General features: G+C 37.3%; 1 long non-coding RNA gene and 1 pseudogene across 1 annotated transcript; both read right to left on the bottom strand.

The window, feature by feature from the left end:
- LOC110260694 lies at positions 38,443 to 108,367 on the bottom strand. Its single transcript, XR_002344000.1, has 3 exons — positions 107,406 to 108,367; positions 43,910 to 43,956; positions 38,443 to 38,605 (listed from the first exon to the last, which is right to left on the bottom strand). It is a non-coding gene; the product is annotated as an uncharacterized LOC110260694 (long non-coding RNA).
- On the bottom strand, positions 61,643 to 61,873 carry HSBP1P2 (HSBP1 pseudogene 2; annotated as a pseudogene).

The raw sequence follows: 144,179 nt of genomic DNA, 5'->3' as shown, positions 1-144,179 counted from the left end.
CCCCTAAGTAGAATAAATGCATAAAGAAAAAGATAATGTATCCAGAGAAAAAAAGATGGGTTAAGAGTTAGACTAACAATCAATTTCTCAGTAGGACAATGGAAGCTAGAAGACAGTAGTTTGTTATCTTCAATGTGCTGGGAAGTAAATAACAGTCAACTCTGAATTTTATACTTAGTGATAATATTTTCCAAAAATGAAGGTAAAATAAAAACATTTATAAATAAAAATATATAGTCTCTCCTTAGGGAAATTTCCAGAGGTACATGTAGGTAAAAGGAAAGAAACATTAGGTGGAAAGCCTGGGATGCAAAAATGAATGAAAAAGGAAATAAGTATGTTAATAAATCTAAAAAAGGCACTGGCTTTATAAAACAAATAAATGTCTATGGGGATAAAAGTGATGTGAATACAGTATAAAAATGACTGTGTATATAGTTATCCCTCAGTATCCACAAGGGATTTCTTCCAGGACACCACACCTCTTCCATATCAACATCCAAGGATGCTCAAGTCTCCTATATAAAATGGCTCAGTATTTGCATATAACCTACACACAAGATCATGTACCCTTTTTTTTTTTTTTTTTTTGCTTTATAGGGCTGCACCCTCGGCATATGGAGGTTCTCAGGCTAGGGATCCAATTGGAGCTACAGCTGCCAGCCATAGCCACAGCCACAGCCACACAGCATCTGAGCTGCCTCTGCAACCTATACCACAATTCACGGCAATGCCAGATCTTCAACCCACTGAGCAAGGCCAGGGATTGAACCTGCAACCTCATGGTTCTTAGTTGGGTTTGTTTCCACTGTGCCACATCGAAAACTCCATAATCTCACTAATTTTTAAATATATAAATTGACAAGCTGAGTTTTTTTCCCTCATACCTGCAGCATGTGGAAGTTCCCTGGCCAGAGATGGAACCCATGCTACAGCAGCAACCTGAGCTGCTGCAGGGACAACTCTGGATCTTCAACCTGCTGAGCCATAAGCAAACTCCAACAGTCTGATTCTAAAATTATACGAAAATGCCAGAGGCAAAGAATAGCCAAACCAATGTTAAAGAAGATCAAAGGCAGAGAATTTTAAACTCCAGATAAAAAGACTCATTTTGATCCTGCTGTGTAGCACTGGGAACTATGTCTAGTCACTTAGTGATGGAGCATGATAATGTGAGAAAAAAGAATGTATACATGTATGTGTAACTGGCTCACCATGATGTATGGTAGAAAATTGACAGAACACTGTAAATCAGCTAAAATGGGAAAAAAATCATTTTGTAAAAAAGAAAAAAAAGACTAATTTAAAGCCCTAGTAATTAAGAGTGCGTGGTGTTGTACGGACAGAAACAAGGTGACATAGCAGGTCTGACTGCTATCTTTGATAGGACTGCTTATAAGTTTGGCTTTTGCCTGGTGTCTGAGAACTTGAGTTTAGGGAAGATTCCCACATCTATCTGAGAAGAGTGGCTCATCATGCCTAAATTGTTTATACACACAATAGGTTTATGCTGATCAACTGCTTTTCTTCTGGGAATCTGGAATTTGGGCATACGCCAGGCAGAGAGTGCTTGTGCGACCAGCCCCCAATAAAAATCTTAAGTGCTGAGTCACCAGTGAACTTCCCTGAAGAATAACTTGCTCATGGATACATACTTACTAGTTGTCTCTTGGTTGGTACTTTGAGATCCATCAGCCCCATCACTTAAGTTTGTCGTGAGTATTTTGCTTGGAAATGCTTCACTCTTAAGAGTTTCACAGAATTTATGAGTTTGTACCTATCAAGGGAGCTGGAATCAGCTGGTAAAGATATATTAGGTAATTAAGCTAATATATGGCTGACTCTGCTCTGATGAATCATTTCATTATCAGGATTTCAGTTGTTTGGCTAAGGAAAGTGTTTGTATTAGACTTAGATGTATTTTTTTATTTTAAATGATTTTTATTTTTTAAATTATAGCTGGCTTACAGTGTTCTGTCGATTTTCTACTATACAGCAAGGTGACCCAGTCACTCACACACACACACACACACACACATTCTTTGTCTCACATTATCCTCCATCATGCTCCATCATGAGTGACGAGATATAGTTCCCAGTGCTATACAGCAGGATCTCATTCCTTATCTATTCCAAAGGCAATAGTTTGCATCTATTAACCCCAAAACTACCAGCCTCTGTGATGATTATTTGTAACTATAATCACTCTACATATCAGGTGAGAATAAAACTATACCTGATAGAATAATGGCAGCATCTTTGCCTACATTTCTGTTAGAGATCACACACCTCCAGGAATGAGGCGACAGACAATATTCCTCTATAATCAAGACATGTAATGCTTTGCTGGTTATAATAATCTTTTCAATATACAACTCTTTCTTTTCTATGAGTAATTTGTGTATGACATCCAAAATAGATGCCCAGAATTTCAGGGACTTCTACCTTCAAGAAAGAGTGGCAATTTTGTCCCCATATTCCCCATTAGAGGAGCTGTTGGTTGTGCTTATTTAAATAAGGAACAAGACAGCATGGACTGAGAAATTTTCTTCCCTGGGTGTGGTCTGAACAATAATAAGTTGTGTTGTCATGCAGGATCACTGCATGTGGTAGTAAATGATACAGAATTCAGTGCATCCATTGTAATAAAAGCTGCTCAAATTCCTTCTATCAATTAAGGAAGTTACAGATGCTGAATGACAAGTGTTGCCTATGATTGGACTGTGTGGAATAAGGCTGGGGTCACTGCTTTGATTACTGTAATTGATGAGAAAGAAAAAATACCAAGGAATGAATGTTGTATTTTGACTCTTGCCATCATGATGGCAATTCCATGTTTCTCTTTAGTAAGCGAAAGAAAATCTTGTTTCCCTGTCTTTATACCTCATGAAGGTGGCACAAATATATCCTCTTTTTATTTGTCAGAGATCATATTTTTCCTGATTTTATATTATTGGAAAATCTCCCCTTTATACACATTTTAATCAGGTTCATAAACTAAACATTGATAAAACACATTTTGAATATCAATTATATGATCCCATCTTTTCCAGAGTTCTCCTTATTTTTATTGCTCTGATAAACACTTCTAATGATTCAGGAACTATCCATTTCAATAGACATAATTCCCTTTTTCTACAAAATCAAGTGTAAGGCCCAAGGACATATAAGGCCATCATTCTAGGAGTAGTGATTTTGGTGTAGAAGAAATAGTATATTCTTTCTCTTTTATATCTTGTTATCCATCTGGTAAAATAAGTTCATTCATTCATCCAGTCAACCAATATATTTATTAATGTCAACTATGTGCCCAGAACTGTTAGAGACAAAACAGTTGAACAAAACAAGGTCCCTACTTTTGTGGACTTAACGTTCGAGTTAGGGTAGACTGAATACACAGCCCATAACTTAATAATAAATATAATAGATTGTCAGGTGATAATACATGCTATGGAGAAAAATACAGTAGGGTAATAGAGTGAGGTGATACTGGATATATGACTGGATATAGAGAGTGAAGTGGTGCTAATTTTAGGCAAAATTAAAATTAGGAGAGCCCACAGACATTCCTGCCCAGCCCCTTGATTCACCTCAAACCAGGTCCTCCCTGGGGAGTATAGAGACAGAGCTTCAGGGAGTCTTTTTCCAAGGCAGTCAGGGCTGGCATCTACCTAGTGCTTCTGGATCCTGGAGAGGTGTGGGTCTGGAAGAAGGCAGGGCTGGAATGCTTGACCTACCTTGGCTGTGCTGGGCAAGGACAGGTTGACAGGCACCATGGTTTGTGTGGTTGAGAAGTCACTGTTTTAAGGTGTTCTGCTCTCTCTTGGGTTTTTTCCTGGTAATATTTTCTTAAATGAAGTGATCTAGTTTACTTATATGTGCTGCCTCTGATAAACTACATGTAATTTCCATTACTAGAGTGGATTTAAAATATTTCCTTCAAATTGATAGTTCAGTTTTGTGTTTCCTATTTTCCACCAACTTATAAATAGAAACTTTGGAAAAGACGGATTGGCTCCAAAGAGAGGTTATTACAGAGGAAATAAATTATACTTGCAAGAACAAATATTTACTGAACACTCATCATAAGCTGGGATATAGCAGTGAACATAATACTCAAAGTCCTGCTCTCATAGATCTTTAATCTACTTTTATCTCATTGGAAGTAGAATAGCTTTAATGGTAGTGGGAGGTAACCTTGAAAGACAACTTGGTTTATTCTTTGGCTTCTAGGAACATAGAAACTTTGGAGTTGGAATCTCATTTATCTATTTGCTGGTAAAAAATTGCCAAGTAACTCTGGTTTGGATACTTAGATCATGGAGGTTTCTTGCCTTAGTTCTTTACTTCCAAAGTTAGTATGAAGTACTTTAATCTTATTTTGTAAATCTTTTCTTCCCAATCTTTAAAAAACTTGCTCACTTCATCAAATATTAAATAAAAAAGTTCTTTAGCCTCTATTTCACATAGATGTGATATATCAGAACTACTTTAAAATTTTACTGGTATAATCTAATAAACACAAAAAGGGGTTATTAAGAAATAATTAATTTTTAAAAAATAAGTCGAGGAGTTCCTGCTGTGGTACACGGCATTGAGAATTCAACTGCGGTGGCTTGGGTCACTGCAGAGGGGCAGGTTCAATCCTTAGCCTGGCACAGTGGATTAAAGGATCTGGCATTGCCATAGCTGTGGTGCAGACTGCAGCTGCAGCTTGGATTTGATCTCTGACCTAGGAACTTCCATATGCTGCAGGTACAACCATAAAAAGAAAAATAAATAAATGAACTGATGGCTAATAGAAAAGTAAAACCTGTGCCAAGAGGTTTGTGATAAGATAGTCAAAACAATCAGATTTTTCATTTAAAAAAAATGAGAAGTCTTGCTTAGAATTGAAAGGTGAATGATGCTTCTTTCATCCCAGCAATTTTTGACTAACAGTAATAAAGACTTCTTTGAGGTGTTTTAATAAGGATGACTTAGGATACCAACCAAAGGAAGTAAAAAACCTGTCCTCAGAAAACTATAAGACACTGCTAAAAGAAATTGAAGATGACATAAACAGATGAAAAGTATACAACGTTCTTGGATTAAAAGAATCAATACTGTTAAAATGGCCATACTATCTAATGCATTCTACAGATTCAGTGCAATCGCTATCAAAATAACAATGGAGTTTTTCACAGAACTAGAACAAAAACATTTAAAATTTGCATGGAAACACAAAATACCCTGAATAGCCAAAGCAATATTGAAAAAGAAAAACAGAGCTGAAGAAATTATGTGCCCTGACCTCAGTCTATACTATAAAAGTACAGTCATCGAAACAGTATGGTACTTGCACAAAAACAGACACACAGATCAATGCAACAGGAGAGAGAGCCAAGAAATAAACCCACACACCTATGGTCAACTAATCTATGACAAAGGAAGAAAGAATATACAATGTAGAAAAGACAATCTCTTCAATAAGTGGTTCAGGGAAAACTGGACAGCTACATGTAAAAGAATGAGATTAGGACACTCCCTTACACCATACACAAAAATAAATTCAAAATGGATTAAATACCTAAATGTAAGATTGGACACTATAAAACTCCTTGATGAAAACATATGCAGAATAGTCATTGATACAAATTGCACAATTTTTTTTTTATCCATCTCCTAAAGCAATGTAAATAAAAGCAGAAATAAATGGGACCTAACTGAACTTAAAAGCCTTTGCTCAACAAAGGAAACCATTGACAAAATAAAAGGACAATCTACTGAATGGGAGAAAATACTTGTAAATGATATAACCAATAAGGTGTTAATATCCAACATACATAAACAGCTCATACAATTAAACAGAAAAAACCTGATTAAAAATGGGCAAAAGAAATGAATAGACATTTTTCCAAAGAGGAAATGCAAATGGCCAATAGGCACATGAAAAGATGTTCAGCATTGTTAATCATCAGGGGAATGCAAATCAAAACCACAATGAGATATCACCTTGCACTCATCAGAATTACCACCATCAACATGTTGGTGAGGATGTGGAGAAAAAGGAACCCTTGAACACTGTTGGTGGGAATGTAAATTGGTGTGGCCACAGTGGAAATCAGTACAGAGGATTCTCAAAAAACTAAATATAGAACTGCCATATATATGACTCAGCAATTAATTCCACTCCTGGCTATATATCTGAAAAAAAAAATTGGAAAAGATGCCTGCACCCCCAGTGTTCGCAGCAGCATTAATTTGCAATTCCCAAGATACGGAAGCAACCCAAGGATCTATCAACAGATGTATGGATAAAGAAGATGTGGTACACACACACACACACACACACACACACACACACACACACACACACACACAGAGGAATACTACTAAGCCATAAAGAAGAATAAAATTTTGCCATTTGCAACAACATGGAGGGACTTGGAAAGCATTATGCTAATGGAAATAAGTCAAAGAAAGACAAATACTGTATGATATCACTTATATGTAGAATACAAAATTACAGCAAACTAGTGAACTATTGAATATAAAAAAAGAAGTAGATTTGCAGATATAGAGAACAAACTACTGGCTACCAGTGGGAAGAGAGAAGAGGGGAGAAACAAAATGGGGTAGGGGAGTAAGAGGCATAAATTACTATGTATAAAATAGGCTATAAGGATATATTGCACAACATGTAAAATATAGCCAAATATTTTATAATAACTATAAATGGGGTGTAACTTTTAAAAGTCACGAATCACTAAATTGTATGCCTATAACTTATACAATATTGTATAGCAACTACACTTCAATAAAAATCAATGTCTATACAAAAATAACAAACTATTATGTAAAAAATATTTCTCTTTCTCACTCATCATTTTTTAGCCCCACCCACAGTATGTGGAAGTTCCGGAATAGGGATCAAATCCATGCCACAGTAGTGGCTGAGCCACAGCTATGACAATGCCAGATCCTTAACCACCATGCCACCAGGGAACACCTCACTCATCATTTTTTAATAGCCAGTTCCAGTATCCCTATGGCATTTCTTTTCAGAGAACTGCTGGGTTTCTTAAGGTGCATAATGAGTTTTTCCCCTATGTTTTCAGAGAGCTTAGTGAGATATGTCCTCTACTTGCTCCAGGTCTCAGAACAGAAGAGACCAAGGAAATCTCTATTTCCCCTCCTTCTGTTAAAAATTAACAAAATGTAACTTCCTTCATTAAGTGTATTATTTTTCATTTATTATAGAATCATTTTTATTTTCTAGAATGAAGGACAATACTTTCTGCAAATGAAATGAAATACAGGTTTTCCGATTCTGGAAAGTCTGAAAGCTAATTCAGTATTAATGTCCTGCATTTAAATAACATACACATGTCTCTTGGAGTTAGTATTAGAATTGTCACTTTTACATCATAATAGGATGCAGTTCAAGTTCTCTATGTCTGTCAGCACTTTCCCAATTTAGAAATGACACATATGAAAGACAGCATTAGGCATTTACATAGGTTGTTTATCTAGACTTATACTGTCCAACATAATAGCCAATAGCCACGTGTGGCTACTTAAATTATTTAAAATTAAATAAAATCAGAAGTTTAATTTCTTGGTCATACTAGCTACATGTCAAGTGCTCAATTGCCTCATAGGTAGGCTAGTGGTTGCCATACTAAACAGCATAGATATAGAACATATTTTCTGGAAAATTTCTATTCAACACTGCTGATTAGGGGACAGTTTGATTAGTTTTTTTTTTTAAGCATTGTTAATTGCTGTTCCCATTCCCTTAATACCAGGGAACAGATCTATAAAATCTATTTTTATAAACATTAATGGACCTACTAATGCATTTATAATAAGTTACATTGCATAAGCTCTCTGTTTCTAATCATTAGCTGCTCAATTGTTACCATATGTTGAGAAGGTCATGTTGACTGATGAGTCAAAATTAACTTTTCCATCAAAACTAGAATCAACAAAGATAGTTATCAGCAACAGAACCGACCAGAAAATCAATGGAATCCAGATTTATGATGGTCAGGAAATTAAGTTGGAGTATTTAAAAAAGAGGGCAAGCATTATGTCACGTAATCTATCCCCAAGGGTTAGTTCGCATAAAAATTGTTTGAGAAATGCTTACTAAAATTGAAATTTAGTGCAAATACTCATAGGATCTCCAGTACACTAATACTAATTGCAATTGGATGATAAGACTGTAGTATGGAATAATCAATGCCCTTCACGGTCTCTTCTCTCCCTTTTCTTTTTTCTTTTCCTCCCTCCCTCCTTCCCTCCCTCTCTTTCTACCTTTTTGCTTTTTAGGGCTGCACCTGCAGCATATGGAAGTTCTCAGTCTAGCGGCTGAATCAGAGCTGCAACTGCAGCTGCTGGCCTACACCACAGCCATAGCAATGCAGGATCCTAGCCTGTGACCTACATCACAGCTCATGGAAATGCTGGATCCTTAACCCACTGAGCAAGGCCAGGTATTGAACCCATCCTCATGGATACTAGTCTGGTTCATTACTGCTAAGCCACCATGGGAACTCCCTTCCCTTTTCTTTTTATAGTAGATCTTCATATTTCAGCTGGACACATGACTACCCAGAATAAAGATCATAATTACTAGCCTCCCTTGCAGATAGTTGTGGGCACCTAGATTTTGTTGATGAGACATAGGCAGAAATGATGTGTGAAAACTGTGTTTTAATTTTTTCCTACTGGGTCCACCATGTGGGCAAAAATGACCCACAAATGTTGGCAGAGCAAACAGATAGAAGGAACCTGAAGTTTTGACACTGTATTATTCCTCAGTTGCTTGTGCTCACATACATAAAAGACAAATGTCTATCTCAAGTCACTGTTACTTTGAGTTTTGTCTTAGCAGTTAATGCAATCAAACTCACATAGTGATGGGTAGAACAAATATAATAATACAATAGAGCTAACAGAACTAATTCTATGATCAATAAAGTACTGGAGTCAAGAGGGAATATATGGAAAATTTTTTAGATTTTAAAAGTGAATCCATTGTCATGTTCCTTATGGATTTTATTAACTTATGAAAAAATTTTATTATGTGTAGTTGCCAGGGCAAATGTCTATTTAGATTGTATTTATGATAATATTTATAGGCAACTATTTTTACAATTTAAAAAGTCACTTTCATATTCAGTATTTTAGTTAGTTTTTGCACAAGTTCTGTGAGATACTATTATTTCCTTCATTTTATACATGAGGAAACTGAGACTTGTAGAATTTGAGTGACTTACGAAGTACACACAGCCAGTAAGTGGTGGGGTTGAGACTGATGGATTCAATTAACATGCAATTACATTTGTGTTATCTATAGACAAATTTATAATTGTGAATAAAAGCTGTTATTGATGAAAAAAAAAAAAAAGGAAACTTTCAAATGTGGAGATGATGCCTTCTGTCCCAATAGTTAAGTAGTTCAAGAGGTTCCTTAGAGCACCGGTGACTATCTTAGATGGCATTCACTGTCAACTGCTTAGGGAAGGCTGCAGACCATTTCTCTCCTGAAGACGCACAAACCACATTTGCATATTAAAAGCCCTGAGAAATCTCATTGGAGAGAGGGCTTTTAAACTTCAACTCTGACTTAACTACTCATTCACTTCATACCTCCTTCATATGCATGTATGTATGCATGTATATATGTATATATACATGGGCACAATCCTCTTTATGAAGTCCTCCTTTACTGTAAGATGGTTGTTTCTGTTAGAGACATATAATGGTAGTCTAAAACTTGAACACATTTTGAAACAATAATTTAATAATTTTTTTAAAACCACAAAATCATATACCACGAAGATGCTTGGGGATTTGAGGTATGTGGGAAGTACAAAACTTATTCATTCTTGGACTTATATGGACCCCAATTCTTGGGAAATTCTTTTTATGGATTTGGCAACACCAGTTACTCCTCAGGGAGTTTGTGTCTGCTATACATCGATTCTGGATTACAAATTTTTTTAGACTTCTCTGACTCAGGACAAGGCAATTTTGTTTAAAATTACTTGCTGGGAAATTCTTATGAGGATGCTAACTTAGACCTTGAGACAGGACATTACAATGATTAGGGGAAATTAAAAATTGTTTCCAAAAAACTTACCAGTTCCACATGTAGACAAAAAACTAAGAGGAGATTACTAGTTTCTCTTAAAATTCCCCATCTGAGAAATGTTCACTGACTTTAGATTTTTAGATACTTGATATATATATTATTTAAATATTCACTAAAGAAGCATGGAGTTTCTGCATTTTAATGTTAGATATAGGATACTGGCAATGTGGATTCTAAAAGAAAGTAAAATTAAAATGAAATCATTATTACTACTTATTATTTTCATCAGCTTTGATGAAAAATACAGGGCAATATTCATGTTTATTTAAGCTTAGAGACAGGACTGTGAAATAGTCTCTTAGAAGTTTCAATTTAGTCTTATAGATTAATAAAAATGTCCTGAATTGGAGTAAGATAATTTAGGGCTTAACACTGGCAAAGATGCCCAGAAGAACAACTATTTCAGAAGTGTAATTCTCTGCAAAGTAACTTGGATGTTTCAAACCATTTTAATACAAATAGCAACAGAATTTTCTTTTTAGATTTGAAAATCATTTCTAAAATCATCTGGAAGAAAAAGCAGAGAATATCTGGGATATTTTAAGAAAGAAAAATTTCGTGTGGCAACTTTCACTACCAAATATTAAAACACATAAAACTTCAGTAATTAGTGAACCATAGTAGTGAGAAATGAGTAAATTATAGATTTAGAATAGAAAGGTGAGAAAGAGACTCTAGTATACATAGGAATTTAGACCAAGACAAAATTGGCATTTTGAACTGATTTGTGAAAGACAAGATCATTTAACGAACAGAAGAGGGAATTCAGTATCATTATTTTTCTCAGACATCTTCATTAAAATAAATTCCTAAGGGTTTAAAGATTTCAGAGTAAAATTAAAAGGACTTTATATATTTTTTATACTTTTTTTTTTTTTGTCTTTTTGCCTTTTCCAGGGCCGTTTTCATGGCATGTGGAGGTTCCCAGGCTAGGATCAAATCAGAGCCGTACCGCCGGCCTTCGCCAGAGCCACAGCAACGCAAGATCCGAGCCGTGTCTGCAACCTACACCACAGCTCAGGGCAACGCCGGATCGTTAACCCACTGAGCAAGGGCAGGGTCCGAACCCGCAACCTCATGGTTCCTAGTCGGATTCGTTAACCACTGCGCCACTACGGGAAGTCCTATTTTTTATACTTTTATGTGAAAGTATAAACGATTTCCAAGCCTAAAAGCAAAGAAAAACAAAAAGTAAAGTATCAACAGATTTTATTACATAAAACAATTTCAAATTTAAAAGTCAAACTGAGGAAGTACTTACAACCTATGTGAAAGATAAAAGTGTAATATCCTTAATATAACAAACATTTTTTAATAAATCATTAAGTAAAAGATGTACTTATTAGTAGAAAAATGGGCAAAGTAGTTAAGAATACAAATAGCAAAGATTCGTAGGAAAACATGTCAGTAGTAATAAATGAAAAATAGATAATAATAAGGTATAATATACAGATTTTTCAAAAAATTGTTTTTGCTGACATTTAAATAAAAGAGAATTTCTTTCACTGTTGTTGGGAAAGTAAATCATCAAATGTTTTTGACAGTCAAATTAGCAGTATAGAACAAGAATCTTATGCATGTTAAAATCCTCAGATTTTTAAGTCTTTTTCAAGTAATTTATACCAAGCAAATATCAGAAAATGTGCATAAAATGTATGTAGAGCACTTTTCATTAACATTTAAATAAACCCTAAAGGATGGATTATTATCCCAGAGAATATTGTGCTTAAAACCACTAGCCTTGGAGCATACAGACCCAGTTTGAATCCCAGTTCTTAATAAGCACTGTGTCCTTGAGCAAGTTACTTAACTTCTTTGAGACTGTTGCCTGATCGAAAAGAGGGATGCAAAAATGCGTGTCACACAAGCTGATTTAAAGATTAACCAGCAACATGTGTAAAGTGCTCAGTATACTACCTAGAATTCCCTAATAGCAGAGCTCAACAAATAGTAGTTACTGTTATTACTATTTTACATAGATGAAAACATGTTTTTGGAGAATATTAATGTCATTGAAATACGTGTATGATAAAATATTAAATGGAAAAACCCAGACATGGAATTGTGATTCACACACAGACACACACACACAAAGGAAATATAGATGATTTTATCTTATCTACATTTTTCTATATTCCTATTTTTAAAGAAATAAAATTTAGTAATTTTATAACCTAAAAATGCCTTTAAATAACTTTTAGGGAGTGTGTCCATATTGTATTAAATGAATATGTTAAGACAGGCTACAAAATTGCATCTCAGTTCAAGAAGGAAAGATAAAATCTATGTTTTTCAGTTTTAGTTATATATTCATTTTCATAGAATGTCATTTAACCTATTCAAATTTGTGATTTAATTTTTTTCCTGTTGACTTTTTAGAGTTGGGTTTGATGAATATTTTGGGCACTTTTTTGAGCCATATAAAAGGCTCTATCAGAATTTAAACATAGACAATGAGGAAAGAGGAAAACCATGTGTGTATGCATATAAGTGAGTACACAGACAACCCTTCTGTATTCAGTTAACCAACTACTAATGTGCAGTATACTATAACAGAAATGTTTTTTGGAATAAAAAAGGTATTTTCATAGGTTGCTTCTTTTCATCAGCTTAAGAAAGATATGCACCCTTGTTCACATGTGTGCCAAGACAGGTACTAGCTTCTATCACGACATAATTTGTCATCTTTGAGATCATCTGATATTGATACATAAGAAGCAAAGAGCTCTTATACCTACATCACTTAGGATAAATCATGCAGGGGTAACAAACACCTTCCAATTTCTCAATGACTTAAAATCACAGAAGCTCATTTATTTTTGCTATCTGCTCAGTGAGGATCAGCAGAAGTGACTTCTTCATTAGTCATTCAGACCCCTAGACTGTTGCGGGTTTCCACCTATCTAGGGCAAGAGAAGAAAGGAAGTGGGGCACTGAGCATTGGCAATTCAATACTTCCACACATGACTTATGTCACATTGTTCATGGACATTGGCCAAAGCAAGTCACATGACCATCATAGAAGGAAAGTACAATTCTCTATGTGTGACCTAAGAAGAGAGAAATCCCATATTTTTGAGGAGTTAGTGATGCTTACCACACATGTCCAGTAATATTACAGCATCCATCTGAATCTAATCCCCAAATTCACATGGGAAGGAGGTTTTTAGAGGAAGACTAGATTGCTTTCTATGGTGGCGTTAACGAACCTTAATATAATCATTTCACAATTTAGACATGTATCAAATCATCATGCTGTACACAATGTTAAACATACAAAATGTTATGTGTCAATTATGTCTCAATAAGGCTGGAAAAAAGTTTGACATATAGCATTGTTTTGTGAGATGTCCAATCTGATGTAATTATGCATGGCAAAGTTAACAAAAACTTATTAATCTTTTAAGTTGTAAAAATACATGTTATGCTTTCTGCAGGAAAGGGTTCCTAAATACTAAATTTATGTAGCAAAAGAAAAATGAATAAAATTGCAGTACAGAGAGGACAGTAATTCTTTCTACTTTTTACATTTACTCTCGGTGAGTTTTGGGCTTGTCTTCTAGCTTTTTGAAACCAGGAGATGGAGCCATGCAGCTTAAGACACTCTCTAGAACCCAATTTCTCTGGGTGTTTCTGATCAAATGCTTCCTACTGTTCTAGAAGTGGCATTTAATTTGCAAACTTGCGAGGAGAAAAAAGAGGTTTATGCCAAGGTCTCATTCTTTTTCCAAACAGATTTATAATGGATATGAGAGAAATACATAGTTGGGCTATTATGTTTAGGAATTATCTTTTACGAATAGTTTATATTTCACAAAAACTTCTGTACTCCTAGCCACATGCTTATTCTATTCTATTTGGTTCCACAGAAAATGTGTATTGGTCTGCATTAAGCGTAAGGATCAACATGTCTGAATCATAACAAAATCTTGTATTTGAATGAAGCTTTAAATTAAGCGTTGGTATCCTTTTTTTTTTTTTTTTTTTTGGTCTTTTTGCATTTTCTAGGGCTGCTCCTGCGGCATATGGAGGTTCCCAGGCTAGGGGGTCTAATCGGAGCTGTAGCCTCCGGTCTTCGCCAGAGCCACAGCAACATGGGATCTGAGCCGTGTCTGTGACCTACACCACAGCTCACGGCAACGCTGGATCCTTAACTCACTGAGTGAGGCCAGGGATTGAACCCACAACCTTATGGTTCCTAGTCGGATTCGTTAACCACTGAGCCATGACAGGAACTCCAAGGGTTGGTATCTTATATGCTAACAAAAGCCAGGCATGTGCAATGATGCTTGACATGGGCTGAGTGGGATTGAAAACCTATGGGCAGGTGCAGTGTGGCTGTTGCTCATGTGTCCCCAATTGTGGCTACAGAGAAATACAAAGCCTATACTGCCAGAATTCCTAACTTCTAAAGAGAAACTCGAATCCTAAACTTTTACATGAAATATCCAGATTTTTACAGTTTTAAGCTATTCTAAAAATTTTACAAAAACTCTCCAGGCTAAATAAACCCATTGAGACCAGTTTATGACCTTGCCTTAAGTAGTTAGAGAGAATTTTACATTTATTAACTCATTAAATCCTAAAAAGAATGCTATGAAGTACATTTTATTATTGCTATTTAAAAATTATGGATAATGAGGGTGAGCACAATCAAGTAAATTGCCCCAAATCAAACAACTAGTGGGTAGATCTTCTGATTCCAGTTCTGTCTAGAACATTTCTACTTTTTAGGCTTTTTTAGAGGATGTTTTCTGAATATTGAAATTGTGACTCAGACATGTCTATCTCTATTCTGGTGCCTTTTTCTACTGTTTCATTGTGACTTTGAATTTAACCTTTCTTATATCAATTTCTCTTCTGTCAGTTGGGGGCACTACTAAATTTTGTGACTTCTATGGCCACTTACAGTTCTGAATTCCCATCATTTTTAGGCTATAACTTCATTAGGATTAACATTCATTTGTTATATATGTATGTATATATCACATATATTTATGCTATATATGCTATATATGTATATGTATATATATTCATTTGTTACACATATGTTATACTATATAAAAAACATGTTATATATATTAAACACACATATATATAAACAAATGAATATATATATTCATATGACCAAATGAGAGACTCAGTTCACCAGATTACATTGTGGTCATGTTAGTCTGGTTTATAAGGATTAGTCAGCAGATACAGGGCATCCTTCTTGCCCATGCTTTTTACATTTTTGGCATTCGCCTTGTCTCTATACAGTCTAAACAGATACTAGACCTGAGACCTTGAATAAATTAACCTGGTCCCTACTTTTAAACTTAAAATTATGAAATTGATCTTTTAGTTCTTTCCACATACATACATTTTTGTAATGTTTAGCTATAAATCAGTGGGTAGAGCAGAGATAGAAGGGCAAAGGGCAATTCTTTCCTGGAGTTCTTCTTAATTATAATTTATAATTTGACTCTTTTATTCTTTGAGTCTCTCTGCTCTTTAATGAAATGGAATGCCATTAAATCAGTAACCTGGGTACTAGACATGCTTTATGATGCATTTAAATATAAATGACTATTTTTCTTGCCCCTTGGGAGAAATCCTTTGAATAGTTAGTTTTTAAAGTGGTTATAAGACTTGGGCAGCACAGCTGGAATTCTCTTGAACTAAGGATTTCTGCTATTTGGGTTCTATCGGAGGGGATGCAGTAGTCAGTCTTTTGTGCTGTTTCCTAGGTGTCCACAATACCTTATGGACTCAAGAGAGTTACACCCTGTCCAGAAATAAGTTTTGGAGTGAGTAGAGTAGACACGTTTAATTGGGTATCGGGGTACCACATCTGTCCAGTTTGGGAACCAAACTTTGTATATATCATCTCCTAAACTCTGTTGACAGCCAATTGATACAGATGTCAGTATTCCCTGATTCAGAAGGGTTAACTAAATTTCCCAAGATCACATGGTTAGTTGGTGGTGAAACTTGAACCAGAACTGAAGACAGGTTAAAGGTCTTACAGGTCTGTGCTGTGGTATTCTCATCCCACCTTTGGTTGAATGTCATAGCTTTGATTCCTTTCCACTTTTTTCCCTCCATTTTTGAAGAGCTATTTGTGCTCTGTCATAAATGGAAATTAATTCAATAAAATTGAAAAGTGTCAAAGTCTTGGATAAATTTGTTAATTTATGTAAAGCACTTAGAACAATGCCAGAGATATATCAATAAGGATTAGCTTTCAAAATTATTACTGTTTTTCTTGTTTAATCTGTAGAGTAGTTATGTCATTGAGAAATACTATCTGATTATGTAACATTCAGTTAAGCAGTATCTTCTAATTTATAACAAGGTATATACAAAACATTAGAAGAGTGCCTGGCTCATAGTATGTACTATATGTGGTTAGCTATTTTAATATTATTATCATTATTCCTAAGAAACTTTCTACATGACACAGTCTGTGTGTCTTTCAAATGTGATATGTGCATGCCTAAATGCAAGCATTTTCTTTTCTTATTAAAGCATAGTTGATTTGCAATGTTGTGCCAATTTCTGTATAGCAAAGAACAGCAGAAATATAAACACACACACACACACACACACACACACACACACACACACACACACACACACACATCAAATCGGAGCAACAGCTCCTGGCCTACAACACAGCCTTAGCAATGTGGGATCTGAGCCATTGCATCTGCAACCTACATCACAGCTCACTGCAATGCTGGATACTTAACCCAATGAGTGAGGCCAGAGATTGAACCCACATCCTCAAGAATACTAGTAAGATTCTTAACCCACTGAGCCACAATGGAAAGCCCTATATACATATATACATTCTTTTTTTTCTCTTATGGTTTTTATTTTTTCCATTATAGTAGATTTACCATGTTCTGTCCTTTTCTACTATATAGCAAAGTGACCCAGTCACATATATATTCTTTTTCTCACTTTTTCCTCCATCATGTTCTATCACAAGTGACTAGATATAGTTCTCTGTGCTATACAGCAGGATCTCATTACTTATCCATTCCAAAGGCAATAGTTTGCATTTATTAACCCCAGGCTCCCAGTCTATCCCACTCCCTCCCCTTCCCCCTTGGCAGCCACAAGTCTGTTCTCCAAGTCCATGAGTTTCTTTTCTGTGGAAAGGTTCATTTGTGACATATATTAGATTCTAGATACAAGTGTTATCATACTGCATTTGTCTTTCTCTTTCTGACCTACTTAGTATGGGAGTCTCTCGTTCCATCTATGTTGCTGTGAATAGCATTATTTTGTTCTTTTTTTATGGCTGCATGGTATTCCATCATGTGTATATATTCCACTTTTTCTTAATCTATTCATCTGTTGATGGACATTTAAGTTGTTTCCATGTCTTGACTATTATGGATAGTGTTGCAATGAACATGCGGATGCATGTGTCTTTTTCAAGGAAAATTTTGTCTGGATATATGCTCCAAAGTGTATTGCTGGGTCATATGGTAGTTCTATATTTAGTTTTCTGAGGTACCTCCACACTGTTTTCCATAGTGGTTGTACCAATTTACATTCCCACCAACATTGTAGGAGGGTTCCCTTTTCTCCACATCCTCTATAGCATTTGTTATTTCTTGACTTGTTAATGATGGCCATTCTGACAGGTGTGAGGTGGTACCTCATAGAAGTTTTGATTTGTATTTCTTATCTAGGATGCCCACTCTCACCACTTTTATTTGACATACCACTGGAAGTCCTAGCCACAACCATTAGACAAACAAAAGAAATGAAAGATATCCAAATTGGAAGAGAAGAGATAAAACTCCTGTATGCAGATGACATGATACTACATATAGAAAACCCTAAGGACTCCACACAAAAACTACTCAAATTGATCAATGAATTCAGCAAAGTAGCATGATATAAGGTTAACATTCAGAAATCAGTTGCATTTCTGTATACTAACAATGAAATATTAGAAAAGGAATTTAAAAATACCTTTTAAAATCACATCCCCAAAAATTAAATACCTAGGAATAAACCTGACCAAGGAGGTGAATGACTTATGATAAGAAGTATAAAATATTAATCAAGGAAATTAAAGAAGATGTAAAGAAATGGAAAGATATTCCATGCTCCTGGGTTGGAAGAATTAATATTGTAAAAATGGCCATACTACCCAAAGCAATCTACAGAGTCAATGCAATCCCTATCAAATTACACATGACCTTTTTCACAGATCTAGAACAAACAATCCAAACATTTATATGGAAACACAAAAGACCCAGAATTGCCAAAGCAATTCTGAGGAACAAAAACCAAGCAGGAGGTATAACTCTCCCAGACTTCAAGCAATATTACAAAGCTACAGTCATCAAGACAGTGTGGTACTGGTAGCAAAACAGATCTACAGACCGATGGAACAGAATAGAGAACCCAGAAATAAACCCAGACACCTATGGTCAATTAATCTTCAACAAAGGAGGAAAGAATATAAAATGGGGAAAAGACAGTCTTTTCAGTAAGTGATGCTGGGAAAACTGGACAGCTGCATGTAAATCAATGAAAACTGGAACACACCCTCATATCATTCAGAAAAATAAAACTCAAATGGCTTAAAGACTTACACTTAAGACAACATCAAACTCCTAGAAGAGAACATAGGCAAAATATTCTCTGACATCATCCATACAAATGTTTTCTTAGGTCAGACTCCCAAGGCAACAGAAATAAAAGCAAAAATATACCAATGGGACTTAATCAAATCGACAAGTTTTTGCACAGCAAAGGAAATCATAAGCAAAAAAGATAACCTATGGAATGGGAGAAAATAGTTTCAAATGATGCAACTGACAAAGGTTTAATCTCTAAAATATACAAAGAACTTATACAACTCAACAGCAAAATAAACCCAAAAACTCAACTGGAAAATGGGCAAAAAGACCTGAATAGACATTTCTCCAAAGAAGATATATAGGTGGCCAGCAAGCATATGAAAAAATGCTCAATATCACTAATTATTAGATAAATACATTCTTTTAAAAATATTTTCCATCATTGTCTATCCCAGGACATCGGATATAATTCCCTGTGCCATAGAGTAGGACCTTGTTATTTATCCATTATACATGTAATAGTTCCAATTGCAAGCATTTCTAATACCATTCCCTTTCCTCAACTTTGAAAGTTTCCCTCCACTTTCATCTTGGCCTACATAGACCCTATCTATGCCATAAAGCCCACCTAACATTCCAGAGCAACTTCTCCCTCCTCTGAGCTCCAGTAGTACTATGATTCAGAGAGCTGATTGACAACTTAGCCTAGCCCATAGCCCATTCATAACTTCTTTGGAGACAGAGCATTACTTTCCTGTTTCCGGCGTCCAATCACAGCCTTGTTGCATCATCCTTGGCCTAGTGGGGACAGGATACACCTTTAATGTGTGCTAACTTTGTCCAGGCTTCTGATGTAAGATTAGGATCATTGTTTCAAACATGTATGTTTTCTCTTCACCTCTCATATTACATACCCTTTCTTACTGTGCTCGATAAGTACTTTCTGCATGTAGAACAATAGCAAGATATTTAGGAATTGTGTTACATCAAATGCAAAATAGCTGGTTTGTTGACCACAATTTATAATCTATCATTTGGACTTGGTTCATTACAACCAGTTGGAGGTCTTTTAAATGTACTTTGGGCATCTATTTAGAACATGATGTTATTAGTTTACTGAAGTGAATACATTGTTGGCATATACCTCTGCCAGGGACATGTCTATTAGTTGAAGCCATAGCAGCTACAGTAGAAAAAATTGCTGGCTCTAATACTTCACCTATCTCTGCAACCTCCTCATGGGTGCAATATATTTCTCTGCCCTCTGGCTTTGAGTCTCCTCATGGGTGCAATATATTTCTCTGCCCTCTGGCTTTGAGTCTGGCTGCGTGACTTGTTTTGGGCAGTGGAATGGGAAGTTACATTTTACCAATTCTACCAGGACTTAAGAGGCCTCTCATATTTATGATTCCCCTCTTATACATTTGTCATTGCCATGAGAAGATAAAGTCCCATTGGTCCAAGGATGAGAGACATACTAATTCTCATCTGTGAAAGTAAATCCTTGCTATTATATGTCACTGAGAATTTGGAAGTATTTTTTTATACAAATTGATTGTAGCAATAGTAAACTGATATAGCAGTCAAGGTAATTTACCTTCCAATTTTATTATACCATGAATCACCATATATAATCTGTCCCTAGCATCTAGCAACTTCTTTTCAACATTTTAAAATCTATTCCATTTTATTATTAATATTGAATAAACATGAAGATGTAATTCATAGAGGAGATGTAATACTAGAGGAGAAAAGTGATTGATAACTCATTGTTTAAATTTCAGTTTAAATATCACCTCTTCAAAGAGGTCTTTCCTGGCCCTTCAATTTATTTGGGTACCTCTTAGATCCTCTCATACAGAAATCAGCCCTTTCCCTTTATAACTTGTCCATATTGGTAATTACATAATTGGTCTTTATTTCTTAAATAATATTTATCACCCTCACTAGACTCTAATTCATGAAGGTGAGACCATGGCCTTTTCATTTTTTTATTTTTCATTTATAAATTGAAGTATAGTTGATTTACAACGTTGTGTTAATTTCAAGTGTATAGCAAAGTGATTGATATATATATATATGTGTGTGTGTCATATATATGTATTCTTTTTCAGATTCTTTTCCATTATAGGTTAACACAAGAATATTGAATATAGTTCCTTATGCTATACAGTAGGTCCTTGTTGATTATCTATTTTATATACAGTAGTATGTGTCTGTTAATCCTAAATTCCTAATTTAATTCCCCCACCCTTTGGTAATCATTAAGTTTGTTTTCTTTTTTTTTGTTTTTGTCTTTTGTCTTTTGTTGTTGTTGTTGTTGTTGCTATTTCTTGGGCCGCTCCCGCGGCATATGGAGGTTCCCAGGCTAGGGGTTGAATCGGAGCTGTAGCCACCGGCCTACGCCAGGGCCACAGCAATGTGGGATCCGAGCTGAGTCTGTGACCTACACCACGACTCACGGCAACGCCGGACCGTTAACCCACTGAGCAAGGGCAGGGACCGAACCCGCAACCTCATGGTTCCTAGTCGGATTCGTTAACCACTGCGCCACGACGGGAACTCCCTAAGTTTGTTTTCTATGTCTGTGAGTCTATTTTGTAAATAAGTTCACTTATATATCTTTTAGATTTCATATATGAGTGATATTATATGATATTTGTCTTTCTCCATCTGACTTACTTCACTTAACATGATAATCTCTAGGTCCTTTTTATGTTCTATTTACCACTATTCCCTTGCATCAAGCACAATACCTGGCAAAGAGTAGGCACTCAATATATATTTGTTAAATAAATAAGCAATTAAAGTATATGACTACTACTGTAGCATGTTTGATATTGCTCATCTGGTTAAAATCTACTTTAAGTGGTTCTCTGACAGATTATTCTCTGTCACTGTCTCTGTAAGGTAGAAATAAAAAAGTTTTTATATGCTAGTATTTCTAAGTGGTATATAAAGCTCATGTTCATTCTCTACAAAGAATGTCTTCAATTGCAGTTTGCCCCTTGCTATATTATGGTGGGTTCCCCATGTCACACGATGTTATAGTACCTTGTGGCTTCTTGTTTTCATGATTAAAAGTCTTCTCAATGATCTGGGAATCCAAGTCATATACAGACATGTTCATATATGAGTACAGATGGAGCATACCATATCAATAGACATTCAGAAGGATGCAGTGGGGAAAAATCTGGCTTAGGAGTCAGGAAATGGAGGTTTTGTGTTTGAGTTCTAATTTCACATCCTTCAAATTGCACGGTTAACTTGAAAAACTAGGATGGTACTATGTATTCCATGGAGTTGTTATGAGAGGTGAATAAGTTAATTATGAAAAAAACTGCTTTGTAAACTGTATAGCCTTACATGCATATTAATAATGTCACTATTTATGTACATTTTATAAAATACTCGTAGGTGCTGTTGCATCAAACATTAAAGTTATCCATACCCACTGCTATAAATGTCCACTGCCACGCATTTCTGACCTGAATGTTTTTAAATTTAGCTCCTACTATTAATGACTACAGTGGGCCATGTGACATTTTCTTTAACTATTTCCAAATCTGGGGAATTGTTAGCATTTAACTTACCAAAGGCATTCCCATAAGCTGTAGTGGGATGATTTTTAGTTTAGAAAATATGGTGGCCCCAAATCCCTGATCATAATATAGTACCTGAAATATATTCTGAGCATTTTACTGTAAGTTATTTCACCTTGCTGAATCCATGAATGTTATCTTGTCATTAATATGCTGTCAAATTGACTAAAAAAGATGTTGACCATTTTCAAAATTTAGAATTTTTATGAAGAACAGGTGTGATTTACATGTTGAGTTTAATTTGTCTTTGGGAAGATGATGGAATGGATCTTTATGTCAAATACAGAGGCTTTCCATAGCACAAATCCATTGATTTTGCATATTAATCCACACTCAAAATCAAGCTTCAGCTGAGAAAAGCATTATGTCTGAAGTTCCTGACTAGTTTTATAAATCTTTGAAACCAGCATGAAGTTTATAAGCTAAACTCCTCTTGGCCTCATTTAAATAGCTTCAAAGCAAAGTGTTTTTCACAATGAACACACACTGCTGCTTTATGAAAGACATGTTTACCACTATGATTTCTTACAAAAGGAGCAAAGTGTTTTATCCAGAGCAGCCAAGTCACATAATATACTCATGTCTCCATTTTGTTGCCATTTAAAATTGTAATAGCTACACAGATATTAAAGTGAAGCAAGTAATGTGGCCTGCAATGTAGAGGAATTTATGCATGAATTATTCCATATAACTCAAGTTCCTTCTATAACAAAGCAGAGTAAGCTAAATTTTTTTTTTTCTTTTTTTTTTTTAAGGGCTGCACCTGTGGCATATGGAGGTTCCCAGGCTAGGGGTCTAATCAGAGCTGTAGCTGCTGTCCTATGACACAGCCACAGCAATGCCAGATCTGAGACATCTGTGACCTACGCCACAGCTCATGGCAATGCCGGATCCTTAACCCACTGAGTGAGGCCAGGGATTGAACCTGCATCTTCATGGATACTAGTCAGATTCGTTTCTGCTGAACCACGATGGGAACTCCTAAGCCAATGTTTTGTTTTGTTTTGTTTTGTTTTGTTTTGTCCTTTTGCCATTTCTTGGGCCGCTTCCGCGGCACCAGCATATGGAGGTTCCCAGGCTAGGGGTCCAATCAGAGCTGCGGCCGCCAGCCTACATCAGAGCCACAGCAATGTAGGATCCGAGCCGTGTCTGCGACCTACACCACAGCTCACGGCAACGCCGGATCGTTAACCCATTGAGCAAGGGCAGGGATCGAACCTGCAACCTCATGGTTCCTCGTCAGATTCGTTAACCACTGCGCCACGACGGGAACTCCCCCCAAATTTTTAATGTAAGGAATAATGGGTTTAAACAGATATTTTTGTTCTTTCTACTTGTTTCTCTAGGTAAAAGTATTTGTAGTCTATTCACACAATTAAATGACTTGATGTAGATATATGTTTACATAATAAAGGAAAATGCACATCATACTATACTTTAGCATAAATGTTTACAATCCTCAGGAGTGAATCCAGTTTTTGCATCTTGGTGAGATGCACCATGAAAAACAGCCTTCAGAGTGTCCTTTTAAAAATACTCTGCTAGTGCCTGGAACAAGCAGGCACTTGCTAAATGTTATTGCTTTCCCTCTGCCCATCGTCTCCTGCTTTTTGAGAAGTGAATCATGTTTTTCTTTGGTTTAAGATTTTTTGAGGTAACAGTTATTTACATTAGATCATAACTAAAATTCATTGTTTGTTCGAGGCATCCGTATGAAATTGAGGCTGAAAAATCTGCCTTATTTCATGAACATCTTATGCTTTTTTTCCCCAAGGTGGATTTGTTTTCATTTTATATTGCTTTCATTCTCCAGAAGCAGGAATTCTCTAATTCTCATGATATGGAATCTCATATATATATAAAAAATATATGATGTATGAAATCTCATATATATATATTTTGGTGTAGGATAGTTTTGACATGAGTCATTCAAATTAAACTATCACTAAAATTCTTTTTTTTTTTTGTCCTTTTGTCTCTTTTTAGGGCCATACCCATGGCATATGGAGATTCCCAGGCCAGGGGTCCAGTCAGATCTGTTGCTGCCAGCCTACGCCAGAGCCACAGCAACGCCAGATCCGAGCTGCATCTGCTGCCTACAACCACAGCTCATGGCAATGCCAGATCCTTAACCCAATGAGCGAGGCCAGGGATCAAACCTGAAACCTCATGGTTCCTAGTCGGATTTGTTTCTGCTGCACCATGATAGGAACTCCAAAAATCACTTTTTCTTCAGAGCACCCTTATAAAGTTAAAGCTGAAAAATATGCTTTATTTCACAAACATTACGGTTTCTTCTGAGTTTCGTTTTCATTTTATACTTCTGATACTCATGGCATGAACCGAGTTTATGAATACTTTCCTGACACCTTGAAGACCTGAAAATATCAAAGTTTAAAATAAAATAACTAGATATAAAATTAAAAAGCACTTATGAATATGGCTATCTTTAAAATTCTCTTTTAGTCTTTTGACTCAAAATTTAAAATACAAAGCTTTCATTGATGTACGTAATAGAGGAACTCATAGCTTTAGGATCCTTCAGTTTAATGTTTTCTCACTAAAAACAGAAATGATTTTAAAAAAATAAAGTGGGGATGCCTGAACTCATTAATGCATTTAATATAAAGGTGGACAGTAAAACTGGCTTGCCATATAATTGTCTGAGTAATCCATTAAGATAAAATTATTCTCCTACTGTATAGCACAGGGAACTATGTCTCTAGGGGATAGACCTTGATGGAAGATAATATAAGAAAGGGAATATGTATATTATATATATGTATCACTTGGTCACTGTGTTGTGCAGCAGACATTGGCACAACATTGTAAGTCAGCCATACTTTAAAGAATAATAACATTTTTTAAAAAGATAAAATTATTCTATATAAGAACACCCAACTTATACCTAAAACAACATGTGGTCTATGACAGTTTAAACCTTGGTAGAAAAAAACTAAACAACTGTGCATCATTTACAATTTACTCATCTCAAATGGGTCAAAAAGGCTGACATTCTTTGAATAAATTTACTTTTATATTTTCATACAGTTATTTTGCCTTTTCTCTTCTGTCCTCAAATCTCTTATGTAATTTTCTTCTCTCTCTCTCAGTTGATAAATTCATCTCAAGCTTGACTGAGGACGAAGTATTCAGATGAAAAATTACATCATGTTTCCATTGGTAAATATACCGACCTAGCAGCATGTGTAGTCGCTCACTGGCATTCTCTCCCGTTACAGCGGAAAGTTGCCCTCCCTCCCCCTTATCTAAACTCCCACCATCCACTTGGGATGCCATCTCATCTCCCCTATAAGAAATAAATGCTCTCGCTTTCTTTCATAGAAGTCTCCATCTCCCTCTCTTTCTCTCATTCTCATTTCCCCCCACATCTCTACTTTCCTGAACAGCAAAACTTCTCAAAATAGGGCCTCAATTTGTTGTCTTTTTGGTGACTTCCCATTTTCTTCTTGAAAATAGTTGGATTTCATCTTCGCTATTCTACTGAAATGATTAATGAGATTCCTACTTGTTCCTTCAACAGGTATCTCAAGTTAATACATCCAAATACATCTCTTTATTTCCCCCATGAAAAACATGTTTCTTAAAATGCTGCTTTGAATTTTCATTTGAAATGGAAGCATGCTGTGTAGATAGTAAAGTTTACAAATATTAACTGTATAGTTTGATATTTACCTACACATAGAATTTTGTAACCTCCTTCCTGTACATGATGCAAAACATTGTCATCAACCTGGAAAGTTCCCTCATGCTTCTTTTTCTATCAATATTCCCACAAGTGACCTCTACTGTGACTTCCATCATGATACATTAGCCTAGTCTTGAGTATCATACAAATAGGGCCATATGTAGACTCTTTGTGTTAGAAGTATTTCAATTCAAATAGCATTTTTGAGATTTATCAATAGTTCTTTTTTCACTCATGTTTTCCTTTATTATTTTTTTTACTAGTTATTTCCCCAATGCAATTTTTTTTTCCTACTGTACAGCATGGTGACCCATTTGCACATACATGTACACATTCTATTTTCTCACTTATCATGCTCCATCATAAGTGACTAGATTTAGTTCCCAGGGCTATACAGAAGGATCTCATTGCTAATCCATTCCAAAGGCAATAGTTTGCATCTATTAACCACAAGCTCCCCAACCACCCCACTCCCTCTCCCTCCTCCTTGGCAACCACAGGTCTATTCTCCAAATCCATGATTTTCTTTTCTGTGGAAAGTTTCATTTGTGCCGTATATTAGATTCCAGATATAAGTGATATCATATGGTTTTTGTCCTTCTCTTTCTGACTTACTTCACTCAGTATGAGAGTCTCTAGTTCCATCATATTGCTGCAAATAGTTCTTTCTCAATGCAGTGTAGTATCTAATTGTATGACTATGCCACAATTTATTTATTCCTTTGCTTCTTGCTGGATATTTTTTATTTTTCATCAGTTTCCATTATTTTCTTCTTTCTGTCATGCGTTTAATTTGCTCTTCTTTTTTAGCTTCTTGAGCTCAACGTTTTCTTACTGATTATACACATTTCTAACACAGGCATTTTTAATTTAAAATTTTTTATTGAAGTACTGTTGATTTACAATGTTGTGCCAATTTCTGCTGTACAGCAAAGTGACGCAGTCATATATATATTCTTTTTTAAAATATTATTTTCCATCATGGTCTATCCCAGGAGATTGGGTATAGTTCTCTATGCTATTAGTAGGACGTAATACATGCATTTAAAAATAGAAAATTTCGTAATTCCTTTTGTAGCATAGCAGAAATGAAACTGACTAGGAACCATGAGGTTTCAGGTTCGATCCCTGGTCTCGCTCAGTGGGTTAAGGATCTGGCATTGTTGTGAGCTGTGGTGTAGGTCATAGATGCAGCTCAGATCTGGAATGGCTGTGGCTCTGGCCAGCAGCTGTAGCTCTGATTAGACCCCTAGTGTGGGAACTTCCATATGCTGCAGGTGTGGTCCTAAAAAAAAGGCAAAATAATAAACAAACAAAAAAAATAAAAATAGAAAATTTCTTCCAAGTCACTGCTTTATCTGTATCTCACCAACTTTGATATTTTATATATTGATTATATTTTAGTTCAAACTATCTTTTAATTTTCATTGTATTTTCAATTTGACTCGTGGATTATTTAAAAGGTATTAGTTTTCAAATATTTTGGGATTTCCTAGTTATCTTCTTACTAATTTCTAATTAATTTTATTGTGATCAGAGGACACATTTGTAAAATTTTAGTCCTTTGAAATTCATTGAGAATGATTTATATAGCTTTATATAGCATTCTATATACAGCTTATAGCCTATTTTTGCTAATATCCCATGTTCACTTGAAAATAATATGTATTCTGCAGTTGCTGGATATGATGATGTATAATTATCAATTTTGGCCAAGTTGGTAAATAGTGTTGTTCAAATGTCATTGTTCTTCTCATTTTTGTTGGCTTCTTCTATAAATTACAGAGTGACCTATATTAAAATCTCCAACTCTAATTGTAGATTTGTCTATTTCTCCTTTTGGTTCTGTCAATTTTGCTTCATATGTTTAAAGTCATATTTTAAAATGATATATAGAAGATTTTTATGTCTTTCTGGTCAATTGGACCACTTATCTATTTGAAGTGCCCTTTTTATCTCTTTCATAATCATTTGCTCTCACTACTCATTTGATTGATATTAAAAGTTCCACACCATTTTTTTTTAATTTATTTTTTTTCATCTTTTTTTAGGGCTGCATCCATGGCATACGGAGGTTCCCAGACCAGGAGTCGAATTGGAGCTGTAGCCGCTGGCCCACACCACAGCCACAGCTGCAGCCGCAGCAACATGGGATGCAAGCCCTGTCTGTGACCTACACCACAGCTCATGGAAGTGCCAGATCCTTAACCCACCGAGCGAGGCCAGGGATCGAACCTGCATCCTCATCGTTGCTAGTCAGGTTCGTTAACCGCCGAGCCACAACGGAACTCCCACACCAGCTTTCTTAAAAAAATTTTTTTTTCGTGTCTCAATCACAACTCACACCAGTTTTCTTACAGTTAGTGTTTGCACAGTGTGGTTTTTCTCAATCTTTTACTTTCAACTATTTGTACCTTTATATCTAAAATATGTCTCTTGAAGTGGCAAATAATTGGGTCTTAAGGTCTCATCTGACAATATTCACCTTTTAATTAGAACAGTGAATCTATTTATATAGATTTTATGCAGCTACTGATATGGATTTTTAAAATGATTTTTATTTTTTTCATTACAGTTGGTTTACAGTGTTCTGTCAATTTTCTACTGTACAGCAAAGTTACCCAGTCACACTTACATATATACATTTTTTTCTCACATTATCCTCCATCATTTTCCATCACAAATGACTAGATATAGTTCCTGGTGCTGTAGAGCAGGATCTCATTGCTTACCCATTCCAAAGGCAGTAGTTCGCATCTATTAACCCCAGACTCCCAGTCCATTCCACTCCCTCTTCCTCCCTCTTGGCAACCAGAAGTCTTTTCTCCATGTCTGTGAGTTTCTTTTCTGTGGAAAGTTTCACTTGTGCCATATATTAGATTCCAGATATAAGTGATATCATATGGTATATTTCTTTATCTTTCTGACTTACTTCATTTAGTATGAGAGTCTCAAGTTCCATCCATGTTGATGCAAATGGCATTATTTTGTTCTTTTTATGGCTGAGTAGCTGATATGGATTTAAGTTGACTAATTTGCTGTTTATTTATATTTGCCCCATCTGTACTTTATTCTTTTATTCTTTCTTTCTTCCTTGTTTTGAAATAATGCTTTTTTTTCTCTCTTTCCATTTCATTTTCTCCATTACCTTTTTGGGTAGAGATCTTTGCATTACTTTTTTTTTTTTCTATTTTTCCTTTTTTTTTTTTTTTTTTTTTTTTTTAATGCTATGCCCACAGCATGTGGAAGTTCTGGGGCCAGGGATTGACTCTGTGCCACAGCAATGACCCGAGCCACAGCAGTGACAACTTTCGATCATTAACCCACTGTGCCATCAGGGAACCCCTGCATTACGTTTTTCAAGTGGTCACTTTAAAGCTGCACTGTCTAATATGATAACTGCTAGGAACACAATGCCACTTAAATTTAAATTTACATTAACAGAAATTAAATAAATGTAATAATTCAGCTTCTATGTGTGGGTCAGTTATGTGGAGATTATAATTTGCAGTGGGATATATGAGAGCAGATATATCTTGGTGGGGACATGAGTTTAGTGTCAGTTCCTACAAAACTGGAAAAGGGTATAAATTTGTCCTCATCTTTCTCAATTTCCCTTTCTGCTCTGCAGCCACCTCCCCCCCGCTCCCGCCCCCTGCACCACTGGTTTCCTTTGTGAACTATTATATATGTCACAACGAATGAGCATCCTCAGGGTTTGGTCTTATGCCCCTTCTCTCCTCACTCGATATTCTCTGGGTACTCCTATTTACCCACCGCAGGAAGACAGTGCATTATGTTCACTTGGAGCCTGGTGGCCCAGAGTCCATTGGCAATAATCAGCTGATTGTCCTACTAATAACATATTCCCAAACAATTTACAAATAATCATAATATCTAGAGTATAACATTATCTGACAACTGGATGAGATAATATGCGTGTAAAGCACAATGGCTGTAATAATACTCAAAAAAAAGTAACTACAGTTATTTCTTTATTTATTTGCTTTTTAGGGTCGCACTCATAGCACACAGAGGTTCCTAGGCTAGGGGTCCAATCGGAGCTGTAGGTGGTGGCCTACACCACAGCCACAGCAACGCCAGATCTGAGCTGCATCTGCGACCTACCCCATAGTTCATGGCAACACTGGATCCTTAACCCACTGAGTGAGGCCAGGGATCGAACCTGCAACCTCATGGTTCCTAGTTGGATTCATTTCTGCTGTGCCAGGATGGGAACTCCTACAGTTATTTTTAATTTTATAATTTTTATTTTTTCCATTATGGTTGATTTACAGTGTTCTGTCATTTCTACTGTACAGCAAAGTGACCCAGCCATATATATATATTCTTTTTTCTCACATTATCCTCCATCATATTCCATCACAAATAACTGGATATAGTTCCCTGTGCTATACGACAGGACCTCATTGCTAATCCACTCTAAATGCAAAAGTTAACTACGGTTATTATAATTATATTCTCTTTCATTGCTAGTGCAGTCCTGAATCTTATCTTCACTTGACATGTACAAAAATTAGAATTCAAAGATACTAAGTTCAGAGATGACAATCCAAGTTAACATAGCTTGACCTCATGAACAAGAAAGACCTCTTGTCTCCACTGAAAACAGACCCCTTGTTATCCCTGAAAATGTAATGAATTTGCTTGTATATCCTTTTCCTTGCTGTTCTTTCTCCCTAGTCTCCAGAGTCACCCATCCCTCGAGGCTCAATGCCACTGTCATCTCCTTTGTCAAACTGTTCTAATATCGCCCTTCTCTCTGCTTCTCTGTGTCACTACCACACATCTTTAAAAGTATTTGTTTATCTTTCTAGTCAAAAGGATTTTCCAGGACCCAGATTAAAGTTTATTAATTTTCATTTCTCTAGGCTCTGGCATATGATGGTGCAGATTGTGTGTTTCTTGAAAGAAAGAATGATAGAATGTGAGCCCTGACAGTAGGGTTTTCTCTTTTTCAGTAATGCAGGTGGCTGATTTAAGCTGTGATTGCCTAGGCATCCACTTCAAAGAGGCATCTTCTTCAAAGATGGCTATCTTGAATAAATGCATTACCAAATACAGGACTAGATTAAGAGCCAGGCCCTGTTGTTTTAGAGATCTTGATTGGTTTCCAGATATCTGACCACTTGGCCACTTTTTTTTTTTCTTCTTGTACTTTAAATCCCCTTCTTAAATTTAAATTCACTAATAAAAAGTGAGCCCGCAAAAGCCTATGCCCTCACTCTAGACCCCAATAAAAGCAGAAGCCTAGGCACGCGTTCCCTCTCTCTCTCTTCCTCTTTGTCTCTATCCTTTCTTCCATTCCTCCCCACCCCGGCCCCGCCCCCTGCCTTGACCTCACTGTGTGGCACCAGGTGTGCTGTGTAATTTCCAGGATGTGTACATAATAAATCTTGTCACCTTCAAAGCTTCCAGATGATTATTGCCAAGAGGTGTCTTATAATTATAATAAGAACCACAAAGGCCAGACCCACCACAACATTGGCTATGAATAGGCGAGACCTGCACAGAACAAAGAATGAGTGAAAAATATGTTTAAAGGCATTTAAAGTTAAGAAGAGAAGAAATGAGAAGTGCTTCCTGTGGGGAGGTTCTTCTCTTGGCTGACTTGTGAGTCTCACAGGATTATCAACACAGGCAGATAACTCCAACCCTATGGGTTACACGGGAATATTTCTGCCTTCATTTATTATGTGGGTGAATCAGGAAGTTGGGGTAGCCTTCCTGGATTGACCTTACTGTGCTTTTTATTCTGCTTTTTTTTCCAGCTGATTGCATGCACTGCAGGGAAGCCAAATATTAAGAGGTAGAGCTTCCTGGATTGAGTGTCCCACATGCCCTTCAAGTAATTAGGTTCTAAAACCTCTGGGAGATTATGTGTGTGTGTATATATATATGTATATATATATATATATATATATATTTTTTTTTTTTTTTACCTGAGAAGTCACTGAAGTGTGTCTGGTGAACAGGAACATGCGAAAGAGGAACATTGGGCCATGGGACAACTTTACGCAATGAAAAAAAACCAAAACATGTCCAGGGAAAAGCTATAAAACCATCATCATGAATAGCATAGGAGATATCAAACCAGGCAACTGAGGACAGCACAGTAATATGAATACCAAATGCATTAAGACAATCCACATGGAGGGAATTCAAGAGGGATTAAACTAGACAACACAAATATTAAGGAAGTTGAATTTCCAGAAGTGGCAAAACATAAGCAATTTAATGGGAACAGTTTATAGAAATGATTTTTCACCCCTAGCACTGTACAATATAAAAGGAAATTCAGAAACATTACTATCCTTCTTGTTGCTTCTCTCTTTGTGGAGAGTAATTTCTAGACAAATGATAGACCAAGGAGCTGACATTTTAAAATTCCTGCAGGCAGTTTACGTAAAACATCTCATTGAGTCTTCCTGATAATTTATGAAATAGTTATTACAATTCTCTATGGTTCAGAGTTGGTCAAATAACATGTTTAAGTTCACATGATACAGAGGCAGAGTCAGAATTAAAACCCAAATCTGACCTTAAATTATATCCATTTATCTCCCTGTGCTGCCCTCCAGAATAACCTCTGTATAGGAAAATCTCTTCTATGATTTGGAGCCACTTCACTAAATCCAAAGATAGTGACAATATTCTTCCTAAGCAATAAGGTAATTACATTGGCAGTTACAGAACATCATTTTTTTTGTGTGTCTTTTTGCCATTTCTTGGGCCACCCCTGTGGCATATGGAGGTTCCCAGGCTAGGGGTCGAATCGGAGCTGTAGCTGCCAGCCTACACCACAGCTCATGGCAACGCCGGATCCTTAACCCACTGAGCAAGGCCAGGGATCGAGCCCTCAACCTCGTGGTTCCTAGTCAGATTCGTTAACCACTGCGCCACTACAGGAATTCCCAATTTTTTCTTAAAGAAAATTTTAAAGTTGAGAAAAGTATCATGAATATTGTAACAATACTCATATGCTTACAGAATTAAAAATTCACTCTCATATTTGATGTAAAATATTTTTTCCTTGCAAAACAACAGAGATTAAGTAGAAGTCTTTTTTGTTGTTGTTGTTCCTCTTCCACTGTCCCCCTCTCTGGCCCACTTCCATTTACAGAAAAACATTAAATTTGGTGAGTTACAGATGGGTCAACTTTTGCTAAAATTCTTTTCCTTTTCATAGTTTAGAGTTGTCACTGGGAAATGACTGTCCAGCCAGTGACCCCATGTTCAAATTTCTCTTCTGTTTAGGTGTGGCCTTGTGACTATTTCTCAATCAATGGGATAATGGAAAGGCATTTCTTACCAAAGGTTTTAGGAGGCAGATGTGTTCCCTCTACCTTGCTTTCCCCTTCTGTTGGCAGGATGCAGAGGACAAGGTCATAGAAGATGTTAGAGTTTAATCTCATGAATGTTAGAAAGATGGGGGTGTGACTCTTTGAATCACTTCATTAAGGAGTAATGTGTGATTTCAAGGGAAATCTACGCTGGACTGTTTTATGAGCAAGAAATAAATTAGTGCGTTAAACTACTGAAATTTTAGAATTATTTTTTATATGACCCTAATTAATCATTCTAATAAATTACTTAGTGATTAGTTTCATATTTTATTTTACAGCTACATCGCTCTAATTAAATAATCTAATTTATACCTCTATTTCCCTAGTTACTCAAATTAATCCAATATTTAGTCTTTTATAGATATATTACCTGAGTTACTTTAATTAACTCAAATATTTTTCTTTTCTTTTTTCTTTTTTTTTTTTTTTTGGCTATTTCTTGGGCCGCTCCCACGGCATATGGAGGTTCCCAGGCTAGGGGTCGAATCACAGCTGTAGCCACGGGCCTATGCCAGAGCCACAGCAACGTGGGATCCGAGCCGCGTCTGCAACCGACATCACAGCTCACGGCAACGCCGGATCGTCAACCCACTGAGCAAGGGCAGGGACCGAACCCGCAACCTCATGGTTCCTAGTCGGATTCGTTAACCACTGCGCCACGACGGGAACTCCTCAAATATTTTTCTAATTCATTTGCTAATTTAATTGCCTTAATCATACAATTTTATCCTTTGTAGGTATTTATCAATAATTTTTAATATGAATCTTTTTAAAGAAACTGCACATGAAAAACATAAAGTGACTATTGATCTTTGAATTATTTTTTCCATGGAAGAGTATATATCTATATCTATATCTTGGTATAAAAATAGATCATTTCTCTTAACTTATGTAGAATTTTGTTTAGAAATACAAGTCATGTATCTATTCAATCCTGATGAGTCTTTAGGTTGCTGTTTCTTCTTTCTTTCCATTTTGCCCTTATAAATAGTGTTGTAATGAATAGCTTTCTTCAACTTCCTTGAACATAAGAGTAAGAACCAGGCTAGCATACATGACTATACTTAGAATTACACTTCCATGTTTTATGAGATATTGCCAAATTGCTCGTCAAAATAGCTGTTTGAAATTATGTTTCCACAGCCACGTACAGTGTTCCCATTTCCTTGCATCCTTGCCAACATGTTATGTTCTTGGCAATTTGATGACTAGAACTGACATCTTGTTGTTTGAATATTCATTTTTTTAAATAGCTGACCATTTTGTCAGATCATTTGGGTTTCCTCTTATGATTATTACCTGTTCATATCCTTTGCCCTTTTTTAAGTGGAGTTATTTTTCTTTTTCTTTTTTGTTTTTTTAGGCTGCACCTATGGCATATGGAAGTTCCCAGGCTAGGAGTCGAATCAGAGTTGTAGCTGTTCACAACAATGTTAGATCTGAGCTATGTCTGCAACCTATACTGCAGCTCATGGCAATGCTGGATCCTTAATTCACTGAGAGATGCCAGGGATCGAACCCGCATCCCCATGGATACTAGTCAGGTTCATTACTGCTGAGCCACGATGAGATAATGGGAACTCCTGTTTTTCTTTTTCAAATAGATTTTTGACCAGTTTTCAAAAATATTCTGTATATGATTTTCATTATCATGTCCTTTGTGCCATATACCTTCAACTTTAATTATGTGTTTTTGCTGACTATGCATTTAAAATTTTGATGTAAAACTTATCAAATGTGTTTTTTTATAATTTCTTTTTGTTTTTTATATAAGATTATCTTTCTTAATACCATTATTACAATTTTTTCTACATTTTCTTATGTTTAAAATTCTTTATTTCACATATAGATCTTAAGCTACTGAATCTTATTAAGAAAGAAATTTAATTTTCTTTTTTCCATGTAGAAAATCAATTGTCTCATATCAACGTCGAATAACCTTCCTTTCATTTCTTATTTATAATGCTGCCCCTACCACTTTCTAGTTGTGTGACTCAGGTAAGTTACTTAACACCTCTATAAACTAGGAAAATAATACCTTCCTCATAGGGTTTTTGTGAATAATAAGTTGTGTGTATACACACACACACACACACACACACACACACACACGTATTAGTACCTTCCATATGGTTAGTGCTATGTAGCTATGTATTTATTAGCTATTATTGCATTATGTCATCAACAATTTGATTCTATGGAAGCAAGCATTTACTTACTTGAGCACAGAAGTTGAGCACAGAAGGTAAGAGCAAGAGCATTCATGATAGAAGGTAAGAGACAGAACAGGGATATATCCTGAATCCCTGGATTGTGCTCATGCAGAGCTCTGTGTATAGAGGATGCCACGACGGATCCCCATTTGCTTAAGATATGTGCCATCCCCTCCTGCACTATTGCCATAAAATGGAATGAGAACTGTCAATCTGATGTCCCAGAACACAGAACATGTCATTTCAGCACAAAGAACTTACCCAATCGGAGAGCAGAATGTCTGAAAACTGTTCCTGGAACAGGCCATGGGTCAAACTGGAGCTACACCTGCCAGCCTACACCACAACCACAACAACACAGGATACAAACAACCTCTGTGACCTACACCACAGCTCACAGCAACGCCAGATCCTTAACCCAAGGAGCAAGGCCAGGGATTGAACCCGCAACCTCATGGTTCCTAGTTAGGTTTGTTTCTTCTGTGCCACAATGAGAACTCCTCATATTCTGAAATTAATGCAGTTGTCCAAATGGCAAGAATGAGATGCTCATGGATGTTGAGGGAAAAAATTCCAGTCTGTTTTGCTTTCAGTGATATTTTTCATGTGTAAGTCACATCACATTTTTGTGTCAGAGTTATAGCCTTTGTGTCCAGCATGTGTCGGTTTACAGCTGAGACTTTTTAAAGATATTGGTTGGCAGCATTATGTCACTTTACAATCACTGCTTTTTCAACTGAAACCCAGTTTATTCATATTCAGTGTATATTTCTTTTTTATTCGGGAACTCCCTCTCTCCTGAATAAACTGTGTGTGTGTGTGTGTGTGTGTGTGTGTGTGTGTGTGTAAACTTTAGTTAAACATAAAAAGAATATCTTTCAATACATTACCCATGTATAGTGATACTAAAGAGGCAGGAAAGTGTTAAATAGTAGAAGCCCGAAGCCTGGCAGCCAGGGAAGCTGTCCTCCCTGGCAAAATGCTGCCAGACAGAGTTAGTGTTTTGGTTCATGTTTGGCCCATTCCATGGGGCCACCAGAATGGATACTGCTTTTCTACTAAAAGGTTTGGACTATAACTTCATTCCTCAAAAAAATTCATGGAGAAGAGTAAGAAATTGGTAGGAGGGATTTTGTCAAGATTTGGGAGGAAACAAGCATCCTAAGAAACACAGTGGAAGAAGATTGTTTTTAACATGAAAGTTGAGCACGTACATCATTAGAGACAGAACGCAAGGACTCTGATCTTCGCAGTGCAGGGACAACGTGAAACACAAAGGGAATCAGGAGGATATGGACCATGCAAGAAGAAAAAGAATACAGACTGCATCAGAACAGAGACCGAGCTTTCATCTGTGACTCATACTCTGCTGTATAACATTCAAGGTAGCCCATTATTAAACTACATAACTATTTAGAAAAAGTGTATATATTCCTTGTTTTATAGCTTGGGTTCAGTCATCCTCTACTAATCTATTATGTTCATAAAAACTCCAAGGAAACAAGCCCCTAGCCCACGTTGAGACATAAGTCGTATGTTAGGATATGCCCTATAATGCATATTAATCATCACATATGTGCCCCGCTACCATATACAGGCATGGGCTTTCTGATAGCAATGAGTAATATCTTCTGCATATTGGAAGACTAAGAAAAAACCTGATTTGCTATACCAAGGAGTGAGATGTGCCATAATTATTATGTTTTTCCGTGTTGGGTAAGAACACTGGGGTCATTCTTGATTCTGTTCATTTCCCTTATCGCCTACCACCCAATGACCTATCAGCAAGCTCCACAGGACCTACCCCCAAATCAACCTATGCTGACCACTTCTTACTAGTTCTGCTGCTACCATCCCTGACCAAGTGATCCTACAGCAGTCCCCCAAATGGTCTCCTGGATTCTGTTCTTGCCCTTTTTGTTCTGCCTTTTCATGAGCATGTTGAATTTTACTTTTTAAATTAAAAAAATTTAAAAAGCCTGCTTGTATATATTTAACATGTTTGCCATGTTTTGGTATACACAGTGAAATAATTACTGCAGTTCCACTAATGAAGTCATACCGTTTTAACTGTGTGTGTAGTGAGCGCTCCTGAAATTTACTCTCAGCAAATTTCCAATGTACACCCTCTATATTTTTTCTTCTACACCCCAAGTGAAGTGAATATTTTTTAAAATAAATAATCAAAATAAATAATCACATTGTGTCACTTCCCTCCTCAAAAGCTTCCAGTGGCTTTCCATTACAATGTGAGTATAACTCAAACTCCTTGCCATAGCCCAGTAGACTCTTATTTTCTGGCCCTGCCTCCCTCCTCTTGATCTCTGGATGCCTCTCTCCCCAGCTCACTACTGTCAGCCATAAGGGTCTTCTCTCTGTCATTTGACCACGACATACCTGTTCCCTTCTTAGGACCTTTATACTAGGTATCTTCTTTCCCTGCAATGTCCCCCTCCAAGACGTCTGCGTGACTGCCTTCTCAGCATTCTCATCTCAAAGGAAATCTCACTTCCTCTGAAAATGCTTTTGTCATTCACCACAATCTGTAGTAGCCACAAAGAGCACACTCACTCTCCTACCCAGGACACAGTTTTGTTGTCTGTAGAGAAGTGACCACCACATAATCACGTGTATATGACTGTGGTCTCTCCCCCTATCCCCTCACAGAATATAAGTTTTATGAGGGCTGCACCTATCTTTTTCTCTACTCCAGTCCAGTACTTGGAACAACAAAAGGCACATAATATGATGTGTTTGGCAGTTACCAGAAGCTTAGTAAATACTTGAGTGATGTGTAGAACATATTTATGTAGCAAGGTAGGAAATTTTACTCCCCACCCTGGACAGCAGATTACTGGTATGGAAGACAGTTTAATAAGACATTGCTATGGACAGCGAAGCCTTGAGGACATTCTTCAGCAATAAGAATGGTTGCTTAGTTGCTATACACGAGGCAGAGAAAGATCCACTTTATTCCTGAAAGAAAGGAGAAGGAAGTGAAGCAAGAGAAGGATGGAAAAAGATGGTCCATCGCACTGCTCTTCCTCCTGTGATCTGTACATATCCATTTTGTATTTGTAAAATGCTTGCTAGAAATGGTTTTAAGGCAGATGACAGTGAAGAGGTTTTTCTGACATCTGAATTAATACAGTGTGCCAGGACCTGGAGGCAGAAGGGGCCAGGAAGACACAAGTCTCTGGGAAGCCAATGAAATCTAGTGAGAAAGTTCAGATGTTGCCAAGTCATGGAATTGATGGAAACCTAAACATGCTATTCTTCAAGCTCCTAGAGGCAAAAGCCTGAAATCATACTTAAATTTCATTTATGTTTTTCATAGATACTAGGAATATAAATGTGTACTGACTCCTTCTAAGAGTCAGTCAGGAATTCTTTCACAGTCTGTGCTTCCAGGCAGGTGTCTATTTTTCACCACACAATTTGCTGCCTGTCCCCAAGAGGAGACGGCCAGTGTCTTCCCTGACTCATGAACTGGTCATGCTTGTCTCTCGAAGTTGTTAAAGGGTGTCTTGGAGACTTTTTAACAGTATGTTTAGAAACTGATCTCTGGGTTTTCCCAGTATTACAATTAAAAAATATTTGTAATAAAGTTATGATTATTCAGAAAAGCAGTTGTTAAAGTCATAGAAATAATAACCATACAAGTAAAAATAAAGAAAGACTAAATATGTTTCAAAAGCCCTTTTTCGTTCTGAAGGACAGTGAATAAAAATGCATAAACATGTTGAAGTCTAAGGAACATAAAAATATACATTTGATGATTTTTCAGAAATGTTTTTTATGACATTTTCTGGCTTCATCAGATTTCCAAAAAAAAAAAAAATTAGGGAGTTCACATTGTAGCTCAGTGGGTTATGAATTTGATTAGTATCCATGAAGATGAGGGTTTGATCCCTATTCTTGCTCAGTGGGTTAAGGATCTGGCATTGCCATGAGCTGTGGTGTAGGTCGCAGACATGGCTCAGATTCTGCATTGCTATGGCTGTGGAGTAGGCCGGTAGCTTCAGCTCTGATTTGACTTCTAGCCTGGGAGCTTCCATATGCTGCAGGTGCAGCTCTAAAAAGCAATAAATAAAAAATAAACTTCCAGGTCTGGAGAACTGAGTGAGAAGAGAGGAAAAGAATACAAAAGTGACTTGGTGTTGCCAGAGTGCAGGCACTGTGCTCTCCCAGTCCTCTGCCATGAACCTCGCCCCAATAATGGTATTTTAGCTTCAGCATAAAAGAAACTCAGTTTATCTGTGAAATCACAGACAATTATCCACCCATGGACATCACTTGTTAAGCAAATGCAATACAAGCGTTAATTATCTAGGTGGGAGTGAGGAGGTGGTTGTAAATGTTCGTACTTTAAACTTTGTGCAAATCTAAAGGGAATTGAAAACAAAAACATGCATTTTTCTGTGTAAAGCCATGGAAAATATACAGGAGGCTGGCTTTCTGCAGGTAAATTTCAATGCACTTTTTTTTTTTTTTTTTTTTTTTTTTTTTGCAATTTTAAGATCAACTGGGCAATTCTTGCTTTTAATTATTTTTAGGGTTACTTTAAATTCTTCAGTGGTTTTATTCTCCTTTCCCATTCTATTTCAATGCTATGAACAAGGCAGAAGTGAATTTATTTTAAATGGACATGGGAGTTGTTTCTTAGACCATACCAGTTGGGGTTAAAACCAAGATTCTAAAGCAGAAAAATATATTACTCAAGATCAGGATTCATGCCCCAGTTAGAAGGCCTCGGGCTTGCCAATGATAACAAAATCATGCCTCTCTCTCTGCATTTCTCCATTTTTGTGAAACATCTTGGGGTACTCAGTACTCTGTGGGGAGGTCTCAGGCGAGATACATGGACATCACATGCCAATATTTCTTTTGCTCCTAAAACACCCACTGCCTGGGGGAAATTCTTTCCTGTGCTCTGTGAAGTTAAAGGGCATAGTCCTTTTCTTATTCTCCTACATCTCCAGATCTTTCTAGGGTCTTATAATAGCCAACACTACACTGGCTTTGTCTGGGAGAGGAATAGGGACCCTGCAGATTTCTAAACTTTGTTTCCTCTCTAATCCCTTCCTTCCTCATCAGACTCGACAGCTTTCTAGGCATTTATCTCTATTTGAAATTATCATTTTTTAATGTTGACTTGTTTATTGTTAGTTTCTGACCATTAGAAACTAAATTTGAAACTGAAACTTCTGTCTCATTCATCTCTATATTCCCTGTACCTAGAATAGTGACTAACACACAGCAGGCACCATTAAAATGCTTTTGAATAAGTGTAGAATCAAGGGAACACTTTATTTAGTCATGAATAGAATGACTAAAAAGAGCGAACAGAATAAGAATATTAATCAACTGTCCAGATGAATTTTTAGCATCAATAATAAGTTCCTTTGACACTGGTTTTATTTCAGAAAGGGACACAGTGTAATTTTCATGATGCAGAGAGTACAAAGCTCATTTTGAAAGGAAGCATCCAACTGACAAGAATGTCCTGAGAGAATGAGAGTGGGCTGCAAAGTGTAAGATGTGTGTCAATTTGGGAAGGAAAGGAAGAACATTTAGGGGAAAACAACGGCAGCTATATTTGAAGATTGGAAACCTCAGGTCCTCAATTATTACCCAGAACAGGATTCTAAATTATGAGAAACTCTGTTCTCAGCTGAATATTCTGCTATAGCTAAGGAGGGTAACAAAACTATCACCGTGATCAGAACCTATATTAGGAAGTGCAGGCAAGCATTGCCCCATCCATGTGCTAAATCAATAAGAACATATCCTTGAAAATATTGATATAGTGACAAGTATAGGGAGTTGAACTTAGGTTTAATGACTATTTCCAGGAATCCCTTGGATATCTTGATTTCTCATCCCAAGATAGTTATGATACTGCTGGAAAGGATCAATAATGTGGCAACAACAATAATCTCTCTGATTTAAGATAGCGTGCATAAGGGACTATTAAGGGAAGATTGAATTTAAATAGTAGGGACTTTAGTATACAGAGATGGGGGACCAAAGAAAGATTAAGGAGGGGAGTTCCCATTGTGGCGCAGTGGTTAATGAATCCGACTAGGAACCATGAGGTTGCGGGTTCAATCCCTGACCTTGCTCAGTGGGTTAAGGATCTGGTGTTGCTGTGAGCTGTGGTGTAGGTTGCAGATGCTGCTCAGATCTGGCATTGCTGTGGCTCTGGTGTAAGCTGGTGGCTACAGCTCCTATTAGACACCTAGCCTGGGAACCTCCATATACTGCAGGAGCGGCTCAAGAAAAGGCAAAAAAAGATGACAACAATAACAAAAAAAGACAAAAAGAGAGAAAGATTAAGGAAATGATAAAGTCAAGATAATGATAAAAGGAAAACAAAACCTATTGAGTACTGATTAAAAGTGTTAAGAGCAACTGTTTGCTGTCTACAAGAGATACACTTGTTATATAAAACACAGATAGACTGAAAGTAAATCAAATGGATAAAGAAAGATATACCATGTAAGCAGTAAGCATAAAAAAAAAAGATAGTAACTATGTTAATATCAAATAACGTGAACCTCCAGGCAAAGATTATTGAGAGGTAAAAAGTCATATTAAGGTCAATTCATCAGGAAGACATAAAAATCATAAATGTGTATATACCTAGTAACACAACATCAAAATACATGGAACAAAATTAAACTGAGTTGAAGCAAGACACAGACAAATCCACATCAGAGTAGGGGATTTAAAAACCTCTTTTTCACAAGTGATAGAACAATTTCACAGAAAATCAGATTTGTGAACATACTATTAACCACTTTGACAGAATTAGTATTTGTAGAAGCCCAAGCCAACAATGGCAGAATGCACACTCTTTTCAAATACATTTGTTATATAAGCCAAAATAGACTACGTAGTGGGTCATAAATCTCAGTGAATCTAAAGAGACAGAAATCATATAGATCATATTACCTAGCTACAATGGAATTATATTAGAAATCAATAAGATATCCAGAGAAAATACCAAGAATTTTCAAAGTAAATAACATACTTCTAAACAACTCCTGGTTCAAATAAGAATTACAACGGGAATAAAATTTTTTAACTGAAGGGTAAAAAAATACATCATATTAAAATTTATATTATGCAGCCTAAAACAACATTTAAAAGAAATTTTATAACTTTACTTATTCTAGAAAAGAAGAAAGTTTGAAAATTGATTATCAAAGCTTTCACCTTAAGAATCTGGTTAAAAAAAAAAGTAAAAAAACAAAAGTAAAAAAAAAAAAAGAGTTAAAAAAAAAAGAGTAAATGAAATCCAGGGTAATAGAAGGAAGATGATAGTAAAGATATGAGTGCAAACAAACAGAATAGGCAACTGACAAGTGATAGAGAAATTAATACAGCAAAAAATAGGTTCTCTGAATGAGAAAGAAAACTGATGAACTCCTAACTAAATTGATCAAGAAAAAAGAACACAAATTACCAATAACAGACATGAAAGAATAGTATCGTTAAAGTTCTCATATTAAAAGAATGAAAAATATGTTTTGCCAACAAATTTTATAATTTAAATAAAATAAACTACTTAAAACTATAACTTACTGACTTAGGTAATAGAAAATTAAATAGCACCTTCATAACTGAGGTAACAGACGGTTACCTTATACATAGATAAAAAGGGTCTTGTTTTGTGTGTGTGTGTATAAAAACTATTATTTTGCAGTACAATAATCTCATTTGTGATATAGTTTTCCCTTGAAATATAAATGTAAGTCTCTGGATGTCGGACTTAGTTAAATGAACAATATATGGCTCGATAAATTAAGAATGGTAAAGATTCTCACCACTTACTGACAATAACTAAAAATCATGTGCTTGAATTAAAATATGAAATTGGGGGAGTTCCCGTCATGGCGCAGTGGTTAACAAATCTGACTGGGAACCATAAGGTAGCAGGTTCGATCCCTGGCCTCGCTTGGGAGCGGGGGGCGGGGGGTTAAGGATCCAGTGTTGCTGTGAGCTGTGGTGTAGGCCACAGACACAGCTTGGATTCCGTGTTGCTGTGGCTCTGGCGTAGGCCAGCATTTACAGCTCCGATTAGACCCCTAGCCTGGGAACCTCCATATGCTATGGGAGTGAAACTAAAAAAGGCAAAAGACAAAAAAAAAAAAAAAAAAAAAAATTAAAATATGAAATTGTTCCATCGGTTATATTTAACACTTTTCTAAGAGACTTTGTTGCTCTATTTTAAAGTTCACTTCTCAACAGATATGCAGTTTTAATTCCCCTTACCAGCATAACAGCTGATTTTCCTTTATGCATGTTTCAAGGAGCAAAAACTGAAAAAAAAAAAAAAAAAAAAGAAAAAGAAACAGTTATAGTTGCAGAAATTTATGTTAACAAAGATTCAAGCTGGTTACTTTCTTTTAAAATTTTTCTTAAGGGTCAGTGTCAGTAAACTCAACCCAGAAAAGAAATTGATTGGCAAATGATAAATTTTGAGATCTTATATTGTTTTTGCTAGCTGGATCTACCCCAACGGCAAGTATAACTGTTTAAGGAGAAGTCAGGGAGATGAAAATACACCAGGGAATATGAAAGATAAAAAAAATCATCTCCTGGTTTTCTTTTTCAAAAGGGTCTGCTAGGGACTCACAGTCCATGCCGTCCAGAGACTCTGAAAACCATACAAACAATATTTTCCCTCGATTTCTTGTAACGTGACCAGTCAAAGAATGGTAAATTATCACTTTTGACTCTAAATAGAAAGCGAATGGATCTGTTCTACCAGATCTCAGGCTTTTCTTTGATTTAGGTGAAACACAGCTCTGGCCACCTCTGCGGCAGGTCCTACAGTCCATCAATTGGTGGGTGTTCCCAGTATGGAGTTGTGTTTTTATTCTGGGAGTGACTGTATTAAAAAAAATGCAGTATCAAACAAAACAAAACAAAACAAAACACCTCCCTGAAGACCCAAGCAAGAGTACAAGGGTACTCATTAAGTCCCACTGTTTACAGAATATATTTATACCGTGGGCAGGCAGGATACACCAAAAACGCAGAAATCAATTATCATGCATGTATTAACTTCCACATTTATGGAAAAAATTGCTAAAATCCCAGAATATTGTGACTATAACAGTGACAAGAATAATTTAAATTAGTTCAGGAAATTGAAGGTGTCAAATAAGAAGGAGTAAAAGTAGGTTTATCCAACTAAATGTTCAAGAATATATGGATAAGCAATGAGGTCCTACTGTACACCACAGGGAACTATATCCAATCTCTTGGGATGGAACATGATGGAAGAGAGTATGAGTAAAAGAATGTATATATACGTATGACTGGGTCACTTTGCTGTACAGCAGAAATTGGCACAACACTGTAAATCAGCTATACTTGATTTAAAAAAAAATATATATATATATATTAAAAGAATATAAATGAGGTTTTAAGGGAAAAGAGCAAGAGCTGGTGTACAGGGCAGGCAGGGAGAAAAAGTTGAGGCCAGGCATGACAGTGGCCTCCCACTAACTGGAGTCCTTAAGGGTGCTGTGTGAATCCAGAATGAGCTTATTCCTCTTTGCAATGGGTCCTGGAAAAAGGCTCAACAAATCTTAATTTTCCCCTAAGCTCTAGCCTACCATTTCCCTGTAGCTTCCCACTCTGATTTCCTCTGCTCCCTTGCAAACTGGGGAAGGAAATGGAATCTCTTAGTATCTTCTCCACTCTCCAGTACTCAATGAAGCCACATAGACTTGCTTAAGTTTGCTAAGGATTTTCACTGTTACAGGGACACCTAATGGTTTAACCATCCTGTATTGTTTTCCTCCTTACTTCCTCCTTCCCTCACGTCTTCCCTTCTAATCTCTCTTTCTCTCTCCTTTTCTTTCTTAATAGTGGTCTTCAATGACTGGGAGGAGATGAAAGCTATAGATCTCCCCTCCCAATCACCTCTCTACCAGCTGGTAGGTTACACAAATGAAGTCTCAGGCAGAATTCCACTATGCAAACTGTGACTTACTAACAAGTAGGCACAAAACAGGCATCAAACTGTGCTGCTTGCTCAGTGAATTGGTAGCTTTCTTTCCCTTTCAGCATTTGACAGCTCCTTGCATGAAATACACATTCAAAGCAAACACAATAATATCCTAAAAATAATAGCAGCAGGAGTAACAAAATTCCTGAAATGCCTAAACACCTGGCCAGATGGAATCCTAAACCTGAAGTGCCATTTTCAAGGATGGAGACTGCTGAGATTACTGAGTCTTTATACTTGTTCTTGTGTGCATTTAAGCATAATATGAGAGTAGAGAAATTTTCCAAGTCAGAGAAAGCCTCCAAAAGCCCATAATAAAAATCTACATGTTCTTGGAATTTAAATGGAGAAACCCTGGAATATTTGTAGTTCTACTATGCTCTATGGAGGGACAAATAGTGAGTAGTTTTGTTGTTGTTGTTTTTGTTTTTTTAGGGCCATACCTGTGGCATATGGAGGTTCCCAGGATAGGGGTCTAATTGGATCTGTAGCTGCCGGCCTACATCACAGCCGCAGCAATGCCAGATCCAAGTCGCATCTGTGACCTACACCACAGCACATGGCAATGTCAGATCCTTAACCCACTGAAGGAGGCCAGGGATCGAACCCACAACCTTGTGGTTCCTAGTTGGATTCATTTCCGCTGTGCCACAATGGGAACCCTTGTGTGTAGTTTTAATGCGTAAAATATGTGGTGGAGCTTCCTTGGAAGAGGTTTCATTTTAGGGAAGGGTTCAATCTCACTACTCAGTTCAAACATTTCTTGCACAAGAGACAGAAAGCAAACCTGTGGGGAAGTAGCCCTGGGGTGTCCACAGACTACAAAGCTACTACCGGAATTCTTAAAATGACCTTGCTTTCGGTCGTCTAGAGCCATGAAATATTATAATAGCATGAGGCCACATTGAATGTAAAGAAAAGGCTACCACAATTTATGAGCTATCAGATGAATACATACTTCTTATTCCTCATGAAGAGAAGGGAGAGGTGTTTGGAGAGGCCTAGAATTCTAAGGACTAGCTGGGTGTGGATAAGTCATGCAGGAAAGAATCTATGAAATCATGTACTCTGATTTAGGCCCAGTATTTATTGCATGGAGAGCAACTGGAAATTAGCTTAGGTCTAGACTAGATAGAGGTAATAATCTATTATTTTTATATCAAAAGGTATCTTCACTATTTGTCACCTCAGTTATGGACAGGGGTCATGACCTTGTCCAATGAGCCTCTTCTGACTCCATTCAAAGGGGAGGAGTATTGCTTCCCTTGACCCTTCAATAACATGAGCCCCATTTCTGGCCTAGTCCTCAAGTCATAACACCAGCATCTCCAAAACCATAATTGCTACTGTCCAGGTGTCTTTTTAAAAAGAATGCAGGGAGCTGTCAATTATTCATACGAAGGAGATATATAAGGTGGAGATCATATAATGATTGAAATCCACCACTTGTGTTAGTTTGCTGCACCTGCCATAATGCAATACAACAGGCTGAATGGCTTAATCAACAGAAATTAAGTTTTTCACAGTTCTGTAAGCCAAATGTCCAAGATCAAAGGGTCAGCAGGTTTGGTTTCTTGGGAGACCTCTTTCCCTGGCTTGCAGTGCCTGCTTCTTGCTAAGGGCTCACATGGTCTTCCTTCTGCATGTGTCTGTGTCCAAATAGCTTCTTCTTCTAAGGACACCAGGCATATTGGATTAGGGCCCACCCAGGTGACTTCATTCTAACAAAATCACCTCTTTACAGTTCTCATCTCTCTATATAGCAACTTTCTGAGGTCCTGGGGGTCAGGGCTTCAGCATATGAATTTGCTGGGGAGAGGGAGAATACAATTCTGCCCATAGCAACAGGTATTTAGGAGCTTCTGTTAAGTCAAATGTTTCAACTTTTGTTTGACGAAACCTATTCAAACTATTTATAAATTGCCATAAATACTTGGTTTGAGTTGAAAATATCCTTTGTCTGCCCAGCTGACTGGGAAAAACTAGAATTCCGGTCAGGAAACAGACATATGGCTTCTTTAACTGACTCAGGTAAAAGTCACCAGAACCACATATTCATCTTACAGTTTTGATGTTCTTTAGTTGCACAGCAGCTCTCTTAAAAATGTGTGCAGGATAATAAAACTTACATATTGCCTATGTCAACCATAATGAATAAACTTGAAAGATTAAGTGGCAAACACATACAAGGTCTCCGTTTAGATATCTCTATTCTTTTTAATGAAATATGGATTTTGAGCTCATTCCTATTTTTGGAAAAATCATTATTGTAATATACAATGGACCTACAAGCTTTCAGTGTTTTTGTGTTAACAAATGCTGTACCAATCCTGACACCTGGGGTGATTTTTTTTCTATTTGATGTGCACAGCTGCAATGGTGAAGACAATAGCATAGAAAATTGCTTTGTTCAAGATATTATGAATATTTCAGGAGATTTTGTGCTTGGAAGCCCCAGGCCATGATTTTTTTAAAATAATGTTAAGCTGAAAAAAAGGTAAACATGTCATTACAATATGGAAATTAATTTGCTATGACTGAATTTTTCCTGCCATTTGGGTTTCTTAAAAGAGCATATTGAAAATCAGGATCTAATCATTAGATGCTAGCTTCTAGAAGCTTGCCAGTGGTGTTTTATATTTATGGGTACAAGCGGGACAATAAATGCATAATAAGGGCTACTTATCTTTTCTTAGAAGCTGAGAACTCTGTATGCTGTGCACAGTGAAGGATCTGTATCAAAGTTTCCACTAGTTTTGAGGTTTCACAGGCACTATTCCTTAGAACTATGGGTTGGCTCAAAAACCCTGTGTGCCAGGTGAGATAGTCTTCTATTACAAGGAAATTCTACGAAATTCTATGTTGGTTTTTCTACACTTATGCCTTCTAGTGTAGTTATTAGATACGTCTTGCTTCTCTTCCTTCTTACTTAGCATAAGCTCACCAAGGCAGAGACTTTTCCTTATTCCTCTCCATGGTTGCCCAGGGTATTACGATGAATCCCTACATAGCACTGCCTGCTCTTCCTATTGCAGCAGTTAACTGCTTTATAATTCCCTATTTAAATACCCATCTCTTCTACTATACTGCCAACTCTTTTCTAAAAAAAATTTTTATTAGAGTATAGTTGATTTACAGTATTGTGTCAATTTCTGCTGTACAGCATAGTGACCCAGTTGCACATATATATATGTTCTTTTTCTTATACTATCTTGCATCATGTTCTATCCTAAGAGATTGGATATAGTTTCCTGTGCTGTCCAGAAGGACCTCATTGCTTATCTATTCGAAACGTAATAGTTTGCATCTACTAACAACTCCCAGTCCATCCCACCCCCTCCTCCTTCCCCCTCCCCCTTGCAAACACAAGTCTGTTCTCTATGTCTGTGAGTCTTTTTTTGTTTTGTCACTGGTTCATTTGTGCTATGTACTGCAAATTCTTGAGGGCAGACTTGTTCACTGTCGCAAAGTGACTGCTATGGGGTAACAATAGTGAAAGCCAACACTTGTTAAGTACTTTCTGCTAAATGCTTTATCCTTAACAACTTGGGAGAGAAGATTATTATTATTCTCGATTTAGAGAGAAAGAAAGCAAAGTTTAAGAAGGGTTAAAGTTTGCACAAGGATATACAGATAGTAGAATCGGAACACTGAAAACCAAACATGTCTGACTCCAAAGACTGTGTTCTTAATTAAGGAGGAGTCTGAGTGCAAATAAGGGGTGGGAAGCTAGTAGAATTTTGAATTGGAAATTTAGATTTAACCTATCACACAAGTATTCTAAACTTGCTAATCCAACCAATTCATTTCAACTCATACAGACTGAAGTCTCACATTGACACTTAATAGCTTGTTTTTCCCTTAAAATAGGAACTATTTCTCCTATTTTCTGATGTAGTAACTATTTGCAAAGTTTTTTTAGTTAAAATAATTCATTAAAAAACTCATGGTCATTCCATCAGCTAAACAACAGCAACTACTGTTTACTGAGCCCCCTATCCTATAGCATCCTGCACCTGTTCTGTTACAGTCTTTACTTTTAAAAATTACTTGTTTATTGTTTGTCTTCGAGGATAAAGACCATGTGTTTCTCATTTACCTGTTTTCCTTTCCTTTTCTCCCCATCTAGCACAATGGAATTAATAGATGCTCAGTAATTATTTGCTAAAAGGATCCACCAGGCATTTAAATGTATTCCAGCATTTGATATTCCCAACAATCTGGAGGTGTTATTGTAGATAATTTAAACAACTTGCACAGGGCCATGCAGTAAATGCCAGAGCTAGCCTCATCTCTGTTTGATCCTATAGCTCATTCTTTCAGGTCAAGTTGCCTCTTACTTACGTAAGGCCTTCCCTTATGGTGCTTTTGGATATAGAATTCCATTTTTCTGTGTGTGTATATGGCATGTAATGTCACAACAATACTATTGAGTGTATTTTATTTTTCAGCTGATATAAATTTCTATGAGGGCAGCACTGTTGTTGAACAGTATATTTCTGGAATTACATTCCCTAAGACCACCCTTGTTATCTTTGAGAATCATAAATACTTTTAGAAGCTACTGGTTATAAGTAATTCTCTTTTGCCACTACTGTTAAAAAAATATTTGGCTTACCAGTTATTTCCTGCAAAGTTGTATTTTATTAGATGGCAAGCAAGTAGAAGAAAAACAAACATAAAAAGGAAACTGATGGATGACTAGGATCTGACTTTTTTTGGACAACTTAAGCAAAGGAGTAATGCTATTTTACCAGCTATCAGGATTTTGAGAGCAATTTATGGGAAGAAGGAAACTACAAAATCCAGGACAAAGTGTGACAGTCCCCAAACTGCCAGAAACACTGATGGCACTCCAGGGCTGCTCTGATCCCTTCCTTGCTTTGAGATTGTGCTGATCGCTCTGACTGAGCCTCATCTGGATAAGGGTGTGGTGGGGCTGACACCATCTCCCACCTGTCCCCTATAATAGCAGGTGTCACCCAGATGGTCAGTAAAAGCTTTGACCGACAGGTGGGGAAATCTAAGTAAATAAACAGTGAGTTAAAAATAAAACTGTCTTGTGCTTGTAAAACATCTACAAATTATTCTGGAAGCAAAAGGAAGAACCATGGAGGCAGAAGAGGTCTGGGGACAGATTTCCATCAATCTTCTGCCATTCATTCCCTAGATGAAACAAGCTTGTCCAAAAGGGAGACTCTGAAACAAGAGGGATGGAGCTGAGTGAAGCAAACATTTCTTTATGCTCCTAACAGGGAAATCAGACACACATTGAGGAACACAGCCCATAGAAATAGACCGTCACATATACAGCCTTCTAGAAACAAGCAACTAATTCTCTTTGCTATATGATGATAATTGTCTGAGGTTCAATTATTGGCTTAGTTTAGGAAGACAAAGTAGAAAGAAAATATCTTATTTTTGTCCCAAAGGAAAGAGAACATTATTTATACTAACACTGCTCTTTTTTTTCCCCTCTCAACTCAATGGGATAATTATAATTTGTTCTTGGAATACTCACTCTGCATTTCATTTGTTCTCACTGTTTAGCTTTGAGAGTTTCCAAATTCTCTCTGCAGCCCTGACCACTCTGCTAAGGTTTAGATTCCTATTTTCAACAGATTGCTTGACTTGCCTGTCAAGATATCCCACCAGTAGCATAAACTTACCAAGCCCAATCCTGAATTCCTCACTAGCTACCCAAACCAGCCCCTGCTCCTGAGTTGCCCACTTAAGATAACTTTACCACCAAAATGAATCACGCTGACAACCTGGGGTTCATCTTTCATTCAACATTCCTTCCCACCATGACATCCAATCAGTTCCCAAGATTCTTCATTTTACCTCCTCTAGAGCTCCATTTTTTTAACATGGTGAACTTGGGGCAACTCTTTTAACCTCTTTGGGCCTCAGATTCCAAACTTATAGAAAAAGGAAAATACTACTAACTAGCCCATTAGATGAACTCCTTCTTGTGAAGAGTCAGTGGTACATGTACAATATGTAGTGAACCACTTGGAATAAAGAAAGAGTTTATTGATTTTTTTGCCCTTTCCAATCCCCTCCTTAAATCTGACCCTGATATTTCTCAACTATATTAATTCAGTGTTTACTAGCTGGTCTGCCTTTTAATTTCTCCATATTCATATGAGTCCTACATTCTACAGACGAATATAGTCCAAATTATGTCAAATCTTTTATTAATTCATATTGCCTGAGGATACAGCCTGGTGTTAAGGACATCAGTATATATACCTCTTGGATATATATATTTTTTCTATTCTATGGCATGATTTTCCTAGGTCAGCCAAACTGCATTTTATGCTCTTTCAAACGTCTTTGTTCCAGCTATTTCCTTTCCCTGGCAGGTCCTTTTTTCCATCTCTATGTATTGGAATTTTACTCCATTAAAATTTTTTCTGTACGTTGAATGTACATCTTGCTACTAATGAGCTCCATAGGAACAGAGGATATTGTTTGCTCATCCTTATTTTCCCACTGTTGGTAGTGTTCCTGATACAGAGTAATATGGACAATAAATATTTGCTGAATAAATGAAAATAAAGAATTGACAAACTTCTTTGTACTTCTAAACTGCTTTGGAAGAATTAGCTTTTGGTCATTTGTATTTTCACTCCCCCCACTCTCAAAATTATTAGCAGAAAAAGTGACTGGAATTCATTTACAATCTGGTTCTTCTTGATTTATTCATGTATGCTGGGATAGTTAACATTAGTCTGTATTTTAAAGTAATTTTCTATATTAAGTAAGTTAAAGTAGAAAACCCACATGGATCATTTCAATAGATGCAGAAAAAGTCTGACATATAAATGTTAAAAAACAAAACAGGGTGCTGCTTCCGCTCTTATCCTAGCTACCATTCTATTCTCAATCTGTAACTAATGTGCCTAATATAGAAGTCATTAAGATTATGTCACTCCCTTGCTCAGACCCTTTCAAGTGTTTCTTACTACATTTAGCAAAAATCCCCAAGATGCTTGCTATGACTTAAGAGGTGCTGCAGGGTGTGGCCTCTACCTTTCCAACCTTACGTTATGCTAATATGCTCTAGCCTCAGGATATTTGCAGGTGTGGTTTCTTGTGCCTAGAATATTCTTATGATATCTGTATGATTTGTTCCTTACTTCCATTCAGGTCTCTGCTCAAATGTTCTCTCTTCAAATAGGCCTTTCAGAACTTCTCCTATGAAATAACTATTCCTCTTCCCCATCCCCACCAATCCTTGGCATTATGCAGCTTTGTTCTTTATTGAGGAGGTAAGGGGTAACATTTATTGCTACCTGGTATTCTATTAAACCTTTGTCTGTTAGAAACCGTGCGAACATTTCCTTCCTGACCTCAATACTTGGACAGTGCATGGTGAAGCTGAGGATCTCAGCCTATGAGCTGAGTCCCTCTTCTGCTGCAGGCACAGATTTTAGTTCTTCTAAAACCAGCACCTAAAGCAGAGCAGTGTGTGGATTCATTTTTCTCAGCGTTGTTTGAGCATTACAGTGTGCCAGTGACTGCTTTCTGGAAGTGGCCAGAAATACTTTCCAGTAGAAATTGTTCTTTTTGATCTGGAGCCATGGGAAGGATCACATCCCAGGGCAGCAGTCACGGCCAAATTGACCTGAGGACAGGTTCATGGAAATAATGTGATTAACAATCTCAAGGGGAAAATGAACCCGGGCCCCTAGGCTGGTAAAGGTATTCTATAGACTGTTAGCACTGGGAGGAATTTTCAGCATCTGGATCAATGCTGTAATTCTATATGACTATACATCTATAATCACACATGAGGAAACCAAGGTAAAAATGCATCATTTGCCTAAGATCACTCAGAGAGAAGGACAATGAGTAAACTAATATTGTACAGATGATGTGATCAAAAGAGAGCTTTGTAAGTAACAAACTCTGGCCTTGTTGTGCTAACTTTCATATTTCTAATGTTTGGAAAATATTTCAACCTTTGAGGTTGATTAGAATGCCATCCCCAAATATGAAAGAATAAACATAACCTGCAAATGTCCCCTCTAACTCATTCTGTGAGTTATTTCATTTTCCCCAACACCCTAAAAGACCACAGATCTCTGAGGTCTTACATTAAAATGATATGTTTCTTTTTCTCATTTTCATAGTATTTTCCCCTGAATGATCATGTTTGATTCTCACTTGAATCTGCCTCAACAGAATAAAATAAAATACAAACATACACACATTTACATGACATCCCTCTGGTTTAGGGTATCACTAGGACATATTAAGATCATCACACAGTTCTGCTTTTTCACCACCCCGCTACCTTAGATTTTTAATGATGTAGCATTTTCTTAGGGCATTTTGTTGGTTCTCTCAGTAAAACCCTAAGGTAGTGCTTGCCACACTGTAGGAAATCAATAAACCCTAAAAAAATTGTTTTGTTTGCCCTTTGATAAATGTGTGTTTACTTATTATGAATAGTGATTTTTTACAAATGGATATACTATGAGAAGTTACCCTAAACCCTAAACCTCTACCCTGACCACCCAGTTCCTCTCCTACAGGGCTAATCCTAGGCCAGCACTTTGCAGTTGATTTTAGAACTTATGTGTGTCTGACTGTTTTCCTGTTCCATGGTTCAGAAAACTGTTGGTGTTGCTCCACTTGAAGCCCCGTTCTGGCCTTTGCGAGCTAACCAATGTTTAAGTAAGGATTTTTCAAACTTAAAAAAAAAAAAAATCGCAACCCACAACAAGGACCATGTTTAAATAACACACACAATACTAGAAGTAGTACTTACTTTTGCTATATAAGATACTGTTGAATAGTTTTAGTTCTATTTCATTTTTAACCCACTAAACATACACGTATACATTTTATCTCCCCAACTCAATTTAGGAATATTTCTTATTTTTCTTGTAACAGTTATAGAGACTTTGGTTAATGTGGGACTGACCATTCAAGTTTGCCGGAGCTCCCCTTTGACCTTGCTCCCACCCTTCCACTGTGATAAAGGAATTTAAATAAAGGGCCAAGACACAAGGGCTAAGAGGAGAAAATAGAGACAACATTCTGAAAGCTGGACGGTAGATGGTCAAATGATAACAAATTTAGCTGAAGCCTTTCCCTGGGAAAAAGGAAGCCTAAAAGGTTTCCAGCTGCAGAATCTCAGAAAGCCTCCAGGAATGGAGGTCCTGGCTCCCTCTGAAAAAAAACTGCTAAAAGCCAGCCCGGGCTCCCTTCACCAGGATGGGAGCATAGAAGCTGCCAAGAGTGTGTGACTTTTCCATCCAGGAATTTTCTACTTGGGTGGGGGGAGGGGTGTTGATGGGAATAGATTCTCAGATAGTGATGGCCAAACAACCTCCCTGCTCTCTGCTCCACTTCTCCTTCCCGCCTCTATCACAGCCCGCGTTTCACAGGCTAAGTCTCTCTTTGGGTTCTGTGGGGCTCCGTTGCATTTCAGCTTTGTGCCTTTCTCCATGCATTTTGGCTACAGCTTTCTCTGCCATGCTTCCTCAGACCCCCCTCCATTCACTTTCTGTGTCTCAGAAATGGGTAGATAGACTTTGTTAGCAAAATAGCTCTTCTTTTTTGCTTTGTGCTTTTTAAAAAAAAAAAAAATAAAAACAAAACCCTTTGTTATCATTACCAGTTTGTCACTTAATGAGAGTTTATAAAGGAGATTAGGTAAGAGCATAGGCTCACGCTGAACAGGATCTCACAGGTGAATTTTTGGTTGGTTAACATCTGCAGGTACATATGAATATAAATAATACATGGGCAAGTTCCAAAGCACAGCAGCAACCCCCTCCCCGACCTGAGAGTTGGCTCAGGGGCATCTCCAATGAAGCCCCCTGATGTCCCCCCTCAACTACTTCCTCTCCTTCATCCCACAGGCAACCACTCCTCGATTACGTGTTTACTGTGCTTTTGTTTTCTTTTATGGCTTTATCACATCTGTATATATTTATTTTGCTAGTTTGGAGGCTTTATAAACATTGGATGATACACAATCTCTTGAGACTAGCTGTTTTTCCTTTGCCATTTTGTTTCTAAAATCGTCTCTAAAATCATGTGACTAGTTGTTATTCTTTTTATTTTCACTGCTGTGTAGTGTGAATATGCTGTCATTTATTTATTTATTTCCCTGAGAGTGGGTTATTCCAATTGTTTCTTTTTATATCTTTTTTTAATTTTATTTTTAATTTAAAATTTTTTTTTATTGTCTTTTTTTTACCTTTTAGGGCTGCACCCCGTAGCATATGGAGGTTCCCAGGCTAGGGTTCAAATTGCAACTGTAGCCACTGGCCTACCCTAGAACCACAGCAACTCGGGATCTGAGCTGCATCTGCAACCTACACAACAGCACACAGCAACTCCGGATCCTCAACCCACTGAGCCAGGTCAGGCATCGAACCTGTGTCCTCATGGATGCTAGTCAGGTTTGCTAACCGCTGAGCTATGACAGGAACTCCTCTTTTTTAAAAATCATGAACAATATTTCTATGTACATTCTTCTACATGCTTTCTGCTACAGATAAGTAAGAATTTCTCTGGTTAGGAATGGAATTACTGAGTTGTAAGACATACACATGTTCAGCCTTTCAAGATGATGCCAAATTGTTTTCCAAAGGTCTTTTGCCAGTTGACACTTCTAAAAACAATGAGTGCTCATTTTTGTACATACTTGATAAAAGTTTGCTTTGCCAGACTTTAAATTTTTTTTCCCCATTCTCCTGGGTATAAAATGATTTCCTATTGTGGTATTAATTTTTTAATGTTACATTCCACATTATATATTGTATAATACAGAAAAGAGCACAGATCATAAGCATCCAGACAGATAAGTTTTCACAAAATGAACCTGCAGATCAAGAAACAGTGTGGCCCCAGTGGCCTCTTTCTCCATGTTCCTTTCAATTCACTCCACCCCTGAAGAACCACTACACCAACTTCTAACAGCACAGATTTATGTACATCTTTGTGTGTGTCTGGCTGCATGCCTCAGAGTTATGATTTTTCAGATTCATGCATATTGTGCATGTGGTTTTAATCTGGCATTCCCAGCAAGCTCACTGTAACTCCATCACTTTTTTTCTTGTTGTTCTATGACTCAACACATTTGGGACACAGAGGTTTAGAAGTGCTCTCCTTAGCAGTTTAGAGATCTGAGTTCTGTTGTCCTCTCCAGAGGGAAAACACCGAGTTGGAGATGAGAGATGTATCAAAAGACATTAGAAGTCAGAAAGACAGCAGACCTGATTAAGAAGGAACAGGACAAAAAGATCCAGGACAACTTCTGGGAGCCTCTGAGTCTCCTGGCTGAGTTGGTTGAGTGAACTTAGACCTAAGTAGACTTAAGATTCATTCACTGTGTGAGATACCGAGGATTGAATAGTACACAAGACATTCCCTCAGGAAACTGAGAGTTTGGGAAAGAGGACTGACATAGACGAACAAATCATTACAATATAAAGTGACAGGAACTTTACTGGGAAGGGTAGCAGCTAGAGGGAATTGTGAAAGAGATGACTCTGCTTGGGAGGGAGGGCTTTGGGAAAGACTTAGCCAACAAAGAGCCCCTTACCTTAGTTTTCAAAGGATAAGGAAGTGTTTGCTACATAAACAGAAATAAAAAAAAAAAAATAGAAGAGTTTCCAGACACAGGAAATAATGTACGAAGGAGTGAGGTCTGAGGAAGCATAGTTTAATCACGGGATCTGGAAGTTTTTCACTAAATATGCAGCAGAGTATGTATGCAGGCCCTGAATGTTGAAGGCTTAGGAAACATTTTGATCATGAAGCCCGCTGCACATCATAGTAAGGATGCAGTCCTTAGCTGCGAAATCACTGAAGCACTTTGTATAGGGAAAAACAACATTGGGTCAATGTTTTGGAGGGAGTGAGAGAAGCTGATTGGTGAGTAGAAGCTTGTCTGGAAGGTAACTCTAGTCCCATTTGTAGAAAATTTCTTGCTTATTCCGTTCTTGCTCTATTCTAGTGCCCACCTGCTTCAGATTCTTTAATGAAGTGTCCTTCCCACTGGGTGCTTTAACTTAGGACTTGACAGTAGAAAGTAGTTTCTATAATTTAGGTGAAGGAAAGAGAATGATTTTAGTTTAAGGGCTTAATGAAAAGGTTGGGCCTAGGATGTAGTTTGGACTGTGGAAAAGGACTGGAGTCCCCAGGGATGACAAGGTGGTGATTCCTCTTATCTAAGGACAATTCCCCATCATTGGCACTGAGGCCAACTCAGCGACAGAACTGAATTGAAGAGGAAATATTGCAAGTTGGGTGCAGAGCCCTCAATAAATGTGAGGGATTGACCAGCAGGAAACTGACAGTGATGCGACAGCAGTGACAGTAGATGCCATAACCTATAAGCACATAACCTATAAGTACAAGCTTAACGGAAGATGGCTTTATGCACACAGAGAGAAACATGGTCTGGGACAAATACTGGGCTGCTAAGAGAATGGTAGCCTTATCCTGAGTCATGGCCATGACGTGTGGGAGGATAGGAGGATATAAGGAGGGCCGTTTCATTGTGGGAGAGCCAGATCCCATTAAGGGAAAGAAAGAGAGAAAAATGGAGGAAAATAAGTTTTAAAAACAACCTTTGATTTGCTTCCTTCATTGTGATGGTTAATTGTGCATGTCAACTTGGAGAGTGCTTTGGGAAGAGATTAAAAATTTAAATGGTGAACTATGATGAAGCAGGTTGCCCTCATCCCATTAGGCAAAGGCTTGAACAGAACAAAAAAGACCAGCCTCTCCAAGCAAGAGTAGATTCTCCAGCAGATGCCTGTGGGTGGCATCTGCACCTTCGACTCCCCTGGGTCTCCTGCCTATCAGCCCAGATTGCCGCTTTCTACTGCCAAGTCCGAGGTAAATGCACCCAGTGGGAAGGACACTAAGGTAAGGAGTGTGAAGCCGGTGGGCACTAAAACAGAGCAAGCATGGAGTAAGCAAGAAAGTTCCTACCCAAATACAGACTCATCAGCCTCCACAATTGCATAAGCCAATTCCTTATAATAAATCTCTTCATCTATACATCCTATTGGTTCCATTTCTATGGAGAACTCTATTATACTTATCTTTACGATTTTTTTTCCTGTATGGTATTTCATATAACCTCAACCTATGGGGAGGCTGGGGATTCAGAAGAGTTTGTTTACAAAGCAGCAAAGGTTCCAGAGGGTAGAAGGAAAAATCTTAGAGGGTAGACAGTCATGGGTGGTCAGGGAAGTTTTTTGGAATAAGTGACCAGTGCAAGGAAACTGGGAAGTTTGTATGATGAGAAGCCCCATGATATTAAACTAAAGTGGTATTCTTCACACTAGAAATTGCAAACCCCAGGAGGCATGGAAAAATTCTAAATAATATATAATCTAGGTGCTGCTTAGAGCTCTCTTGGTGCACGTCAGGAAAGCACTGCCTCTTTAGATCACTTCCAGAAGCCACAGGGCCGAGACCTCCTGTCTCAGCACAGGGCCTGTGGTTATCAGGGCCTAGATCTTCAAAAACCTTTGACTCCTCCATTGCTTCTCTGCACGGCCAGTTCGGGTGTGTTCATCTCTGTGGCATCATTGAAGAGAACATTCTTCTTCAGGCTTCCTAAATATAACGCTCCAGTGGCTCACATCCCTGCTTAAATCTCTCAGGGTAGAAGAAGCACCTTGCAGGGTCCATATTTTACAGCTGCAGGAGACAGCTGTCCCTTTGCTCAGATGGCCTGCAGCAAGGCTGCAACCACCATCTCTTCTTCCACCAGAACCCATTGATCCAAGAAACATGGCTCACTATAATGGGCCATGAATTAGGGACAGTGTTCGATTACACCTAATTATCCTCTTTTCTCCTACAGCCCATTCGGAGGAAGAAGGAACTTATTGTTTGCCACAATTGCTCTATTTTCTTTTTTGTTAAAAATTTCGTAATGCTTAGTAACAGACAATGTTTTATCTAGGTGCCCCGGTGTTAACAAGTGGTCTATTAATCACAGTGTCCTAACAATACATTTTACCAATGGTACTCTCACACGTGCAAGTGTATAGGACCATCAGCAATAGGATCTAAAACCTTATCTCTACAAGGATGATGCAGTTCATATGTCCTGATGGGGCTTATGTTTTAAGAAGCCTCCAGTGAAAACTTTCCCATGGGCACGCATCCTTGCTCATTTCATCATCACCATCTCAGTGCCCTCCCTGTTGGCTTTGCTGCTGGGCCATCATCTTCAGAGCCCAGAAGTGCAGAATACTATTCAAGTGCAAAAGATGAATCATGAAGTCATTATCAACTACTAAAACTTTAGAAGTAATCAGGTTTATCAAATTGGATCAGGAAGCAGTCAGGAGTCTGGGATCCAAAAAGGGTGAGTACACTTTGTTGAGGAATGGAATAAAGAGACCGACTTCAGGAGTTCCTGTTGTGGCTCAGTGGAAATGAATCTGACTAGCATCCATAAGGACGCAGGTTCCATCCCTGGCCTCGCTCAGTGGGTTAAAGATCTGGCGTTACCGTGAGCTGTGGTGTAGATCGCAGATGTGGCTCAGATCTGGTGTTGCTGTGGCTGTGGTGTAGGCCAGCAGCTAAAACTCTGATTTGATCCCTAGCCTGGGAACCTCTGGATGCTGTAGGTGCAGCCGTAAAAAGTCAGAGGAAAAAAAAAAAAAGAGACCAACTTCATGCAGCAGTACCTTTCGTCGTCGGGGTGGCGCAGATGTGCTAATGCCCCATAGGCAGGCCTCCCCAGAGCCCACACTACATGGACATAGGAGCGAATGGGGGGTTTCTGTCTGGCAAGAGGGTCAAGTGAGCTGGAAGAGGAAGGGCTAGATCTTGAGCGGAAAACATGAGAGTGATCTTCCCTCTTTCTGCCTGGAACCAGAAACTTCATTAACTTACATGAAGTTGTGCCATCTGGGGTGGGGACCAGGACAGCAAGAAGAGTCAACACAGGCACTGTAGATGGACACAGAAACTAGGCACTCTTTGTAAGGGTTTGAGCTGGAGGTTTCTGAAGCGGAGTAGAATACAAATTGAGAAATAAAAATAAAAGAGGTAGAAAAGAAGCAGACAGACACACTAATGCTAATGGCTCTGGGTATTTTGAATGGCTGGTGGTGGGAGAGAGAGAGGGAGAGGGAGAGAGAAAGCTTCCTTACCTTAGGCCTAAAGAGCTCTGGTAAACTCCCAGCAGCTCAGAAACTTCTCAGGTATTTACACAAAATGAAAGTCTTCGACACATTTATCTGAGTGGAAGACCAGAATTGACAGGGTGGTCATTTGACTGAAAGAAAACGCTGCAGGCTGTTTTGTGGTGTATCAGCCCAGCAAGAAAATAAACAGTGATATATTGGACATTTTCTTTTCTGACTCATCTAGTTCTGTGATAAGAGAGCTCCTCAATGAAAACATAAAGTGGCAGCTGAGAGTGTGCATCTCAAAAATGTTTTCCTAATTTCATGTAATTGTTAAGTGAATTTCCTCAGTTTATACACAAAGAATAAGAGGTGTGGGAATAAGCTATTTTGATCTGTTGCATTTAATGGTGATTCAACTGATTCTACTGTCTCTTACTTAGTGCATGTATTTCTTTGGTTGGTGCACCTCCTACCCCATCCCTTTTAGCACTAATAAATATTTCAGAATAGTTCAGGGAGTCATTCAATTCCTCCTAATTTGGAGTCATGAACACTAATTATAGCTACCATATTGCATGTGTTTTATCCTCATGCTTTCCCCCCCCCCCAAAGTTTTAGTGTTTAATAACACAACTGACCAGGGTCCAAGATATGAAGTTACCATGTTCAGGAAACACAGGAGGTGGGGGTGGAGCGGTCACCCTATAACCTAATTTTATAGCATGTAGCAAGAAGAATGCACACTTTATAATATAAAACATGTCTACTCATAGTAGTTAGTTGCAAAAAGCCATCCGTCTTCTCTTGGCTTGTAAAAAGGGTGTTCTGGATTTCAGTGTAAATGAGCCACCTTCAAATTTTCTGTGTGGCAGGGATCTTGTTTTCACCTTCCAGCTCTTCCACCCCAGCCTGTTTCATGAGGTCTGCAATATTCTTCTCCAGGTCATCAATGTGACTGCTCACGTCATCAATTCTTCCAATGATCTGGTTGGACATGGTCTGAAATTTATCTTGCGTCTGTTGTAGGAGTATCTGCACCACCGAGGTGAGATCCTGCACAATCTTGGGGTCAGTCTCGGCCATCTTCCCGGTTCCCAGCTTGGCGGTGCTGCCTCAGACTGTTACTCACACTTCCATTTGTTTGCGCAGATGCCCTGGCGTCTTCCTATCCTCATGCTTAATGATACAAATAATTACCTTTTATAGAACATTCCTCCAGGAAAAGCTCAAGACTTAGAGAGCCAAACACTGAATTAGCTGAATTAGATAACCATGCGAAGATCAAACCAAAAGCAGACTCTGGAAGGGTTTTTACTAGAAAAAGATTAACCCTCAACCTCACTCCACCAAAAAACATGGTAAGCGTGCCCATTAAAAGCTGGCATAACCAATTTAATGTAATCAGAAAATATCATATACTTAAACAGTATTATAGAGAATCCAGAAACTAGAGAGAAAAATAAGTTAGAACCTGGGAGGTGATTTGGCACAGCTGTCTGGCTTTGTGAGGATAAGGTATTGATGTTTATACTTGGCAGATGGGGAGACTGAGGTCTGAGGCCATCCAGCTAGCCAATGGCCAAGAATGAATTAAATCTTATGTTCTCATCTTTGGTACATGTAATCTAGAATGAATAAGAAATTTTCCAAACTTTTTTTTTTTTCTTTTTTAAGTGCTGCTCCCAGGGCATATGGAAATTCCCAGACCAGGGGTCCAATTGGAGCTGTAGCTGCCAGCCTACATCACAGCCACAGACATTACTGAGCCATGTCTGGAACCTATACCACAGCTCACTGCGATGCTGGATCCTTAACTCACTGCGTGAGGCCAGGGATTGAACCCACGTCCTCATGGATCCTATCAGGTTCATCATTGCTGAGCCATGAGGGAAACTCCAAAATTATTATATTTTAGAAAAGCAGAGCCCAAATCTCAATATACTAAATGAGAGAGTTCAGAAGGGAGATTCAGGGGAAAAAACACTTATTCTTATCAAAAGCCTAACTTAGGAATATATGGTAACTTAGGAATATATGGCTAAGTGACCTAGCTCCAGAGACTGTGGAGAAAGGAAAGTTTTCTTCAATTAAGGTGTACGAAGAGGAGGAAGGAAATATTTTTTAAATCAACTTTTCATGATTTGTGTTCATCTTTCAAATTTTTCTTCTATATTATTTCACTTAACCACAAATACTTTCACAGTAGCACAAAGGAACTTCACTAAGACAAACAAGGGAGTTCCCGTTGTGGCTCAGCAAGAACCCAACTAATATCCATAAGGATGCAGGTTTGATCCCTGGCCTCACTCTATGTGTTAAAGGATCCAGAACTACAGTGTAGGTCACAGATGCAGCTCAAATCTAACACTGCTGTGGCTGTGGTGTAGGCTGGCAACTGTGGCTCTGATTCAACCCCTAGCCTGGGAACTTCTATATACTGCAGATGTGGCCCTAAAAAGCCAAAACAAAGGAAAAAACTAACTCCCCCAACCCCAAACAATTTGGCATTTCTTTTCTCTGTTACAGCCACATTGCTATTGAAAGTTTCCCTAGGCTGTTGAGAAAATATGTTTCCCTCTTTCCATATGGAACAAATATATTTAATTCATATTCTACTATTTATTATATATCTTAAAATATCACTGATGTTCAAAAGGATGAAAGAACTATGAACAAAATGACAAATTCTCTTTCTTGTTATACTGTGATGGAATGGTCAAACTTCTTTGCTTAAAATGAATTTTACTACAGTAATCAAAAATAGGATAATTTTCATCTTTGCTTTAGACTGAATTTCACATTTCACTTTTCCTTTCGGAAGCTTGGAAACAAATATACTTTGTAGTAAACTTCATAAGACTTAGTGTGTACAGCACAAGTTAATGTACAAAACTTCTAATTAATTTTTTTAAAAAAAGTCTATTATTTTTTTCTTTTTAAAATTTTTTTTTATTACTCAAATGAATTTATCACATCTGTAGTTGTATAATGATCATCACAATCCAATTTCACAGGATTTCCATCCCACAACCCAAGCACAACCCCCCACCCCCAAACTGTCTCCTCTGGAGACCATAAGTTTTTCAATGTCTGTGAATCAGCATCTGTTCTGCAAAGAAGTTCAGTCTGTCCTTTTTTCAGATTCCACATGTCAGTGAAAGCATTTGATGTTGGTGTTTCATTGTATGGCTCACTTCACTTAGCATGATAATTTCTAGGTCCATCTATGTTGCTCCTGGACTTCAGACTATACTACAAAGCAACAATCATCAAAACCATATGGTACTGGCACAAACACAGAAATATAGATCAGTGGAACAGATCAGAAAACCCAGAATTAAATCCACGCACCCACAGTCAACCAATCTATGACCAAGGAGGCAAGGATATACAATGGAGAAAGGACAGCTTGTTCAATAAGTGTCACTGGGAAAACTGGACAGCCACATGGAAAAGAATGAAATTAGAACACTCCCTAACACCATACACAAAAAGAAATTTAAAATGGATTAAAGACCTAGATATAAGACCAGACACTATAAAACTCTTAGAGGAAAACATAGGCCAAACACTCTCTGACATAAATGACAGCAACATCTTCTCAGATCCTCTTAGAGTACTGACAATAAAAACAAAAATAAACAAATGGGACCTAATTAAACTTAAAAGTTTCTGCACAGCAAAGGAAACCCTAAACAAAATGAAAAGACAATGTACAGAATGGGAGAAAATCTTTGCAAATGAACCAACCAACAAGGGATTAATCTCCAAAAGTTATAAATACCTTCTGCAGCTCCATACCAAAAAAAAAAAAAAAAAACCAAACAACCCCATCAAAAAATGGGCAGAAGATCTAAATAGACAGTTCTCCAAAGAAGACATACAGATGGCCAAAAAACACATGAAAAAATGTTCAACATCACTCATTATTAGAGAAATGCAAATCAAAACCATGATGAGGTGCCACCTTACACCAGCCAGAATGGCCATCATCCAAAAGTCTACATATGATAAGTGCTGGAGAGGGTGTGGAGAAAAAGGAACCCTATTACACTGTTGGTGGGATTGTAAAACTTCTAATTAATTTGTAATTGAAGTACAGTTGATTCACAATTTTATATTATTTTTAGGTGCACAGTATAGTCATTTAGTATTTTTGCGGATTTTACCCCATCGTAAGTTATTACAGGATAATGGCAGTAGTTCCCTTCTCTATATAGTATACCCTTGTTGTTTGTTATAAACATAGCAGTTTGTGTCTATTAATCTTGTAGCCCTAATTTGCCCCTCCCTTGTCCCTCTCCCCTTTGGTAATCACATATTTGTTTTCTGACATGTGAGTCTCCTTCTGTTTTGCATACACATTCGTTTGTATTATTTTTTTAGATTCTACATATAAGTGATATCATATAGTATTTGTCTTTATCTGACTTATTTTACTAAGCGTAATATTCTCTAGGTCCATCCATATTGCTGCATGTGGCAGAATTTCATTCTTTTTAAAAAACTGAATAGTATTCCATTGTATGTAGATCATTCAGTCATCTTTGATGGGCACATGGGTTGCTTCCATGTATTCGCTATTGTAAGTAATGCTGCTATGAACATTGGGTGCATGTATTTTATCAAATCAGTGTTTTTGTTTTCTTCTGGATATATGCCCAGGATGTGGAATTGTTCAAATATATAGTTCTACTTTTTTTTTTTTTTTGAGGAACCTCCTTACTGTTTTCCATAGTGACTCTACCAATTTACATTCCCACCTACAGTATTCAAAGGTTCCCTTTTCTCCACACTGTCTCAGCATTTGTCATTTGTAGACTTTTTGATAGCCATTCTGACAGGCATAAGGTAATATCTCATTGTTTTGATTTGCAGATAAAATACAAATCTTTTCTCTTTGCAACTCAAAAGATTGGAATTGACCAAATATTATAACACTAAGGAGACATGGAGTAACCTTATGGACAAAAAGAATCAAATAAAGTTATAGGATTTGAAGCAACTACAAAGATCCTCACTTTGCCCTTACATAGAGCTATAAATGGACCTGAGGCTTTTTTGATTTAAACACTTTAAACACAGAAAAAAAGTGTGCTATTCTGAGAAGTTTTTGTTGCATTTCCAGTTGGAAATGAAGCACCTGAGAAATTTTTAAGCAATTGAAGGAAATAAAAAAGTGTTCATCAATGGAAATCTTAGTGGACTAATAGAGCATCTCCATGGATAATCTACATATGCTGCCTATTCAAGATGTCTTTGAAATAAGATGATGAACTGGGTAAAAATTTTCTTCTCCTCAAATGGATATAATTAGTTTTGGATTGAGTTGAATGAGTTTTGCTTCATGATAGAACATTAAAGAAAATCAGAATCTGATTCTCCACAAAATCTCAGACATCAGTTAATATAGCTTGCATTATTAGATTACTTACATTTAAATTCACAAAACATTTCTTTGAATTTTTATGTCCTTTCATTTCATGACATCTCCCTTTTTGATAATCTCCTCTGGGTAAGGTATAATTATGTATCATTTCATCCATTGTATAGATAGAATAACTGAGGTACAGAGAACTTATGGGATTTGTTATAACAAATTCTAGATGATAATGTACTTTCTCTTCTCCCTAATAATCAATGTTTTTCTGATGAAGAGGGTTTTACAAACTGGGGACATGGAGGGTCATAGGCTAATTTAATATAAACATAGAAATACATAAATATACACTCTGGAACTTTTGGGCGACTAGTTTATAACTGAACAGTCTCATAAAGTTTCAGTGCTCACAATTACACTACTGCTTTTGTTTTGAGTCACCACAAGGTCAGAACTGTCAGAACAGTGCCACATTCAAGAGTCTTCATACAGGGATCTGTATCACATGCATTTTAGGAGGTGATACACCAAGTAGCTTATAATTAAAAGCAAGTATGGTATACTCTCACTGTGATGTCAGTAACAACTGTATTAAAGATCAATTTAATGCAAATTCTAATAACACAAAGCTAAATTTAAATTGAACTAGAAGGATTTATATAACTTTAATTGAGACAATAAATTGAAATCAGCTTTTGAGGAGTGAAGGTTGGCAGAGTAATATATATAACGTGATATTATTCTGAACTAGTCAATGATAAACCTTGACATTTATAAAGACAATTTTGTATACCTTACTTTCATGAACAAGTATCTTCTGTACTGGTACCATGAAGTTAAAATACAAATATGGATTGAATCTAAAAATGGCCAAGATGGACAGTCTTTCTGTTATGAACTTTGGCTGTTTGGGAGGAGGGAAGGGAGAGGTGATCCCTCTTCTGCTGTTGATACCATCATGATACCATCCTGTTTCATTCAGATCCTCATCTTTGGTTGCTTTCTTCCTCTCTTTACAAAGCCTCCAAGACTGCCACTTGAAGATCCTCCCTTCCCCGTAGAAGCGGAATCTTCCCAAGAGTACCCCCTCATCCTATACATTTTTTAGCACCAGTAGCCAGAGCTCTGATCTACCAGATCACATGCCAACTCCTGGTGATTCTCCTTGAGGGAAGGATGCTCCCTCTGGGTGTATCCCCCTTGGTGGAGCATGACTGCAATCTCAACTCTGCTGCACTGGCTTCTAGATTCTGCAATCCCTACAAGCTTTTTCCAGCTCTGGGCTCCAGGACAAAGGATGCTGGTCTCTGACATTTAATTAATTCCTCACTTAGACATACATTGGAAGATACAAAATACTGCAAATTTCTTCAATTATGCAGCAGGCAGTGGGTGACTTTATTTGCATTCCTTATTGATCTGTGTGGTTTTTGGAAAGTTGTTTAAAAGGGATTAAAATGTATGTGACTGCCATTATTCCCTGGAAATTCAGAAGCTCTACTTATCTTTAAGAAAAATAACCATAATCTAGGATCAATTGTTAAGAATATATGCTATCTCAAATCATTCCCACATCCTTTTATATCAATAATTAAAAAAATCTTCAGAGAAAATTAGTCATTTCAACATAAGTGAATCAAAACAGATGGTTTTATGATTATCTTAAAATGCCATTTCCCTCCCTTTCTGTTTTACACATACTTAAATTTGGATCTCATCTGCAAAATGCTGAACATAGCCTAGTGTTAATCAGTTGTGATACAGTGTTAATGAATTTAGGGTTACTCATTTGGAGAGAATCAGAATTAGAATTCATGGACCTTTCTTAATTAACTGATTGCCCTGGGATAAAGAAAAGAGATAGAGATTGTCTTAAAAGCTGCCTTTCTCCTGGTAGTCTAAGAGATGAAATGCTATTACAAACCACAAAACTTTATAAGTTCATATGTTTGAATTATTTCAGCATGCATTTTCAGTTCTAGGGTAATCTGTAGTTCAGTACATTTTTCTTGGAAAGGGCAATTTTAAAGCTATTACTATAACTAGGCATTATATTTTTTTCAAATCTAATTCTATCCTCAGTATGTGCTAAAGATTCACTGACATCAAAGTAATTTAATTTTGAATTTATGCAGGGTCTTTATCAAAACCTATTGTTCATTGAAAAAAAATTACTTGAGTCTAACTGAAATAAAAAGATGCTTCAATACGCATTTAGCATTTTAAAAAATAACTTAATGTAGATTTAAACTTAATAATTTTAATATTTGAGATTAGTTTTGTTCAGAGATTATTCTCATAGACCACAACTATGCCAATTATTTTCTAGTGCCTTTTGTAATCATTTGAAACATTGAAAAATATTCAGAAGAGTATCACTGTAATCGCATGTTCCATTTATACTGTCTTCTCCTCTGAGAAAACTAAAATTTTTGTGTCATATGAATAAGCTGTTTGATATAGTCTAATAATCACCCAACAGTTCAAATCAATAGAAAGGCATTGACTCATATCATGTTTAAGGTCCTGCAAAGGATAGAAAGGCAAAACAACATATTCCTTACTTTAAGGAGTCCATAGTTTAAAAGAAGATAATCAAGGACTTAAATAGTTAAAAAATCTATGGATACGAATCACACCATAATAAAGGGAGAACTAAAATATTAAAGTACAGGAGAGATACAGATCACCACTGAAAAGGGAGATAAGGAAAGGATTTAAAGAAAATAAACAATATAGAATAATGATTAGTAAGGAGCCAGGCTTATGAGTTAATTTCTGCTCCGACATTTATTAGCCAAATAATAGTAATACTCAAACAGTTATTGAGTTTTCACTACTTGGTAGTATTATGCTAAAGGATGTACATGTGTTATCTTCTCTAGTCTTGTTATTAATTCTAAAATATCATTTTTATAATATCAAATTTACAGATGAGAAAACTGAAGGTTGAAGAAGTTAAGCAGCTTGTTCAAGTTTACACAGGAAGGTTAGTGCTAAGATTTGAAGCCAGAAGCTGAGCTTTTAACTGCTACAATCTACTGCCTCCCTTTTATAAACTAGTAGATAAATTGGCCTCTTTCAGCCCTAGTTTCTTCATTTTTAAAGTGGGGATAAGAAGACTAATGTTACTGCTCTGTTAAAGATTTAGTGAGATAGTTTGGAAAGGCTCTAGTATAGTACATGGAGTAATTGTTCAAAAATGGCTGTAAAAAAATGGCTGTAAAAGAATTATCAACAGTTTAGGAGAGAATAAAATTTGGGATGGAGTTTGAAAAATGTGTAGAGTGCAAGTAGGAAGAGAGATCAATGAAAAGGTTAGAAGAAACAAAGAATAAAGAACCAATATGTAACTGGAGCACAGGTCTGGTTAGGGATTGATAAATTGATACCTTCCTGAGTAAAGTCTTGTGTCAGGAATATTAATCTTTCAAGTGTTTGAAAAACCCAACTCAACTGATTACACCAAAATGGAAATTAAGGGGCTAAATAGTCCTACAGGAGCTCCTCTGGTACAGGTTCGGCTTGTTCTAGGACTTAAACACCATCACTGTTCTAATTTTTCAGCTCTGCTTTCTCTATGTGTGCTCTATCGGCAGGTGGCTCTCCTGACTGGATAAAGGCTGCATCGGTCCTAAGCCTCATAGTATCATGGCACCAAGCCTAGTAAAAGCGAGTCCAGAACACACAGCAAAAGTCCTGAGCTTTCCTTTGATTTGACAGGGTTGAATTTGCTGCTTTAGTTCTTTAGTTTTCCCCAACCCTAATGGGAATGTCAGAGGAAAGGAGTATTCAGAGTCCAATTCTGTAACTGAGGAGTGGGGTATATCTAGCAAAACAGAAGACTGAAAATAGGGGATGGTTGGGGTGTTTGCTCAAAAGAAAATCAGGTAATCTTCCCAGGAGTGAGGGAGGATGGACAGAAGATAACCTTGTAGGTCTTTAAGACACACTGACAGTGCACTTGACAATAGAGAATCATTGAAGATAATTTTATTATTTTCATTTTTTAAATGGAAGAGTGATATGGTTGGAAGATTTATGAATAAAGAGGATCTAAGTCAGCACGTAGATTTCAGCGGATTAGGAGCCAGACCCTCCAACTGCAGTTTTTGAGGTATGTGAACATATACTGTCTTATGGGACTGCAAGTGTAAGCTCTGCTGGCCGCCAGAGCCAGGTAATCTGGAGGTGTCTCCTGGGTGACAGTTACAAAACTGGAGTCCCCGATGAGTGTATAAGCACTTTCAGGGGCACACCAGCAAGCTGTATTGAAGCAGAGGGAGAGTGCAAAGATGGCATTCCTCCTGCCTACATTCCCTGAGAACACTTCAAATGGGCCTCTATAAGTGTGCAAAACCCGAGGCCTTCCCCTCAGGCTGACACTCCAGGACAAGCAAAGAGGCCTCTTTTATAGTGCCCTGGGGGTGGGAGACTGCCAGGAAGTGTCTCTGTCATTGTTACAGTCCCATAAGACCCAGGAACAAAAGTTCCTCCTATCCACCAGAGCCAAGTGATCAAAGGGGGTTCCTTGATGGGCAGCCACAAAAACCAGGACACCAATATGTAAAAGCTTCCTGAAGGAAGGGTTCTATTCCTGTTCAAATGACTAAACCCCAAAGTCTCTATCTTCAAGGAGCTTATATTCTTTTGAGACCAAATCTACATATCAAAGCACATGAAGTGAAACTAATTTCTCCTAAATGCTAAATGAAATTGAAGAGTAAGAGCTAAAGGAACAGAGAATCAGAGTTCTTTGAATGAGATGATTTTATAAGGCCTATCCTGAGCACGTTGGCAGAATAATTTTTAAGCATTTCTTCCACCCTTATGCTCCAGAAGATATCTGAGTTGTGTCAAGGCGAATACATGATCCCTTTTGAAAAGGCTTCATTCCCTGGCAGAACACTGCTACTTAAGATTGGCAATAAAGGGAGTTCCCATTGTGGCTCAATGGGTTATGAATCCAACTAGTATCCATGAGGATTAGAGTTCAGTCCTTGGCCTCTCTCATTTGGTTAAGAATCTGGTGTTGCTGTGAGCTGTGGTGTAGTTTGCAGACACTGCTTGGATCCCGCATTGCTGTAGCTGTAGCATAGGCCGGCAGCAACTGTAGCTCCAATTTGACCCCTAGCCTGGGAAGTTCCATATGCCACAGGTATGGCCCCAAAAAGAAAAAAAAAAATAGATTGGCAATTAAGACTGGGCAATTAAATTCGATTCAAAGTGAAGCAACATACTGCTGCATTTTTTTTAAATGTTATGATGTGAGTGGTTGTGTATCTATCTTTTAGTCCAGTTAATATCTTCTAAATACTCTCTAAGTTGACATTTTTCCTTGGAATTATCTCCCTATAAAGACATTCCTGGTTTGTGCATGTACTGTGGCTACGTTCTATCGCTATTTCTCCAAGCTAGATGAAAATAGACAAAGATAATATGATTGTGATTATCTTCTTCTGAGAGCTATATAGCCTATTTTATGGCTAATATACTACCCAGTGGGTCGATTTTCTTGGACTTATGGTATAATGATTAAGAGTTCTGTCTCAACTCTGACTGTAAAAAGTATACTTCAATACTCTAAACTTTCAGTTCCTCATAACAACTGGGGAAATAAGAATACCTACCTCTACAAGTTATTGTGTGGATGAAATGAAATAGTTCATTGAAAGCATTTAGCAAACTTCCTGGCACATTAGTGCCCCCTGATATTACTATTATCCTTGTTAATGGAAGAATACCAAGACTTCTCACACTGTGCATTCTTGCTTCTGATCCTTTCATCTTGCTTGTCCTTCTGTGTGGAACATCCTAACTCTGGCTCTTGGTTCACTAAATATTCCAGCAATCCAAAGATCTACTCAAGTTCCACTGTGAATTTTTTTCAGCTGTTTTTTCTTTTACTTTGTATGCTCCCTGCTCGAATTTTCAATGTCAAGTGTGATAGTTAAATCCAAGACCTCTGGAGCTAGGCTACCTGGATTTGAATCTTGGCTTTCCACTTACTGGTTGGATGACCTTAGGTAATTTAATGAACTTTTCTGTAAGGGTATACAATAATAGGAACCATTATTATCTATCTCATAGGGGTATTGTAGAGATAAATTGAAACATATAAAGCATATAAAAGGATTAGAATAATGTTTCATAAATAATAATTACTAAATGTATGCTAATTATAATCATTGCCTTATATTTTTGTACCAATTGCTCTTGTAATTGGTTCATATACTAGGTCCACATCATCAGTTATAATATAAGCTTCTTGAGATAAAGAACCATTACTCGGGCAAAATTTATGGTACCCCTCACAGCAATGGGTCCACAGTAGATGTTCAATATTTGTTGACTGAGTGAAATCAAGCAAAGTTATATGTAAATTATTGAGAATGAGATAAGAAGAAGAAAAACACCCACATATTGAGCATTACATACTGGCATCACATATATCAATTTATCTTCATAGCAACTTTGTGTTAAAAAGCTTTTTTAGGAGTTCCCGTCGTGGCGCGGTGGTTAACGAATCCGACTGGGAACCATGAGGTTGCAGGTTTGATCCCTGCCCTTGCTCAGTGGGTTAATGATCCGACGTTGCCGTGAGCTATGGCGTAGGTTGCAGACGCGGCTCGGATCCCGCGTTGCTGTGGCTCTGGCGTAGGCTGGCAGCTACAGCTCCGATTAGACCCCTAGCCTGGGAATCTTCATATGCCGCAGGAGCAGCCCAAGAAATGGCAAAAAAAAAAAAAAAAAGACAAAAAGCTTTTTTATTCTACATAGAGTTTATATGAAACTGAAGTAATATTGCATGCAAAGTCCTCATGGTAATACTTTCATATGGATGATTCAATGAATATAAAATAACATTTATTAAATATTATTAGAAAGGAAGAGGCCAAAATTTTCACCTCATTTTACAGATAAAGTAACTAAGGCTCATAGAAGTTAAATCAATGGGCTAAGGTCAATTAGCTCGTAAGTAATGCAACCAGGGATTGAAACTATTGTCTTTGGATTTCTATTATACCAAACATTACAAAAAAATTACTTTGAAAAAAGGCTTTGAATTTATAGTGATTTCTTAAGAAATCTGTCCCAGATAAATTGGTTCAATATTCTACTGTTGTTAAGATGATCTACAGATAAGGAGCTGGTTATTGGATGAATGATAAGGTCAGAGAAAAAAAAGCAATGAATTAGGAAACAGAATCTAGTTTTTATCTTGGATTTGCCTTTTAAAGACCTGTCTGTGACTGAACCTTCTTGTGCCTCAGTTTTCATCTGCATGAGAGAAGGGAAAATTAGAAGATAAAGCACCTCTAAGCGCCTTTTAACTTCTGACATTTAAAATTATGAATTTAGCATGGAGAATCAAATGCGTCACTCAACAGAAAAGAAATTTCCTTTTTTGGGGCAGGAACGGTATAACTTCTTCCTATTTTCAGGAAGAAGCTGAAAAAAATGCTCTGAACTATGTGTTTGGATGAGATATTTTTGGTCAGTATGTTTTGTTATTTCTACCATACTGTCCTTAGTTTCATGGATACAAGAACACTGAAATCATTCCTCATGAATTATGAGAACAATTACTGGTAATTTGCCTATTTTCTTTGCTTCCAACAATGCAGAGTAAATATCATCTTCCAAATCCATTACTTGGGTTTTCTCATCTAAACATGTTAAGGCTTTAGTAATGTCATATATATGTCCCAAGAAATACACGTGATATTCCAGGAAAAGTGATGCAGGGTCTGCATAATGTGTCTGAAGGGTTGGAAATGTCATATATCAAAGGAATATTTTAATATAAATAGATATGTGATACTGGGTATATCTTTTAGATGTTCTGGGTGGGGGAATAATGTTGAGTAGAATAAAATATCCCCAAATGGTGACTAGGGATCTTGTATTAAAGGCAAAGAGAAGGCTACAATACAGAAAAACGTCTTGTTTTTAAACTCAAAGGTGGATGGAACCTGTGATTTTCACTTTCATGGGAGCCTTAGAAAACCATTTACTAATTGTATTTGTGGGAGTCAACTATAATAATGAATCATTAAACTCTGAACACAGCAGAATTACATTACCCCGAACTAAATGTGAGAAAAATCCCTTATTGAAAAAATATGTGTGTTTACCCCTGTGTACACCCTTGAAGACTGGCAAATAAACCTTGGTGAACAACTGACAATACAAATGATTAAGGCAAAAGTAATAAAATACAGGAATAGAATAAGCCCATTATATTGCCAAATAAACAACATGTTATTACTACTTTTGGAGGCTATGTTTTAGATCTTATTAATAAATCAAAATTTTGTCTTATTTGGTGCTTACTATATACTCTTAAATGTACTAAACTTTTGAGAGCAGAAGAAGAAACATACATGATTCCTGCACTCACAAATAGTGTAGTTGAACACAGGAAGCAGTTGGGAAACAAAGCAGGATGCTAATTTATGAGGCATGGACTAGAACATTTCCATGATTAGAGCATTCGTTTTGGGATGAGCCAACAGGAAATTTTTCAGGAAGAGCAGTGATTTGTGTTAGATTTTAAGTGTCATTTCACTTTGCTATGAAATACATAGTAATAGGAAAATCAATAATATTTTCCCATGTTTTCTATTTTGTTTGTGACATGCTTTTCCATTTGGAGTACTGCTCCTGCCAATGCAATCAATCACATCTTTCAAAGTCTGGCTCAGAACACACTTCTGCAGGAAGTCTATCCTACAAATTCCTTTGTACTATATTGTTTTCAATAATTTTGTCTGTGCTATCTTTCATTTTAATTGTTCTTTGATTTGGGTGTACTGGGTTTGCCAAAATTAAACTACTAATAAGCAAAAAATGAAACATATTTTTCATTTTACGTATTTTCCTTCTATTATTTCACACCCCAGTACAGCTTTTTGTATCTAGAAGACTGTTTCACGCAAATTAATTTTTCTGAACTTTTAGAATGAGGTGGAGTTCAGAATATCTCCAACTCCATCTTGTCTTTTTCCTTACTTCCTCCTTCCAGAAACATTTCATCTGATTTGGTTACCACAGTTTTGTCTTTTCTCAAATTTTATACAAATGGCATTAAGTAGCATGTAGTCAGTCTAATGTTAAAGTTCATGCTCTTTACCTGTATCTATTGTTTCCCTTAAAAAAATAGAAAATGATGAAGTGGTAAAGGAAAGCTGAAATTGAACCTGTGCCCGACTGCCTCTTGGCTGCCATTCAGGTCTCACAGCCTCTGTAATAATCATTCAGCAAATTGGAATATTCGAACAACTTCTATTACTGATTATAAATAATCGAGAGAGACTCTTGGGATACACAAATGAGTAAAATATGTTTCCAGTCTTCTAGAGTTTGCTGTGGGTAAGAGACATAATACAAGGACAAAAACCAAACAAACAAACAAACAGCAACAATAAAAAACCCTGTAATGCACCAGAAAGTAGGAGAGAGGGTGGCACAGATAATACTTTCTAAGAGTTCAGTGGAGGAGAGGAGTATATTTAACTAGAGGATTGAAATGGCTTTTTAAAAAGAGGTTTCTTTGATCTTGACCTTTAAAAATGAGCAAGACTTCAAAAGAAAGTAATAGATGATATTTCAGGGGGAGACAATAACATGAGTATGGAACACAGAACAATGGTCTCCTAACAATGTCCATGTCTTAGTCCTTGAAGTCTTGAATATGTTATCTTATATGACAAAGCCTATTTTAAAGCCTAAGTTAAAGATCTTGGAACAGCAAGAATATTCTGGGTTAGCTTAATATAATTACAAGGGTCCTTATAAGAGGGATGAAGTGGGTGGGTCCAATATGGCAGCATAGGAAGACTCTAAGCCCACCTCCTCCCATAAGCACACCAAATCTACACCTACGTATACAGCAATTCCTCTTGAAGACGAGAGCAGATTGAACAGCTACCATGTATAGAAGGACTACAAAGAAATACGTGGGAAAGACAAAGATTCACTATCCATGGAAATAATACCCCTGATGCAGCAATCTGCAGTCAGGAGGGATATTTCTGAAGAGTCCAAGTGTAGATCGCCCACCCTGGGATACAATGAAAAACAGCATAATTTAAAGGGCATCTAGATCATATGGGAAGGAAATCCATTTTTTAACCCTAGAGATTTTGGCCAACAGGCAGGGAACTACTAGAGCCCTCTTTGTCTTTAGAGGTGCCAGTGAACAGCACTGTTTGAGTCTCTCCAGGACTGTCCCTAACCCACACCTGGTCCAACTCCAGCCACCTCACCATGGTGTACTTGGCTTAGGGACTGCTCTTGGCCAAGGCCCACTACAGCCCCAGCTGCCCCATCAAGATACATCAGTCTAGTGCTTTCTACACACTGCCTTTGGCCTGTGCCTACTCCAGCACCAGTCAACCTGCCAAAGCTGCTAGGTGCAAGGAGTCTACACAAGGGACACTCCTAAATAAGGGCACTCTTTCAAGATCTGCAGAGGTAGCTATTTCACTTAGTTCACCGAAACAGAAAACAAAGTCAAACAAAATGAGGAGACAGAAGAATATGCTCCAAGCAAAAGAACAAAATAAAACCCTAGGAAAAGCCCTAATGAAATGTAGATAAGTAATTTATCTGATAAAGAGTTCAAAGAAATGGTCATAAGGATGCTCACCCAACTTGTGAGAAGAATGGAGGTATTCAGTAATAACTTCAACAAAGATACAGAAAATTTAAGAAAGAACCAATAGGAACTGAATAATGCAATAAATAAAATGAAAAATAAAAGGAATTGATGGTAGATTAGATGATGCAAAAAAATGGAAAAGAGATGTGGAAGATCAGTAATTACTATCTATAATTATGCTATCAATAACAACATGTCAATGATTATACTATCAATAATATCTACCAATAATTACTTTAAATGTAAATGGAATCCAATAAAAAGACACAGGGTAGCTAAATGGATAAGAAAATAAGGCCCATCTACATGCTGCCTACAAAAGGCTTTCTTCAGATCTAAAAACATTCATAGACTGAAAGTGTGAGGATGGAAAAGATATTCCTTGTCCACAGAAAAGTAAATAAAGCTGGGGTAGCAATTCTCATATCAGGCAAAATGGACTTTAAAAGGAAGATTGTAACAAGAGACCAGGAAGGGCATTACATAATGATAAAAAGGTCAATCCAAAAAGTGGATATAACATTTGTAAACATTTATGTACCCAAAGTAGGAGTATCTAAGTTTATAAAGCAATATAAACTGGAACATAGGAAGAAACAGACAATAATACAAGTGTAAGGGGCTTTAATGACCCACACCTACATCAAGAGATAGGTAATCCAGGCATAACTTCAGTAAGGAAACAAATGACCTTAAACAACACATTAGGCCAGAGGGGCTTTATATAATTCCATTCCAAAGCAGGAGTAGGAGAATTCCATTGCACATGAAATCACATGCTAGGCTACAAAACAAGTCTCAATAAATTTAAGAAAGCTGAAATCCTATTAATCATCTTTTCTGAACACAAGGGCATGAAATAGAAATGAACTATAAGAAAAACCTACAAAAATCACAACACACGGAGGCTGAACAATAAGCTAATAAACAACCAATGGGTCACTGGAGAACTCGAAGAGGAAATGAATACCTTGGAACAAGTAAAAATGGAAACACAACAATCCAAAATCTATGGAGAGCAGCAAAAGAAGTTTTAAAAAGGAAGTTTATAGGAGTATGATCCTACCTCAATAAATAGTAAATGTCTCAGACAATCTAACCTTACACCTAAATGAATTAGAAAAAGGACAGACAAAACCCAAAATTAGTAGAAGGAAAGAAAGATCAGAGCAGAAACAAATTAAATATAGACTAAAAAAATTAGAGAAAATCAGTGAAACTGAGGGCTGTTTCTTTGAAAAGATAAAATTGATAAAATTTTATCCAGATAAACCAAGAAAATAAAAAAAAAGCAGAATTAAAGAGGAGAAAATACAAATGACACCACAAAATACAAAGGATTATGAGACAGTACTATGAACACTTATATGCCAATGAATTAGACACCCTATGAGAAATTTATAAATTCCCAGAAACATACAATATTCTAAGACTGAATCAGGAAGAAATAGAAAATCTGAATAGACCTATTACTGGTAACAAAATTGAATTAGTAATGAAAAACTGTCCTCAAACAGAAATCCATGTCCAGATGATTTCACAAGTGAAATCTACCAAACATTTAAAGAAGTGTTAAGACTTTTCCTTCTTAAATTATTCAAAATATTGAAGAAAAGGAACACTTCCAAACTAATGTTATAAGGTTAGCATTACCATGCTACCAAAACCAGACAAAGACACCACAAAAAAGAAAATTATAGATTAGTATCTTTGATGAACACAGAGGTAAAATTCCTCAACAAAATATTAAACTGAATTCAATGATACATTAAAAGGATCATACACCATGAACATTCATTAACTGATGCAAGAATGATTTAACACTCATAATTCAATGTGATACACCATATTAACACAATGAGAACAAAAATTATATGATCATTTCAATAGATACAGAAAAAGTGTTTGAAAAAAATTCAACATCCATTTATAAGAAAAACTGTCAACAAAGTGGATATAGAGGGAACATACTTAGACATGGTAAAGGCCATATATGACAAACCCACAGCTAAAAACATACTCAAAGCTGAAAGATTCCCCTCTAAGATCAGGAATAAGACAAGAATGCTTACTCTCACTACTTTCATTCCACATAGTATTAGAAATCCTAGCCACAGCAATCAGGGAAGAGTAAAAAATAAAAGGCATCCAAATTGGAAGGGAAAAAGTAAAATTATTACTATTTGCAGATAACATAGTACCATATACAGAAAACCCAAAGGCTCCATTAAAAGACTTATTAGAATAAATAATCAGATCAAGATAGAGGACGAGTAAGAAATAGAGCTCACCTTCTTCCACAAAAACATAAAAAAAAAAACCCCACATATCTACATGCACAGCTTTGGCACAAAATATCTACTGAATGCTGGCAGATCTTACACCTCCAAAAAGGGCAAGAAACCCTCCACATAACTGGGGAAAACTAAAGGGGGAAAAAAAAAGAGAAGAGGGAAAAAGAGATTCAGGACAGGACCAGCACTCCTGAGAGGAAGCTGTGAAAGAGGAAAGGAATTTGTACCCTGGAAGACCACCTAACAAATGCGGAGATCAGCTAGGATGGAGGGGGAACATCAAAGCCTCAGAGAAAAGTGTAGGAGCAGGGCTGAGGAAGGGGAAAAGCAGACCATTGATACCACTGTCAAGGACACCACAGCCTGAAACCTTGGGAGGGGGCTGGGCTCTGAGACTCAGGCTTTGGAGGTCAGTTTTGGGGAGAGGACTAGGATTGGCTGGGTGGTGACAGACTGAAGGGGGTGGGGAAGAGTATGCCATGGCTGGGGAGTGGAGCACCAAAGCCAAGGGAGTGCAAAAGAAGGCCCAGGACTGCAGGAGAAACAAGGGGCCATTTTGGGGGAGGGCTAGAGGAGGAGGGATGGGACCATCAGAGGAACATCTTCTCTGTACGTGCACAGGCTCTCAGGTGGCAGGACACCTCCCCTCCATGGGCTACGGGCAACAGGGCAAACTGCTAGAACTATCTTTGATGCTGGAGGTGGGCACAGCACGCCACCACTAGTGGTCCACAAACAGGTACCACCTGCAGCCCCAGTCAGCTCAGTGGTCGCCACAGAGGAGGGCACTGCAACTGAGCATGACCCTTTGCCCTCACTCCCCTAGAATGAAAACACCACACTATGGCTGCTGCCCAAGGCTCTGGGTACCACCTACATGCCCTGAGGGTCACTGCCACTGCTGGGCCCTGCAACCAGGAGCAGCTTGCACCACCTCCCTGTGGGTCTTCACCACTGTCAAGGACCCAGCAACCAGGCACTGGCTACAAGCCCTGTCCATTGCCTCCACTGCCCTGAAGCACACACAGGCTGTACACCATCATGGCCCCATAAATGGGATAACAGCCTGCATACACTGAGGAAAGAGACAGCAGGCATCCAAACCAAAAGCAGTCCTCAAGCAAAAAAAAAAAAAAAAAAAAAAAAAAAAAAAAAAAAAAAAAGTGTAAGCCCTCACAAGTTACCAAAGGGAGCTCTCACATTTAAGTAGCCCTCCAAGACTATAGTACTCAGTTGTTTGAAAAAATATAAGCAAAATGAAGAAGCTCAGGAGCCATTCCCAGTTAAAAGAAAAGGAGAATTCCCCTGAAGGAGTAAACAATGAAATAGAACTCTGCAGTCTAACAGATACTGAGTTCAGAAAGGAGGTAGTGAAAATACTGAAGAAATTAAAAGTGGATATGAACAGTAATGCAGATTACTTTAGAAAGGAACTAGAAAATATAAAGCGAAGCCAAGAAAAATTAGAAAATTCAGTTGCAGAGAGGCAAGCTGAGTTAAATGCACTGAAGAGCAGAATGAATAATGCAGAGGAACGAATAAGTGACTTGGAAGGTAGAATAATGGAAATCACCCAGTCAAGACAGCAGACAGAAAGCCAAATGAAAAAATATGAAAACAATATTTGAGGATTTATGGGATAATGTAAAGTGGGCCAGCCTATGCCTGCTTTATATTCTGGAAGGAGAAGAAAAAAAAAACAGGATTGAAAATATATTTGAAGAAATTATGTCTGAAAATTTTCCAAATCTAAAGGAAACAGCTATCAAGAAACAGGAAGCACAGAGGACTCCAAACAAGATGAAACCAAACAGACCTACACCAAAACATACTATAATAAAAATGGCAAAAGTTAAAGATAAGGAGTGGATTCTAAAGGAAGCAAGAGAAAAACAAAATGTTAAATATAAGGGAACCCCCATAAGGCTATCAGCTGATTTCTCTGTAGACATACTACAAGGCCAGAAGACTGTGGACAAATTTGCGGCCTAGAATGCTCCCAGCAATATTATAATTTAAAATAGAAGGAGAAATAAAGAACTTCTCCAACAAACAAAAAACAAAAGTCTATAGTAATAATAAACATATTCTAAAAGAAATATTTCAATGTCTCCTCTAAATAGGAAAGAAATAAGAAGATACAGAATGGTGGAAATCACAATTGGAAAGTAATTACTTAAATAAGCCTGTATACAGATCTAAAAGGAAAAAAAAAACTATCTGTAAAACATGATAAACACAAGCAACCGAAAAAGGATAAACATGAAGATTTTAAAAAAAGACATCAAAATCAAAATGTGGGGAAGCAGAGTAAGAAAACTTAGACTTTTTTTTTTTTTAGAATGTGCTTGAGCTTATCTGACTATCAGGCTAAAGCAAGAAAATATAGGAAGGGGTTAATATACTTGAAAAACAAGGTGACCACAAATCAAAATTAAAAAATACATTCAAAAAAACTAGCAAGAAGAGGACATAAGCATAAAATAAAAGGAAATCATCCAACCAAAGAAGAAAAGAAAAAAGGAGAAATATAGAATCAACAGGAAAACAAGGTTTAAAACAGCAATAAATACATGTTTATCAATAATTACCTTAAATGTCAATGGACTGAACATTCCATCAAAAGAATATAGATTGGCAGACTGGATAAAAATACAAGAGCCCACAACATGCTGCCTACAAGAGACTGGCCTTAGGGCAAAGGACACATATAAATTGAAAGTGAGGGGATAGAAAAGGATATTTCATGGGAATGGAAAAGATAGGAAAGTGGGAGTTGCAGTACTCATATCTGACAAAATAGACTTTAAAACAAAAGGCCATAGAGAAAGGCAAAGAAGGACACAATTTAATGATAAAAAGATCAATTCAATAAGATCATATTACACTTGTCAATATATATGCTCCTAATAAAGAGTACCCAAATACATACAATAAATAGTAACAGACATAAAAGAAAAAATTGATGGGAATACAATAATAGTAAGATTTTAACACCCCACTCACATCAATGTACAGATCCTCTAGACCGAAAATCAGTAAGGCAACAGAGATCCTAAATGACGTATAAAAAAGTTATACTTAATTGATATATTCAAGACATTACATCCAAAAAATCCAGAATATACATTCTTTTCAAGTGCACATGGAATATTCTCAAGGATTGACAACATATTGGGGCATAAAACTAACCTCGACAAATTTAAGAGTATAGAAATTATTTCAAGTATCTTCTCTGACCACAATGGCATGAGACTAGAAATCAAACACAAGGAAAAGGAATGAGGAAAAAAACTGACTACACGGAGACTAAACAATCTTCTGCTAAAAAACCCAATGAGTCAATGAGGAAATCAAAGGAGAAATTAAAAAATAGCATGAGACAAATGATAATGAAAACACAACCATTCAAAATCTATGGGATGTGGCAAAAACAGTTCTTAGAGGGAAGTTCATAGTGATACCGGCCTTCCTCAGAAAAGAAGAAAAATCTCAAATTAACAACTTAACTTACCACCTAAAAGAATTAGAAATAGAAGAACAGCCAAAACCTAAAGTCAGCAGAAGGAAGGAAATCATAAAGATCAGAAAAGAAACCAATAAAATAGAGATTCAAAAAACAATAGGAAAAAAGTCAATAAAACCAAGAGCTGGTTCTTGGTTGACAAACCTCTGGCCAGACTCACCAAGAAGAAGAGAGAACCCCTAAAAATAAAATAAGAAATGAAAAAGGAGAAATCTCAATGGATACTGCAAAAAAAAAACAAAAACAAAAACAAAAAAACAAAAAACAAGAGAATATGAATGACAATCACATGACAACAAACTTAACAACCCAGATGAAACAGATAACTTTCTAGAGTCATACAGCCTAGCAAAACTGAATCAAGAAGAAACATCAGTTGAACAGACTGATCACTAGAAATGAAATTGAATAGGTAATAAAAACACTCCCTATAAACAAAAGTTGAGGACCAGATAGCTTCACAGGCTAATTCTAATGAACATACAAAGAACTTATGCCCATCCTTCTTAAATTTTTCCAAAATATTGAAAAGAAAGAACACTCCCAAACACATTGAATGAAGCCACCATCGCCCAATACCAAAACCTGACCAAAGACACCACCAAAAAAGAAAATTATAGGCCAATATCTTTGATGAATATAGATGTAAAAATTCTCAACAAAATTTTAGCCTACTGAATCTAACAACACATAAAAAAGATCATATGCCACCACCAAGTGGGATTCATCCCACTTTCACGAGGACTGTTCAAAATATACAAATCAATCAATATCATATACCACATTATCAAAGTAAAAAAAAAAAACACATGATCATCTCAATAGCTGTAGAAAAAGCTTTTGACAAAATCCAATATCCATTCATGATAAAAACTCTTACCAAAGTGGGTATAGAGGGAACATATCTTAACATCATAAAAGCCATTTATGACAAACCCACAGCCAATATAATATTCAACAGAGAAAAGCTGAAAGCCTTCCACAAAATCTGGAACAAGACAAGGATGCCCACTCTCACCACTTTTATTCAACATAGTATTGGAAGCCCTAGCCACAGCAATCAGACAAACAAAAGAAATAACAGGTTATTTTTTTACAGAATCAGAAAAACCCTCAAATGTGTATGTAAACACAAAAGACTCAACTAGCCAAAACAATCTTGAGTAAGAACAAAGCTGAATCTATCACACTCCAAGACTTTAAACTATGTTACAAAGCAATAATCCAAACAGTTTGGAACTGGTGCAAAAACAGACACATAGTTCAGTGGAACTGAATACAGTCCAGAACTATACTCATGTTCATATGGGCAATTAATCCATAACAAAGTAGGCAAGAATATACAAAAGGGAAAATACATCCTCTTCAATAAATAGTACTGCAAAAACAGGACATCTATATGCAAAAAGAATGATACTAGGCCACTTTCTTACAGCATAAAAAAATAAACTCAAAATGGATTAAAGACTTAAATGTAAGATCTGAAGCCACAAAACTCCTAGAAGAAAACAGAGGCAGCATGGTCGTTGACATTGGTCTTGGCAGTATTTTTTTTTCATCTGTCTACTCAGTATGGGCAAGAAAAAATGGGACTATATCAAACTAAAAAGCTTTTGGTCAGGAAGGAAACCATCAACAAAACAAAAAGGCAACCTACTTAATGAGAGAATATTGCAAGTGATATGTCTGATAAGTTTATATCCAAAATATTAAAATCTTATACAACTAAATATCAAGAAAAACAAACAAACCACAAAAAGTGGGCAAGGACCTGAACAGACATTTTTTAAGAAGACATACAGATGGCCAATAGGCACATGAAAAGGTGCTCAAAATCTCTAATCAATAGGAAAATTTAAATCAAAACTACAATGATATACTACCTTATACATATCACAAAAGCTATTATCAAAAAGACAAGAAACACTAAGTGTTAGTAGGGACATGGAGAAAAGGGAACACTCATACACTGTTGGTGGGTATGTAAATTTGCACAACTACTGTGGAAAAGAGAATGGAGTTTCCTCAAAAAATTAAAAATAGGACCACCATACAATCCATAATTTCTACTTCTGGGTATTTATTGAAAGAGAATAAAAACATTGGAAAAGATATATTTGCTTCAGTGTTAATAGAAGAATTATTTACAATAGCTAAGATACAGAAGCAATCTTAGTCTCCACTGATAGATGAATGGATAAAGAAGAAGTGGTGTATATAATACCACTGTGATTTCCATGGATATTAGAGTTCCTGGTAATATCATTTGACTTCGCATATATATAATATATATAAAAAACAATATTTATATATATAAGATTATATATGTAAAACAATATTACTAAATCCTAAAAAAGAATGAAATTTTGCCATATGTGACAGCATGGATAGACATAGAGGGTATTATGCTGAGTGACATAAGTCAAATAGAGAAAGGCAAATACTGTTATGACTTCACTTATCATACAGTAAAAATTTTCTTTTGGAATCTAAAAAACAAAAACAAACATAAAAAATGAAAACAGATATATGGATACAAAAAAGAAACTGGTAGTTGCCAGAGGAGCGGGGTAAGGGGATGGTTGAGATAGGTGAAAGGGATTAAGAGGTACAAACTTTCAGCTGTAAGATAAATAAGTCACGGGGATGTAACCCACACTGATGAGTACAACCAATAACATAATGATATATATATCTTGCTTTTGAGCACCACATCTGTGGCATATGGAAGTTCTCAGGCTAGGGGTCAAATTGGAGCTGCAGCTGCTAGTTTGCACACAGCCACAGCAGTGGGGATCCAGGCCACGTCTGTGACCTTCCCCACAGCGCATGGCAACTCTGAATCCTCAACCCAGTGATTGAGGCCAGGGATCAAACCTGCATCATCATGGATACTAGTCGGGTTCATAACCTGCTAGGCCACACTGGGAACTCTGGGTAACATAATGATTTTGTATGGTGACAAATGCTAACTGGTCTTAGTATTGTGATATTGACAATGTATAAAAATATCAAATTACTAGGTCACATACTTGCAACTAATGTAGTATTTTATTTTAATTACAACTCAATAAAAAACAGATGGATGCAGGAGGGTTAGAGTCACAAAGAAAATGTGATGACAGAAGTATAGGTGAGAGAACGAGAGAGAAAGAGGGGATGTGGAGAGGGAAGGAGAGAGACTTGAAGCTGCTGCATAACTGGCCTTGAAGTTGGAGAGAACAGGGCTAGTAGCCAAGAAATGCAGGTGGCCTCCACAAGCTGCAAAAGACAAGGAAACAGACTTTTCCCAAGAGCCCTCAAAAGGAAGGTGATTTGGCTAATATCATCATGCAGCCTGTCAATCTCATTTCTGAATTCTTACTTCCAGGAATGTAAGATAATAAATTTGCGTTTTTAGGCCCCTAAGTGGTAATTTGTTGCAAAAACAACTGGAAACTAATACAATGAGAAAATAAAGCTCTAAAAAGTGAGTGGCGCAGTTTGAATATAGTTTTTAGGGGAGTGGTGGGAAACAGGGCTGAATCTAAACGTTGGGGAATGGAGCAGACATCTTGGCATACAGTGAACACATAAATTATTTGCTAAGTGTACTTTTTACTTATAATTATGGCTTTGATTGCCTGTCCCTCAAATTTGTATGTTGAAATCCTAACCCCTGGTACTTCATAATGTGACCTTGCATGGAAATAGGGTTACTGTGGATGTAAGTAGTTAAGATGGAGTTATATTGGAGTAGAATGGACCCCTAATTCAAAAGTAATGCTGTCCTTATAAAAAGAGGATATTTGGACACAGACTCACACACAGGGAGAAAACCACGTGAGGATGAAGGCAAAGATTAGGGAAATGCTTCTATAAGCCAAGGAACACTACAGGCCAGCAAATCACTAGGAACTAGGTTATGGACACAAAGTAGATTCTTCCTAACAGCCCTTAAAGGGAAACCAACCCTGCCAACAGTTTGATCTCAGACTTCTAGCCCCCAGAGGTTATTTAAACTCTCAATTTGTTGTACTTTGTTATGGAACACCTAGGAAACTAAAACATATATATTTAGGAAAAAATACGGAGACATATAACGGGTCAAAACTTTGACTTAAAAGACTGACTAGAGATTGGTGTGTGCAATGTTTTGGAAAGTGAGAAACAAAGCCATAAGAGATAAAGTGGGAATTCACCAGAATGGAGAGAACCAAGAGCTGGCAGAGCAGTGCATTTTAATAATTAAAATGACCAAACCTGGAGTTCCCACTGTGGTGCAGTCGATTAAAGATCCAGCACTAAAGCAGATCAGGTCACTGCTGAGGGGAGGTTCGATCCCTGGCCTGGAGCAATGGCTTAAGGATCTGGCTTTGCTACATCTGTGGCATAGGTTGCAGCTGTGGCTTGGATTTGATCATGGGACTGGGAACTTTTTCTGTCATTGGGTGCAGAAAAAAAAGAAAGGAAAGGAAAGGAAAGGAGGAAGGAAGGAAGGACGAAAGTCTGAACCTAAAATCATGACATACAATGCTTAAGTGGACAACAGGATAAAACATCTGAAATTATGGCTGTCATAAAAACCAAATTTGTCTCAGCAGTTCCCAAGTATATTACATAGAACACTAGCCCCACAAAATGCTGAAAGAAATGCATATTTTTAATCAAATATATTAGGAAAACAATATTTTAGCGTATTAAAGATTCTAAGAAGCTTTACAAAAAAGGAAATAAGTTTTGTACAGTTCAGCACTTCTCAAACTTATGTGAACGTGCAACCTTTTTTCATAGAAACCCTATTCATATCCACGGAACAGTCCTGTGACATCTTACTCTAGCATCTGTCCCATTCTCTAAGACCTATGCTGTTCGGTACACTATCAGTAGTCACATGTTGCTACTGAGCTTTTGAAATGTGGCTTGTCTGAAATTAGATATGCCGTAAGTATAAATATGCACTAGATTTCAAGGCCTTAGTATGACAAAAAGAATGTAAAATATCTTATTAATAATTCTTAATTGATTGCCATTATTAAAATATCAATATTTTGGATAGACTGGGTTAAACAAATGTAATTAAAATAAGATTTATATATTTATTATTTTTTTAATGTGGCTTCTAGAAATTTAAACATATATATGTGGCCAAAATTGTATACCTGTTGGACAGCACTGCTCTCAACCATCCTATTTGCTTAGTATTCTCTCTGATTTCTAGGTTCTTTTTTTTTTTTTTTTTGACAAGGTCTGAAGTCTTATTCTATTTGCAAACCATGAAGTTGACTTGCCGCAGTTTCAAGTTTGCTACTACAAGAGCTGAAACTCATGGGTAAAAAAAAGGTTAGTTTAATACTCAGAGTAATAACAATTGCCAGAGAACTAGCCTTCCCACCCCCTCAACCTCGCACTAGTTCCCTGAATCCTAGTTCCCAATGGAAATGTGAAGATACTTACATGCCTAAAGTGTCATTAGAGGAGAGGAATACTGAATTTAGGAGACCTTAATCTTCTATAGTGATCTGTTAGCATGCCAATATTTTGCTCCAGAAGGAGGCATTAGCTTTCTTATACTGGATAATAAGTATGTCTGCTCTTTGCTCTGGAAGAATATATTATCTCTTTCCTCTAAGGCATGCCATTTGCTGTGAGTGGGGATAATAATTCTATCTTTGTTATTCAAATGCCCTTGAAGAAATAATCAGGAACAAGGGGCAAGATGTGTGGAATCATAAGAATTGTTCCCTAACAGTTGTCTTTTCCAAATCCTCAAGTAAATATTCAGGAGATAATATCATTCTCCATGTATAAAAGAATGTTAGGGTCTATAAGGGGTTGTGCTCTTCTGGCCACATATCTGCCATCCTGGATGTTGTCTTGAGAGCCAGACAATCATCTCTAGCACTTGGCTCAAGTTCCCTGGACTGCTGTGACGTATCTGTTGGAGCCTGATGAGAGCACAGTAGATGACACTCCTACCATCCTTCTTGGATGATGTTTTGGTTGGTGCTTTAATCACCGTTTTAATCATATTTTCCTGAATAATAAAATATAACAGTGGTAAAGCATTATATACATAAACATGAGAAGTCAAATTATAATAAAGAATAATATTTATAGGGCTAATTAAATTATTAAACATATAGTATCCACCTTCAAAAACTTTTTGAGTAATGCAGAGGTATGAAACAAAATGCCTTTTCTCATAGAGTCTACAGTCTAGTTGGGAAGCAACCACTAAATCCAGTAATGAAACCACTGCATGAAGTACCTTTTGCAATTATCTTCTGTATTTTTAGAATCTTCTTTTCATTATTCCCAGTGGTAGAAAATATTTCTCCTTTGGCAAATGGTTAGATTTCTATAAAAATCTCAAAGTAATTTACAGACAAGTCTTGTGAGTAAGTTGAGTAAAATAGTTACCCAAAGCTGGATACCATGAGAGAATACTATGAACAACTGTATGCCAACAAATTTGACAACCTGGAAGAAATGAGCAACTTTCTGGAGACTTACAGCCTGCAAAAACTGAATCAAGAAGAAAGAGATCAACTGAACAGACAGATCACTAGAAATGAAATGGAATGTCATAAAAACACTTCCTACAAATAAAAGTCCAGGACCAGATGGCTTCACAGGTGAATTCTACCAAACATACAAAGAGGAACTTATATCCATCCTCCTTAAACTTTTTCAAAAGGTTGAATAAGAAGGAACACTCCTAAAGACATTTTATGACGCCACCATCACCCTGATTCCAAAACTAGACAAAGACACCACCAAACAAGAAAACTATAGGCCAATATCGTTGATGAATATAGACGCAAAAATTCTCAACAAAATTTTAGCCAACTGAATCCAACAACATATAAAAAAGATCATACACCACGACCAAGGGGATTCATCCCAGGTACACAAGGATGGTTCAACATATGCAAATCAATTAATGTCATACACCACATTAGCAAAAGAAAAGTAAAAAACCACATGATCATCTCAATAGATGCAGAAAAAGAATTTGACAAAGTCCAACATTCATTCATGATCAAAACTCTTAACAAAGCAGGTATAGAGGGAACATACCTTAACATAATAAAACGCATTTATGACAAACCCACAGCAAATATAATACACAATGGAGAAAAGCTGAAAGCCTTCCCACTAAAATCTGGAACAAGACAAGGATGACCACTCTCACCACTGTTATTCAACATAGCACTGGAAGTCCTAGCCATAGTAGCCACAGCAATCAGACAAACCAAAGAAATAAAAGGCATCCAAATAGGAAGACAAGAGGTAAAATTGTCATGGTTGTATGCAGATGACATGATACTATATATAGAAAACCCAAAGGACTCAACCCAAAAACTACTTGAAATGATCAACAACTTCAGCAAAATAGCAGGATATAAGATTAACCTTCAGAAATCAGTCGCATTTCTGCATACTAACAATGAAATATTAGAAAAGGAATACGAAAATACAATACCTTTTAAAATTGCACCCCAAAAAATAAAAGACCTGGGAATACACCTCACCAAGGAGGTAAAGGACTTATATGCCGAGAACTATAAAACATTCATTGAGGAAATTAAAGAATATGTAAAGAAATGGAAAGATATTCCATGCTCCTGGGTTGGAAGAATTAATATTGTGAAAATGGCCAAAGCAATCCACAGATTCAATGCAATCCCTATCAAATTACCCATGACATTTATCACAGAACTAGAACAAACAATCCAAACATTTATACGTATCACAAAAGACCACAAAAGCCCCAGAATTGCCAAAGCAATTCTGAGGAACAAAAACCAAGGAGGAAGCATAACTCTCCCAGACTTCAGGCAATATTACGAAGCCACAATCATCAAGACAGTGTGGTACTGGTATCAAAACAGACACACAGATCAATGGAACAGAATAGAGAGCCCAGAAATAAACCCAGACACCTATGGTCAATTAACTTTGACAAAGGAGGCATAAAACGGGGGAAAAGACAGTCTTTTCAGCAAGCATTGCTGGGAAACCTGGACTGCTGCATGCAAATCAATGAAACTGGAGCACACCTCATACCATGCATGAAAATAAACTCAAAATGGCTTAAAGACTTAAACATAAGGCAAGACATCATCAAACTCGTAGGGGAGAACATAGGCAAAACATCCTCCGACATCAACCTTATGAATATTTTCTCAGGTCAGTCTCCCAAAGCAACAGAAATAAGAGCAAAAGTAAACCAATGGGACCTAATCAAACTGACAAGCTTTTTCACAGCAAAGGAAACAAAAATCAAAAAGACAACAAAAAGACAACTTCAAAGCGTGGGAGAAAATAGTTTCAAGTGATGCAATAGACAAGGGCTTAATCTCTAGGATATACAAACAGCTCATACAACTCAACAGCAAAAAAGTCAACAACCCAATAGAAAAATGGGCAAAAGACCTGAATAGACATTTCTCCAAAGAAGATATACAGATGGCCAACAAGCACATGAAACAATGCTCAACATCCCGGACCATTAGAGAAATGCAAATCAAAACTACCATGAGGTATCACCTCAGAGCAGTCAGAATGGCCATCATGAATAAGACCACAAATAACAAATGCTGGAGGGGGTGTGGAAAAAAGGGAACCCTCCTGCATTGGTGGGAGTGTAAGCTGATACAACCACCAGCGACAACAGTATGGAGGTACCTTAGAAATTTATACAGAGAACTACCATATGATGCAGCAATCCCACTCTTGAGCATATATCCGGACAAAAATTTCCTTAAAAAAGACACATGCACCTGCATGTTCATTGCAGCACTATTCACAATAGCCAAGACATGGAAATAACCCAAATGTCCATCAACAGATGATTGGATTAGGAGGATGTGGTATACCTACACAATGGAATACTACTCAGCCATAAAAAAGAATGACATAATGCCATGTGCAGCAACATGAATGGAACTAGAGACTTTCACACTGAGTGAAGTCAGAAAGAGACAGAAAAAACCATATGATATCATTTATATCTGGAATCCAATATAGGGCACAAATGAACATTTCCACAGAAAAGAAAATCATGGACTTGGAGAACAGACTTATGGTTGCCAAGGTTGGGGGGGAGGTAGTGGAATGGATTGGGAACTTGGGGTTAATAGATGCAAACCTTTGCCTTTGGAATGGATTAGCAATGAGATCCTGCTGTATAGCACTGGGAACTATGCCTAGTCACTTATGATGGAGCATGATAATGTGAGAAAATAGAATGTGTACATGTATATGTAACTGGGTCACCATGCTGTACGGTAGAAAAAAAAATTGTATTGGGGAAATAACAATTAAAATAAATAAATAAAGACAAATAAAAATAAATGAAATGGGATTTTTTTTTTAGCCATGCCCAAGGCAGAAATCCCCAGGTCAGGGATTGAACTCATGCCATAACAGCAACAACCCAGATCCTTAACCTGCTTCATCATCAGGGAATTCTGAAACAGGATATTAAGATTCTGTCTTACGATTTAAGTGGCTCATGAAATAGTTTTACAGCAATTTCAGAAGAGGAGTTTCAATATTATTGAGTCACGGCAGTATTTCCTGAATAATTAAATAGCTAAATAAAATGACTGATGGAAAGTGTTGAAAGTGTATGCTCTTTCTGATTGCATAAATAATAGCCATAATGTTTTAAAATCATTCTTTTATTCAACAACTATGCCTTATTTCTTTATAAAGCATATTAATGATAACTGATAATTATGGATCACTTACACTGTGCTAAATAATTTATATGTACTAATTATCAGAACATTCTATTTACATGTAGGAAACATAGGCACAGAGAGGCTTTAGTAATTTGTCCAAGATCATCCAGTTACTTTGTAGCAGTTTCAGAATTTGAACAAAACATACTTTGAATAGGTACCATTTCATCAAATCAAGGAGACAAGAGTTTGAAATATATATAATTGCATGTCAATTTCTATGTTTCCATAAACATTTACCCAAAGATTTGTACTTGTGCTGAAAAGATAAAGTTCTTTGGAGTTTTATACTCTATACCATATACATTGGTTTCATTATCAATAGCTCCTTTTCATAGTCAATGTTTTCCTTGAGTAAAAAAGTATATGAAAATCTCAAGAAATGTAAATCTGGTTTTGCCTTTAAATGGATTTTCAATCTGTTATATTTACAAATTCAAAATAAGAGACAAAATGAGATATAGAAAAGTCTATGAATTCTATTAAACTATGTGTTAAAACAAAACCAAAAAAAACCTGGCATACTCCTAAGAAGGAAATCCAGCTTCAAAAATCAAGGATTAAATTTGGGGCAGGGCACTTGCTCTGGGGCAATGGAGCCTGATCAAACCCAACTCTTGGGGCTTTGACGCCAGTAATTGAGGAATGGACCCCAACCCTGACAGGGCAGTTATAGCCACAGAGCAAAGAGGTGGCCCCACCCCATATTCAGTGCAGGTTTTTGTCACTACACTAATTACACTCCTTTTCAAGGGGATAACAGCCAGCACACTCTGAGAAAAGACGTGGCTGGCATCCATACCAAAACCAGCCCTCATACCAAAAATATTAAATTCACAGTCTACACAGGGACACTCTCACATAAAAACACCACTTCAAGACCACAGTATATAACTGTTTCTCCTAAATGCGTAAAGATGGAGAGTGTTAAGTAAAATAAAAAGCAGAGAAACTACTCCCAGTTAAAACAAGAGATCAATCTCCTGAAAGAACAAACAATGGAACATACTTCACCAGTCTACTAGATCTCAAGTTAAAAAGGAATTTTTTCATTTTTAAATTTTTTTCCATTATAGCTGGTTTACAGTGCTCTGTCAATTTTCTACTGCACAGCAAGGTGACCCAGTTACACATACATGTATACATTCTTAAAAAGGAATTTAGAAAGCTTATCAGTAGAAATGTATACTATCATAAAAAGGATATAGAAACTATAAAATTGAACAAATCAAAATTAGACAATTCAATCACTAAGATAAAAATCAATATAGAAGCAATGAATAGCAGACTAAGTGACACAGAAGAATGAATAAGTGATCTGGAAGATAGAATAATGGAAATCACCCAGTCAGAAAAGCAAACAAAAAGACAAATGTAAAAAAAATGCAACATTCAAGGTATATAGGATAACACAAAGTGTGCCAACCTGCACATAATAGGGGTTCCAATTGAAGAGAGAGAAAAAGGGATCAAAACTGTATTTGAAGAAATCATGGCCAAGAATTTCCCAAACCTAAAGAAGGAAACAGATATCCAGGTATAATAAGCACAGGGGGGCCCAAATAGACCCATGCTGAAATACATAATTAAAATGGCAAATGTTAAAAATAAAGAGAGGATTCTAAAAGCAGCAAGAGAAAAAGAAAGAGTCAGTTACAAGGGAACCCCCATAAGAATAGCAGCTGATTTCTCTGCAGAAACATTGCAGGCCAGAAGGGAATGGGATGATACATTAAAAGGCTTGAAAAGGAAAAACCCTACCTTGGATATTCAACACAGGAAGATAATCATTTAGAATAGAAGGAGAGGTAAAGAATTTCTCAGACAAACAAAAACTAAAAGAATTCAGCAATATTAAAACTACTCTAAAATAAATATTAAAAGGTCTTCTCTAAATACAAAAGAAGCAAGAATCTATTGGAAAGAGAAAATCACAATAGGAAAGGCAAATATGTAAAAGGATTAAAGCTCACTTAAATAAGCCAAAACATGTATTTTTTAAAAAATCAAACATTTTTATAGAAGTGATTTTAACCGCAATTAATAGCAAAAGGATAAGCAGGAACAGGAAAAATATGAAGACAAAAATCATAAAATATGGGGGAGGGGAATAGTAAAATGTAGATCTTTTCTAATGTATTTAAAAATATATGACTTGACTATCAGTTTAAAGCAAGTAGATATACTTACGGGTCAATGTACTTGAACTCCAGGGTAAGCCAGAATCAAAACATATAAGAGATTCACAAAAACCAAAAAGAAAGGAACTCAAGCAAACTACAAAAGAAAATCATCAAGCCAAAAACAAAGAACAAAAAAAGAGAAATGAACAAAGAAGAACAACAAAAGCAACTGGAACACAAGGTTTAAAATGGCAATAAATACATACCTATCGATATGCTGTCTCACTTCGGGGTGAAAACACATAAACTGAGAGAATGGAAAAAGATGTTTCATGGAAATGGAAATAAGAAGAAAGAGGGGATAGTAATAATCATGTAAGACAAAATAGACTTTAAAACAAAGGCTGTAAAGAAAAAGAAAAATATAATGATGAAGGGATAAATACAAGAAGAGGATACTGTACTCATTAATATATATGCACCCAATACAGGAGCACCTAAATCTATAAAACAAAGACATAAAGGAAGAAATTGACAGGAATACAATAATAGTAGAAGACTTTAACACCCCACTGACAGGTCTTCTGGACAGGAAATCAATAAGGCAACAGAGGTCCTAAATGACACAGTAGACCAGTTGGACTTAATTGATATCTAGAGGACACTACATCCCCTGCAAAGTACATACTCTTTTCTACATGCACATATTCTATATTGTGCATATAGGGGTATCTCCAGTATAGATCACATACTAGGTCAATAAAAAAGCTTCAACATATTTAAGTGGCTAGAACTTATTTCAAGAGTCTTTTCTGACCACAACAGTGTGAAATTAGAAATCAACCACAGAAAGAAAACTGGGAAATGACAAACACATGGAGACTAGATAACATGCTATTAACAAACCAATGGCTCATTGATGAAATCAAAGAAGAAATCAGAAAATACCTTGATACAAATGAAATGAAAACTTAACCTTACAAAAATCTATGGGATGCAGTAAAAGCATTTCTAAGAGGGAAGCTCACAGCTATACAAGTCTTCCTCAAGAAACAAGAAAAATCTCAAATTAATAACCTAATTGTCCACCTAAAAGAATTAGAAAAGAAGAACAAACAAAACCCATTGTCACTAGGAGGAAGAAAAAAGATCAGAGAAGAAATAAACAGAGATAAAAAAAATAATAGAAAAGATCAATAAAACCAAAACCTAGTTTTAGGAAAAGATAAACAAAATCGACAAACCTCTAACCAGGCTCACCAAGAAAAAAACAGAGAGGACCTAAATAAACAAAATAAGAAATGAAAGAGGAGAAATAACTGATACTGAATTGAAAGAATCATGCACTCCAGTGTTCACTGCAGCACTATTTACAATAGTCAAGACATGGAAGCAAACCAAGTGCCCATCAACAGACACTTGTCTTAAGAAGATGTGGTGTATATATTTAGGCAATGGAATATTTCTCAGCCATAAGAAAGAATTTCAGCCATTTGCAACAATGTGGGTGAACCCAGAGAATATTCTACTTAGTGAAGTACATAATCTTAGAGGCTTCTTTGTATAGAAATCCCTAGTTTTGGGAAAATTGTGAATGAAGTAATTCTTTGAAGTCTTAGAAATAGAACATAAATATTTTCCCCTAATTTTGAAAAGAGACATAAAAATGCATCCCTGAAAATAGCCTAGTAATAGGATTCATTCATTTATTCATTCACATTTTAAATTCAACAGATAGTTACTTAGGGCATTCTATGAGCATAATACAATACTAGGAGATGCAGAGGATACAAAGATGTATAAAACAAGATGCCTTTCCTCAGAGAGTTTGCAATCTAGTTGGGAAAATAAAATGTGTGCACAATGAACTAGACTGCTAGGTAGGACATATCCTATGGAAATTTTTTCCATTTGATTCAACCAACTTCACTGAGCACTTGTGTACCTATGTTTTACAAGGTGCTATGGATAAAATACGAATATAACACTTGTAATACAGAAAAGTCTTGGATTAAAGTTGGTCTTTATGAGGAATTACTGTGTAGCATTTAGAGCTTGAGGAAGAAGTAAGTTTCTTAGCACTAGAGGTGTGATTCATAGGCTGGTGATGACATTTTGGTGATTCATTACAGTATTTAACCATTATATTCCTTCAAATAGTGAAACTTTAAATTTTTGTGCTTCTTTCAGGGAGTTTCAGAAATTCTCAGGTTGTGTCCTGCCTGCAGTTCTCTACCCCAGTTTAGAAAGACTCTCCTTACTAGGAGTTGAAACATACCTTTAGTACCAAGTGTTTTTAAACACTGCAAGTCATCAGCCCAGAAGACTATTTTTGTTGTCATTTTCCTCCCTTCTTTTAAAGCCTCATTCAAAGAGCATGTTTCTTCACTTAAAAAGCTATGAAGTAATCACAGATTAATCCAAATTCAGTATGTAGTATTCGGCCCTTTTAAAAATAGCTTCCCACAGTTTGTCCAAAATCAAAGCTTTTTTCGTCAAAGGATTTGACTCACTTCAAATAGCATGCAGAGTACTGTATCTGGAGCCAACTAATTGGATTTTTCAAAAATGAAAGGGGAGTTCTGGTGGTACAGTGGGTTAAGGATCCAGCATTGTCTCTGCAGTGGCTTGGATTGCTGCTGGGGCATGGGTTCAATCCTTGGCTCAGAGCAGTGAGTTAAGGATCCAGTGTTGCCACATCCAAGTCATAGGTCACAGCTGTGGCTGGGATTCAATCCCTAGCCCGGGAATTTCCATATGGCACAGGTGCAGCCAAAAAAAAAAAAAAAATGAAAGAGGAAAATGGAGATTACAGCAATAGCATGATTAGGCTACAATGCTCATTTTAAAATATATTTTGCAGTCTTTTCCTCTAAGTTGGTCTGCTTTCTTATATCGGTTTAAAGGTTTAAAATAATGAAAATGAAGTATTTCCACATCCAAAATAGCATATAAAGTTCCATTTTGCTTTTTTTTTCCTATAAAATTAGCCATAAATATTTGGATTAAAAAAATCTGAGGAATTCCCACAGCAGCTCAGTGGTAATGAACCCAACTAGTATCCATGAGGACACAGGTTTGATTCCTGGCCTCGGTCAGTGGGTTAAAGACCTGATGTTGCTGTGAGCTATGGTGTAGGTCACAGATACAGCTTGGATCTCACACTGCTGTGGCTGTGGCATAGGCCGGCGGCTACAGCCTGGGAATTTCCATATACCGAAAGTGCTGCCTCCCCCCAAAACACAAAAAACAAAACAAAAAAACCCACACAACTCTGAGATGTGGAATTTTCACCATGAATTTTTTTCTTCTGAATCTTTCTCCTAAAGCTTCTCTTAAATTTTATCTCTTTAGAAAGATTTTTCCAGTAATTCTAAAAGTCTTCCTGAATGGGTTTTTAATGAAGAGGTGTGTTCCATCATGAACTCTTACTTAACACCTACGGTAGCAGGTGGTGTAAATCTGGGGGCAGGCAAAGGGATTTTGATGAGTTACAGAAATCAGACTGGTATTCGAGTTGTTATAGTGTGTATGGATAGAACAGCAGGGCCATCTAAATGGCAAATTAGTGGTGGTTTGGTTAAAGACAGAAGGTCAGAGTGGGAAAACTGTTAGAGACTATGTTTGCTTTTGGAAAGTGGGTTTGAAAGTATATTGGTATGATCAACTAATTTTCGAAAATACACACATGGCTATGGTTAAGACAACAGATTCATAACCACATTGGCTGGGTTTAGGTCCAAACCCTACTACTTACTGACTTTTAATTTTCTCTTTAGACAAATTCCTTAAGAATTCTGTGCCTCAAGCTCCTCATCTTTAAGTTGGAGATGATGTTAGTTTCTCAGTAATTGCAAGGATTGAGTGAGTGATCTATGTTAAGAGCTTTGACCAGTGCCTGACACAGTAAGTACTCAATACATTCTCAACCCCATGCAGTAGATGTGACAGTTAATTTATGTGTCAATTTGACTGGGCTAAGAGATGCCCAGAGAGCTGGTAAAACATGATTTCTAGGTGTGTCTATGGAAGAGATTAGCATCTGAATCAGAAGACTGCCCTCAACCATGCTGATAGACATCATACATCACCCAGGGCCTATGTAGAAGGGAGAATTTTGTCCTTGGCTTAAGCAGGGATATTCATCTTCTCTTGCCTTCATAAATCAGCACTCATGGTTCCTGAGCCTTCAGACTTGGACTTGTACTAACACATTGGCTCCCCTGGTTCTCAAGCCTTTGTGTTTGTTTTTTGCCACACCCTCAGCATGTGGAAGCGCCTAGGCCAGGGATGGAACCCATGCAACAGCAGTGAAAATGTAGGCCTTTGTGTCTGGACTGGAGCTGCACCACTGGCTCTCCCAGGTCTCCAGCTGACAGAAGGCAGATCATGGAACTCTCAGCCTCCATAATCTCATAAGGCAATTAAATTTCATTCTATATATCTAGCTATAGCCTACTGTTCTCTTTCTTTAGAGCTCTCAGATTAATATTAATACCAAAATCCTTACATTTTAGAGATGAAGTTACAGCACAAAACAAGTAAGTAATTTGCCTAGGAGCACACGGCTGGGACGTGGAAGAGCTAGGATTGAACCCCAGCACAGTGGCTTGAGATTGTGCATGCTGATTCCAGAATATATAAGACATTTTGGTTAAATTTTCATGACGCTGTCAAGATCAGGTCTCACTTTGTTAAAATATTGAATGCTACCTAAGAAAAATGCCTTTAAACTGTGAATATTGCTAACAAAAACAGTTAAGGCCATTAAGCCTCGAGGGAAAGAAAACAAAACTTTCCTACAACTATGTACTGACCCCTACTTTAATACATAAAAGGAGAATGTTGTTGTAAAGGCATATTTAGATGAAATTTGAACCAGTGGGTAATGATGAGTGGCTTATTGTACAGCTCACTCAGGAATATTAATCTAACATAATGGAATAAATTCCTTCCATTATTTTTCTTGGCTTACATGGAAGTCTATAAAAGCTAAAGGATGACAGAGTCACATTGGGTCAGATTCAACTGAGAATAGGGGTCTTGAGGAAGTTGTCTGAATTTTTAGAAATGTCATTCTGGCTTGGAATTATGGTTACACTAAACTCTCTTCAAGTTGCAGTTTTAAGTGTTTGCTTCCTGAAGCCACCTACTCTCTGAAGCACCTGAGCATGACGTGGGATAGCAGGTGACTGCCCATTCTGACACTGTGGTACAGCCCAGTGATTTTAAGAGCATGGATGGTGATGTCAGACCAAGGGAGTTTATAAGGCAGCTCTGCACCTTCCTTGCTGCAAGACATCTGACAAGATATTTAATAGCTTTGCACTTTATTATCTTCACATACAAAAGGGAGATAGTAATAAAATTCACCTCATAGGACTACTGTAAGAATTAAGTGAGTTAAGAGTAAATCTTAGGTGGATGAACTACACAAACAAAGAATAATGGAGGTTAGCTCTTCTTAATGTTATTCCTGGTGGCTCACAGACTGGCCTTGTTAACGTGGCTGATGTCTCCACTAGGGATGGACGTGCATATGTCTATACTTTAGTCACAGTGTATGTCGTAGGTGAAACCTCATATAAGCATTATGAAGCTAATCAGATGTTTTAATTAATAGGATTTGAAAACACTTTGATTTTATAAGGAAATAGTAACTTTTAAAAGCATCATCGTGTTTTAAGAACTGAGTAAATAGGAAACAATGGTGTTTAAACAATATACCAGAAAACTCCCAGTGTCCAACTTTCAGGATGTCAGTTCAAGCTCAGTAACATTTCTGATAGGTTTTAAATCTATCACATGATGCACCCATCACTGATAAATTCTGAAAGTACTTTTAATGTGCCTCAGGTTAGTCCCTTACCATTTCTGAGCTTCAATTTTCTCATTCACACAACCAAAGTACTCTTTGCTCTGCTTGATTCATCAGACATTTGAGAGGGAGATGAGATGCTATCTCTAAAAGAAGCACATTATACATAAAATATCGAGCTGTTAGACATTGGGCAAAACACACTTTTACTTTAAAAATAACTCTTAGGTGTCACAACATCCTCAGGTTTAGAAAAGAAAATTAGTTTCCTAAAATCCCAAGGACAGAAAAATAGACTAAAATTTTATAAGGATTTTCATCAAGTGAAAAGATGTGCTAATTATATGAGATATGCAAATTCCTGCAATATTTCAGCCTGAGAGGATATTACCACTCCCCAATCAGTAAGACCATCACTCCACTATAAGAGAGGATGAAGAAGGGTGCTGAGGGCATTATTTTATTCTGCAAATTTGAGGCTTTTGAGCAGGCAAAGGAAATGATGATTTCTGGGCAGGAAGGCTTTTAGAGACTCTCATACTACATCAACAGGGTAGCCCCCTTCTCTGCCTCTGTGTACTGTTTTCCTCTTCTCAGGTAATGGACCCTGGAGAGGTAGGAGAAATCAGGCTACAATTGTTGCTTCTATCTTTGCATTCACCATGTAAGAGAACACATTGATCCGGTAATTCTCCTTGTAAGAATTGGTCCTATGGAAATACTTGCACTCCCAAGAAATAGCAACAACAACAACAACAACAAAAGACAAAAGACAAAAGACAAAAAAAAAAAAAAAAAAAAAAAAAAAAAAAAAAAAAAAAGGAGTTCCCGTCGTGGCGCAGTGGTTAACGAATCCGACTAGGAACCATGAGGTTGCGGGTTCGGTCCCTGCCCTTGCTTAGTGGGTTAACGATCCGGCGTTGCCGTGAGCTGTGGTGTAGGTTGCAGACGCGGCTCGGATCCCGCGTTGCTGTGGCTCTGGCGTAGGCCGGTGGCTACAGCTCCGACTGGACCCCTAGCCTGGGAACCTCCATATGCCGCGGGAGCGGCCCAAGAAATAGCAACAACAACAACAACAAAAGACAAAAGACAAAAGACAAAAAAAAAAAAAAAAAAAAAAAAAAAAAAAAAAAAAAAAGGAGTTCCCGTCGTGGCGCAGTGGTTAACGAATCCGACTAGGAACCATGAGGTTGCGGGTTCGGTCCCTGCCCTTGCTCAGTGGGTTAACGATCCGGCGTTGCCGTGAGCTGTGGTGTAGGTTGCAGACGCGGCTCGGATCCCGCGTTGCTGTGGCTCTGGCGTAGGCCGGTGGCTATAGCTCCGATTCAACCCCTAGCCTGGGAACCTCCATATGCCGCGGGAGCGGCCCAAGAAATAGCAACAACAACAACAACAACAAAAGACAAAAGACAAAAAAAAAAAAAAAAAGAAATACTTGCACTACCATGCATCAATATATAAATTTACCATGCAGGAATTCCCATTGTGGTGCAGTGGGAACAAGTCCGACTAGCATCCATGAGGATGCAGGTTCGATCCCTGGCCTTGCTCAGTGGGTTGGGAATCCGGCGTTGCTGTGAGCTCTGGTCTAAGTCACAAATGCAACTTGGAACTGGCATTGCTGTGGCTGTGGCATAGGCTGGCAGCTGCAGCTCCTATTCGATCCCTAGCCTGGGAATGTCCATATGCCTTGGGTGTGGCCCTAAAAAAAGTTTACCAAGCAACATTGCTTGTGATACTAATAGCTAAAAATTGGAAACAATCTGAAGGCCTATTGATCCAGAGGTTGATAAATAAATTATGGTACATTCAATCTATGGAATATTTACACCATGTATTCAAAGCATTAAAAAAATGAAGTAGATTTCCATGTAAGGACACGGAATGGTGTTCACAACATACTAAGCTACACTACAGTTGTGAAGTATGATCCCACTTTTGGAAAGAAATATAGAGCCCTTTTGCCCTCTCCTTATCCATATGGAAATATGCATACGTATATGTAAAAGCGCAGAGAAAAATGTAGAAATGTATACCTTATGTTAATAATGGTTCTTTTTAGGAATAGAACATGGGAGAGAGGACTTTTTTTTTTTTTTTTTGTCTTTTTGCCTTTTCTTGAGCTGCTCCAGTGGCATATGGAGGTTCCCAGGCCAGGGGTCTAATTGGAGCTGTAGCCGCTGGCCTACGCCACAGCCTTAGCAATGCAGGATCTGAGCCGCATCTGTGACCCACACCACAGCTCAAGGCAATGCCATATCCTCAACCCACTGATCAAGGCCAGGGATCGAACCCGCAACCTCATGGTTCCTAGTCGATTCATTAACCACTGCACCATGACGGGAACTCCTGACAGTTTTTTACTTTATGCATTTCTGAATTGTTTGAATATTTTTACAGTATGGATTACTTTTCAATTGGAAAGCCAATTTAAACATAGACACACAGACACACACACATGCAAACTAAAGTCTGAGTAAATGTAATCTCTCTCTTTAGCACCTTCTTACTTCTTCTTTCCCATTATCCTAACCTTGCCTAATGAATCAAAGTTTGGCTATGGACTATGTGTGAGGGTTCAAGATCTAAATTTTGAACCAGGAGGACTCTAAATGTAGAGTGGTGTGGGTGATCATGCCTATCTCCCTTGTTCTGGGAAGGATTTTATCAGTAGCGGTTTGTGCTAAATTTTGAATATTTCTTCAAATATGTAGACATCTAAGCAAAGCTACTAAGATCACAAAGAATCAGGAAAACATGATTCCCCAAAGAAATACAGTAAACTTCCAGTAACTTGCCCCTCAAAATGGAGATCAATAAATTGCCTGACAAATAATTCAAAATAATTGTTCTAAATTTGTTCAGAGAGCTCCAAGAGAACACAAAATCGCAATTTAATGACAACCTATGGAATTAAAAATATTTGCAAACCAAGTATCTGGTAAAGGGTTAATATCCAAAAGACATAAAGAAAGTGCAACTCAGTTGCACTTTCTTTAAAACCAAAATTACCAGTTAAAAAATGGAAAAGGGACCCAAATATTCATTTTTCCAAAGGAGATTATAAATGGCAACAGGTACATGAAAGAATGCTCAGCATTACTAATCATCAGGGAAATGCAAATCAAAACCACAATGAGACATCACCTCACACCTGTTAGAAAAGCGATAACAACGCTAGCAAAGATCTACCATATGATCCTATAAGGAAGAATCACATTGGAGTACCCTTCGTGGCTCAGTGGTTAATGAATCTGACTAGGAACCATTAGGTTGTGGGTTCGATCCCTGGCCTTGCTCAGTGGGTTAAGGATCCAGCGTTGCGGTGAGCCGTGGTGTAGGTTGCAGACGTGGCTCGGATCTCGCGGTGCTGTGGCTCTGGTGTAGGCCAGCAGATACAGCTCCGATTCGATCCCTAGCCTGGGAACCTCCATGTGCCATGGGAGCGGCCCCAGAAATGGCAAAAAGACAAAAAAAAAAAAAAAAAGAAAAGGAAGAACCATATGATCCAGCCATTCCATTTCTGGGAAAACATTCCAAGGAAACAAGGCTATTATGTTGAAGAGCTATCTGCACTCCTTTGTTCATTGCAACGTTATTCACAATAGCCAAGACATGAAAATAACTTGTGTCCATCAAGGGTAAAGAAAATGTGATGTATATATATGAATATTATTCAGCTATAAAAAGAAGGAAATCCTGCTATTTGTGACAACATGGATGAAACTGGAGGGCATCATGTTAAGTGAAATAAGTCAGACAGAGAAAGACAAATACTATGTGATGTCACTCATATGTGGAATCTAAAAGCGTCGAACTCACTGAAACGAGTAGCATGGTAGTTGATAGGGGCAGAAGGGGGAAATAGGGAGGTGTTGGTCAAAGGGTGCAAACTCTCAATCACAGGGTGAATAAGCTCTGGGGATCCAGCACACACATGGAGACTATAGTTAATACTGTATCATATACTTGAAAGTTACTCTTAGAGTGGAGCTTTCATAGTCTCACCGTAACAACAAAAACAATATGATAATTATGTAAGGTGAAAGACATGTTAACTAATTTGGCAAGCATTTCACAAAATATATGAGTATCTAATCATCGCATTGTACGATTTAAACACATTAATGAAGCTGGGGGAAAAACCCCTAGGAACTATATCCAAATCCATCTGTTAATCTTATTAGCTTTACCTCCAAAATACATCTGATTAGTTTTCATTATCTCCACTTCCCATCATCTCCAATATTATCATTCTTTTATTAGCCTCCTCTTCATTTCATGGGTGAGGGAGGGATTTCCAGCCTCGGGTAATGGGGATAGCTAAACACACAGAGGACTGGACAGATGAAGCCGATATCAGTTTATTAGTCACATATACTTACAGACCAGGGGACACCGTGCACCATGAAGGACCAAATGGAAGTTGTACATATGAAGAAAGTGAACAAGCAGAGGCTGAGAGAGACAGGCTTTGCAGTAGCAAGATGATGGGGTGTCCCCTGGTTCCTAAAGTAGGATGTGACCATCTTGTTTGAAGAATCCTGAGTACCGATGAAGAACCAAAACTTGCTGCTCAGGGATGAGCAGAAACTGCACATAGTCTGCTTAATTAGGAGGATTGTTTGGCTAGGGGACCTTATCTGTGGGGCAGAGGGAGAGGGCAACGCCCTTCTGATTTTAGTGGATGTCAAAGCAGCGCATAATATTAATATTGGTTCTTGGAGTTCCCGTCGTGGCTCAGTGGTTAACGAACCCGACTAGGAAACATGAGGTTGCGGGTTCAATCTCTGGCCTCACTCAGTGGGTTAAGGATCCAGCGTTGCCGTGAGCTGTGGTGTAGGTTGCAGTCTCAGCTTGGATCCTGTGTTGCTGTGGCTCTGGTGTAGGCCGGCAGCCACAGCTCTGATTCGACCCCTAGCCTGGGAACCTCCAAATACCAAGGGTACAGCCCTAAAAAGACAAAAGACAAAAAAAAAAGAGAAAAATTAATATCGGTTCTTAAAGCACATTCACCCTAGTCCTAGGCACTATAATCACTTACTGGAATTGACATTCTACTTTCTTTAAATTGATTTCCTTAACAATCTTTCTACAAACTATTCTCCAAAGCAGTTAGAAAGATCTTTTATAAGAGTTAATCTGATTATAACTCTCCCTGGAGAGTTAATCCACAAATTTCAGATGATCTGGTTCTCATTTTCCCTTTCAGTCTCTAATAGGAAACTCTTGGGCTCCCTCTCCTCACCCTCACTTGAGCACAGCTTCTGTCCTTTGAAAATGCCGAGCTCATTCTAATCTTAGGGCATTTGTACCTGTGGTTATTTCTATTTGGAATGCTCTGCCCAAGATCTTTGTTTGAACTCCTTATCTTTATCACACAGGTCTTTTTTTTTGGTCAAATATCACTTTCTGAGAGAACTTACTTTGTCTCTTAGAAAACAGTGACCTACACACCTTCCAGTGACTCTTTTGGCTGTGTATCTTGCTTCGTTTTTTTCATAGTACCTATTACCACTGAAGTTATCTTGAGCATTTATGAATTATCTGTAAATTTTTCAAGGGAGAGGATTTTGTTTCATTCATTGTATCTCTAATGCCTACAAAAGTGCCTGGCACATAGTAGGCGCTTAGTACATATTTATTGAACAAAAGAATACAACTTCTGTGTCTTTAAATCTGTTTAAACACTTCAGTCAGATATTCTCCCCCAGCCTAGTATGATCTTAGGAATTCAAGGCTTCTGGGAATTTCAGCCTAAGAAAATAGTCTTTTCTAAATTTCTCTAAACATCCCCACACCCTGAAACCAAATTCATCAGTGGCTTTTTGAAGGCTAAGAGAGGATTTCCTTTGATGAATCTCACTGTTGGTTCTTTCAATGTGAGAACATTCCAGTCCTGGCATCACGTTTGTGCTTATATTGTAGGAATCCTGACTATCCCTATGGGCTTGCTTATGCTCCTCTGGGATCATGATGTGAGCTGCACCAACTGGAAGGGAAAGTTGCGTCTCCATATCTCCTCTCCCTTTTCTGTATCCAAATCTAAAATCAACCACTTCATCCTGCACTGAAATATAAGCTTCTCACTAAACTTTGCTGGTTTTCATAATTGTAGTATCTCACTCCCAGAGAGCTTGAATCAAGCTAGATTTATGAAAGGACCAGGCAGGATTCTGAATTTTCCTTCCCCAAAGCTATGGACAAAGACTTAAGGAAAAAAAGATAATTTGTCACAGAACTCTATTTGTCTTGAGAGAAAAAATTGATTTCCCCTAAGAAGTTGAGGGCTCTTCAATAAGCATTAGCTCTCCTGCTGACAGATTGGCTTTCCAAAACTGTTTCCTTTATGAAACACATTCTAAGTGGTATATCCTCTCCAAATAACCATGATAGCCTTAACAAATAAGAATTATTTTCAACTTTCAAATTCTCCTGTTAAGCAATAAAGAAACAGAGGTAAAAGCAATGTGGAAACCTAGTTTTATTTCCAAAGGCTGTCTTTATCTTTTACATTCTTACATTTTCTTGCCTGAAGCACTGTTTTTTTATGACCATTTAATTTCAAAAGTATAAGAGAAATGGCCCACAGTTCCTACCAGTATTAGGAGATAATGTCTACAACCCTTTTTCGATAATCTCAACTTAGTATTTACTTAACACTTCCCCTTTAATTATCTTCAATTCCTACACAAATCGACCTGGTGCCAAGTCAAGCATAAATATAAACCCATGGGTGAAAAATTAAAGCAGAGATTATAAAAATTTCCAGATAAAAATACAGGCAAAAATTGATCCAAGGGAGCAAAATCACTGGACCACTTGCGTCTATAGAATTGTTGCTGAAGAACAACCATGTTGGCTTAGTACTTGACATGTTTAGAATTCAACCCGTAGCTAAGTCAGTTGCATAGTGACTAAAACAGATGAACACTTTAGTGTTGACTCGGTTACCGCAAACTAAAACAAACAATGAAGGAAACAACCGATTGGCTGTCTGGCTCTTTTGGTTTCCTATTACTGCCATAAAAATTACCATCAATTTAGCCGTTTAATACAACACGCATTTATTACCTCTCAGTTCTGTAAGAAGTCCAGGTAGGTCGGACTGATTCCTCTGTTCCGAGTCCCACGAGGTGAAAACAAGATGTCGGTTAGCCTGGGCCCTTAACTGGAGTCTTTAGGGGAGGAGAAGTCACTCCGAAGTTCATTCAGGTTGGTGGCAGAATTCAGTCTCTTGAGGTTGTGGGGCCAAGGTCCCCGCTTCTTTCCTGGTTGTTATCTGGGGGACTCTTTCACCTTGAAGTCCCCTGTGTTACTCACGTTGCCTACCCACCAGGCCTTCAATAAGTCTGGGCTCCCCTCTGCCTCCTCCCTTCACCTGCCGCCAGCTGGGAAAAATGTTCTGCTTTTACTGACTCACATGATTAGATTGGGTCCACCTGGAAAATCCAGAGTAGTCTCTCCCTCACTAACTCTGTAAACAATTACAGCTTCAGAGTACCTTTTGTCACATCCAGGGTTTCAGATATTAGGTTGTGGATATTTTTGGGGGACCATTCTGCGTACCAGCCTGGCTTACAAAGCTCTACCTATGTGGCTAATAAATGTAAATTATAAGCACACTGCATCCACACTAGCCTTCTTGCTCTTTCTTGAATATGTCTGTTCTCTCCTCAGGACCTTTGCACATGCTGCGACTTTTGCTGGTAATGCTGTGCCCCAGAATTTCATAAAGCGGATTTCTTCACTTCACTCAGGTTCAAGTGTAAAGTCACCTCTTCTGAGAGGCACTCCCTTGACCTCTTTGTAAATGTGCCTCTCTGTCCATCAGTTACTCTAACCCACTACAAGATTTGATTTTACTTGCAAATTATCTTTATTCTTTGTTTGTCTACTTGTTTATTGTCTGCCTCCGTCCATAGGCTTGATGGATGACATAGATGTAATAAATAACCTGCCTAGCTTATTTATTACATCTCCTATGCCAAGATCAATGCCTAAAACATGTCACCTATCTGTGATTTAGTTCTTCCTTTGAATAAATAAAATTAATGATTTTGTACCACTTTATCATTTAGGTAAAGCCAATACATTATTTTAATAAAGATATTATAATAAATACATTTCACCTGCTATGAAAATAGGCACATGTTTGTGCCTAAAACAAAGCCTGATTTCAAGGAAATGACTGATGCTGTAAGGCTTAGAGTGGGGCTTCTCCACCCTGGCTGCACATTAAAATCACCTGGGAATCATTAAAAAGGAATTGATTGTCAGGCCCCACACCAAAGGGCATTCTCTGGAAGGGGGGCTCTGGTATACTTAAAAATCTTCCCAGTGTCCTCCCGTGAGGTCCAGGAGTGGATGCAAGAGCTTCAGAGCAGAAGACAGAAATGAAGCTGGGGAAATGGGGGCAGGACTCCACCCAGAGTGTCCCAGAGGGAGGGCTACAAACAGAGTCAAGAAATTCCACTGAGGGCAGGGTTACTGGTGCCAGACTTTGTCTCCTACAACAGTGTGTTAGTTTGCTAGGGCTGCCATCATTAAGTACCCCAAATTGAATGTCATAAACAACAGAAATTATTGTCTCATGGTCTGGAGGGTGAAGGGCAAGGTGTTGTCAGTGTTGGCTCCTACTGAGGTCTCTGAGGGAAAGATCTGTTCTAGGCTTCTCTCTTAGCTTCTGGTAGTTTGTTGGCAATATTTGGCATTCCTTGGCTTGTAGGGCTCTGCCTTTATCTTTGTGTGGCCTTCTCCTTGTGTGCTTGTCTGTCTTCAAATTTCTCATCTTTATAAGGACAACAGTCATATATATTGAACAAGGAGCCAGACTACTTCAGTGTGACCTCAACTAATTACATCTGTCACAACCTTATTTTCAAATAAGGTCATGTTCTGTGGTACTGAGGGTTAGGACTTCAACATGTGAAACCAGAGGTGGGGGATTGTTGGGCTACACCCAGCAGGTCTGCAAGCCCTGGACTTGCTCAGCCTCAAGGGCAAAGAAAGAGCCTGGAGTCAGTGACAAAGACCACAGAGGCATTAATGTTTTAATACCTGGGGATCTTACACATCTGAAAAAAAGGGTCTTGAAGCAAAAGGGACACTCCACTGTGGAAGGCAGATAGCAAGCAGGACACAGCAACAGCAGTCTTCACTGGGGGTGGGGAGAGGTAGGGAGACCACCAGTTATAGAGGTATTGGCATCAGATTGGCTTATTGGTTATGAGGGAAACCAGCAGAGGGGCATAGCCCTCTCAGTCCTTTGGGCTAAGTACCTTCCTGGACCAGAGGTCTTCGTTAAATTATCAAAGGGGAGCCATTGTGATCTGAAGATGAGAAGATCACTAGCTAGCGGGAGGAGCAAGTATGTAGGTACTTACTGATTAGGCTCTATGATTAAGGGAGAAGAGCCATAATGTGAGTAGGGTGTAGGTGAAGCAGGGACTGTTTCAGCAGGAGATGGACAGAGAGCAAGCAAATAGCCATCTCAGGTGGCCTGATCATATAGGGAAACATAATTCCATCTATAATTCACAAACAAACCAAAAACTCGACAAAACACGTCATGTCTGTTTCCAGTCCTAGTCCTGGACTGGGGTCTTTGAGAGAGTGTGGCCTAGCTCTCATGTAGGGACACTCTCCAGAATTAGGAAGGTAGCTATGGAGCCCAGGCTGAGCACTGTGGTCGCCCTGAGCTAAAGAAGCAGAGATGAGCTGCTAAGGCAGCTGGAATTTACAAGACAGAGTTCAGGTGAGGGAAGGTGTATGGTAGGCTGGGAGATGGGGCCAGAAGCCTATCCAGAAGTTCCCTGCAGGTTTTGGTCCAAGGGCAGGGCTGCATAGGCCCAGGGCAAAACTCCATGAAGTCTACTAGAGGGAGGCCACTGCAGAGCTGAGAGCAGATAGCTGAATTTGAACAACAGGGCTCTTGTAAAATACATTTTAATTGATAACACTAGGCTTTTTGTACAAAATAGTAATTATATGGAGTTATATCTTAAACTGTGAAGAATGTTTACATTTATTTTTAAGAATTTATCTAAATTAGGGATTAGGTTTTTTTTTTAATGAAAGAAGATAAACTGTCCAAGAACATTTTATTAAGAGCAATTTAAGAATATTTCAAGTAATCCACCAATGGAATTAGAAGAGAATATCTGGGTCTTTAGTTTCACCACCATTTAGGACCCATTGAATTTTGTGAATTCCTATGTTGCATCATCTATTTCTAGAAGTTATTCTGCTCCGGCTCTATGTCATCTTAGTTTTAAAAGAGATACAAGAGAGATCCCAGTGCTGGGGATATGGGGTGTGGCTTGGCCAGTTGAAGAGAGATGGAGCATCTCTGGTGTTCTATTAAGATTCCAAAAAGTTCACACCTGCAGAGTAAGGGCCATCCCTTAGAACTGAAGACAAAAACTATAATACATACACCCATACTAATAAGAAAATAAATAAATCCAAGCCTTGTCAAAAAAATTGACTTAAGATAATACAAAACACTGGTTGAAGGAAGATAATGAATCCCAATTCTCTACACTGTATTTTCTACAACACCCAGGGTATTTTTAAAAAAATGACTGTGCATGCAAATGTAGGAAAATGTTATTCATAAAGAAAAAAAAAGAATAAGTCTTGACTCCTACATTACACTACACAAAAATCAATTCAAGATGGAAATGTAAAAGTTAAAATTATAAAATATCTAGAAGAAAATGTAGGGGAATATCTTCATGACTTGGAGGTAGATAGGGATTTCTTAAAGAGGCACTAACCATACAAGGGAAAAGATGTTAAAATGGACTTCTTTGAAGTTAAAACCTTCTGCACATCAAAAAATACCCCACCACTTAGACATGGAGAACAGACTTGTGGTTTCCAAGGGGGAGGGGGAAGGAGTGGGATGGACTGGGAATTTGGGGTTAATAGATGCAAACTATTGCCTTTGGAATGGATAAGCAATGAGATCCTACTATATAGCACTGGGAACTATATCTAGTCGCTTATGGGGGAGCATGATAATGTGAGAAAAAGGAATCTATATGTGTATGTGTGACTGGGTCACCTTGCTATACAGGAGAAAATTGACAGAACACTATAAACCAGCTATAATGGAAAAAAATAAAAATCATTAAAAAAATAAACTTTAGCTGGAAAAAAAACACCATTTAGAAAATGAAACTGCCATGAATTGGAAGTATATATTTTCTTTTGACATATCTTATACATTTATGTTTGGATATATGTTGAACTCAATCGTATATAGAACTTCTATCAATCAATGGGAATAAAATATCTCAAAACATTTTGAAATAAGGCAAAGATGTCTTTCATACAAAAAATGTATACATTTTCTTGGTGATCTAGTGGTTAGAACTCAGTGCTTTCATTGCTGCAGTGCAGGTTCAATTATTGGTCTTGGAACTGACATCCCCCATCAAGCTGCTGCACACCTTAGCCAAAAATAAAGTCAAATAAACAACAACAACAACAACAAAACCCCCAAAATTCATAAAATGGCCAATAGGCAAGTGAAAAGGCAAATTAAAAACACTAGGACCATTTCACATGTATTAATATGGCTAACATTTAAAAAGAGCCTGAGAAAAAACAAAAGTTGGTGAGGTTACAGAGCATATAACACACATTTGTTGTAAATAATAGTGTAAAATGTTACCACCACTCTGCACAACTGGCAGTTTCTTACACAGTTAAACATCTCTGTTCCTAGATATTTTCCTATAACAAACGGAAAATTAGCATTCCATCAATAGCAGAATGGATAGAAAATCAGGAAATATTTGTACAATTACATAATAGGAAACTAAAAAGAGTGATCTACTATTCCACTCAATGGAAATGAAATTCAAAAGCACTTTATTGAGTGAAAAAACTCAGACACAAAAGATTAAATTCTGTATGATATGTATGGGAGGCTCAAGAACAGTCAAAATTATATGGTGATAGAAATCAGAATGGTAATTGCTTCTGGGGATGGATACTGAAGCATAAGGGAAGGGAAGGAGGCACAAGGGAAATTTCCAGAATGATGAACATATGCTAATCTAGACTGGAGTGTTGGCTTTACAAATACAACTTGTCAAGGAGTTCCCGTCGTGGCACAGTGGTTAACGAATCCAACTAGGAATCATGAGGTTGCAGGTTCAAGCCCTGGCCTTGCTCAGTGGGTTAAGGATCTGGCCTTGCCGTGAGCTGTGGTGTAGTTTGCAGACATGGCACGGATCCTGCGTTGCTGTGGCTGTGGCGTAGACTGGTGGCTGCAGCTCCAATTCGACCCCTAGCCTGGGAACCTCCATATGCCATATGCTGTGGAAGCGGTCCAAGAAAAGGCAAAAAGACTATATGTGTGTGTGTGTGTGTGTGTGTGTGTGTGTGTGTGTGTATCTTGTCAAAAGTCATCAAATTGCACATTTTAGCTGTGAATTGCAACATACATATATTGACTTTAATAAAAATGTTCCATAACTGCAAAAGTTAAAAAGAGAGGCCACCATGGCAAAAAGGACATTGAAAAAAAATGTACTCATGGAGTTCCCATTGTGGCTCAGCAGTTAATGAACCTGACTAATATCCATGAGGAGGCAGGTTTCATCCCTGGCCTCGCTCAGTGGGTTAAGGATCTGGTGTTGCTGAGAGCTGTGGTGTAGGTCGCAAAAGAGGCTTGGATCCCACATTGCTATAGCTGTGGCGTAGGCCAGCAGCTACAGCTCTGATTCAACCCCTAGCCTGGGAAACTCTATATGTTTCAGATATTGCCCTAAAAAGCAAAAACAAACAAAAAAAATTGTACCCATCTTTCACTTTGACCAGCTCTTCCTGGTAGATGGTTAGTGTTCCAGATGTGAATGGGTTAGTGTTCCAGATGTGAATGGCAGAACACTGTGGGGTTCTCAGCAGTTTGTTGTAGTCTGTGGGAGCCATGACTACCTGGTGGAACTCTGTGGCAGACTTCAGTGCCACAGAGGAGTTGTGAATGACTATGGAGCTTGGCTTTCGGCTGATCCTGGGGAAGTCACGAGAAGTGGTAGCAGAGCTGCTGCCAGATGACATGAGACCGGGCCTTGTCCACAACAGCCTCCAATGGGAGTCAGTGGTGTGTGTAGCTGTCATTGGCTTTTTGGTGGGTTTCTTGTATTTGTTCAGACTTATGCATTAGATTAGAAGCTGATTTTATGTAGAAGGAAAATTTGAGTTGCACAAACACAGGCTGTCTTGATTCAGGTAAAGCATCAATTCTTTGGCAAGCTTAATTCTGATCAAAAGGAATATTTAGATACAGGGTCATCTTTAGAAGATACCAGCTTGGGAAAAGAATCATCAGTATTACAGAGCCGGCTGGGAGAGAACCAACTTGATCCCAAAGGAGGAAATGACTTCTCTAGCAAAATAAATAAAGGTCTGGACCCTCAAGACAAAAAAGAGACAACAGCTGAAATTATAATGATCCAGTCACCAGAAAATAACTTAGGAGATACCACATTACAAGAAGACTTTCCAAATATTGCAGTGGTTGGAAGCCTGCATCCTTACTGTCCCTCACTTAGGATCTGAAAGCAGAGCTATTCACTTCCCTCCACTTAGACCCTGTGTGCTACCGTGTTCCGTTCTCTACCTCTGCCCACTTCTATCTCCATCTCCAATGAGATCCACTGTTGTCTGTGCTTCTGGCAAGCACTTAAGAACCCTCCTCCAGAGGCTGAAGTTTATTTTGTCCACCTTTGCATTCTGAGAACAGGGTTGAGTTCCTTTAGGGTTCAGGGAACCTTAAGGATTCAAACTTCAAATAAATCACCTAGAATAAATTCCAGAAATATACCAAGAAACGGGACTCTTTAAAAATTGTCTCTCTTTAAAGGGAATTTTAATCTTGTTCATTATTTTAAGAACTGATGATAGTTACGAGACCTGAACGTGTGCTCAAAATAAAGTATGATGAAATTTAGTTCTTAGAACAGTGTTTTGTAACTTATTTTCATATAAATTTAATAAGTGAATTATTTCTATTATCCTTTGTTTCTGTATCATATACATATTGTGTTTATTTAATATGTACAGTTTATAGCAAAAAGAGATACTTTAAGTGAAAAGGCAATTTTGGTTTGCCAAGATCTGTATTTACTATAGTTATAAATCAAGTGAAAAGTATTTTTCTTTTAATAAATAGTGCTTAGTTTAAAAGTTTCTTTTTTAAATGAATATACCACATATCATAATTGTGGAGTGTAGTTAATGTGCTTTAGAACAAAATTGATAGTATTTAATAGTTTCTATTAGATAATACTACTACAGATGTTTATGTAAAAATAAAACCTAAAAAGGAAAAAATTTGAAAAAAAATATTTTATAGACCTTTACAGCATTTTTTTTCTAGTTTATTTATTTTAGCAATCCCAGTTCCTAGGCTACTCCCTAGACCATTTAAATCAGAAACTCAAAGGGTGAGACTAGGCAGTAGTATTTTTAAAGCTATCCAGGGGTTTCTCATGTGTGGTGAAAATTCAGGACAACTGATTTTAATGGAATGCAGAACATTATATACAATTTCATTGTAAACTCATGTAAAACCTGTCTTATAGCTATTTTATCTTAATTATATAACAGAATATTCTAACTATAAAGGAATAGTCCCATATAAATAGAATACAAAAAAAGTGTCAACAAAAGAATACTCTTGGAAGTTTCTGTTATGGCTCAGCAATAACAAACCCAACTAATACCCATGATGACACAGGTTTGATCCCTGGCCTTGCTCACTGGGTTAAGGATCCAGCATTGCCATGAACATGGTGTAGTCTGCAGACACAGCTCAGATCCAGCGTTGCTGTGGCTATGACAAAGGCCCGCAGCTGAAGCTCCGATTCAACCTCTAGCCTGGGAACTTCCATATGCCACAAGTGCGGCCCTGAAGAAAAAAAAATAGTCTCATATAAACTGATGATGATATGGTGTAAAAGAGAAAAGATTGTTTTTAATCAGGAGATTTATTTATGGATTTTTATTAATAAATTAGTAAAGATTAAAATGTTTTATCATTGATATGGTGTGGTTTATGTCCTTTTTTTTTTTCTTTCTCATATCTGCACCTGTGCCATATGGAGGTTCTCACTCTAGGGGTTGAATTGGAGCTGCACCTGTGACCTATGCCACAGTCACGGAAACACCAGATTCTTAACCCACTGAGAGAGGCCAGAGATTGAACTTGCATCCTCAGAGACACTATGTCAGGTTCTTAACCTGCTGACCCACAATGGGAACTCCTGTGGTTTATTTCTTATTTTGCTTATTTTGTCTTTAGTTTCCTTACTTCTAAAATGACTGGCTGAATTAAAATGTTTCCAATGATTTCCAAGATACTTTATAGTTATAAATTCTTTGAAATTTAAAAAAATTGGAGATGAAGAGATTAAGATTGAATTTTGACACTTTAAGCACTGGATTTTTAAATTAACCTTAAATGCCAAGAATGATGACTCATCTCTTATAGCAATATCTTTATAAAATTTTCCACCTCCCCTTCTAATTTCCTACTGCCCTCTTTTTTGATGCTGGAAATTCATTTATTCCTGATGTTATACTCATAGACCCGAAACTTTGCTCTGAATAAATTACCTGCTGAGTGTGAATAATTGCCTTTTTATAATATTTGTCATTACTAGTATGATGTCCATGAAACTGAAAATTTCACTTCATTTCTTCACATCATGAGCACATATTACTTTCTTATTTCATCAACTAAATGAAGTACAAATTTGTACTTAGATATATAGAGAGTAAGTTATTGCTACAATATGTAATATATAATCAGTAAGCTATTTGTACAATAACATTGGTAGACTATTCAACAACGCAGAGGCAAAAAACCAATACTATGATTTCTTGTCTTCAGTGCATGGTGGGTTAGAGTTTAGCTGAGGTTCAGCTGATTAGGGCTGGGATTGCTTGGCCTTGGTTTTAGTCTATGGCTTGGGTCTAAGTCTCCTTTACATGTGTCTCACCTGCTATGGTCCAGCAGTTATCTGAGACAAAATGTAGAAATGCAAGAGAGATGAATGGAAACAATGCCTCTTAAGCTCTTAGCCCAGAATTTACAGCCTATTACTTATGCTGCCTTTCCATTGGCAAAAGTCCATTGCTGGGCTCCATATCAATGGGACCTGGAAGTATACTTCACCACATTGAAAGAGTAGTAAATATTTATTGCACAACAGTTCATACTATCATATCACTCTATCTACCTATCTACATATAAAACGAAGGATAACTATATTATACACGATTTCTCTTTGCAATTTTTGTCTTCCTAGGATAGCTCATCTGCAGAAAATCCTTTTCATATATACCTGCCTATCTGGTATATGAAACATTAACATCCTCTTAGCTTTAAAATGAGCAAAACATTGGAAATTTGATTGGCCCGAAGGTGAGGGCAAAGACACTAAAAATTTTACTGTTAGAGTTTGGCCCTAATTTTTAAAAAACTATGATTTTTTGCCTCTAGAAATCATACTCCTGGTGGAAAGAGTTGATGATTTTTAGCCAAACACTTAACCTCAAAGCAAATGTGGCAATTTAAAAAAGAATAAGTTACTGTTTCTTTCAGACAGCTTCTAAATCAGAATTTCTTCCCAGATGGCAAGAAAAAAAGTTTCTTTCATTCAAATGACTTTTGTTCAAAGAGAAACAAGGAAGAGAGGATATATAGAGATTGGTTGGCTACTGGTATTGTCTGGTTCCTCATAGCCACAGTAATTACATCTGTGAAGCTCAACAAAGAATTTACAAAAAAAAAAGGACTGCATTGAAGGCTGGTAGGCAGATTATCTCAGTGGGTTGAAAGCAAAATAAAGTAGTTCCCATTGCAGCTCAGCAGGTTAAGAATCCAACTAGTACACAGGATTCAATCCCTGACTTCGCTCCGTGGGTTAAGGATCCAGCTTTGCCTCCAGCTGTGGCATAGATCATAGATGTGGCTGTGGTGAAGGCCTGCAACTGAAGCTCAGATTTGACCCCTCGCCTGAGAACTTCCATGGGCTATAGGTGCGGCCCTAAAAAGAAAAGAAAAGAAAAAAAAAAGGTAAGATTGACAACTACTTAACTGTCAGACACAGAAATGGCTTAAAAATCAAAACAAAACATCCTGACTTCATGCCATTGTTAGCCCCTAACTCCTCCTGACCCCACCTCAAATTTCTTCCATGTAAATTTAGGGCTCAGCTAGATTAGGTTTATCATAATGAGGTCTCTCTCAGCAGAATCAAATCTACCACGTGGTGGGGTTCAGAATTCATCTTGCTGCCATAAACCCATTTCTGGTATGTCCAGGATGATATCCATGTTCTTGAGGTTTCCAGGTCCCAGAATTCCCTCTTCTTTCTCCAACTCTTTGGGGCAATCAGATTAATCTAGCCTGTCTAGCTGGATTTCTTCATTGTTGACTTCCTGCCAGTAACCCACCTCTCTTTTTGATAGTCTGTTGTCAGTTCTTCATTTGGAGCTTAGGCCTTGTTCTTCATGTAACCTTGGGTGAATGAACTAGTCTCAGTTGACTGGAAAAAAAATGCACAATCTAAAAACTGAGAGTTATGTTTTATTTAGCCGACATTCTGAGGACATCAAGCCTGGGATATAGCATCAGATAACATTGGGGAAATGTTCTCAAGAGGCAAAGAGGAGAGCCAGGATATACAGGAGTTTTTGCAACAAAAGACCAAGTAGCGTGAACATCAAAAGATTACTATTAATTAAAGAAAACCAGATATTTCAAGTTAAGGAATTTAGCCCTTTTCTTTACATGGGATGATGCAAGAATCTGGGCTCACTGAAATCATTCCTTTGATACACACCTCAGCTCTCTGGGGCCAGTATTCTGTTCTTTCTTACCCTGAGTTTCCCCAGGATACAATGTGGGGTGTGGCTGCAGCATCCTGTTTCCATCCTGAGTTCCCTCAGGGCTCACCCTCTGGGTGGCTATAATGTGATTGCTTGACGGCTGCAAAAAACCTTTGTTTCCCGGTGTGGAAGGCAATACTTTTCATTCACATCTCCTGTCCTATTCTTAGCTGCTATGATGTACTAGCCAAAGTGAACACCCATCCATCACTTACCAAACACCTGACATGTGCCACCCAGTAGCCCATAGGTGTTAGCCTCTGTAACAAGGGTAACCCCCTATGGCTGTCATATTGATTCAAGTTTTCTCCTTCCTGCCTCATCAATCTACATGTACAATGAGGGATGAACACCCCTAAAGCAAAATATTGGATATGTTGGGTCTTCAGTTAAATTTGTGTTAAAGCAATGAGTAGACAAGTGAAGTAAGCCTTGCACAGCACAGACTCCACTGCAGAAACTAGACATCAGCTGCATTTATTTCCAAGTTATCTTAGTTTTTCTTCTGAGAAAATGAGTATTATTTTAGGATTTGCATATGAAAGGTAGTTATTTAGATAAACAACTATCAGTAATAGAGTTGTTATTATTGTTACCTCTCTGTATTTGAATCAATGATATTTTTAATAAGATCAAAATACTTCATTAGTCTTATAGTGATCTTTGAAACATTTACTTCTCATAAATGTTCCATTGCTTGTATTGATCCTTATTACTGTCTTTTTATTGATTGAAATAATATATCTTGGACATAAGTATGGACTGAGCAACATTAATAAATTGGCAGCCAATCATGTAAATTGGTACTCTGCAAAGTTCAAATTTCTCTTCTAGATGAATATAACAAAAGTCTGAAGCTCTTGTATCAAGTGATCTTGTATCAAGTGTATATAACAGAGGATGTTTTTGAAAATTTTTTAAAAAGGAAAAAAAAATCAGAGGATTTATGAATTTCCATGGATGTAGATATCACACATCACTACATCTGTGTGTAGAATCGGCCAGACTGAAACCATGTAAAGAGCAGCACTCCTTACTCAGTTGATGAGGCTGCTGCAACTAGAGTTTATTAACTATCTTGGGATTTTAGCACAATTTGGACCTTGCTTTTTGATGTCTCCCTATAAACATATATTTTGGACTCACAAAAACCAGGTGGCTAAAATCTGATAATTGTAGATTTCAATATATCATTGTCCTTGTATCCCTATATCAAGAACAGCAATGAATTTTCAAAACTAATTAAGGAGAGTTCCTATCTCCAGGGGAAGGACTTGGAAAAGGAGGTAAATAAAGGACAGTACTATAACCTCAATTCTGTCTGCTTTATGCCTTTAAACAGACTTTTGTTTTTAAAAGGATTAGTTCTTATAAATGCTTGTTTAATTGGCCTCACAGAGGCTAGGAAAGAATTTGGGAGTCCCTGAGTGCTCTGAGAGTGCTAAGTTTTTACCAACAAATTGCATCTAGCCTGGAGCTTCTCTGAAGCAAGATTCCCCAGGATCCCAAGGTATTTAGCTATGACCCGGATTTATTTATTATTCTATACACTTCTTCCCAATATGAATAAGTTTTATGGATTTGTTTTCTCTCAGGGGAGAAATATATGAAAAAATTGTTACTTCTATTTTTTATCTTGTAACATGCAAAACCCATAAATTGGAGTTCCTGTCATGGCTCAGTGGTTAATGAACCCGACTAGCATTCATGAGGACATGGGTTTGATCCCTAGCCTCGCTCAGTGGGTTAAGGATCTGGTGTTTCTGTGAGCTGTGGTGTAGGCCCTGATTGGACCCCTAGCCTGGGAACCGCCATATGCTGCAGGTGCATCCTAAAAAGACAAACACACAAAAAAGCCATAAATGCCTCAAATCCCATAAAATTATAAAAATATCAAATTTTTATAGTAATTATTATAACTTTTCCAGACCCTGTATTACAGCTTCTTAAGTATTATCTCTGATCTCAGAAAAAAAAGAAACCCAAACAAAAACAAGCAACAGCAACAATGATAACAAAACCCTGAGAGGTAGGTATTATTTCTATTTTACTAGATGCAGAATTGAGAAAGTTTAAGCAAACTGCCTAGTAACACAAAGCTAAGAACAGAATTTGAACCTAAGTTCTATACCCAAAGAATGTGGTCTCCTGTGGAATTGTAGAAATGCATGTTAGGAGTGGCTGTTAATCATCTTAGTGGAGTTTCTTTGGTGACATTAATAAAGTAGCATTAAAACTCATTTGATTAATCATTTCAGAGTGCAAATTACAGATCAATTGTCACTCCATGGCTGTTTAATAAATTGAATTTTCTTTGTAATTGAAAAATTGACATTGTCTGTTTCATGACATTATATATCCTAGAAGGGAGTTTTATGTCATTGGCTAATATGGAAGAAAATAGATTAACTCTTCTTACCTAAGAAACAATTACAGTGGCCCAGCTGATGAACTCCCTTAAGCGATTTCATAGAACAAATACAATTATCCCCCCTTGGACTATCAGATATATACAATTTTGGAAAAACAGTGAATTTTAGGCTCTGATATATGATCGCTATTGGCCAAGAAGACATAATTTTGGGCTTTAAAGTGAGACTCTATTAATAAAAATGTTATATCTGGTCTGACTTCTTTAGGGAGCAAGCAATTCATGAAATATTAAATATAAAAAGCACATGTGCAGGAGAAATTAAATGAAATACATATGAGCAGAAAAAAAAAAACCCTTGGGATTCCATATTTAGTTGACAAAGTACCAGTTATTAAGTGTCTCTAGATAAATTGCAATTTTCTTAATATTTTTCAAAAAGAAACAACCAAAAAATATATACATAAATGTACATGAAGTAAACATTGAGGAAAACAGCAATGTGTGATTTTTACATTTTTAGAATTAATATTTGGAGAACAGATCCCAATAAAGGTGATACAACTTACTCCAGTTCACATGATTGTTGAAAAGAAGAAACCTAAAATGGAATGGTTATTTTGTAAGTAGTTCTTGGTGCAGAAAATGTCAGAATCCCATCATCTGATCTTGGAGATATTAACTAAAACTCAATGATAAAAAGTAGAGGAAAAAACAATATTTGAATGAGAAATTTGTCAATATTCCAAAGAAAAGGAATTTTAAAAGGTCATTTATTATTGGTTAATGAATGACATTAGGGAAGAAGCCAGAAAGCCAATTGTTAACATGTCCTTTCCCACGAGATACTATGGGTAACTTAATCAAGACCAGTCTTCCAGTTATCACAAAAATAGAATTAAATTAAGTAGGGTTCCCTTGCCTGCTGTGGGTCTTTTACTGGGATCAAAGACAGATTCTCAGCATTCCCTCAATCTTAACTCTTGCTATTTGCACACAATCCCATCATATCACTCCCAAAAAACTAGCATTTCCTTAAATTCCATCTCAGAGCTAGGACACCAAAGTCTCTTCAATCTGACTGTGGTATAATCCATAAGAAAATTACTACATTCTGGGTATAGAGTATTTAATTCTATAGGGAAAACCAGGTAGCAGAGAAACTTGGAGTTTATATAATCTTATTGGAACAAGGCAAACATTCTTAGCAAGAGATTTTAAAGGTAGTCAGGTGTTACAGACAAAACAGTATGCTATTAAAGATAACTTTCAGAAAAAGCCAAAACTGGACTCTTAAGCAAATGTAAAATGAAGACACTGAAAAAATTACTTATACCATTAATTAAATGAGGGAACAAGAAAAGGTGTTACAATTTGGTTCAAAGGAGAATTCAAAGAACAGACACATTTATCATCAGGAATATTGAAATGAACACACAAGTGGACCCCAAACTTTCCACACATGGGAAGATGATCTCTCTACTGGACAAAGGCCATCTGCATGTCCATAGGCAAGAATCGTTTGCATTGCCATCAGTTCTGGACAAATTAACTTCAATTTCTATAGATTCATAAAATACCCACATCAAAGACAAAGGTAGATATTCTATGGGGTCAGATAATTGTTCATAGGTCCAGTATTCCATTAAAGGAATATCCAGTAATCTGAGAGAAAAGCTGTGCAGTTGTATGCTGGTAAAATGTCAACAATTAGCTCTCCAAAAAACCCTCAGTTGGCAAAGTTGAAAGCTATGAAATTAATACGCAGAAATAAGTTACATTTACATACACTAACAATGAAAGATCAGAAAGAGAAATCATATAAACCATTCCATTTACCATTGCATTAAAAAGAATAAAATATATAGGAATAAACCTATCCAAAGAAACAAGATAACTATACTCTGAAAGCTATAAGATGCTAATGAAAGAAATCAAAGATGGCACAAACAGATGGAAAGATATACCATGCTCTTGGATTGGAAGAATCAATATTGTCAAAATGACTATACTACAATCTACAGTTTCAATGCAATTGCTATCAAATTACCAAGGACATTCTTCACAGAAATAGAACATAATATTTTAAAACTTGTATGGAAATGAAAGAGACCCCAAATAGCCAAAGCAATATTTAAAAAGAAAATCAAAATGGAGGAATCAAATTTCCTGACTTAGACAATACTACAAAGCTACAGTTACCAAAACAATGTGGTACGGGCACAAAGACAGAAATAAAGATCAATGGAACAGGATAGAAAGCCTAGAAATAAACCCAAGGGTCAACTAATATGTGACAAGGAGGCAAGAATATACAGTGGAAGAAAGATAGTCTATTCAATAAATGGTGTTGGGAAAAACTGGAAAGCTACATATAAAAGAATGAAAACAGAACACTAACACCATGCACAAAAATAAACTCCAAATAGATTAAAGACCTAAATATAATGCTAGATACCATAAAAATCCTAGAGGAAAACATAGGCAGAACACTCTTTGACATAAATCATAGCAACATCTTGCTTGATCCACCTCCTAGAATAATGACAATGAAGACAAAAATAAACCAATGGGATCCAATTAAACTCAAAAGCTTTTTCACAGCAAAGTAAACCATTAAAAAAACGAAAAGACAACACATATGGTGGGAGAAAATCATTGCAGACAATGCAACATAAAAGGGCTTAATATCCAAAATATACAAACAACTCATATGACTTAAAAACAAAAAAACAAACAACCCAATTGAAAAATGGGCAGAAGACCTAAATAGAAAAGTCTCTACAGAGGACATATAGATATCCAAAAGGCACATGAAAAAATGCTCAATTTCACTAATTATTGGAGAAATGAAAATCAAAACTGCAATGAATCACCACCTCACACAAGTCAAAATGGCCATCATTAACAAGTCAACAGGTAACAAAAGCTGGAGAGGGTGTGGAGAAAAGGGTAGCCTCCTTTGCTGTTGGTGGGAACATAAATTGGTACAACCACTGTAGAAAATAGTATGAAGGTTCCTCAGAAAACTAAATATAGAACTCCTATATGAGCTAGCAATCTCACTCTGGGCATAATCTGGACAAAGCTTTCATTGAAAGATACATGCATCCCCTCTGTTCATCACAGCACTATTCACAATAGCGAAGACATGGAAACAACCTAAATGTCTATCAACGGATGAATGGATTTAGAAGATGTGGTACATATACCCAATAGAATACTACTCCGCCATAAAAAAAGATAATCAAATGTCATTTGCAGCAACATGGATGGAATTAGAGATTCTCATGCCAAGTGAAGTAAGCCAGAAAAAAAAAGATAAACATCAAATGATATCACTTTTTTGTGGAATCTAAAATATGGCACAAATGATCTTATTATAAAATAGAAAAAGATCATGGCCAAGGAGAACAGACTTGTAGTTCCTAGGGGGGAGGAGAGAGTGGGCTGGATGGGCAGTTTGAGGTTTTTGGATGCAAACTACTATGTTTGGAATGGATGGGCAATGGGGCCCTTCTGTATAGCACAGGGAACTGTGTGTGATTGCATCACTTTGCTGTACAATAGAAATTTAAGAAACATTCTAAATCAACTCTACTTTAATAAAAAATTTAAAAAACTCTCAAAATCCAAACTTTGATTTGTAACAGCTGTCAATTTTCATAATGTAAGTGCTCTCCACTTCCATGGCTGGTTCTAAGCTATTAGCATGTGATCACTGAAGGTGACTGGGGAAGACGGGTGCAGCAGCATCATTATATAGTATTTTCTCTGTGAAGACAGAATAGACATAAATAAGCTCAAGAACGTGATGAGAGAAAAATGTAGAAAAAATAATTGGAAAATGATAGGGTTTGAGTGTTTATTACCTCTGCATGCTTGTTAGTTTTCTTGCTGGTGTGCAATTTTATGAGTTTTAGCACATGTGTAGATTTGTGGAACTACAATCAGTCCTCAGAGTAGTTAAAAAAAAAAAAACCTCCTTCCTCCTGCCTCTTTATTTTCATACCCTCCCAAACTCCTAGCGCCTGGCAACCACTGATCTATTACCTATTATAGTTTTTCATTTTCCAAAATGTCAAATAAACGTAACCCTGCAATTAGCATTCTTCACAAAGTGGAGAATACATTTTCTCAACCTGGCACATTTCAGAATCAGCCAAGTTCTTATATGTATCCAAAGCTCTTTTTTATTGCTGAGTAGTATTTTATTGTTTGGATGTACCAGTCTGTTTATCCAGTCATCCATGGAAGAATATTTGAGTTGTTTTCCCATTTTTATTTTGGATGATGAATAGTGCTGCTGTAAATGTTGATGTATGGGTTTTTGTGTGAATGTGATTTTCAATTTCTCTTAGGTAAATACATAGGAGTTGGATTGCTGGAAAGGGATAAGTATATATTTTTTGACAATTAAGCAGTTAGCGACTATTGAAAAGAAAGTTTCCATGAACATCCAGGTACAAATCTTTGTATGGACATAATCCTTCTTTCCACTGAGGAAACAGCTAGAGGTGGAATATCTGAGCCATGTGTTTAGCATATGTTTAAACTTTTTAGAAATTGCCAAACCATTTCTCAAAGTCATCACACCATTTCATGTTCCAACCAGCAGTAACTCCTCCTCATCGATGCCTGGTATGGTCATTCTTTTTAATTGTAGACATTCTAATAATGTGTGTAGTTGTACCTCATTATGATTTCAATTTGTGTTTTCCTAATTCCTAATGATATTAAACATCCTTTACTACCTTATTTACCATGCATATATCTTATCTGGTGAAGTGTCTGTTCAAATATTTTGATTAGTTTCTTTCATTGGTTAGATTGCTTTCTTAGTTTGAACTGAGTTAAACTAATGATTTGCAAATATTTCCTTGTAGGGCCTTGTGTTTTTTGTTCTTTTAACAATGCCTTTTAAAGAGTAGGCATTATTCATCAAAAAGAATAAAATCTTTAGGAATAAATCTACCTAAAGAGACAAAAGATCTGTACTCTGAAAATTATAACTACTTGATGAAAGAAATCAAAATGACACAAACAGATGGAAAGACATACCATGTTCTTGAATTGGAAGAATCAGTATTATCAAAATGACTATACTACCCAAGACAATCTACAGATTCAATGCAATCCCTATCAAATTACCAAGGACATTTTTCACATAACTAGAAAAAAATATCTTATAGTTTATTTGAAAGTGCAAAAGACCCATAATAGCCAAAGGCATCTTGAGAAAGAAAAATGGAGCTGGAGGAATCAGGCTCCCGGACTTCAGACTATATTACAAAGCTATAGTCATCAAAACCATATGGTACTGGCACAAAGACAGAAATATAGATCAGTGGAACACGATAGAAAGCCTGGAATTAAACCTACGCAGCTACAGTCAACTAATCTATGACAAAGGAGGCAAGAATATATAATGGGGAAAAGACAGCCCCTTCAGTAAGTGTGCTGGGAAAATGACACCTACATGTAAAAGAATGAAATGAGAACACTTCCTAACACCATACACAAAAATAAACTCAAAATGGATTAAAGACCTAAATATAAGACAGGATAATATAAAACTCTTATAGGAAAACATAGCCCAAACCCTCTCTGATGTTAAACTACAGCAATACCTTCTCAGATCCACCTACTAGAGTAATGACAATATAAACAAAAATAAACAAATGGGACTTAATTAAACTTAAAAGTTTCTGCACAGGAAAGGAAACTGTTAACAAAACAAAAAGACAACCCACAGAATGGGAGAAAATATATGCAAATGAAGCAATTTAGAGATTAATCTCCAAAATTTATAAATACCTTGTGCATCTCAATACGAAAAAATCAAACAACCCCATCAAAAAAATGGGCAGAAGATCTCAACAGACACTTCTCTAAAGACCTACAGATGGCCAAAAAACACATGAAAAGATGTTGAACATCACTAATTATTGGAGAAATACAAATCAAAACCACTGTGAGGTAGCACCTTACACTGGCCAGAATGGCCATCATCAAAAAGTCTACAAACATTAAATGGTGGAGAGGGTGTGGAGAAAAGGGAACATAATTACACTGTTGGTGGGAATGAATGTTGGTGCAACCACTGTGGAAAACAGTATGGAGATTCCTCGGAAAACTAAAAGTAGAATTACCGTTTGATCCAGCAATCCCACTCCTGGGCATCTATCCAGAGAAAACCATTTTCCAGCCTTTTCCTCCTTTGTGCCTGCCCTTCTTCCCCTCTTAGCTGCTGTTCTCCTCCCACCCCCACCCCCTTCTCCACACTGCAACCTAACCATATTTTTCTTGTCTCAAGATTTCTCTGAATTTTAATGAAAAGTAATTCGGTCTTATCTTACAGAAGAAACTGGGGTGTGGAAAGATTAAGTGATTTTTCCTACACAGATTTAGCCTGAAGTTTCCTTCCACAAGTATACACTAATAATAACCTTTAAGTACTATAAAAGAATTAAATCAGTACTGAAAAGGTATTTATGATTTTCCTTTGAATTGGTTTACTGATAGATAGAAAATGCAAGTCATTTTACTAACAGGAAACTGATTCATTTTAGAGGTGTAGTCATTTTAATATGGTAAAGTAAAATTTAGCATCCTGAAATATGCCAAGAGAGCTATTACATAATAGAAAAATAAACTCCCTTCTATAAGAAAGTTCCGTACATGAGCAAGCAATTCTCAAAGAACGAAATACAAGTCCCTCCTGACCCCTCCCCCTAAAAGTGTTTGATTTCACAAATAAAGAACTGAAAGTTAATATAACAATGAGATAATCTATATACATTTGTAAATGGGGCTAAATATAGATATGAACATGAGGGTACAAAAACTAGAAAATTGGGGAAGACTATGGATTAAAAAAATACTCTACAGAGGCCAAAGTAATGGGATATATCAAAAGCTGTAGAAGCACTCATTCTTTCTCTAGGAATTCATAAAAAGAATTAATCTTAGGTATGCAAACAATTTAATGTAAGGATGTTTATAATAACTGATTTATAATATTAGAAGACCAAAATCTGCCTAAAAGAGAGACTTCTTAAATTATGGAAAGCTATAAAATGCTGTTGTTAAAATTATCTAGGTAAATATTTAAAAACTAGGAAGTATGTTAGAATGTTAGATGAAAAATGAAAATTATAAAACATATAAAGTGTGTACAATTTCTCTAAATAAAACCTTTGGTCTATAAAGCTTTTATTTAGGTATGAACTTTGACAGATGCATCAACTTCTGCAGTTCAAAGTGGATTCTTGAGTGTGTCAGATTTATTGAGATGCAACACAGTGAAAGAGATACACGTGAAATACTTTTTTAAAAGCCAGATTTATTAATTGGCACAACATTGTAAATCAGCTATACTTTAATTTAAAAAAATTCAAATCTACTGATACATAACTTACGTTAGTGTAACCACCCTTTTCAGGTGTACAATTTGATTCAAAGTTTTTGCCAACATATAACGTCATGTAACTAGTACCACAACAAAAATATGAAAAAATTGTTATCACCATGAAAACTTCCCTTTTACCCCTTATATTCAATCCCCCCCCCAGTCCCTGATCTGATTTCTGTTGCCATAGTTCTGTTTCTAAAATGTCATATAAATGAAATCATACAGTATGTGGAATTTCGTGACTGGTTTCTTCCACTTATCACAATGCTTTTGAAATTTATCCATGGTATTAGGTATTTTGATGTTTCATAAGACCAATATTTTTATTATGAGAAGTTAACTCAGAAAGAATTAATAGTTATGTCTTCTTTGAGGAAATGTCTATTTAGGTCTTCTGCCCATTTTTTAATTGGGTTGCTTGTTTTTTTTGGTTGTTGACCTACATGAGTTTGTTTATGTATTTTGGAGATTAGGCCTTTGTTGCATCGTTTGCAAAGATTTTCTCCTATTCCATGGGTCTCTTTTTTCTTTTCTTTTCTTTTTTTTATAGTGGTTTCCCTTTCTGTGTAAAAGCTTTTGAGTTTAATTGGGTCACTCTGCTATACAACAGATATTGAAGAAACATTGTAAATCTACCATACTTCAATTTAAAAAAAAAAAGGTGAAAAAATATAGAGATACAAATATGAAAAAAAGAAAGAGTTAATAGACAACATAGTAATCTAAAATGTTTTCCAGAGAAAGATTTTTCTGAACTAGTGCCAGAGGGCATTAGTGCCATAAAGTAAGATTCTCACCTCCTATTTAAACTATTTCCAGGGTGTTCCCGTCATGGCGCAGCAGAAACGAATTCGACTAGGAACCATGAGGTTGCAGGTACGATCCCTGGTCTCCCTCAGTGGGTTAAGGATCTGGCATTGCTGTGAGCTGTGGTGTGGGTTGCAGATGTGGCTCTTATCTGGAGTTGCTGTGGCTGTGGTGTAGGCCAGCAGTAACAGCTCTGATTTGACCCCTAGCCTGGGAACCTCCATATGCAGCAGAACATCCTAAAAGTACAACTGGGAACCTCCATATGCAGCAGAACATCCTAAAAGTACAACAGACAAAAATAAAATAAAATAAACTATTTCCAATCCATTAATAACATATCATTTTTAAAAAGGTGGAATTTCTTTTCTTTCTTTTTTTTTTTTTTTTTTTTTTTGTCTTTTTGCCTTTTCTTGGGCCACTTCCGTGGCATATGGAGGTTCCCAGGCTAGGGGTCTCATTGGAGCTGTAGCCACCAGCCTACACCAGAGCCACAGCAACGCAGGATCCAAGCCCCGTCTGCAACCTACACCACAGGTCACGGCAACACTGGATCCTTAACCCACTGGGCGAGGCCAGAACCCGCAACCTCACGGTTCCTAGTCGGATTTGTTAACCACTGTGCCACGACAGGAACTCCGTTGGTTTGGTTTTTTTTTTAAATGAAGGCTCTGAACCAGTGTTCGTGATTTTGCAGAAAAGCCAGTTTTGATTAAATGAGTTTGGAAATGCTTCATGCTATTAGCCCCCTTCTGGAGATCCATAGTAGCATATCTAAACTTCGGAAAAATTATGGATTAAAGAAATCCAACTAATTGTTTAACCCAGCATTTTCCAAACTATTTACACTATAAAACATCACTGTCCAATAGAACTTTCTATGGTGATAGAAATGTTCTGTATCTGCAGTGTCCAATTATACTAGCCAATAGCCACTTGCAGCTATTGAACACTGGATGTGCAACTGAGGAACTGAATTTTTAATTTTATTTTGAATTTTTAATTTTATTTAATTTAAATAGCCAGAGGTGATGTTTATATTGACAATGCAATTATAGAGTCTACAAATTTTCTTTCTACAACCTTCTTACAATGTCACTGAACTGTTGTCCCACACAGGACTGACTGCATAATTCATGGGGCCCAAGGCAAAATGAAAATGTGAACCTCCTTGTTCAAAGCACAAAAAAATTGCCATTAAATGTCCTAAAGTATAAAAGATTTTTCCTTTTTTCTGTGGTCTCTCTATTCACTTGTCATGAGTGTTTCTTATTTGCCATTGGATGTCATTCTAGGTAAAGTTAAAACTGTAAACAATTAGTCCTAATTTTGCTATTGATTTTTATATTGTGCAGTGCCAGAGTAAAATACAAATGTAAGAGTTCCTAACTTTAAAGTAGACTCTCCCAACTTGCACATTTCATAATTTGTAGCTTCTGCATATTTTTGTCTTTTGTCCTTGGAGAACCATGGAAATGCTGTACAAAACTTACCTGACTACATTTATTCAACTTTTAAAAAATTGAAATAGAGTTGACATACAGTATGTTAGTGTATATGAACACAACATATTTCTTTAAATTAATTTTGTATACTGAATGACTTCATTTATTCTAATATTTTTGGGTAGCATCTTTAGAGTTTTGTATGTATATTACCATCTCTTCTACAAACATTGACCACGACTAGGATGTCCAATACTATTTTAATAAAAGTGATGAGAGTGGGCATCCATGTCTTGTCCTGGATCTTGGAGGAAAAGCTTTTGACTTTTCACTGTTGAGTATAATGTTGGCTATAGTTTTGTCAGATATGGCCTATATTATGATGAATGTTCCTTCAATACCTACTTTGTTGAGAATTTTTATCATTAGCGAATGTTGAATTTTGTCAAAAGTTTTCCTGCATCATATAATTTTTATTCTTCAATTTGTTAATATGCTCCATTGCATTAAGTCATTTGACGTTATTGATCCATCCTTGTATTCCTGGGATAAATCCCTCTTGATCATGGTATATGATCTTTTTAACGTATTGTTGAATTTGGTTTGCCTAAATCTTGTTGAGGATTTTTGCATCTATGTTCATCAGTGTAAATTTCTCTTTTTGTGGTGCCTTTGTCAGGTTTTGGTATCAGGGTGATGCTGGCCTCATAGAATGAGTTTGGAAGCATTCCTCTCTCTTTGGGTTTTTGGAATAGTTTGAGAAGAATAGGTGTTGACTCTTCTGTAAATGTTTGGTAGAATTCACTATGAAGATGTTTGATCCTGGAGTTCTGTTTGTTGGGGGTATTTTTATTAGTGATTCAATTTCATTATTGAAAATTGGTTTCTTCGTATTTTCTATTTCTTCCTAATTCATTCTCCAGAGATTATATGTTTCTAGAAGTTTATCCAATTCTTCTAGGTTGTCCATTTTATTGGTTATAATTGTTCATAATACTTTCTTAAGACCCTTTTTCTGTGGTGTTGGTTGTAACGTCTTTTATTTTATTTATTTGGGTTCCCTCTCTCTCTTTTTTTCTTGCTAAGTCTGGCTAAAGGCTTATAATTTTGTTATAAAGTTTATAGTCTTTTCAAAGAACCAGCTATTAATTTCATTTATCTTATATTTTTTCTGCTGTCTTTTTAGTCCATATTTCACTTATTTCTGCACCGACATTTAATATTTCTCTCCTTTTAACATGGGGTTTTGTTTGCTCTTTTTCTAATTTCTTTAGGTGTAATATTAGATTGTATATTTGAGATTTTTCTTGTTTCCTGAGTTAGGCTTGTTTTGCTGTAGACTCTCTCATAGAAATACTTCTGCTGCATCCCATTGATTTTGGATAGTTTTGTTTCCATTTTCATTTGTTTCCAGATTTTTATCCCTCTTTGGTTTCCTCAGTGACCTATTAGCTGCTTATTAGCATATTTTTTAGCCTTATTATTTTTTTGCATTTTCTTCTTATTATTGATTGGTAGTCTTAAGGTGCTGTGCTAAGAAAAGATGCTTTGTATTTCAATCTTCTTACATTTATTGAGATTTGTTTTGTGACATAGCTTGTGACAAAACCCTGGAGAATGTTCATTGTGTCGTTGGGAAAAAAAAATGTGTTCTGCTGTTTTTAGATGTGGTGTTCTGTATATATCTATTAAGTCTATCTTTTGTAATATGTCATTTAAGGCCAGTAATTCCTTATTGATTTTCTGTCTGGATAAGTAGGTGGGTGTTAAAATCTCCTACTATCATTGTGCTACTGTCTGTTTCTCTTTTTGTCTTTTAATATTTGCTTTATGTATTGAGGTGCTTCTATGTTGGGTGCATATATACTTACAATTGTGATATCTTTTTTGTTGGGTTGATCCCTTGTTCAGAATGTAATGTCCTTTGTCTTTTGCTATAGTTGTTGTTTTAAGCCTATTTTGTCTGATATAAGTATTGCTACCCAAGCTTTGTTTTTATTTCTATTTATATTGTATATCTTTTTCTATCCCCTCTGTTTCTGTCCACTTTATATCTGAAGTGGGTCTCTTGTAACAGCATATATATTGGTCTTATTTTCTTTTATCTATTCAGTCACATAAGTCTTTGGGAACATTTAGTCCATTTATATTTAAAGTAATTATCGATAGGTATGTACTTATTTCAATTTTGTTAATCATTTTGGGGTTGTTTTTATGGGTATTTTTGTCCTTTTTCTTTTGCACTCATCCCTTTGACATGATAATTATCTTTAGTGTCATGTTTGAAATTTCTTTTCTTTTCTTTTTTTTGTATGTGTATCTGTTAAAGGTTTTTGGTCTGTGGTTACCATTAGGCTGATATATAACATTATTTTAAATTGATGCTCTTTTAAGTTTTAGCACATTCTAACAAACCTGAAATTTACCCCCCACCCTGCAGTAACTGTTTTTTGACATTTTCACATATTTTTGTTTCATGTAACCCCTAAGTACTTATCATAATATGGATGACTTTACTTCTTTTGTCTTTTAGCTTTTCTACTAACTTTGTTATCTGTTTCATTTATGGTATATTTACCTTTACCAATGAAACTTTTCCTTTCATAATTTTTATATTTCCAATTGTTGTCTTTTCTGCTTAGAAAAGTCTTTTTAACATTTCTTAAAAATATAGTTTAGTGGTTCTGATCTCTTTTAGCTTTTTCTTGTCTAAAACTCTTTATTGCTCCTTCAAATCTGAATGATATTCTTACTTGGTAGAATATTTTTGATTGTAGGCTTTATCCTTTTATCACTTTGAAGATACTATGTCACTCCTTTCTGACATGAAGGAATTTTCTGCTTAAAAGTCAGTTGATGGAATTATGGGAGTTCTCTTGTACCTAACTAGTTGCTTTTCCCCTTGCTGCTTTTAAGATTCTTTATCTTTAATTTTTGCTATTTTAACTATAATGTGTCCTAGTATGGGCCTCTTTTGGTTTGATCTTGTTTGGGATTCTGTTCTTTCTGAACCTGGAAGACCGTTTCTTTCCTGAGGTTAGGGAATTTTTCAGCTATTATGTCTTCATATATGTTCTCTGTCCTTTTTCTCTGTCTTCTCCTTCTGAGGCCCCTATAATAAGAATGTTATTACACTTGATGTTGTCACAGAGGGCTCTTAAACTGTCCTTATTTAAAAATTCTTTTTTCTTTATTCTCTCCATCACTCCATCCTCCAAATCATGGATCTGTTTCTCTGAATCATCTAATCTACTACTGATTCCTTTTGATGCATTTTTAATTTCAGTTACTGTACTCTTCAGCTCTGCTTGATTCTTCTTCATATTTTCTAACTCTTTGTTAAAGTTCTTACGGTGTTCATCAATTCTTTTCCCAAGTTCATTGTCTCCTATTTCACTTCTTGTTTAATGTACATTTTACCAATGCTCTCTACTTTAGGCTTTTTGATGAGTAAAGAAAAACTTAGAGGAAAAAGAAATACAGGTTTCCTAATCTTTCCTCTTTTTCTCTGTGTCACCATTTTTTAGCATGATGGTTGGCTAGTACAGGGAAGTATCATGAGTAAAAAAGGGCATGATAAGGTTTCTTGATTGTTTGAGTTTCTTAGAATGTTAGTTCCTTCTTCCTGTGTTCAAAGAGAGTTCTATTTCAAATGGAAAACAAGGCCTTTCAGTGCTGCCAGAATCCCCACTTACTCAGATATAGTCATAACATGATTAACTTGTGTTTATACTTAAATTAACTTTGTAGCTAGATGAACTCCCATGCATCGTGGGTCCACCATGATCCTGTGCTCATGGTTATGGCAAATGCTATGTGCAAATGAAGTGGTGGCAAAGAATCGGGTGGAAACCCATATTGTGCATATCTCCTCATGCTGACATGCATGCTCACTGTCCCTTTGGACTTCATATACAAAACATAAGTTCAATGATAAAATTATTAAGAATTTTTAAAACCCAATGACACAACATCAAACTAAGTTGTGAGCCTTTGTGAATGTGATGCCCTGTGTGATTATACAGGTTATACAGTTTTTATAACCCAGAAACCAACCTTGATTCATTGGAACACATTTTAGTAAAGATTGCTCTAGCTCAATATATGGTTTCCTCCATTGTAAAGATAGAAACATTACTCATTTCTTAGTATGAATGAGTTAAGTGAGTTAATATGTGAATTAGTCAGCAATTGTCAAAACCATGTTACATGACAAGCTGCTCCAAAATACAGTGACTTGCAGTAGTGAGCATCTTTGTCTTACTTAAAGGCCTGTGGTTAGTGTTGGGTGGATGATTTCAGGCTCCAGGTCAGCCAGGGCATGCCACCAAGATCTGGATTTGGGGTTGCTCCACAATTCTCACCTTCTTTTGGACCCAGCAACCCCCAGGTTATGTCTTTCTTATGGGGGCCAATAGGAGCACAAGAGATGGCAAATTACATAGCCCATCAAGAACTATTATTACACATCTGCAGCCATTCCATTGGTTAAAGTGAGGCACATGGTTTAAGCCAGTGGGCAGGTGCACAACTGAAATTTAAAAGAAGTATATATTTCATCATTCAAATATATATCTTAATATACATTTGGTCTTCATCCACAGTTCCTGGCTCAAAGCTCCCCAAATGCTTGGAATTCCTGAGAGACCTGAGGTTTCTTGTCATCAGTTCCTGAAAATGCTTTAGAAAGACACTTTTAGTTCCCATTTGAGGGTCAGACTGGTTGCCAGGAGAAAAAGCTACATGATTTAAGGACTGGAACTTTTAGTCCTACCCCATGGTTTTCTGAGAGAAGATAGGGGCTGTAGGTTGAATCAATTACCAGAGGCCAACAATTTAGTCAATAATTACAATGTAATGAAGACTCCTTATGAGCCCTACAGGACAACTTTATGTAGTTTTTTTTTTTGGAAAGCTTCTGTTTGCCACTGTATGGGGCTCCACTAGGACAGAAATACTTTTTTGGGGGGAACTTGCCCTGTGCATCTCTTCATCTGGCTGTTGATGTGTGTATCCTTTAATCTCCTTTTATAATAAATTGATAATCTAGTGACTAAATGGGTTTTCCTGAGTTCTGAAGGCTGTTCTAGCAAATTAATGGAACCCAAGGAAGGTTCATGGGAATCCCCGATTTGTAGTTGGTCAGCAAGAAGTGCAGGTAGGGAGGAGACAAGATGGTGGAAGAGTAGGAGGACACGCTCACCCTCTCCCACAAACACAACAACAAAAAAAACACATCTGCAGGATAAATGACTCACACAGAACAGCAACCAATCGCTGGCAGAAGAACCTAAACTCCAATAGCGGCAAGAAGTTCGTGACATTACTAGGTAAAATAAGAGAAAAGAGGAGAGTGACAGAAGGTGAATCCAAGCAGGATGGGTGCTCCTGAAAGGGAACTGTGGAGGAGAAAGGGATCCTGCACCCTGGAAAGTCACCTACTCGGGGGAAAGATCAAACAAACCGGAGGAATCTCCAGATGCAGAGAAGAGTGTAGCAGTAAGTTGGAGTTCTGAAAAGCAGATCAAGAACTGAATGGACCATCTAAACTATGGGCACAGTCACCAAAAATTGAGATGCCTGGGTGGGGGCTGGGCACCGAGACCTCGGCTCTGGAGGTTAGTCCCCAGGAAAGGGCTGGGGGGCGGGGTGGTGTGGAGACTTCTTGGGAGGTCCAGAAACCTCAAGTTTGACAGGGCAGAGACTGCCTGGGAGACTAGAAAGCAAAGCTGTCGCAGGGGAAGGGAGCAATACTCTAGGGGCGGGGGAGTGGAAAACCACATCAGAGGGAACCTGGGAGAAGAGCCTGGTCTGTGCCCGAGCTGGGGAGGGGAGGGAAGAAGGGGTGGGTCCCCATAGAATACTCCCCACACCACAGCAAGCTTATCGGCTCGCTAGCTAGCAGAAAGCTGTGCTTCCCAGTGCATCCACTCCCCCCACCCCCGCCACCCCCTATGCACTCGCCGGACCTGGGGCTGCCTGCCATCCAGGAGGGTTGGCCTCAACAATTGCCTGAAGCCTACCACCACAGGGGCTGTCCCTGCACAGGCCTGCTTTCCCTTTGGAGGGGCTACACTTCTGCAGAGCAGCACCAAACAGCACCAGCCTACGAGAAAAGGCCTGCAGCCCAGAAAAGCTAGAACAAGCCTAGCCAGGACTTGAAAAGATCTGCCTAATTCTCGGACGGTCTTTCTGAATTGGGCTGCCCTGGGGAGGAGCCTCCTGGCTTTGCAGCGGCCCAGCTAGCTTCCCAAGCCCTCAGGGGGAACCGAGCTTTTGCAGATCAGCTGCACAGGACTGCCAGCTCCCGGCAGGACCCCCTGCACCCCCAAAAAGCTACAACAAGCCTGGCCAGGCCGTGAAAGGATCTGCCTAATTCTCAGACAGTCTTTCTGAGTTGGGCTGCCCTGGGGAGGAGCCTCTTGGGTTGGCAGTGGCCCAGCTAGCTGCCCAAGCCCCCAGGGAGTGCCAAGCTCTCATGGACCAGCTGCATAGGGCTGCCAGCTCCAGGCAGAACCCTCTGCAGCCCAGAAAAGCTACAACAAGCCTGGCCAAGACATGAAAAGATCTGCCTAATTCTCGGACAGTCTTTATGAGTCAGGCTGCCCTGGGGAGGAGCCTCCTGGCTTCGCAGCAGCCCAGATAGCTGCTCCTGGCCTCAGGGGGTGCTACACTCCAGAGGAACAGGTTCCCAACACCGTCAACCCCCTGCAAGAACCCCACAGCCTAAAAACACCAGAGCAAGCTCTGCATGACCAAGTGAAATCTGCTACCATCGTGGTGTGGACCTCCCAGTCCTATCTGCCCTCAGGAAGTCCTCCTTTGCTTCAAAGAGACACTGTTAGCCCCATCAACACTCCAAAAAGCCACACTGCCTCAAAAAAGATTGACCAACAACGCCAGACCTCAGGAAATATTCCACGGCAGTGACAAGGCAAACACTGCCCGATAACGGAGAGTACAACTCCTTCAGGAAAAAGAAAACAACAAGCAAGATGAAGAAGCTGAGAAACCACCCCCAGTCAAACCAACAGGAGAACTCACCTAAAACAGTCAACAATGAAACTGATCTCTGCAGTCTGACAGACCTGGAGTTCAAAAGAGAAATAGTGAAAATACTGAAGGAATTAAGAGAAGATATGAACAGTAATGCAGATACCCTCAGAAAGGAACTAGAAAATATAAGGAGGAGCCAAGAAAAGCTAGAACATTCATTTGCAGAGATGCAAACTGAACTAGGGGCAGTAAAAACCAGAATGAATAATGCAGAAGAACGAATCAGTGATATGGAAGATAGAATAATGGAAATCACTCAATCCGGTCAACAGACAGAAAACCGAATCAAAAAACTGGAAAGCAATATAAGAGACCTATGGGATAATATAAAGCGGGCCAATCTATGCATAATAGGAATTCCAGAAGGAGTAGAAAAAGATAAGGGGATGGAAAATATATTTGAAGAAATTATTGCTGGAAACTTCCCAAATCTAAAGGATACTGGATTCAAGATACAAGAAGCACAGAGGGCCCCAAACAAACTGAACCCAAACAGACCCACACCAAGACACATCATAATAAAAATGGCAAAAGTTAGTGATAAAGAGAGGATCCTAAAGGCAGCAAGAGAAAAGCAGAATGTTACCTACAAGGGAACTCCCATAAGATTATCAGCTGATTTCTCTACAGAAACACTACAGGCCAGGAGGGAATGGCAAGAGATATTTAAAGTGCTAAAAGGAAAAAAAAATGCAACCTAGAATACTCTATCCAGCAAGAATATCATTTAAAACAGAAGGAGAAATAAAAATTTTTCCCAACAAACAAAAACTTAAAGAATACAGCAACATAAAACCCAGGCTAAAAGAAATACTGAAAGGGCTTCTCTAAACCAAAAAGAAAGGAAGGAAAGGGAAGAAAAAAGAAAAGAAAAAAAAAGAAGAAGAAGAAGAGGAAGAACTAGGACTGAGGAAACTGCAATCAGAGAGCAGTCACTCAAATAAGCCAGCATACAGATTTAATCATGAACATGCTTCAAACAAAATAAAATTAAAAAGGAAAAAAAAAAGAGTCATCAAAATCATAAAATGTGGGCAAGGGATATTAGGAAATAAATACCCCCATTTTGTTTGTTTGTTTGTATGTTTCACTTCTTAATTTTAATATAGTAATGAAGTGTTTGAACCTACAGGACCATCAGGCTAAAACACACAATTATGGGAAGGGGTTAGCATACTTAAAAAACAGGGCAACCACAAGCCAAAACCAAATATTGCATTTGCAAAAAATGAAAAAAAAACCACTCAAGCAGATAATAACAGGAGACCATCCAACCAAAAAAAATAAAAAAAGAAAGGAAGAATGGAGAACCATAGAATCAACTGGAACCCGAGGTTCAAAATGGCAATAAATAATCATCTATCAATTACCACCTTAAATGTCAATCGACTGAATGCCCCAATCAAAAGACACAGAGTGGCTGAGTGGATAAAAAGGCAAAAACCTTCAATATGCTGCCTACAAGAAACTCACCTTAGGACAAAAGATACATATAGATTGAAAGTGAAAGGGTGGGGAAAAATATCTCACGCCAATAGACATGACAGAAAAGCAGGAGTTGCAACACTCATATCAGACAAAATAGACTTTAACACAAAAGACATAAAGAAAGACAAAGAAGGACAATACTTAATGATTAAGGGAGCCATCCAAGGAGAGGATGTTACTATCATCAACATATATGCCCCAAATATAGGAGCACCCAGATACATACAGCAAATATTAACAGACATAAAGGGAGATATTGATGAGAATACAATCATAGTAGGAGACCTTAATACCCCCCTCACATCAATGGACAGATCCTCTAGACAGAAAACCAATAAAGCAACAGAGATCCTAAAGAAACAAAAGAAAAGTTAGACTTCATTGATATCTTCAGGACACTACATCCAAAAACATCAGAATACACATTCTTCTCAAATGCTCATGGAACATTCTCAAGAATCGACCACATATTGGGACACAAAGCGAATCTCAATAAATTTAGGAGTGTAGAAATTATCTCAAGTATCTTCTCTGACCACAATGCCATGAAATTAGAAATCAACCATGGGAAAAGCAAAGAGAAAAAACCTAGTCCATGGAGACTAAACAACATGCTACTAAAAATCCAATGGGTCAATGAGGAAATCAAGAAGGAAATTAAAAACTACCTTGAAACAAATGATAATGAAGACACAACCTCTCAAAATCTATGGGATGCTGCGAAAGCAGTGCTCAGAGGGAAATTTATAGCAATCCAGGCCTTTCTCAAAAAAGAAGAAAGATCCCAAATTGACAACTTAACCCTCCACCTAAACGAATTAGAAAAAGAAGAACAAAAAAGACCTAAAGTCAGCAGAAGGAAGGAAATTATAAAGATCAAAGAAGAAATCAATAAAATAGAGACTCAAGAAACAATAGAGAAAATTAATAAAACCAAGAGCTGGTTCTTTGAAAAGGTGAACAAAATTGACAAACCCCTGGCCAGACTCACTAAAAAGAGGAGAGAAAGAACCCAAATCACCAAAATTATAAATGAAAAAGGAGAAATCACAACGGATACAGCAGAAATACAAAAAAACCATAAGAGAATACTATGAACAACTGTATGGCAACAAGTTTGACAATCTGGAAGAAATGGACAATTTTCTAGAATCTTACATCCTGCCAAACTGAATCAAAAAGAAACAGACCAATTGAACAGACTGATCACTAGAAATGAAATTGAAGAGGTCATAAAATCACTCCCTACAAATAAAAGTCCAGGACCAGATGGGTTCACAGGTGAATTCTATCAAACATATAAAGAGGAATTGGTGCCCATCCTCCTGAAACTCTTTCAAAAGGTTGAAGAAGGAGGAATACTCCCAAAGACATTCTATGAGGCCACCATCACCCTCATTCCAAAACCAGACAGAGATACCACCAAAAAAGAAAACTATCGCCCAATATCATTGATGAATATAGAGGCAAAAATTCTCAACAAAATCTTAGCCAACCGAATCCAACAACATATCAAAAAAATTATACACCATGACCAGGTTGGGTTCATCCCAGGTTCACAAGGATGGTTCAACATACACAAATCAATCAGCATCATACACCACATTAACAAAAAAAAGGTCAAAAATCATATGATCATCTCAATAGACGCAGATAAAGCATTTGACAAAGTCCAACATCCATTCATGATCAAGACCCTCGCCAAAGTGGGTATAGAGGGAACATTCCTGAATATAATCAAAGCCATTTATGATAAACCCACAGCAAATATAATCCTCAATGGGGAAAAACTGAAAGCCTTCTCACTCAAATCTGGAACAAGACAGGGATGCCCACTCTCACCACTGCTCTTCAACATCGTTTTGGAAGTCCTAGCCACAGCAATTAGACACACAAAAGAAATAAAAGGCATCCATATAGGAGGAGAAGAGATCAAACTGTCACTGTATGCAGATAACATGATACTATACCTAGAAAACCCTAAGGACTCAACCCAAAAACTCCTTGAACTGATTAATAAATTCAGCAAAGTAGCAGGATATAAGATGAACATTCAGAAGTCAATTGCATTTCTGTATACCAGCAATGAAACATTAGAAAAGGAATACAAAAATATGATACCTTTTAAAATTGTACCTCACAAAATCAAATACCTCGGAATACACCTGACCAAGGAGGTAAAGGACCTATATGCCGAGAACTATAAAACATTCATCAAGGAAATCAAAGAAGATGTGAAGAAATGGAAAGATATTCCATGCTCCTGGATTGGGAAAATCAATATTGTGAAAATGGCCATACTACCCAAAGCAATCTACAGATTCAAGGCAATCCCTATCAAATTACCCATGACATTTTTCACAGAACTAGAACAAACAATCCAAACATTTATATGGAACAACAAAAGACCCAGAATCGCCAAAGCAATCCTGAGAAACAAAAACCAAGCAGGAGGCATAACTTTCCCAGACTTCAAGCAATACTACAAAGCCACAGACATCAAAACAGTGTGGTACTGGTAACAAAACAGACAGACAGACCAATGGAACAGAATAGAGAATCCGGAAATCAACCCTGACACCTATGGTCAATTAATCTTTGACAAGGGAGGCAAGAACATAAAATGGGAAAAAGAAAGTCTATTCAGCAAGCATTGCTGGGAAACCTGGACAGCTGCATGCAAAGCAATGAAACTAGAACACACCCTCACACCATGCACCAAAATAAACTCCAAATGGCTGAAAGACTTAAATAGACGACAGGACACCATCAAACTCCTAGAAGAGAACATAGGCAAAACACTCTCTGACATCAACATCATGAATATTTTCTCAGGTCAGTCCCCCAAAGCAACAGAAATAAAAGCAAAAATCGACCAGTGGAACCTAATCAAACTGAAAAGCTTTTGCACAGCAAAGGAAACCCAAAAGAAAACAAAAAGACAACTTATAGAATGGGAGAAAATAGTTTCAAATGATGCAACTGACAAGGGCTTAATCTCTAGAATATATAAGCAACTTATGCAACTCAACAGCAAAAAAAACAATCAATCAATGGAAAAATGGGCAAAAGACGTGAATAGACATTTCTCCAAAGAAGATATACAGATGGCCAACAAACACATGAAAAAATGCTCAACATCTCTGATTATAAGAGAAATGCAAATCAAAACTACCATGAGATACCACCTCACACCAGTCAGAATGGCCATCACTAATAAATCCACAAATAACAAGTGCTGGAGGGGCTGTGGAGAAAAGGGAACCCTCCTGCACTGCTGGTGGGAATGTAAACTTGTACAGCCACTATGGAGAACAGTTTGGAGATACCTTAGAAATCTATACATAGAACTTCCATATGACCCTGCAATCCCACTCTTGGGCATCTATCCGGACAAAGCTCTACTCAAAAGAGACACATGCACCCGCATGTTCATTGCAGCACTATTCACAATAGCCAGGACATGGAAACAATCCAAATGTTCATCGACAGAGGACTGGATTCGGAAGAGGTGGTATATATACACAATGGAATACTACTCAGCCATAAAAAAGGATGACATAATGCCATTTGCAGCAACATGGATGGAACTAGAGAATCTCATACTGAGTGAAATGAGCCAGAAAGACAAAGACAAATACCATATGATATCACTTATAACTGGAATCTAATATCCAGCACAAATGAACATCTCCTCAGAAAAGAAAATCATGGACTTGGAGATGAGACTTGTGGCTGCCTGATGGGAGGGGGAGGGAGTGGGAGGGATCGGGAGCTTGGGCTTATCAGACACAATTTAGAATAGATTTACAAGGAGATCCTGCTGAATAGCATTGAGAACTATGTTTAGATACTCATGTCGCAATAGAAGAAAGGGTGGGGGAAAAAACTGTAACTGCAATGTATACATGTAAGGATAACTTGATCTCCTTGCTGTACAGTGGAAAAAAAAAAGTGCAGGTAGCAACCTAGACTTGTTTCTGACATGTGAAGTAGAAGATAGTCTTATGAAACTGAGCCCTTTCCCTGTAGAATTCGATTGTATCTCTGGGTAGATAGTATCAGAATTGAGTTGAGTTCTTGAACACCTTGCTGGTGTCTGAGAATTGTTTGTTGGTACACAGAAGCCTACACACACACACACACACACACACACACACACACACACACACACACACACACACACACACAATAGAACTGGGTTCAGGAACCCTTTGCAGCAAGGATGTCCACTCTTCCCCATAGGAAAGGAGTATGAGTATTTGCTAAATCTTGGGACTCAATTTCCCAATTTGTCTTTCTGATTCTATATCCTTTGTGGAGTTATTAGATGAATCTGAAGTTGCTGTCAATGTTTTTGAATCTGAACTCTATTAGGAGATTTTGTATTTGTAGTTCTATAGTACTAGGAGAACATCTTTGGAGGGCTGGCAGGCTCATTATGTCCCCTCATTTCTCCATAACACGCAGCAAAAGAGATTCTAGTAAGAGAGTAAAGATACCACGGTATTCTTGGGTACAAGATCTGAAAGAAGTCACTATCAGGTTCAACAGGGAGCCTTGAAATTGGCACTTGGGGATGCTGAGAGCACAAGAGCAGCTGTCAGACACAGCATGCTGAGAAAGAGACTTTTCTACCCCTGATACTCCACAAGAACCACAAACACTGATCTAGTGGATTCGCTGTGCAGGATGCCAAGAGAGGTAGACGAAGAATCCTTTGTCACATAAATACCCCAGGCACACCATGGCAAGGGTCACAAAAGACATGTTAGTCATTTAAAAATAAACATTCTAAAAATAGGATAGTTTTTTGGTTTTATTTTTATTTAGTCTAATAAATGCTACAAAAAGTGAGAAAGGTAACGAATGTCTGTGAGGAAATGTGCTCTTTAAATTCAGAGGAGGATTTGGAGGAGGATTTCCTCTTACAATAAAACCTCATTTTGGCTCTCAGATCCTTAAGAGAAGAGACATCTAAGAAAAGAGAGTTATATAGTTAACACACTTCACTGTATGTGGTTTGACTCAGCACCACTGATTTATAAATAATTGAATTTCTATACAGATGTTGTTCTTGCTTTAGAACTTTCTCAAAGAGCAGCAAGAGTCCTTCAGAAATAAGGCCAGTACTGGCCCCAGCTACATAATATACACTCCTCCTTCCAATCTCTAAAACCAAAGGTTATGGGTTTCACCCTGATTAGGTAGGAATACTATCATGCTATCACCCCATAGCTGAACTGTGGCAGCTGCCAGGAATGTTAATCTGGTGTGCTGATCTTCAGAGATATAATTACAAGAGTATTAAAATGTCGTTAGAAACAGTGTCTCCATCTCCGGACCAGAGT

The sequence above is a fragment of the Sus scrofa genome, chromosome 5, assembly GCF_000003025.6.
Source record: "Sus scrofa isolate TJ Tabasco breed Duroc chromosome 5, Sscrofa11.1, whole genome shotgun sequence".
In the NCBI taxonomy this organism is placed as follows: Eukaryota; Metazoa; Chordata; class Mammalia; order Artiodactyla; family Suidae; genus Sus; species Sus scrofa.
Note: the sequence above shows the minus strand (reverse complement) of the source record. Positions and strands in the feature narration are given on the sequence as shown.